Source organism: Silene latifolia, chromosome X, assembly GCF_048544455.1.
Source record: "Silene latifolia isolate original U9 population chromosome X, ASM4854445v1, whole genome shotgun sequence".
NCBI lineage: Eukaryota > Viridiplantae > Streptophyta > Magnoliopsida > Caryophyllales > Caryophyllaceae > Silene > Silene latifolia.
Genome location: NC_133537.1, coordinates 346,275,097 through 346,418,593, shown reverse-complemented (window position 1 = coordinate 346,418,593; position 143,497 = coordinate 346,275,097). Strand labels below are relative to the sequence as shown.

The 143,497-nt window shown below is 39.3% G+C and overlaps 8 protein-coding genes across 14 annotated transcripts; 1 reads left to right on the top strand and 7 right to left on the bottom strand.

Moving 5' to 3' along the window:
- Positions 1–53,790: 53,790 nt before the first annotated feature.
- On the bottom strand, positions 53,791–62,161 carry LOC141619860 (uncharacterized). Of its 2 annotated transcripts, none has more exons than XM_074436883.1 (4): positions 61,823–62,161; positions 60,478–61,629; positions 56,728–57,874; positions 53,791–56,070 (listed from the first exon to the last, which is right to left on the bottom strand). In XM_074436883.1, the coding sequence occupies exons 2-4, from the start codon at positions 61,551–61,553 to the stop codon at positions 54,100–54,102; spliced, it is 4,194 nt and encodes a 1,397-aa protein (XP_074292984.1). In that variant the 5' UTR covers positions 61,554–61,629; positions 61,823–62,161; the 3' UTR covers positions 53,791–54,099. The 2 variants fall into 2 exon arrangements, with proteins under 2 accessions (XP_074292984.1, XP_074292985.1); XM_074436884.1 differs by having other exon boundaries at positions 56,749–57,874; positions 61,823–62,135.
- Positions 62,162–62,569: 408 nt separating this feature from the next.
- Positions 62,570–65,482, bottom strand: LOC141619859 (uncharacterized). Its single transcript, XM_074436882.1, has 6 exons — positions 65,207–65,482; positions 64,795–65,030; positions 64,184–64,493; positions 63,987–64,079; positions 63,428–63,515; positions 62,570–63,010 (listed from the first exon to the last, which is right to left on the bottom strand). Exons 1-6 carry the CDS (start codon positions 65,278–65,280, stop codon positions 62,720–62,722), a joined length of 1,092 nt encoding a protein of 363 aa, XP_074292983.1. The 5' UTR covers positions 65,281–65,482; the 3' UTR covers positions 62,570–62,719.
- Positions 65,483–66,365: 883 nt separating this feature from the next.
- On the bottom strand, positions 66,366–67,898 carry LOC141619858 (uncharacterized). Its single transcript, XM_074436881.1, has 2 exons — positions 67,178–67,898; positions 66,366–67,086 (listed from the first exon to the last, which is right to left on the bottom strand). The coding sequence occupies exons 1-2, from the start codon at positions 67,643–67,645 to the stop codon at positions 66,628–66,630; spliced, it is 927 nt and encodes a 308-aa protein (XP_074292982.1). The 5' UTR covers positions 67,646–67,898; the 3' UTR covers positions 66,366–66,627.
- Positions 67,899–68,133: 235 nt separating this feature from the next.
- Positions 68,134–76,708, bottom strand: LOC141619856 (protein GLUTELIN PRECURSOR ACCUMULATION 3-like). Of its 2 annotated transcripts, XM_074436879.1 has the most exons (16): positions 76,390–76,546; positions 76,154–76,251; positions 75,776–75,914; positions 75,385–75,413; positions 75,080–75,176; positions 74,951–75,006; positions 74,534–74,641; positions 74,128–74,181; positions 73,158–73,249; positions 72,387–72,471; positions 71,031–71,183; positions 70,402–70,496; positions 70,005–70,184; positions 69,803–69,915; positions 69,112–69,208; positions 68,134–68,493 (listed from the first exon to the last, which is right to left on the bottom strand). In XM_074436879.1, exons 1-16 carry the CDS (start codon positions 76,464–76,466, stop codon positions 68,434–68,436), a joined length of 1,533 nt encoding a protein of 510 aa, XP_074292980.1. In that variant the 5' UTR covers positions 76,467–76,546; the 3' UTR covers positions 68,134–68,433. The 2 variants fall into 2 exon arrangements, with proteins under 2 accessions (XP_074292980.1, XP_074292981.1); XM_074436880.1 differs by lacking the exon at positions 75,385–75,413 and having other exon boundaries at positions 75,080–75,196; positions 75,772–75,914; positions 76,390–76,708.
- A 543-nt stretch (positions 76,709–77,251) lies between these two features.
- LOC141619855 (protein RST1-like) lies at positions 77,252–93,774 on the bottom strand. 2 transcript variants are annotated; one of them, XM_074436877.1, is made up of 25 exons: positions 93,262–93,774; positions 92,748–93,032; positions 92,579–92,662; positions 92,072–92,348; positions 91,336–91,586; positions 90,760–90,934; positions 90,495–90,682; positions 90,289–90,389; positions 89,990–90,065; positions 88,839–88,970; positions 88,645–88,726; positions 87,989–88,061; positions 87,604–87,772; positions 87,232–87,362; positions 86,957–87,048; positions 85,873–85,958; positions 85,579–85,791; positions 85,361–85,438; positions 83,716–83,898; positions 82,017–82,904; positions 81,649–81,945; positions 80,022–80,669; positions 79,666–79,816; positions 78,252–78,367; positions 77,252–77,713 (listed from the first exon to the last, which is right to left on the bottom strand). In XM_074436877.1, the coding sequence occupies exons 1-25, from the start codon at positions 93,640–93,642 to the stop codon at positions 77,336–77,338; spliced, it is 5,535 nt and encodes a 1,844-aa protein (XP_074292978.1). In that variant the 5' UTR covers positions 93,643–93,774; the 3' UTR covers positions 77,252–77,335. The 2 variants fall into 2 exon arrangements, with proteins under 2 accessions (XP_074292978.1, XP_074292979.1); XM_074436878.1 differs by having other exon boundaries at positions 80,022–80,663.
- A 3,454-nt stretch (positions 93,775–97,228) lies between these two features.
- LOC141619851 (proteasome activator subunit 4-like) lies at positions 97,229–115,794 on the top strand. Of its 4 annotated transcripts, none has more exons than XM_074436874.1 (35): positions 97,229–97,770; positions 98,535–98,637; positions 98,716–98,828; positions 99,776–99,898; positions 100,029–100,130; positions 100,232–100,397; positions 100,524–100,640; positions 100,730–100,797; positions 100,879–100,980; positions 101,081–101,297; positions 101,417–101,650; positions 101,733–101,860; positions 102,059–102,176; positions 102,258–102,467; positions 102,545–102,700; positions 102,841–102,917; positions 103,015–103,220; positions 104,522–104,738; positions 105,262–105,341; positions 105,431–105,548; positions 105,629–105,799; positions 106,519–106,687; positions 106,779–106,822; positions 106,912–106,954; positions 107,065–107,210; positions 107,378–107,472; positions 109,269–110,161; positions 110,868–111,140; positions 111,649–111,744; positions 111,952–112,130; positions 112,222–112,303; positions 113,398–113,522; positions 114,527–114,613; positions 115,365–115,518; positions 115,623–115,794. In XM_074436874.1, the coding sequence occupies exons 1-35, from the start codon at positions 97,610–97,612 to the stop codon at positions 115,662–115,664; spliced, it is 5,415 nt and encodes a 1,804-aa protein (XP_074292975.1). In that variant the 5' UTR covers positions 97,229–97,609; the 3' UTR covers positions 115,665–115,794. The 4 variants fall into 4 exon arrangements, with proteins under 4 accessions (XP_074292975.1, XP_074292974.1, XP_074292973.1 ...); XM_074436873.1 differs by having other exon boundaries at positions 97,261–97,770; positions 114,518–114,613; XM_074436872.1 differs by having other exon boundaries at positions 97,516–97,770; positions 100,730–100,980.
- On the bottom strand, positions 115,546–117,127 carry LOC141619853 (transcription factor MYB80-like). Its single transcript, XM_074436875.1, has 3 exons — positions 116,850–117,127; positions 116,628–116,757; positions 115,546–116,543 (listed from the first exon to the last, which is right to left on the bottom strand). The coding sequence occupies exons 1-3, from the start codon at positions 116,980–116,982 to the stop codon at positions 115,838–115,840; spliced, it is 969 nt and encodes a 322-aa protein (XP_074292976.1). The 5' UTR covers positions 116,983–117,127; the 3' UTR covers positions 115,546–115,837.
- Positions 117,128–123,605: 6,478 nt separating this feature from the next.
- On the bottom strand, positions 123,606–134,299 carry LOC141619848 (enhancer of mRNA-decapping protein 4-like). Its single transcript, XM_074436867.1, has 13 exons — positions 134,175–134,299; positions 132,934–133,826; positions 131,663–131,712; positions 131,439–131,595; positions 131,104–131,322; positions 130,847–130,975; positions 128,848–130,260; positions 127,609–127,968; positions 126,727–126,846; positions 126,284–126,454; positions 125,050–125,214; positions 124,775–124,900; positions 123,606–124,201 (listed from the first exon to the last, which is right to left on the bottom strand). Exons 2-13 carry the CDS (start codon positions 133,813–133,815, stop codon positions 123,893–123,895), a joined length of 4,101 nt encoding a protein of 1,366 aa, XP_074292968.1. The 5' UTR covers positions 133,816–133,826; positions 134,175–134,299; the 3' UTR covers positions 123,606–123,892.
- Between the last annotated feature and the right edge of the window lie 9,198 nt (positions 134,300–143,497).

Here is a 143,497-nt window from a genome sequence, read left to right as displayed (position 1 = left end):
CTGTTTTTCAATCACGCGTCCGAGCTCATTTCAGGAATCAACCTGTTCGATTTCAGGAATATACCTGTTCGATTTCAGGAATATACCTGTTTGATTTCAGCCTCAAATAACGAGCTTTAACACATTTTTCACGATAATCCGAATTTCGGCGAAAATCTGGTTTGTGGCACACCGACACCCCCAAATGTCTTCCGTTGGTGCTCACACTTTGCGTGGCCGCTTTATCTGACCCGAGGAACTTTCTATGTTATTTCCGGAGAATTTTGTTCCCAGGACCGGAATCCGAAAAACCGTGTATTATACACTTTAATTTCACCGTTCGGAAGGTCGTAAATGACCCTATTTCTTTTTCTCCTGTTTTTCAATCACGCGTCCGAGCTTATTTCGAATCAACACATACGATTTCAGGAATATACCTGTTCGATTTCACCTCAAATAACGAGCTTTAACACATTTTTCACGATAATCCGAGTTTCGGCGAATCTTTGGTTTGTGTCACACCGACACCCCCAAATGTCTTCCGTTGGTGCTCAAACTTTGCGTGGCCGATTTATCTGACCCGAGGAACTTTCTATGTGATTTCCGGAGAATTTTGTTCCGGACCCGAATTCAAAACCGTGTATTATACACTTCAATTTCGGCCGTTCGGAAGGTCGTGGGACCTATTTCTTTTTCTCCCTGTTTTTCAATCACGCGTCCGAGCTCATTTCAGAATCAACCTTGTTCGATTTCGGGAATATACTGTTCGATTTCAGCCTCAAATAACGAGGTTTAACACATTTTTCACGATAATCCGAATTTCGGCGAATGCTGGTTTGTGACACACCGACACCCCAAATGTCTTCCGTTGGTGCTCAAACTTTGCGTGGCCGCTTTATCAGACCCAAAGAACTTTCTATGTGATTTCCGGAGAATTTTGATCCGGGACCCCGGAATCCCGAAAAACCGTGTATTATACACTTCAATTTCAGCCGTTCGGAAGGTCGTACCGGACCCTATTTCTTTTTCTCCCTGTTTTTCAATCACGCGTCCGAGCTCATTTCAGGAATCAACCTGTTCGATTTCAGCCTCAAATAACGAGCTTTAATACATTTTTCACGATAATCCGAGTTTCGGCGAATGCTGGTTTGTGGCACACCGGCACACCAAATGTCTTCCGTTGGTGCTCAAACATAGCGTGGCTGCTTTATCTGACTCGAGGAACTTTCTATGTGATTTCCGGAAAATTTTGTTCCGGGACCTCGGAATCCCGAAAAACCGTGTATTATATACACTTCAATTTCAGCCGTTCGGAAGGTCGTACCGAACCCTGTTTCTTTTTCTCCCTGTTTTTCAATCACGCGTCTGAGCTCATTTCAGGAATAAATCTGTTCGATTAAAGCCTCAAATAACGAGCTTTAACATATTTTTCACGATAATACGAGTTTCGGCGAATGCTCGTTCGTGGCACACCAGCACCCCCAAATGTCTTCCGTTGGTGCTCAAACTTTGCGTGGCCGCTTTATCTAACCCGAGGACCTTTCTATGTGATTTCCGGAGAATTTTGTTCCGGGACCCCGGAATCCCGAAAAACCGTGTATTATACACTTCAATTTCAGCCGTTCGGAAGGTCGTACCGGACCCTGTTTCTTTTTCTCCCTGTTTTTCAATCACGCGTCTGAGCTCATTTCAGTTATCAACCTGTTCGATTAAAGTCTCAAATAACGAGCTTTAACATATTTTTCACGATAATCCGAGTTTCGGCGAATGCTCGTTTGTGGCACACCGGCACCCCCAAATGTTTTCCGTTGGTACTCAAACTTTGCGTGGCCGCTTTATCTGACCCTAGGAACTGTCTATGTGATTTCTGGAGAATTTTGTTCCGGGACCCCGGAATCCCGAAAAACCGTGTATTATATACACTTCAATTTCGGCCGTTCGGAAGGTCGTACCGGGCCCTGTTTCTTTTTCTCCCTGTTTTTCAGTCACGCGTCCGAGCTCATTTCAGGAATCAACCCGTTCGATATCAGCCTCAAATAACGAGCTTTAACACATTTTTCACGATAATCTGAGTTTCGGCGAATGGTGGTTTGTGGCACACCGACACCCCCTAATGTCTTCCGTTGGTTCTCAAACTTTGCGTGGCCGCTTTATCTGACCCGGGGAACTTTCTATGTGATTTCCGGAGAATTTTGTTCCGGGACCCCGGAATCCCGAAAAACCGTGTATTATACACTTCATTTTCAGCCGTTCGGAAGGTCGTACCAGACCCTATTTCTTTTTCTCCCTGTTTTTCAATCACGCGTCCGAGCTCATTTCAAGAATCAACGTGTTCGATTTCAGGAATATACTTGTTCGATTTCAGCCTCAAATAACGAGGTTTAACACATTTTTCACGATAATCCGAATTTCGGCGAATGCTGGTTTGTGGCACACCGACACCCCCAAATGTCTTCCGTTGGTGCTCAAACTTTGCGTGGTCGCTTTATCAGACCCGAGGAACTTTCTATGCGATTTCCGAAGAATTTTGTTCCGGGACCCCGGAATCCCGAAAACCGTGTATTATACACTTCAATTTCAGCCGTTCGGAAGGTCGTACCGGGCCCTATTTCTTATTCTCCCTGTTTTTCAATCACGCGTCCGAGCTTATTTCAGGAATCAACCTGTTCGATTTCAGCCTCAAATAACGAGCTTTAATACATTTTTCACGATAATCCGAGTTTCGGCGAATGCTGGTTTGTGGCACACCGGCACACCAAATGTCTTCCGTTGGTGCTCAAACATAGCGTGGCTGCTTTATCTGACCCGAGGAACTTTCTATGTGATTTCCGGAAAATTTTGTTCCGGGACCCCGGAATCCCGTAAAACCGTGTATTATATACACTTCAATTTCAGCCGTTCGGGAACCCTGTTTCTTTTTCTCCCTGTTTTTCAGTCACGCGTCCGAGCTCAATTAAGGGATCAACCTGTTCAATTTCAGCCTCAAATAACGAGCTTTAACACATTTTTCACGATAATCTGAGTTTCGGCGAATGGTGGTTTGTGGCACACCGACACCCCCAAATGTCTTCCGTTGGTGCTCAAACTTTGCGTGGCCGCTTTATCTAACCTGAGGACCTTTCTATGTGATTTCCGGAGAATTTTGTTCCGGACCCCGAATCTGAAAACCGTGCATTATACACTTCAATTTCAGCCGTTCGGAAGGTCCTACCGGACCCTATTTCTTTTTCTCCCTGTTTTTCAATCACGCGTCCGAGCTCATTTCAGGAATCAACCTGTTCGATTTCAGCCTCAAATAACGAGCTTTAACACATTTTTCACGATAATCCGAGTTTCGCGAATCTTTGGTTTGTGGCACACCGACACCCCAAATGTCTTCCGTTGGTGCTCAAACTTTGCGTGGCCGCTTTATCTGACCCGATGAACTTTCTATGTGATTTCCGGAGAATTTTGTTCCGGGACCCCTGAATTCAAAACCGTGTATTATACACTTCAATTTCAGTTCGGAAGGTCGTCTCGGACCTATTTCTTTTTCTCCTGTTTTTCAATCACACGTCCGAGCTCATTTCAGAATCAACTTTCGATTTCAGAATATACCCGTTTGATTTAAGCCTCAAATAACGAGCTTTAACACATTTTTCACGATAATCCGAATTTCGGCGAATGCTGGTTTGTGGCACACCGACACCCCCAAATGTCTTCCGTTGATGCTCACACTTTGCGTGGCCGCTTTATCTGACCCGAAGAACTTTCTATGTGATTTCCGGAGAATTTTGTTCCCAGACCCCGGAATCCCGAAAAACCGTGTATTATACACTTCAATTTCAAATAGTTCGGAAGGTCGTGACGGACCTATTTCTTTCTCTCCCTGTTTTTCAATCACGCGTCCGAGCTCATTTCAGGAATCAACCTGTTTGATTTCAGGAATATACCTGTTCGATTTCAGCCTCAAATAACGAGGTTTAACACATTTTTCACGATAATCCGAATTTCGGCGAATGCTGGTTTGTGGCACACCGACACCCCAAATGTCTTCCGTTGGTTCTCAAACTTTGCGTGGCCGCTTTATCGGACCCAAGGAACTTCCTATGTGATTTCCGGAGAATTTTGATCCGGGACCCCGGAATCCCGAAAAACCGTGTATTATACACTTCAATTTCAGCCGTTCGGAAGGTCGTACCGGACCCTGTTTCTTTTTCTCCCTGTTTTTCAATCACACGTCTGAGCTCATTTCGGAATCAACTGTTCGATTTCAGCCTCAAATAACGAGCTTTAACACATTTTTCACGATAATCCGAGTTTCGGCGAATGCTGGTTTGTGGCACACCGGCACACCAAATGTCTTCCGTTGGTGCTCAAACATAGCGTGGCTGCTTTATCTGACCCGAGGAACTTTCTATGTGATTTCCGGAAAATTTTGTTCCGGGACCCCGGAATCCCGAAAAACCGTGTATTATACACTTCAATTTCAGCCGTTCGGAAGGTCGTACCGAACCCTGTTTCTTTTTCTCCCTGTTTTTCAGTCACGCATCCGAGCTCATTTCAGGAATCAACCTGTTCAATTTCAGCGTCAAATAACGAGCTTTAACACATTTTTCACGATAATCTGAGTTTCGGCGAATGGTGGTTTGTGGCACACCGACACCCCCTAATGTCTTCCGTTGGTGTTCAAACTTTGCGTGGCCGCTTTATCTGACCCGAGGAACTTTCTATGTGATTTCCGGAGAATTTTGTTCCGGGACCCCGGAATCCCGAAAAACCGTGTATTATACACTTCAATTTCAGCCGTTCGGAAGGTCGTACCGGACCCTATTTCTTTTTCTCCCTGTTTTTCAATCACGCGTCCGAGCTCATTTCAGGAATCAACCTGCTAGATTTCAGCCTCAAATAACGAGCTTTAACACATTTTTCACGATAATCCGAGTTTCGGCGAATGCTGGTTTGTGGCACACCGACACCCCCAAATGTCTTCCGTTGGTGCTAAAACTTTGCGTGGCCGCTTTATCTGACCCGAGGAACTTTCTATGTGATTTTCGGAGAATTTTGTTCCGGGACCCCGGAATCCCGAAAAACCGTGTATTATATACACTTCAATTTCAGCCGTTCGGAAGGTCGTACCGGACCCTATTTCTTTTTCTCCCTGTTTTTCAATCAAGCGTCCGAGCTCATTTCAGGAATCAACCTGTTCGATTTCAGGAATATACTTGTTCGATTTCAGCCTCAAATAACGAGCTTTAACACATTTTTCACGATAATCCGAGTTTCGGCGAATGCTGGTTTGTGGCACACCGACACCCCCAAATGTCTTCCGTTGGTGCTCACACTTTGTGTGGCCGCTTTATCTGACCCGAGGAACTTTCTATGTGATTTCCGGAAAATTTTGTTCCGGGACCCCGGAATCCCGAAAAACCGTGTATTATACACTTCAATTTCAGCCGTTCGGAAGGTCGTACCGGACCCTATTTCTTTTTCTCCCTGTTTTTCAATAACACGTCCGAGCTCATTTCAGGAATCAACCTGTTCGATTTCAGTCTCAAATAACGAGCTTTAACACATTTTTCACGATAATCCGAGTTTCGGCGAATGCTGGTTTGTGGCACACCGGCACACCAAATGTCTTTCGTTGGTGCTCAAACATAGCGTGGCTGCTTTATCTGACCCGAGGAACTTTCTATGTGATTTCCGGAAAATTTTGTTCCGGGACCCCGGAATCCCGAAAAACCGTGTATTATACACTTCAATTTCAGCCGTTCGGAAGGTCGTATCGGAACCTGTTTCTTTTTCTCCCTGTTTTTCAATCACGCGTCCGAGCTCATTTCAGGAATCAACCTGTTCAATTTCAGCCTCAAATAACGGCTTTAACACATTTTTCACGATAATCTGAGTTTCGGCGAATGGTGGTTTGTGGCACACCGGCACCCCCAAATGTCTTCCGTTGGTGTTCAAACATTGCGTGGCCGCTTTACTTGACCCGAGAAAGTTTCTATGTGATTTCCGTAGAATTTTGTTCCAGGACCCCGGAATCCCTAAAAACCGTGTATTATACACTTCAATTTCAGCCGTTCGGAAGGTCGTACCGGACCCTGTTTCTTTTTCCCCTTGTTTTTCAATCACGCGTCCGAGCTCATTTCAGGAATCAACCTGTTCGATTTCAGCCTCAAATAACGAGCTTTAACACATTTTTCACGATAATCCGAGTTTCGGCGAATGCTGGTTTGTGGCACACCGACACCCCCAAATATCTTCCGTTGGTGCTCAAACTTTGCGTGGCCGCTTTATCTGACCCGAGGAACTTTCTATGTGATTTCCGGAGAATTTTGTTCCGGGACCCCGGAATCCCGAAAAACCGTGTATTATACACTTCAATTTCAAAGTTCGGAAGGTCGTCAGGGACCCTATTTCTTTTTCTCCTGTTTTTCAATCACGCGTCCGAGCTCATTTCGAATCAACTTTGTTCGATTACGGGAATATACCTGTTCAATTTCAGCCTCAAATAACGAGCTTTAACACATTTTTCACGATAATCCGAGTTTCGGCGAATGCTGGTTTGTGGCACACCGACACCCCCAAATGTCTTCCGTTGGTGCTCACACTTTGCGTGGCCGCTTTATCTGACCCGAGAAACTTTTTATGTGATTTCCGGAAAATTTTGTTCCGGGACCCCGGAATCCCGGAAAACCGTGTATTATACACTTCAATTTCAGCCGTTCGGAAGGTCGTACCGGACCCTGTTTCTTTTTCTCCCTGTTTTTTAATCACGCGTCCGAGCTCATTTCAGGAATCAACCTGTTCGATTTCAGCCTCAAATAACGAGCTTTAACACATTTTTCACGATAATCCGAGTTTCGAAATCTTTGGTTTGTGGCACACCGGCACACCAAATGTCTTCCGTTGGTGCTCAAACATAGCGTGGCTGCTTTATCTGACCCGAGTAACTTTCTATGTGATTTCCGGAGAATTTTGTTCCGGGACACCGGAATCCCGAAAAACCGTGTATTATACACTTCAATTTCAGCCGTTCGGAAGGTCGTACCGGACCCTGTTTCTTTTTCTCCCTGTTTTTCAATCACGCGTCCGAGCTCATTTCGTGAATCAACTTTGTTCAATTTCACCTCAAATAACGGCTTTAACACATTTTTCACGATAATCTGAGTTTCGGCGAATGGTGGTTTGTGGCACACCGGCACCCCCAAATGTCTTCCGTTGGTACTCAAACATTGCGTGGCCGCTTTACTTGACCCGACAAAGTTTCTATGTGATTTCCGTAGAATTTTGTTCCGGGACCCCGGAATCCCTAAAAATCGTGTATTATACACTTCAATTTTAGCCGTTCGGAAGGTCGTACCGGACCCTGTTTCTTTTTCCCCCGGTTTTTCAATCACGCGTCCGAGCTCATTTCAGGAATCAACCTGTTCGATTTCAGCCTCAAATAACGAGCTTTAACACATTTTTCACGATAATCCGAATTTCGGCGAATGCTGGTTTGTGGCACACCGACACCCCTAAATGTCTTCCGTTGGTGCTCAAACTTTGCGTGGCCGCTTTATCTGACCCGAGGAACTTTCTATGTGATTTCCGGAGAATTTTGTTCCGGGACCCCGGATTCCCGAAAAACCGTGTATTATACACTTCAATTTCAGCCGTTCGGAAGGTCGTACCGCACCCTGTTTCTTTTTCTCCCCGTTTTTCAATCACGCGTCCGAGCTCATTTCAGGAATCAACCTGTTCGATTTCAGCCTCAAATAACGAGCTTTAACACATTTTTCACGATAATCCGAGTTTCGGCGAATGGTGGTTTGTGGCACACCGGCACCCCCAAATATCTTCCGTTGGTGCTCAAACATTGCGTGGCCGCTTTACATGACCCGAGGAACTTTCTATGTGATTTCCGGAGAATTTTGTTCCGGGACCCTGGAATCCCGAAAAACCGTGTATTATACACTTCAATTTCAGCCGTTCGGAAGGTCGTACCGAACCCTGTTTCTTTTTCTCCCTGTTTTTCAATCACGCGTCCGAGCTCATTTCAAGAATCAACCTGTTCAATTTCAGCCTCAAATAACGAGTTTTAACACATTTTTCCCGATAAACTGAGTTTCGGCGAATGGTGGTTTGTGGCACACCGGCACCCCCAAATGTCTTCCGTTGGTGCTCAAACATTGCGTGGCCGCTTTACTTGACCCGAGAAACTTTCTATGTGATTTCCGGAGAATTTTGTTCCGGGATCCCGGAATCCCTAAAAACCGTGTATTATACACTTCAATTTCAGTCGTTCGGAAGGTCGTACCGAACCCTGTTTCTTTTTCTCCCTGTTTTTCAGTCACGCGTCCGAGCTTATTTCAGGAATCAACCTGTTCAATTTCAGCCTCAAATAACGAGCTTTAACACATTTTTCACGATAATCTGAGTTTCGGCGAATGGTGGTTTGTGGCACACCGGCACCCCAAATATCTTCCGTCCGGTGCTCAAACATTGCGTGGCCGCTTTACATGACCCGAGGAACTTTCTATGTGATTTCCGGAGAATTTTGTTCCGGGACCCCGGAATCCCGAAAAACCGTGTATTATACACTTCAATTTCAGCCGTTCGGAAGGTCGTACCGAACCCTGTTTATTTTTCTCCCTGTTTTTCAATCACGCGTCCGAGCTCATTTCAGGAATCAACCTGTTCAATTTCAGCCTCAAATAACGAGCTTTAACACATTTTTCACGATAAACTGAGTTTCGGCGAATGGTGGTTTGTGGCACACCGGCACCCCCAAATGTCTTCCGTTGGTGCTCAAACATTGAGTGGCCGCTTTACTTGACCCGAGAAACTTTCTATGTGATTTCCGGATAATTTTGTTCCGGGACCCCGGAATCCCTAAAAACCGTGTATTATACACTTCAATTTCAGCCGTTCGGAAGGTCGTACCGGACCCTGTTTCTTTTTCTCCCTGTTTTTCAATCACGCGTCCGAGCTCATTTCAGGAATCAACCTGTTCGATTTCAGCCTCAAATAACGAGCTTTAAGACATTTCTCACGATAATCCGAGTTTCGGCGAATGCTGGTTTGTGGCACACCGACACCCCCAAATGTCTTCCGTTGGTGCTCAAACTTTGCGTGGCCGCTTTATCTGACCCGAGGAACTTTCTATGTGATTTCCGGAGAATTTTGTTCCGGGACCCCGGAATCCCGAAAAACCGTGTATTATACACTTCAATTTCAGCCGTTCGGAAGGTCGTACCGGACCCTGTTTCTTTTTCTCCCTGTTTTTCAATCACGCGTCCGAGCTCATTTCAGGAATCAACCTATTCGATTTCAGCCTCAAATAATGAGCTTTAACACATTTTTTACGATAATCCGAGTTTCGGCGAATGCTGGTTTGTGGCACACCGGCACACTAAATGTCTTCCGATGGTGCTCAAACTTAGTGTGGCTGTTTTATCTGACCCGAGGAACTTTCTATGTGATTTCCGGAAAATTTTGTTCCGGGACCCCGGAATCCCGAAAAACCGTGTATTATACACTTCAATTTCAGCCGTTCGGAAAGTCATACTGGACCCTGTTTCTTTTTCTCCCTTTTTTCAATCACGCGCCCGATCTCATTTCAGGAATCAAGCTGTTCGATTTCAGGAATATACCTGTTCTATTTCAGCCTCAAATAACGAGCTTTAACACAGTTTTCACGATAATCCGAATTTCGACGAATGCTGGTTTGTGGCACACCGACACCCCCAAATGTCTTCCGTTGGTGCTCAAACTTTGCATGGCCGCTTTATCTGACCCGAGGAACTTTCTATGTGATTTCCGGAGAATTTTGTTCCGGGACCCCGGAATCCCGAAAAACCGTGTATTATACACTTCAATTTCAGCCGTTCGGAAGGTCGTACCGGACCCTGTTTCTTTTTCTCCCTGTTTTTCAATCACGCGTCCGAGCTCATATCAGGAATCAACCTATTCGATTTCAGCCTCAAATAATGAGCTTTAACACATTTTTTACGATAATCCGAGTTTCGGCGAATGCTGGTTTGTGGCACACCGGCACACTAAATGTCTTCCGATGGTGCTCAAACTTAGCGTGGCTGCTTTATCTGACCCGAGGAACTTTCTATGTGATTTCCGGAAAATTTTGTTTCGGGACCCCGGAATCCCGAAAAACCGTGTATTATACACTTCAATTTCAGCCGTTCGGAAAGTCATACTGGACCCTGTTTCTTTTTCTCCCTTTTTTCAATCACGCGCCCGATCTCATTTCAGGAATCAAGCTGTTCGATTTCAGGAATATACATGTTCTATTTCAGCCTCAAATAACGAGCTTTAACACAGTTTTCACGATAATCCGAATTTCGGCGAATGCTGGTTTGTGGCACACCGACACCCCCAAATGTCTTCCGTTGGTGCTCAAACTTTGCATGGCCGCTTTATCTCGACCCGAGGAACTTTCTATGTGATTTCGAGAATTTTGTTCCGGACCCCGAATCCCGAAAAACCGTGTATTATACACTTCAATTTCAGCCGTTCGGAAGGTCGTACCGGACCCTATTTCTTTTTCTCCCTGTTTTTCAATCACGCGTCCGAGCTCATTTCAGGAATCAACCTGTTCGATTTCAGCCTCAAATAACGAGCTTTAATACATTTTTCACGATAATCCGAGTTTCGGCGAATGCTGGTTTGTGGCACACCGGCACACCAAATGTCTTCCGTTGGTGCTCAAACATAGCGTGGCTGCTTTATCTGACCCGAGGAACTTTCTACGTGATTTTTGGAAAATTTTGTTCCGGGACCTCGGAATCCCGAAAAACCGTGTATTATACACTTCAATTTCAGCCGTTCGGAAGGTCGTACCGAACACTGTTTCTTTTTCTCCCTGTTTTTCAGTCACGCGTCCGAGCTTATTTCAGGAATCAACCTGTTCAATTTCAGCCTCAAATAACGAGCTTTAACACATTTTTCACGATAATCTGAATTTCGGCGAATGGTGGTTTGTAGCACATCGGCACCCCCAAATATCTTCTGTTGGTGCTCTAACATCGCGTGGCCGCTTTACATGACCCGAGGAAATTTCTATGTGATTTCCGGAGAATTTTGTTCCGGGACCCCGGAATCCCGAAAAACCGGGTATTATACACTTCAATTTCAGCCGTTCGGAAGGTCATACTGGACCCTGTTTCTTTTTCTCCCTTTTTTTCAATCACGCGCCCGAGCTCATTTCAGGAATCAAGCTGTTCGATTTCAGGAATATACCTGTTCTATTTCAGCCTCAAATAACGAGCTTTAACACAGTTTTCACGATAATCCGAATTTCGGCGAATGCTGGTTTGTGGCACACCGACACCCCCAAATGTCTTCCGTTGGTGCTCAAACTTTGCGTGGCCGCTTTATCTGACCCGAGGAATTTTCTATGTGATTTCCGTAGATTTTGTTCCGGGACCACGGAATCCCGAAAAACCGTGTATTATACACTTCAATTTCAGCCGTTCGGAAGGTCGTACCGGACCCTGTTTCTTTTTCTCCCTATTTTTCAATCACGCGTCCGAGCTCATTTCAGGAATCAACTTGTTCGATTTCAGGAATCAACCAGTTTGATTTCAGCCTCAAATAACGAGCTTTAACACATTTTTCACGATAATCCGAGGTTCGGCGAATGCTGGTTTGTGGGACACCGGCACCCACAAATGTCTTCCGTTGGTGCTCAAACTTTGCGTGGCCGCTTTATCTGACCCGAGGAACATTCTATGTGATTTCCGGAAAATTTTGTTCCGGGACCCCGGAATCCCGAAAAACCGTGTATTATACACTTCAATTTCAAATTGTTCGGAAGGTCGTCATCGGACCTCGTTTCTTTTTCTCCCTTTTTTTCAATCACGCGCCCGAGCTCATTTCAAGAATCAAGCTGTTCGATTTCAGGAATCAACCAGTTCAATTTCAGCCTCAAATAACGAGCTTTAACACAGTTTTCACGATAATCCGAATTTCGGCGAATGCTGGTTTGTGGCACACCGACACCCCCAAATGTCTTCCGTTGGTGCTCAAACTTTGCGTGGCCGCTTTATCTGACCCGAAGAATTTTCTATGTGATTTCCGTTGAATTTTATTCCGGGACCCCGGAATCCCGAAAAACCGTGTATTATACACTTCAATTTCAGCCGTTCGGAAAGTCGTACCGGACCCTGTTTCTTTTTCTCCCTGTTTTTCAGTCACGCGTCCGAGCTCATTTCAGGAATCAACCTGTTCGATTTCAGGAATCAACCTGTTCGATTTCAGCCTCAAATAACGAGCTTTAACACATTTTTCACGATAATCCGAGTTTCGGCGAATGCTGGTTTGTGGCACACCGGCACCCCCAACTGTCTTCCGTTGGTGCTCAAACTTTGCGTGGCCGCTTTATCTGACACGAGGAACTTTCTATGTGATTTCCGGAGAATTTTGTTCCGGGACCACGGAATCCCGAAAAACCGTGTATTATACACTTCAATTTCAGCCGTTCGGAAGGTCGTACCGGACCCTGTTTCTTTTTCTCTCTGTTTTTCAATCACGCGTCCGAGCTCATTTCAGGAATCAACCTAATCGATTTTAGGTATCAACCTGTTCGATTTCAGCCTCAAATAACGAGCTTTAACACATTTTTCACGATAATCCGAGTTTCGGCGAATGCTGGTTTGTGGCATACCTGTGACACCCTTAAAAATTAGCGTTATCTAATTACTTAAATGCGTAAATTCTACGGAAAAACTGGTAGGATATGTTTGTAAATGGTTCAACTAGATAAAACCTGCAATTTCAAAATATTTTTCTTCCTAAACCATTCACAACCAATCCAACTCAAGAAGAGTGTCAAAAACCCTGCAAAAACTGATAAACTAATTTACATACATAACTTAAGACGCGGAAATATAGTGATACAAACCCAAAATAGAAAAGGGAGACATATGTCCCTTCAAATTATATACAAACCAAAAGTGTAAAGGGTTTACTAATAGAATAGCCAAAACTAGGTCCAAGGTTCCTTGCTCACTAGCTCGTCCCGTGACCCCAACCAAAGATCAACAACCCACAATCGCATTTTATACAAACACGAAAGCCACAATTCAGTGGGGAGTAACTTCGAGTCCTCCCAGCCACGAATCGTCAAAATTAATGTAACATGTAGTAAAACATGTAAACAATATGATAAACAATGTAATTATCATGTAAATCTAACCTATGACCCCTAAACTGACCAAACTAAACTATCATGTGAATCATGTAATTCAAATAGTAATCCAAACTTTATCAACTGTAACCGGCTTACATCTCACCTATTACAGTTCATAAAATCACCATACAAGAAAGGGCAATATATCAAAGACAGGCATAAGTTCTTAGCACCGTCAATAGTCACTTTGTAACTCGAGTCTATACCACGAGGTAAGGAAGGTAATCGAACCGGTATCTTGGCTCAGCGGTTAATATTAATAAAACATGGCCAAGAGACAACACAACCCTAGCCTAAAATCTGCGCAGACCTAGACATGCGGATACACACCACCGCACCCAAGACCCACAATTTTTCTAAAAACAAAGTGAGTACCCTAAGGAGTCCACCAAAGGGTTGGCTAGTACTTAAGCTGACCCCTTACTATCAAAATAAGTAACTGAGGTCATGCCCCAACTTGGATATAAATCCACTAGTCAGGAACACAAAGGCTATCAAGCAGTGAACATATACTCGTCAAAGACTATAAAGACCTATCTATGATGAAGGCCGAAATACTCACCTAGGACCTAGTCCCAGCTAGTCCCAGCTTGAATACTTTAGCCCACACCACACAAGACTCACCACACAAGTCAAGTAAGACACCCACTTAACCTTAAGAGGGCAAAAAGTCCAACTACCAACATAAATTCTAACATTCTATCATGTGAAAGGCTATATAAATGTCTATTCAGCATACAAATCCAACAGTATCCTCAATAAGTATTAAATACCAATTTTCAATTCTAACAATATTAACCATATTAAAGGCTTCGGGGAATCAAGGGCCGTTTCTACAATATAAGATACTACTAAATACAATCAACTATACATGTGAACCTAAGATATAATAAATGGCCTAAAGCAAGAAAAAGGCCGATTATCTAATTCATTCAACCGAATTTTTACCCGCAACCCCAGCCTTGCGACAGGTACGGGTTAAATTGCGGCTGACCAATCACTCAATTAACTGACATCGCATCGATCAAAGGGACTAAGGCTCGATTTTCGGACAATCATCAAAACATGGCAATTATTGCTATAAAATTTACCTTGAGCCTAATCATTACAATTTCAACTTATAAACTATCCTAACATGTGATAATTATCAATATAAGCTTAATTTTACCATTAACATAATTTTTGTTACTAGTATGCTTCAATTCAAAATACTACCCATTTGTTACTTATACTATTCTAACATTAATTAACCCGAAATGACCAATATTGTACGAAAAACCGCGAAACAAGCACGGACCAACCCGGGCCAACCCCAAGGCCGGCCGTGGCTGCCGTGGGCCTGCCGGCTGCTGGCCGTCACCCCTACACCACCAATTTTTCCATTTTTGTATAGAAAATGACCGTCTGAACACTAATTAATCGTTCCCAATTCAACTTTGTTAATTTAAACTAACAAAAGGCATAATTTAAGCATGCATGCAACAAATTTTAACATGTGAAAACTACTACTCAAACAAAAATCACCAAACATACAAAAATCAAAAACATGTGACGATCTTTCGTCGAGTAACTCGAAATATGTTACCTTAAGCTGGAAAAAAGAGCAATTAGCACCTCAAAACCCAAACCCTAACAACAACTAGCCGCTATCCTCTACAATATACGAGTCCCCGAACTCGTCCTCCAATTCTTCACCTAAATAAACAATTAAAACACAAAGATAAGTATATAAACCGAAATTTCCGAAAATTGGTCTTAAAACAACTTCAAGAAAACTGAAATTAAATTATACCAAGTTGTAGATCGCGTCGAGAGGATTCCGGAAAGGTAAATTTCGTGAAAAACCGCTAAGAAATGAAGGAGTTGTGTCGAAAACAAGCTTGATTTTATATAGAAATGGTGTTTTGATCTTTGGAATAAGATAGAATGTTGAAGAAACAAGAAAACCAGAAAAAAAAAAAGAAAGGAAGGGGGTGGTGCGCGTGAAAGGAAGAAAGGAAGGAGGGAGTCGTGTTTTTAGTCGGGATTTTACGAGTCGGGTTTGACCCGTTTCGTTAATAATTAAAACCGTAGGTCAAACGCAAATTCCGTCAAGACCAAAGTTCTTAAACACGAGATTACAAGAAAATTGAGTATTCATACGACCCATTTCCAAATTCGTTTACCCAACGTTCAAAAGAATTGTCATTTTCCCCCCGATACGCCCTTATTTCGAAATAAAAAGTTTTACACGGTTTAAACTATTTTTAAACATTTCGAGACTATCAAAATAAATACTTTTCTTCAAAATATAATAAAATTATATTTCTTTGAATTATTTTTACTTTAAATACTTAACTATCAACTTTTATTTGATTAATAAATTATTTCCGAAATATATTAACGGTCCGAAATTACGGGGTGTTACAATCACCCCTCCTTTTAAAAAGTTTCGCCCTCGAAACTTAGAAGGAGAAATTATAGTTATAAGAAAATATTGGTATCTTTTCAATGAAACGGTGATACTCTCGTTGATCAGACAAGAACATCCACATTCATATCAAGACATAAAAATTATTTCTACACCAATAAATGAGAAAACCCATTATTGGGACGTCTCCCACAACGAGATTAAACATTCACTAATGTTAAAACCATTAAAAATCTTAAAAGCATTTTCAAAATTTTTGGTTTAAAGTTCTATAATAAGAATAATATCTTTACTAATTATGATTTAAACACGGCTTAGTAACTCGGAAAAAGAGTAAGAAAAAGGAATCATTACACAAAACGAGAAATAGTTTAGGTATCCAATTGAACACTAGGGTTGAAAGAGAGTGAGAAATCATTTTCAAATGTTATTGAAAGAGGTCAATTTGTAGATTTAACTCCAAATTAAGGAAAAATGAACCAAAAGTTTACTCAAACTATATAGAATCTATGCAAGATGGAAAACAACTCGAGGACGAGAAGTGCAAGTCGCGATAGGGAACTCACACCCAACAGACAAGAAGGAATTAAACTCTTAAAGGTGGAATTTTTGGATGAAGTCAATAAAGATGTCAACGAACAAGACACTTTACTCAAAAGGTCAAATGAGTTCCATAAAGGCGAACACAACGGAACAAGCCAGAATAGCAAGAATGACAATTGTCAGAGATCGGAATTAGGAAGATCGGTACATCAAGAAAGGTTCACTCAATTCCAACAATATTCCAATTCCAATAGAAAGATTCCTCAAAGGATTAAATATAAGGTCCAAATTTACAATAACATTCCAAAACAACTTTCACAAGCCTAAGGCCAAGGCTTCCAACAAAGTTATATTCGTATTCAACTAGTGTCAACTATGGGTTCCTCAAATATTCTACAAGGTTTTCATTTCAAAACAAGGTAGTAACATACCAATCCCAAAATCCGAAAAATCAATAGGATCTCACGTTCCTCTATCCTTTTATTTATTAAGGATTGCCAAAAGCGGAACTACACTCAACTACACTCAGCTACAACACCATCCCATCATCTCAAGTACTCAGTGCGACCTCAAGGTCTATAAAACTATAGGATTAACAAATTCTTCTCAAAACTAAGTCTCTCTCTCAACTCAAGAACTCTCAAGAGCCAACTAATACCAAATCACATCACCAATCCATCCTGGTCATCAACATCCCCAAGGAGTATTCTTTCGAATTTGATATCCTAAACTTACTTACCATCAAATTCTCAAGGAACAAGGTCATAATTGCAACAACACTTTATCACCTCAAAGTTCCTAAAACCATAAATTGGAATTATGTTCCTTAGCCTATCAATTGGTGTCAACCATACCATTACCCTTTCTAGTTATTAAAACAAGTGCTAAAACTTCCCAATAATGTTGCCTACTCTCACTCTTATACCATAGCTCAAGTAGTAATCAATATCACTCACATTTGACACACAAAATCCACCAATCCAACGTACTCACTTTATCAAGGATCTATATGTATAAGAACCATCAAGCATATCTCATCACACTACCTAAGTCTTTCCAATATCAAATCCTCTCAAAACCAGGAAAGGGTCAAACACAACAATCCCTTCAATGGTCATGATGTCCAGCCAAAGCCAACATTTCTCAAAAGAAATAGTATTATAAAAAGGCGTTAAGGAAGGATAAGCAAGGAACAAATGACATGTTAGGAAATAAGGAGTCGAACTGTAAAGATAACGGTTGACAAAAATAAGAGGTATTCGAGTTAAGAAGATATCTCGGGCAAGAAGAAGGTACGTAAACTTTGGCATAAAAACAAGGTTCAACGAACGTTAAAGAGAAGGAAAGGAGAATAGAAGCGGCACAATGAAAGGGTTACCGCTTACCAAACACTCATCAAAGCTTATGATCGATATGATAAGGTTACATCACTAAGGTATTCAACCAAGCCCCAAAAGTCTACCAAATTATAAGACTAACTAGGACTCCATAATGATAGGTATTCCTCAACTCAATTGGTTCTAAGAGCCAAAATCAATTCACCACACAAATTCATTTGTTACCTCCCATGTCACAAAGTATCTCCTTTACAATTCTCGTCATTGAACTTTACTTACTATGTCATCCCCAAGTACCATGGCTTGTTTACTCCATCATCTCACAACTAACAAGTCTAACCAAAGGATCCCAAGTTATATTCTCCTATACCACTCAAACCTTAACCAATCAATTTCTCAACTCGTTCACGCCCTCCAATGATACATTCTCTCAAAACCGGGTTCTCTTGAACAAGGGAACTATCCTGCAGAATAAAAAGGAAGGTGTCCACATGGACTTTATTATAAGAAGAAAACGAACCTAAGATGAATCGGGAGAAAGAATTGAAAGGTAGTTACCAAGGCGAGAGAAGAAGAATTTGAAAGACGAATAAACAACGAGATTGGAAGACTAAGGTAAGATTGCATTATCTACCTCTATTGGAGAGCCATCTTACAAAAGAGAAAATCAATTAGTACCTAACAATTAGCAATCACAAACAGACTACCACATAAAATCCTAATTCTACCCATCCTACCCTTCTCTCAAGTTTATTATTTAAAGGTCAAGTGATTCTAAGTGGGGTGCACAAACGTGCGTCGGGGAGCAATAGGCTCGATACCAACCGTGACACCCTTAAAAATTAGCGTTATCTAATTACTTAAATGCGTAAATTCTACGGAAAAACTGGTAGGATATGTTTGTAAATGGTTCAACTAGATAAAACCTGCAATTTCAAAATATTTTTCTTCCTAAACCATTCACAACCAATCCAACTCAAGAAGAGTGTCAAAAACCCTGCAAAAACTGATAAACTAATTTACATACATAACTTAAGACGCGGAAATATAGTGATACAAACCCAAAATAGAAAAGGGAGACATATGTCCCTTCAAATTATATACAAACCAAAAGTGTAAAGGGTTTACTAATAGAATAGCCAAAACTAGGTCCAAGGTTCCTTACTCACTAGCTCGTCTGTGACCCCAACAAGCATCAACAACCTGTCAATCGCATTTTATACAAACACGAAAGCCACAATTCAGTGGGGAGTAACTTCGAGTCCTCCCAGCCACGAATCGTCAAAATTAATGTAACATGTAGTAAAACATGTAAACAATATGATAAACAATGTAATTATCATGTAAATCTAACCTATGACCCCTAAACTGACCAAACTAAACTATCATGTGAATCATGTAATTCATATAGTAATCCAAACTTTATCAATCAGAATCGCTTACATCTCACCTATTACAATTCATAAAATCACCATACAAGAAAGGGCAATATATCAAAGACAGGCATAAGTTCTTAGCACCGTCAATAGTCACTTTGTAACTCGAGTCTATACCACGAGGTAGGAAGGTAATCGAACCGGTATCTTGGCTCGCGTTAATATTAATAAAATATGGCCAAGAGACAACACAACCCTAGCCTAAAATCTGCGCAGACCTAGACATGCGGATACACACCACCGCACCCAAGACCCACAATTTTTCTAAAAACAAAGTGAGTACCCTAAGGAGTCCACCAAAGGGTTGGCTAGTACTTAAGCTGACCCCTTATTATCAAAATAAGTAACTGAGGTCATGCCCCAACTTGGATATAAATCCACTAGTCAGGAACACAAAGGCTATCAAGCAGTGAACATATACTCGTCAAAGACTATAAAGACCTATCTATGATGAAGGCCGAAATACTCACCTAGGACCTAGTCCCAGCTAGTCCCAGCTTGAATACTTTAGCCCACACCACACAAGACTCACCACACAAGTCAAGTAAGACACCCACTTAACCTTAAGAGGGCAAAAAGTCCAACTACCAATATAAATTCTAACATTCTATCATGTGAAAGGCTATATAAATGTCTATTCAGCATACAAATCCAACAGTATCCTCAATAAGTATTAAATACCAATTTTCAATTCTAACAATATTAACCATATTAAAGGCTTCGGGGAATCTAGGGCCGTTTCTACAATATAAGATACTACTAAATACAATCAACTATACATGTGAACCTAAGATATAATAAATGGCCTAAAGCAAGAAAAAGGCCGATTATCTAATTCATTCAACCAATTTTTACCCGCAACCCTGACCGGCAGTGCGGGTTAAATTGCGGCTGACCAATCACTCAATTAACTGACATCGCATCAGTCAAAGGGACTAAGGCTCAGTTTTCGGCACAATCATCAAAACATGGCAATTATTGCTATAAAATTTACCTTGAGCCTAATCATTACAATTTCAACTTATAAACTATCCTAACATGTGATAATTATCAATATAAGCTTAATTTTACCATTAACATAATTTTTGTTACTAGTATGCTTCAATTCAAAATACTACCCATTTGTTACTTATACTATTCTAACATTAATTAACCCGAAATGACCAATATTGTACGAAAAACCGCGAAACAAGCACGGACCAACCCGGGCCAACCCCAAGGCTTGTCGTGGGTCGCCGTGGGCTGCCACGCTGGCAGCCGTCACCCCTACACCACCAATTTTTCCATTTTTGTATAGAAAATGACCGTCTGAACACTAATTAATCGTTCCCAATTCAACTTTGTTAATTTAAACTAACAAAAGGCATAATTTAAGCATGCATGCAACAAATTTTAACATGTGAAAACTACTACTCAAACAAAAATCACCAAACATACAAAAATCAAAAACATGTGACGATCTTTCGTCGAGTAACTCGAAATATGTTACCTTAAGCTAGAAAAAGAGCAATTAGCACCTCAAAACCCAAACCCTAACAACAACTAGCCGCTATCCTCTACAATATACGAGTCCCCGAACTCGTCCTCCAATTCTTCACCTAAATAAACAATTAAAACACAAAGATAAGTATATAAACCGAAATTTCCGAAAATTGGTCTTAAAACAACTTCAAGAAAACTGAAATTAAATTATACCAAGTTGTAGATCGCGTCGAGAGGATTCCGGAAAGGTAAATTTCGTGAAAAACCGCTAAGAAATGAAGGAGTTGTGTCGAAAACAAGCTTGATTTTATATGGAAATGGTGTTTTGATCTTTGGAATAAGATAGAATGTTGAAGAAACAAGAAAACCAGAAAAAAAAAGAAAGGAAGGGGGTGGTGCGCGTGAAAGGAAGAAAGGAAGGAGGGAGTCGGGTTTTTAGTCGGGATTTTACGAGTCGGGTTTGACCCGTTTCGTTAATAATTAAAACCGTAGGTCAAACGCAAATTCCGTCAAGACCAAAGTTCTTAAACACGAGATTACAAGAAAATTGAGTATTCATACGACCCATTTCCAAATTCATTTACCCAACGTTCAAAAGAATTGTCATTTTCCCCCCGATACGCCCTTATTTCGAAATAAAAAGTTTTACACGGTTTAAACTATTTTTAAACATTTCGAGACTATCAAAATAAATACTTTTCTTCAAAATATAATAAAATTATATTTCTTTGAATTATTTTTACTTTAAATACTTAAATATCAACTTTTATTTGATTAATAAATTATTTCCGAAATATATTAACGGTCCGAAATTACGGGGTGTTACAATACCGGCACCCACAAATGTCTTCCGTTGGTGCTCAAACATTACGCGGCCGCTTTATCTGACCCGAGGAACTTTCTATGTGATTTCCGGAGAATTTTGTTCCGGGACCCCGGAATCCCGAAAAACCGTGTATTTACACTTCAATTTCAAATTGCTCGGAAGGTCGTGCTGACCTGTTTCTTTTTCTCCCTGTTTTTCAATCACGCGTCCGAGCTCATTTCAGAATCAACCTGTTCGATTTCCGGAATCAACCAGTTCGATTTCAGCCTCAAATAACGAGCTTTAACACATTTTTCACGATAATCCGAGTTTCGGCGAATGCTGGTTCGTGGCACACCGGCACCCGCAAATGTCTTCCGTTGGTTCTCAAACTTTGCGTGGCCGCTTTATCTGACCTGAGGAACATTCTATGTTATTTCCGGAGACTTTTGTTCCGGGACCCCGGAATCCCGAAAAACCGTGTATTATACACTTCAATTTCAGCCGTTCGGAAGTTCGTACCGGACCCTATTTCTTTTTTTCCCTGTTTTTCAATCACGCGTTCGAGCTCATTTCAAAAATCAACCTGTTCGATTTCAGCCTCAAATAACGAGCTTTAATACATTTTTCACGATAATCCGAATTTGAGCGAATGCTGGTTTGTGGCACACCGGCACCCCCAAATGTCTTCCGTTGGTGCTCAAACTTTGCGTGGCCGCTTTATATAACCCGAGGAACTTTCTATGTGATTTCAAGAGAATTTTGTTCCGGGACCACGGAATCCTGAAAAACCTTGTATTATCAACCTGTTCGATTTCAGCCTCAAATAACGAGCTTTAAGACATTTTCACGATAATCCGAGTTTCGGCGAATGCTGGTTTGTGGCACACCGGCACACCAATATTTTTTCGTTGGTGCTCAAACTTTGCGTGGTCGCTATATCTGACCCGAGGAACTTTCTATGTGATTTCCGGAGAATTTTTTCCGGGACCCCGGAATCCCGAAAAACCGTGTATACACTCCAATTTCTGCCGTTCGGAAGGTCATACCGGACCCTGTTTCTTTTTCTCCATGTTTTTCAATCACGCGCCCGAGCTCATTTCAGGAATCAACCTGTTCGATTTCAGCCTCAAATAACGAGCTTTAACACATTTTTCACGATAACCCGAGTTTCGGCGAATGCTGGTTTGTGGCATACCGGCACCCCCAAATGTCTTCCGTTGGTGCTCAAACTTTACGCGGCCGCTTTATCTGACCCGAGGAACTTTCTGTGTGATTTCCGGAGAATTTTGTTCCGGGACCCCGGAATCCCGAAAAATTGTGTATTATACACTTCAATTTCACTAGTTCGGAAGGTCGTCATCGACCTGTTTCTTTTTCTCCCTGTTTTTCAATCACGTGTCCGAGCTCATTTCTGGAATCAACCTATTCGATTTCAGGAATCAACCTGTTCGATTTCAGCCTCAAATAACGAGCTTTAACACAGTTTTAACGATAATCCGAATTTCGGCGAATGCTGGTTTGTGGCACACCGACACCCCCAAATGTCTTCCGTTGGTGCTCAAACTTTGCGTGGCCGCTTTATCTGACCCGAGGAATTTTCTATGTGATTTCCGTAGATTTTGTTCCGGGACCACGGAATCCCGAAAAACCGTGTATATACACTTCAATTTCAGCCGTTCGGAAGGTCGTACCGGACCCTGTTTCTTTTTCTCCCTATTTTTCAATCACGCGTCCGAGCTCATTTCAGGAATCAACTTGTTCGATTTCAGGAATCAACCAGTTCGATTTCAGCCACAAATAACGAGCTTTAACACATTTTTCACGATAATCCGAGGTTCGGCCAATGCTGGTTTGTGGGACACCGGCACCCGCAAATGTCTTCCGTTGGTGCTCAAACTTTGCGTGGCTGCTTTATCTGACCCGAGGAACTTTCTATGTGATTTCCGGAAAATTTTGTTCCGGGACCCCGGAATCCCGAAAAACCGTGTATTATACACTTCAATTTCAGCCGTTCGGAAGGTCGTACTAGACCCTGTTTCTTTTTCTCCCTTTTTTTCAATCACGCGCCCGAGCTCATTTCAGGAATCAACCTGTTCGATTTCAGCCTCAAATAACGAGTTTTAACACATTTTTCACGATAATCCGAGTTTCGGCGAATGCTGGTTTGTGGCACACCGGCACCCCCAACTGTCTTCCGTTGGTGCTCAAACTTTGCGTGGCCGCTTTATCTGACCCGAGGAACTTTCTATGTGATTTCCGGAGAATTTTGTTCCGGGACCACGGAATCCCGAAAAACCGTGTATTATACACTTCAATTTCAGCTGTTCGGAAGGTCGTACCGGACCCTGTTTCTTTTTCTCCCTGTTTTTCAATCACGCGTCCGAGCTCATTTCAGGAATCAACCTGTTCAATTTTAGGAATCAACCTGTTCGATTTCAGCCTCAAATAACGAGCTTTAACACATTTTTCACGATAATACGAGTTTCGGCGAATGCTGGTTTGTGGCATACCGGCACACACAAATGTCTTCCGTTGGTGCTCAAACATTACGCGGCCGCTTTATCTTACCTGAGGAACTTTCTATGTGATTTCCGGAGAATTTTGTTCCGGGACCCCGGAATCCCGAAAAACCGTGTATTTACACTTCAATTTCAAATTGTTCGGAAGGTCGTGCTCGGACCGTTTCTTTTTCTCCTGTTTTCAATCACGCATCCGAGCTCATTTCAGAAATCAACCTGTTCGATTTCAGGAATCAACCAGTTCGATTTCAACCTCAAATAACGAGCTTTAACACATTTTTCATGATAATCCGAGTTTCGGCGAATGCTGGTTTGTGGCACACCGGCACCCGCAAATGTCTTCCGTTGGTTCTCAAACTTTGCGTGGCCGCTTTATCTGACCCGAGGAACTTTCTATGTTATTTCCGGAGACTTTTGTTCCGGACCGAATCCCGAAAACCGTGTATTATACACTTCAATTTCAGCCGTTCGGAAGTTCGTACCGGACCCTATTTCATTTTTTCCCTGTTTTTCAATCACGCGTTCGAGCTCATTTCAGGAATCAACCTGTTCGATTTCAGCCTCAAATAACGAGCTTTAATACATTTTTCACTATAATCCGAATTTGAGCGAATGCTGGTTTGTGGCACACCGGCACCCCCAAATGTCTTCCGTTGGTGCTCAAACTTTGCGTGGCCGCTTTATATAACCCGAGGAACTTTCTATGTGATTTCAAGAGAATTTTGTTCCGGGACCACGGAATCCTGAAAAACCTTGTATTATCAACCTGTTCAATTTCAGCCTCAAATAACGAGCTTTAACACATTTTTCACGATAATCCGAGTTTCGGCGAATGCTGGTTTGTGGCACACTGGCACCCCCAAATGTCTTCCGTTGGTGCTCAAACTTTGTGTGGCTACTTTATCTGACCCGAGGAACTTTCTATGTGATTTCCGGAGAATTTTGTTCCGGGACCCCGGAATCCCGAAAAACCGTGTATTTACACTTCAATTTCAGCTGTTCGGAAGGTCGTACCGGACCCTGTTTATTTTTCTCCCTGTTTTTCAATCACGCGTCCGAGCTTATTTCAGGAATCAACCTATTCGATTTCAGCCTCAAATAACGAGCTTTAACACATTTTTCACGATAATCCGAGTTTCGGCGAATGCTGGTTTGTGGCACACCGGCACCCGCAAATGTCTTCCGTTGGTTCTCAAACTTTGCGTGGCCGCTTTATCTGACCCGAGGAACTTTCTATGTGATTTCCGGAGACTTTTGTTCCGGGACCCCGGAATCCCGAAAAACCGTGTATATACACTTCAATTTCAGCCGTTCGGATGTTCGTACCGGACCCTATTTCTTTTTTTCCCTGTTTTTCAATCACGCGTTCGAGCTCATTTCAGGAATCAACCTGTTCGATTTCAGCCTCAAATAACGAGCATTAATACATTTTTCACGATAATCCGAATTTGAGCGAATGCTGGTTTGTGGCACACCGGCACCCCCAAATGTCTTCCGTTGGTGCTCAAAATATGCGTGGCCGCTTTATATAACCCGAGGAACTTTCTATGTGATTTCAAGAGAATTTTGTTTCGGGACCACGGAATCCTGAAAAACCGTGTATTATACACTTCAATTTCAGCTGTTCGGAAGGTCGTACCGGACCCTGTTTCTTTTTCTCCCTGTTTTACAGTCACGCGTCCGAGCTCATTTCAGGAATCAACCTGTTCGATTTCAGGAATCAACCTGTTCGATTTCAGCCTCAAATAACGAGCTTTAACACATTTTTCACGATAATCCGAGTTTCGGCGAATGATGGTTTGTGGCACACTGGCACCTCCAAATGTCTTCCGTTGGTGCTCAAACTTTCCGTGGCTACTTTATCTGACCCGAGGAACTTTCTCTGTGATTTCCGGAGAATTTTGTTCCGGGACCCCGGAATCCTGAAAAACCGTGTATTATACACTTCAATTTCAGCCGTTCGGAAGGTCGTACCAGACCCTTTTTTTTCTCCCTGTTTTTCAATCACGCGTCCGAGCTCATTTTAGGAATCAACCTGTTCGATTTCAGCCTCAAATAACGAGCTTTAAGACATTTTCACGATAATCCGAGTTTCGGCGAATGCTGTTTTGTGGCACACCGGCACACCAATCTTTTTTCGTTGGTGCTCAAACTTTGCGTGGTCGCTTTATCTGACCCGAGGAACTTTCTATGTGATTTCCGGAGAATTTTTTTCCGGGACCCCGGAATCCCGAAAAACCGTGTATACACTCGAATTTCAGCCGTTCGGAAGGTCATACCGAACCCTGTTTCTTTTTCTCCATGTTTTTCAGTCACGCGCCCGAGCTCATTTCAGGAATCAACCTGTTCGATTTCAGCCTCAAATAACGAGCTTTAACACATTTTTCACGATAATCCGAGTTTCGGCGAATGCTGGTTTGTGGCATACCGGCACCCCCAAATGTCTTCCGTTGGTGCTCAAACTTTACGCGGCCGCTTTATCTGACCCGAGGAACTTTCTATGTGATTTCCGGAGAATTTTGTTCCGGGACCCCGGAATCCCGAAAAATTGTGTATTATACACTTCAATTTCAGCCGTTCGAATGTCGTCTGGGACCGACATTGTTTGTTTTTCTCCCTGTTTTTCAATCACGCGTCCGAGCTCATTTCTGAATCAACCTGTTCGATTTCAGGAATCAACCTGTTCGATTTCACCTCAAATAACGAGCTTTAACACATTTTTCACGATAATCAATTTCGGCGAATCTTTGGTTTGGGCACACCGGCACCCCCAAATGTCTTCCGTTGGTGCTCAAACTTTGCGTGGCCGCTTTATCGACCCGAGGAACTTTCTATGTGATTTCCGGAGAATTTTGTTCCAGACCATGGAATCCCGAAAAACCGTGTATTATACACTTCAATTTCAAATTCGGAAGGTCGTCTGGGACCTGTTTGTTTTTCTCCCTGTTTCTCAATCACGCGTCCGAGCTCATTTCAGGAATCAACCTGTTCGATTTTAGAAATCAACCTGTTCGATTTCAGCCTCAAATAACGAGCTTTAACACATTTTTCACGATAATCCGAGTTTCGGCGAATCTTTGGTTTGGGCATACCGCACCCCAAATGTCTTCCGTTGGTGCTCAAACTTTGCGCGGCCGCTTTATATCTGACCCGAGGAACTTTCTATGTGATTTCCGGAGAATTTTGTTCCGCGACCCCGGAATCCCGAAAAACCGTGTATTATACACTTCAATTTCAGCCGTTCGGAAGGTCGTACCGGACCCTATTTTTTTTTCTCCTGTTTTTTCAATCATGCGTCCGAGCTAATTTCAGAATCAACCTGTTCGATTTCAGAATCAACCAGTTGATTCGATTTCACCTCAAATAACGAGTTTTAACATATTTTTCACGATAATCCGAGTTTCGGCGAATGCTGGTTTGTGGCACACCGGAACCCGCAAATGTCTTCCGTTGGTGCTCAAACTTTGCGTGGCCGCTTTATCTGACCCGAGGAACTTTCTATGTGATTTCCGGAGAATTTTGTTCCAGGACCCCTAATCCCGAAAAACCGTGTTTTATACACTTCAATTTCAAAGTTCGGAAGGTCATACCGACCCTCTTTCTTTTTCTCCTGTTTTTCAATCACGCGTCCGAGCTCATTTCTGAATCAACCTATTCGATTTCGGAATCAACCTGTTCGATTTAACCTCAAATAACGAGCTTTAACACATTTTTCACGATAGTCCGAATTTGCGAATCTTTGGTTTGTGGCACACCGGCACCCCCAAATTTCTTCCGTTGGTGCTCAAACTTTGCGTGGCCGCTTTATCTGACCCGAGGAACTTTCTATGTGATTTCCGGAGAATTTTGTTCCGGGACCATGGAATCCCGAAAAACCGTGTATTATACACTTCAATTTCAAATGTTCGAAGGTCGTATGAGGACATCGTTTGTTTTTCTCCTGTTTTTCAATCACGCGTCCGAGCTCATTTCTGAATCAACCTGTTCGATTTCAGGAATCAACCTGTTCGATTTCACCTCAAATAACGAGCTTTAACACATTTTTCACGATAATCAATTTCGGCGAATCTTTGGTTTGTGGCACACCGCACCCCCAAATGTCTTCCGTTGGTGCTCAAACTTTGCGTGGCCGCTTTATCTGACCCGAGGAACTTTCTATGTGATTTCCGAGAATTTTGTTCCGGACCCCTTAATCCCGAAAAATTGTGTATTATACACTTCAATTTCAAAGATTCGGAAGGTCGTACCGGACCCTTTCTTTTTCTCCCTGTTTTTCAATCACGCGTCCGAGCTCATTTTCGGAATCAACCTATTCGATTTCAACCTCAAATAACGAGCTTTTACACATTTTTCACGATAATCAATTTCGGCGAATCTTTGGTTTGTAGGTGCACACGGCACCCCCAAATGTCTTCCGTTGGTGCTCAAACTTTGCGTGGCCACTTTATCTGACCCGAGGAACTTTCTATGTGATTTCCGAGAATTTTGTTCCGGGACCCCGAATCCCGAAAAATTGTGTATTATACACTTCAATTTCAGCCGTTCGGAAGGTCGTACCGGACCCTGTTTCTTTTTCTCCCTGTTTTTCAATCACGCGTCCGAGCTCATTTCTGGAATCAACCTATTCGATTTCAGGAATCAACCTGTTCGATTTCAGCCTCAAATAACGAGCTTTTACACATTTTTCACGATAATCTGAATTTCGGCGAATGCTGGTTTGTGGCACACCGCTACCCCCAAATGTCTTCCGTTGGTGCTCAAACTTTGCGTGGCCGCTTTATCTGACCCGAGGAACTTTCTATGTGATTTCCGGAGAATTTTGTTCCGGGACCATGGAATCCCGAAAAACCGTGTATTATACACTTCAATTTCAGCCGTTCGGAAGGTCGTACCGGACCCTATTTTTTTTTCTCCCTGTTTTTCAATCATGCGTCCGAGCTAATTTTAGGAATCAACCTGTTCGATTTCAGGAATCAACCTGTTCGATTTCAGCCTCAAATAACGAGCTTTTACACATTTTTCACGATAATCCGAGTTTCGGCGAATGCTGGTTTGTGGCACACCGGAACCCGCAAATGTCTTCCGTTGGTGCTCAAAATATGCGTGGCCGCTTTATCTGACCCGATGAACTTTCTATGTGATTTCCGGAGAATTTTGTTCCGGGACCATGGAATCCCGAAAAACCGTGTTTTATACACTTCAATTTCAGCCGTTCGGAAGGTCATACCGGACCCTGTTTCTTTTTCTCCCTGTTTCTTAATCACGCGTCAGAGCTCATTTCTGGAATCAACCTATTCGATTTCAGGAATCAACCTGTTCGATTTCAGCCTCAAATAACGAGCTTTAACACATTTTTCACGATAATCTGAACTTCGGCGAATGCTGGTTTGTGGCACACCGGAATCAACCTGTTCGATTTCAGCCTCAAATAACGAGCTTTAACACATTTTTCACGATAATCTGAATTTCGGCGAATGCTGGTTTGTGGCACACCGGCACCCCCAAATGTCTTCCGTTGGTGCTCAAACTTTGCGTGGCCGCTTTATCTGACCCGAGGAACTTTCTATGTGATTTCCGGAGAATTTTGTTCCGGGACCATGGAATCCAGAAAAACCGTGTATTATACACTTCAATTTCAGCCGTTCGGAAGGTCGTACCGGACCCTGTTTGTTTTTCTCCCTGTTTTTCAATCACGCGTCCGAGCTCATTTCTGAATCAACTTTCGATTTCAGAATCAACCTGTTCGATTTCTGGCTCAAATAACGAGCTTTAACACATTTTTCACGATAATCAATTTCGAGAATGCTTTGGTTTGTGGCACACCGGCACCCCCAAATGTCTTCCGTTGGTGCTCAAACTTTGCGTGGCCGCTTTATCTGACCCGAGGAACTTTCTATGTGATTTCCGGAGAATTTTGTTCCGGGACCATGGAATCCCGAAAAACCGTGTATTATACACTTCAATTTCAGCCGTTCTCGAAGGTCGCATCGACCCTGTTTGTTTTTCTCCCTGTTTTTCAATCACGCGTCCGAGCTCATTTCAGAATCAACCTGTTCGATTTCAACCTCAAATAACGAGCTTTAACACATTTTTCACGATAATCCGAGTTTCGGCGAATCTTGGTTTGGTATACCGGCACCCCCAAATGTCTTCCGTTGGTGCTCAAACTTTACGCGGCCGCTTTATCTGACCCGAGGAACTTTCTATGTTATTTCCGGAGAATTTTGTTCCGGGACCCCGGAATCCCGAAAAATTGTGTATTATACACTTCAATTTCAAACTGTTCGGAAGGTCGTATCGGACCTGTTTCTTTTCTCCTGTTTTTCAATCACGCGTCCGAGCTCATTTCGAATCAACCTATTCGATTTCAGGAATCGACCTGCTCGATTTCACCTTAAATAACGAGCTTTTACACATTTTTCACGATAATCAATTTCGTGAATCTTTGGTTTGTGGCACACCGGCACCCCCAAATGTCTTCCGTTGGTGCTCAAACTTTGCGTGGCCGCTTTATCTGACCCGAGGAACTTTCTATGTGATTTCCGGAGAATTTTGTTCCGGGACCATGGAATCCCGAAAAACCGTGTATTATACACTTCAATTTCAGCCGTTCGGAAGGTCGTACCGGACCCTGTTTGTTTTTCTCCCTGTTTTTCAATCACGCGTCCGAGCTCATTTCTGGAATCAACCTGTTCGATTTCAGGAATCAACCTGTTCGATTTCAGGCTCAAATAACGAGCTTTAACACATTTTTCACGATAATCTGAATTTCGGAGAATGCTGGTTTGTGGCACACCGGCACCCCCAAATGTCTTCCGTTGGTGCTCAAACTTTGCGTGGCCGCTTTATCTAACCCGAGGAACTTTCTATGTGATTTCCGGAGAATTTTGTTCCGGGACCATGGAATCCCGAAAAACCGTGTATTATATTCAATTTCAGCCGTTCGGAAGGTCGTACCGGACCCTGTTTGTTTTTCTCCCTGTTTTTCAATCACGCGTCCGAGCTCATTTCAGGAATCAACCTTTTCGATTTTAGGAATCAACCTGTTCGATTTCAGCCTCAAATAACGAGCTTTAACACATTTTTCACGATAATCCGAGTTTTTAGAATCTTTGGTTTGGGCATACCGGCACCCCCAAATGTCTTCCGTTGGTGCTCAAACTTTGTGCGGCCGCTTTATATCTGACCCGAGGAACTTTCTATGTGATTTCCGGAGAATTTTGTTCCGGGACCCCGGAATCCCGAAAAACCGTGTATTATACACTTCAATTTCAACCGTTCGGAAGGTCGCATCAACCCCTGTTTTTTTCTCCTGTTTTTCAATCACGCGTCCGAGCTCATTTCTGGAATCAACCTATTCGATTTCAGGAATCAACCTGTTCGATTTCAGCCTCAAATAACGAGCTTTTACACATTTTTCACGATAATCCGAGTTTCGGCGAATGCTGGGTTGTGGCACACCGGAACCCGCAAATGTCTTCCGTTGGTGCTCAAACTTTGCGTGGCCGCTTTATCTGACCCGAGGAACTTTCTATGTGATTTCCGGAGAATTTTGTTCCGGGACCATGGAATCCCGAAAAACCGTGTTTTATACACTTCAATTTCAGCCGTTCGGAAGGTCGTACCGGACCCTGTTTCTTTTTCTCCCTGTTTCTCAATCACGCGTCCGAGCTCATTTCTGGAATCAACCTATTCGATTTCAGGAATCAACCTGTTCGATTTCAGCCTCAAATAACGAGCTTTAACACATTTTTCACGATAATCTGAATTTCGGCGAATGCTGGTTTGTGGCACACCGGAATCAACCTGTTCGATTTCAGTCTCAAATAACGAGCTTTAACACATTTTTCACGATAATTTGAATTTCGGCGAATGCTGGTTTTTGGCACACCGGCACCCCCAAATGTCATCCGTTGGTGCTCAAACTTTGCGTGGCCGCTTTATCTGACCCGAGGAACTTTCTATGTGATTTCCGGAGAATTTTGTTCCGGGACCATGGAATCCCGAAAAACCGTGTATTATACACTTCAATTTCACTCGCGTTCGGAAGGTCGTGCGGACCTGTTTGTTTTTCTCCTGTTTTTCAATCATGCGTCCGAGCTCATTTCGAATCAACCTGTTCGATTTCAGAATCAACTGTTCGATTTCGTGCTCAAATAACGAGCTTTAACACATTTTTCACGATAATCAATTTCGAGAATGTTTGGTTTGTGGCACACCCGCACTCCCAAATGTCTTCCGTTGGTGCTCAAACTTTGCGTGGCCGCTTTATCCGACCCGAGGAACTTTCTATGTGATTTCCGGAGAATTTTGTTCCGGGACCATGGAATCCCGAAAACCGTGTATTATACACTTCAATTTCGGCCCGTTCGGAAGGTCGTCGTCGGACCACTGTTTGTTTTTCTCCCTGTTTTTCAATCACGCGTCCGAGCTCATTTCAGGAATCAACCTGTTCGATTTTAGGAATCAACCTGTTCGATTTCAGCCTCAAATAACGAGCTTTAACACATTTTTCACGATAATCCGAGTTTCGGCGAATGCTGGTTTGTGGCATACCGGCACCCCCAAATGTCTTCCGTTGGTGCTCAAACTTTACGCGGCCGCTTTATCTGACCCGAGGAACTTTCTGTGTGATTTCCGGAGAATTTTGTTCCGAGACCCCGGAATCCCGAAAAATTGTGTATTATACACTTCAATTTCAGCCGTTCGGAAGGTCGTACCGGACCCTGTTTCTTTTTCTCCCTGTTTTTCAATCACGCGTCCGAGCTCATTTCTCGAATCAACCAATTCGATTTCAGGAATCAACCTGTTCGATTTCAGCCTCAAATAACGAGCTTTAACACATTTTTCACGATAATCTGAATTTCGGCGAATGCTGGTTTGTGGCACACCGGCACCCCCAACTGTCTTCCGTTGGTGCTCAAACTTTGCGTGGCCGCTTTATCTGACCCGAGGAACTTTCTATGTGATTTCCGGAGAATTTTGTTCCGGGACCATGGAATCCCGAAAAACCGTGTATTATACACTTCAATTTCAGCTGTTCGGAAGGTCGTACCGGACCCTGTTTGTTTTTCTCCCTGTTTCTCAATCACGCGTCCGAGCTCATTTCAGGAATGAACCTGTTCGATTTTAGGAATCAACCTGTTCGATTTCAGCCTCAAATAACGAGCTTTAACACATTTTTCACGATAATCCGAGTTTCGGCGAATGCTGGTTTGTGGCATACCGGCACCCCCAAATGTCTTCCGTTGGTGCTCAAACTTTGCGCGGCCGCTTTATATCTAACCCGAGGAACTTTCTATGTGATTTCCGGAGAATTTTGTTCCGGACCCCGGAATCCCGAAAAACCGTGTATTATACACTTCAATTTCAGCCGTTCGGAAGGTCGTACCGGACCCTATTTTTTTTTCTCCCTGTTTTTCAATCATGCGTCCGAGCTAATTTCAGGAATCAACCTGTTCGATTTCAGGAATCAAGCAGTTCGATTTCAGCCTCAAATAACGAGTTTTAACATATTTTTCACGATAATCCGAGTTTCGGCGAATGCTGGTTTGTGGCACACCGGAACCCGCAAATGTCTTCCGTTGGTGCTCAAACTTTGCGTGGCCGCTTTATCTGACCCGAGGAACTTTCTATGTGATTTCCGGAGAATTTTGTTCCAGGACCCCGGAATCCCGAAAAACCGTGTTTTATACACTTCAATTTCAGCCGTTCGGAAGGTCTTACCGGACCCTGTTTCTTTTTCTCCCTGTTTTTCAATCACGCGTCCGAGCTCATTTCTGGAATAAACCTATTCGATTTCAGGAATCAACCTGTTCGATTTCAGCCTCAAATAACGAGTTTTAACACATTTTTCACGATAATCAATTTCGGAATCTTTGGTTTGGCACACCGGAACCCGCAAATGTCTTCCGTTGGTGCTCAAACTTTGCGTGGCCGCTTTATATCTGACCCGAGGAACTTTCTATGTGATTTCCGGAGAATTTTGTTCCGGGACCCCGGAATCCCGAAAAACCGTGTATTATACACTTCAATTTCAGCCGTTCGGAAGGTCGTACCGGACCCTATTTTTTTTCTCCCCGTTTTTCAATCATGCGTCCGAGCTCATTTCAGAATCAACCTGTTCGATTTCGAGAATCAACCATTCGATTTCACCTCAAATAACGAGTTTTAACATATTTTTCACGATAATCCGAGTTTCGGCGAATCTTTGGTTTGTGGCACACCGGAACCCGCAAATGTCTTCCGTTGGTGCTCAAACTTTGCGTGGCCGCTTTATCTGACCCGAGGAACTTTCTATGTGATTTCCGAGAATTTTGTTCCGGACCCCGAATCCCGAAAAACCGTGTATTATACACTTCAATTTCAGCCGTTCGGAAGGTCATACCGGACCCTGTTTCTTTTTCTCCCTGTTTTTCAATCACGCGTCCGAGCTCATTTCAGGAATCAACCTATTCGATTTCAGGAATCAACCTGTTCGATTTCAGCCTCAAATAACGAGCTTTAACACATTTTTCACGATAATCAATTTCGAATCTTTGGTTTGTGGCACACCGGCACCCCCAACTGTCTTCCGTTGGTGCTCAAACGTTGCGTGGCCGCTTTATATCCGACCGAGGAACTTTCTATGTGATTTCCGAGAATTTTGTCCGGGACCCCGGAATCCCGAAAACCGTGTATTATACACTTCAATTTCAGCCGTTCGGAAGGTCGTACCGGACCCTGTTTGTTTTTCTCCCTGTTTTTCAATCACGCGTCCGAGCTCATTTCAGGAATCAACCTGTTCGATTTTAGGAATCAACCTGTTCGATTTCAGCCTCAAATAACGAGCTTTAACACATTTTTCACGATAATCCGAGTTTCGGCGAATGCTGGTTTGTGGCATACCGGCACCCCCAAATGTCTTCCTTTGGTGCTCAAACTTTACGCGCCGCTTTATCGACCCGAGGAACTTTCTGTGATTTCCGAGAATTTTGTTCCGGACCCCGAATCCCGATAAATTGTGTATTATACACTTCAATTTCAACCGTTCGGAAGGTCGTGAATGCGGACCTGTTTCTTTTTCTTCCTGTTTTTCAATCACGCGTCCGAGCTCATTTCATGAATCAACCTATTCGATTTCAGGAATCAACCTGTTCGATTTCAACCTCAAATAACTAGCTTTAACACATTTTTCACGATAATCAATTTCGCGAATCTTTGGTTTGTGGCACACCCGCACCCCCAACTGTCTTCCGTTGGTGCTCAAACTTTGCGTGGCCGCTTTATCTGACCCGAGGAACTTTCTATGTGATTTCCGAGAATTTTGTTCCGGGACCATGGAATCCCAAAAAACCGTGTATTATACACTTCAATTTCAAATGCTCGGAAGGTCGTCGGACCTGTTTGTTTTTCTCCCTGTTTCTCAATCCCGCGTCCGAGCTCATTTCGTAAAATCAACCTGTTCAATTTTAGGAATCAACCTGTTCGATTTCAGCCTCAAATAACGAGCTTTAACACATTTTTCACGATAATCCGAGTTTCGGCGAATGCTGGTTTGTGGCATACCGGCACCCCCAAATGTCTTCCGTTGGTGCTCAAACTTTGCGCGGCCGCTTTATATCTAACCCGAGGAACTTTCTATGTGATTTCCGGAGAATTTTGTTCCGGGACTCCGGAATCCCGAAAAACCGTGTATTATACACTTCAATTTCAGCCGTTCGGAAGGTCGTACCGGACCCTATTTTTTCTCCTGTTTTTCAATCATGCGTCCGAGCTAATTTCAGAATCAACCTGTTCGATTTCAGAATCAAGCGATTCGATTTCACCTCAAATAACGAGTTTTAACATATTTTTCACGATAATCCGAGTTTCGGCGAATGCTGGTTTGTGGCACACCGGAACCCGCAAATGTCTTCCGTTGGTGCTCAAACTTTGCGTGGCCGCTTTATCTGACCCGAGGAACTTTCTATGTGATTTCCGGAGAATTTTGTTCCAGGACCCCGGAATCCCGAAAAACCGTGTTTTATACACTTCAATTTCAGCCGTTCGGAAGGTCTTACCGGACCCTGTTTCTTTTTCTCCCTGTTTTTCAATCATGCGTCCGAGCTCATTTCTGGAATAAACCTATACGATTTCAGGAATCAACCTGTTCGATTTCAGCCTCAAATAACGAGTTTTAACACATTTTTCACGATAATCTGAATTTCGGCGAATGCTGGTTTGTGGCACACCGGAACCCGCAAATGTCTTCCGTTGGTGCTCAAACTTTGCGTGGCCGCTTTATATCTGACCCGAGGAACTTTCTATGTGATTTCCGGAGAATTTTGTTCCGGGACCCCGGAATCCCGAAAAACCGTGTATTATACACTTCAATTTCAAATTCGGAAGGTCGTAAATGGGACCCTATTTTTTTTCTCCCTGTTTTTCAATCACGCGTCCGAGCTCATTTCAGAATCAACCTGTTCGATTTCAGAATCAACCTTGTTCGATTTCACCTCAAATAACGAGTTTTAACATATTTTTCACGATAATCCGAGTTTCGGCGAATCTTTGGTTTGTGGCACACCGGAACCCGCAAATGTCTTCCGTTGGTGCTCAAACTTTGCGTGGCCGCTTTATCTGACCCGAGGAACTTTCTATGTGATTTCCGGAGAATTTTGTTCCGGGACCCCGGAATCCCGAAAAACCGTGTTTTATACACTTCAATTTCAGCCGTTCGGAAAGTCATACCGGACCCTGTTTCTTTTTCTCCCTGTTTTTCAATCACGCGTCCGAGCTCATTTCTGGAATCAACCTATTCGATTTCAGGAATCAACCTGTTCGATTTCAGGCTCAAATAACGAGCTTTAACACATTTTTCACGATAATCTGAATTTCGGCGAATGCTGGTTTGTGGCACACCGGCAGCCCCAAATGTCTTCCGTTGGTGCTCAAACTTTGCGTGGCCGCTTTATCTGACCCGAGGAACTTTCTATGTGATTTCCGGAGAATTTTGTTCCGAGACCATGGAATCCCGAAAAACCGTGTATTATACACTTCAATTTCAAATTCGGAAAGGTCGTGCGGGACCCTGTTTGTTTTTCTCCTGTTTTTCAATCACGCGTCCGAGCTAATTTCTGAATCAACCTGTTCGATTTCAGGAATCAACCTGTTCGATTTCACCTCAAATAACGAGCTTTAACAAATTTTTCACGATAATCAATTTCGGCGGATCTTTGGTTTGGCACACCGCACCCCAAATGTCTTCCGTTGGTGCTCAAACTTTGCGTGGCCGCTTTATCGACCCGAGGAACTTTCTATGTGATTTCCGGAGAATTTTGTTCCGGACCATGGAATCTGAAAAACCGTGTATTATACACTTCAATTTCACCGTTCGGAAGGTCGTACCGGACCTGTTTGTTTTTCTCCCTGTTTTTCAATCACGCGTCCGAGCTCATTTCAGAATCAATCTGTTCGATTTTAGGAATCAACTCGTTTCGATTTCACCAAATAACGAGCTTTTACACATTTTTCACGATAATCCGAGTTTCGGCGAATGCTGGTTTGTGGCACACCGCAACCCGCAAATGTCTTCCGTTGGTGCTCAAACTTTGCGTGGCCGCTTTATCTGACCCGAGGAACTTTCTATGTGATTTCCGGAGAATTTTGTTCCGGGACCATGGAATCCCGAAAAACCGTGTATTATACACTTCAATTTCAGCCGTTCGGAAGGTCGTGCGGACCTGTTTCTTTTTCTTCCTGTTTTTCAATCACGCGTCCGAGCTCATTTCATGAATCAACCTATTCGATTTCAGAATCAACCTGTTCGATTTCAACCTCAAATAACGAGCTTTAATACATTTTTCACGATAATCAATTTCGGCGAATATCGGTTTGGCACACCTAACACCCCTAAATGTCTTCCGTTGGTGCTCAAACTTTGCGTGGCCGCTTTATCTGACCCGAGGAACTTCTATGTGATTTCCGGAGAATTTTGTTCCGGGACCATGGAATCCCGAAAACCCGTGTATTATACACTTCAATTTCACTGCCGTTCGGAAGGAAGGTCGTAAAGGACCTCGTTTGTTTTTCTCCCTGTTTTTCAATCACGCGTCCGAGCTCATTTCAGGAATCAACCTGTTCGATTTCAGGAATCAACCTGTTCGATTTCAGCCTCAAATAACGAGCTTTAACACATTTTTCACGATAATCCGAGTTTCGGCGAATCTTTGGTTTGGGCATACCGACCCCCAAATGTCTTCCGTTGGTGCTCAAACTTTGCGTGGCCGCTTTATATCTGACCCGAGGAACTTTCTATGTGATTTCCGGAGAATTTTTTTCCGGAACCCCGGAATCCCGAAAAACCGTGTATATACACTTCAATTTCAGCCGTTCGGAAGGTCGTACCGGACACTATTTTTTTTTCTCCCTGTTTTTCAATCATGCGTCCGAGCTAATTTCAGGAATCAACCTGTTCGATTTCAGGATTCAACCTGTTCGATTTCAGCCTCAAATAACGAGCTTTTACACATTTTTCACGATAATCCGAGTTTCGGCGAATGCTGGTTTGTGGCACACCGCAACCCGCAAATGTCTTCCGTTGGTGCTCAAACTTTGCGTGGCCGCTTTATCTGACCCGAGGAACTTTCTATGTGATTTCCGGAGAATTTTGTTCCGGGACCATGGAATCCCGAAAAACCGTGTTTTATACACTTCAATTTCAGCCGTTCGGAAGGTCATACCGGACCCTGTTTCTTTTTCTCCCTGTTTCTCAATCACGCGTCCGAGCTCATTTCTGGATTCAACCTATTCGATTTCAGGAATCAACCTGTTCGATTTCAGCCTCAAATAACGAGCTTTAATACATTTTTCACGATAATCTGAATTTCGGCGAATACTGGTTTGTGGCACACCGGCACCCCTAAATGTCTTCCGTTGGTGCTCAAACTTTGCGTGGCCGCTTTATCTGACCCAAGGAACTTCTATGTGATTTCCGGAGAATTTTGTTCCGGGACCATGGAATCCCGAAAAACCGTGTATTATACACTTCAATTTCAGCCGTTCGGAAGGTCGTACCGGACCCTGTTTGTTTTTCTCCCTGTTTTTCAATCACGCGTCCGAGCTCATTTCAGGAATCAACCTGTTCGATTTTAGGAATCAACCTGTTCGATTTCAGCCTCAAATAACGAGCTTTAACACATTTTTCACGATAATCCGAGTTTCGGCGAATGCTGGTTTGTGGCATACCGGCACCCCCAAATGTCTTCCGTTGGTGCTCAAACTTTACGCGGCCGCTTTATCTGACCCGAGGAACTTTCTTTGTGATTTCCGGAGAATTTTGTTCCGGGACCCCGGAATCCCGAAAAATTGTGTATTACACACTTCAATTTCACCGTTCAAGGACGTCGACCTGTTTCTTTTTCTTCCTGTTTTTCAATCACGCGTCCGAGCTCATTTCACGAATCAACCTATTCGATTTCAGGAATCAACCTGTTCGATTTCACCTCAAATAACGAGCTTTAACACATTTTTCACGATAATCAATTTCGCGAATCTTTGGTTTGGGCACACCAAAGACACCCCAAATGTCTTCCGTTGGTGCTCAAACTTTGCGTGGCCGCTTTATCTGACCCGATGAACTTTCTATGTGATTTCCGGAGAATTTTGTTCCGGGACCATGGAATCCCGAAAACCGTGTATTATACACTTCAATTTCACCGTGCGGAAGGTCGTCTGGACCACGTTTGTTTTTCTCCCTGTTTTTCAATCACGCGTCCGAGCTCATTTCAGAATCAACCTGTTCGATTTCAGGAATCAACCTGTTCGATTTCACCTCAAATAACGAGCTTTAACACATTTTTCACGATAATCCGAGTTTCGCGAATCTTTGGTTTGTGGCATACCGGCACCCCCAAATGTCTTCCGTTGGTGCTCAAACTTTGCGCAGCCGCTTTATATCTGACCCGAGGAACTTTCTATGTGATTTCCGGAGAATTTTGTTCCGGGACCCCGGAATCCCGAAAAACCGTGTATTATACACTTCAATTTCAGCCGTTCGGAAGGTCGTACCGGACCCTATTTTTTTTCTCCCTGTTTTTCAATCATGCGTCCGAGCTCATTTCAGGAATCAAACTGTTCGATTTCAGGAATCAACCAGTTCGATTTCAGCCTCAAATAACGAGTTTTAACATATTTTTCACGATAATCCGAGTTTCGGCGAATGCTGGTTTGTGGCACACCGGAACCCGCAAATGTCTTCCGTTGGTGCTCAAACTTTGCGTGGCCGCTTTATCTGACCCGAGGAACTTTCTATGTGATTTCCGGAGAATTTTGTTCCGGGACCCCGAATCCCAAAATTGTGTATTATACACTTCAATTTCAAAGTTCGGAAGGTCGTCATCGACCCTGTTTTTTTCTCCTGTTTTTCAATCACGCGTCCGAGCTCATTTCATGAATCAACCTATTCGATTTCAGGAATCAACCTGTTCGATTTCGACCTCAAATAACGAGCTTTAACACATTTTTCACGATAATCAATTTGCGAATCTTTGGTTTGTGGCACACCGGCACCCCCAAATGTCTTCCGTTGGTGCTCAAACTTTGCGTGGCCGCTTTATCTGACCCGAGGAACTTTCTATGTGATTTCCGGAGAATTTTGTTCCGGGACCATGAAATCCCGAAAAATCGTGTATTATACAATTCAATTTCAGCCGTTCGGAAGGTCGTACCGGACCCTGTTTCTTTTTCTCCCTGTTTTTCAATCACGCGTCCGAGCTTATTTCAGGAATCAACCTGTTCGATTTTAGGAATCAACCTGTTCGATTTCAGCCTCAAATAACGAGTTTTAACACATTTTTCACGATAATCCAAGTTTCGGCGAATGCTGGTTTGTGGCATACCGGCACCCCCAAATGTCTTCCGTTGGTGCTCAAAATTTGCGCAGCCGCTTTATATCTGACCCGAGGAACTTTCTATGTGATTTCCGGAAAAATTTTGTTCCGGGACCCCGAAATACCGAAAAACCGTGTATTATACACTTCAATTTCAGCCGTTCGGAAGGTCGTACCGGACCCTATTTTTTTTCTCCCTGTTTTTCAATCATGCGTCCGAGCTCATTTCAGGAATCAACCTGTTCGATTTCAGGAATCAACCAGTTCGATTTCAGCCTCAAATAACGAGTTTTAACATATTTTTCACGATAATCCGAGTTTCGGCGAATGCTGGTTTGTGGCACACCGGAACCCGCAAATGTCTTCCGTTGGTGCTCAAACTTTGCGTGGCCGCTTTATCTGACCCGAGGAACTTTCTATTTGATTTCCGGAGAATTTTGTTCCGAGACCCCGGAATCCCGAAAAACCATGTATTATATACACTTCAATTTCAGCCGTTCGGAAGGTCGTACCGGACCCTGTTTCTTTTTCTCCCTGTTTTTCAATCACGCGTCCGAGCTCATTTCAGGAATCAACCTGTTCGATTTTAGGAATCAACCTGTTCGATTTCACCTCAAATAACGAGCTTTAACACATTTTTCACGATAATCCGAGTTTTGCGAATCTTTGGTTTGGGCATACCGGCACCCCCAAATGTCTTCCGTTGGTGCTCAAAATTTGCGCAGCCGCTTTATATCTGACCAAAACTTTCTATGTGATTTCCGGAAAAATTTGTTCCGGACCCCGAATCCCGAAAACCGTGTATTATACACTTCAATTTCACCGTTCGACGGTCGTCATCGGACCCAATTTTTTTTTCTCCCTGTTTTTCAATCATGCGTCCGAGCTCATTTCAGGAATCAACCTGTTCGATTTCAGGAATCAACCAGTTCGATTTCAGCCTCAAATAACGAGTTTTAACATATTTTTCACGATAATCCGAGTTTCGGCGAATGCTGGTTTGTGGCACACCGGAATCCGCAAATGTCTTCCGTTGGTGCTCAAACTTTGCGTGGCCGCTTTATCTGACCCGATGAACTTTCTATGTGATTTCCGGAGAATTTTGTTCCGGGACCCCGGAATCCCGAAAAACCGTGTTTTATACACTTCAATTTCAGCCGTTCGGAAGGTCATACCGGACCCTGTTTCTTTTTCTCCCTGTTTTTCAATCACGCGTCCGAGCTCATTTCTGGAATCAACCTATTCGATTTCAGGAATCAACCTGTTCGATTTCAGGCTCAAATAACGAGCTTTAACACATTTTTCACGATAATCTGAATTTCGGCGAATGCTGGTTTGTGGCACACCGGCACCCCCAAATGTCTTCCGTTGATGCTCAAACTTTGCGTGGCCGCTTTATCTGACCCGAGTAACTTTCTATGTCATTTCCGGAGAATTTTGTTCCGGGACCATGGAATCCCGAAAAACCATGTATTATATACACTTCAATTTCAGCCGTTCGGAAGGTCGTACCGGACCCTGTTTCTTTTTTTTCCCTGTTTTTCAATCACGCGTCCGAGCTCATTTCAGGATTCAACCTGTTCGATTTTAGGAATCAACCTGTTTGATTTCAGCCTCAAATAACGAGCTTTAACACATTTTTCACGATAATCCGAGTTTCGGCGAATGCTGGTTTGTGGCATACCGGCACCCCCAAATGTCTTCCGTTGGTGCTCAAACTTTGCGTGGCCGATTTATCTGACCCGAGAAACTTTCTATGTGATTTCCGGAGAATTTTGTTCCGGGACCCCGGAATCCCGAAAAACCGTGTATTATACACTTCAATTTCAGCCGTTCGAAAGGTCGTACCGGACCCTTTTTTTTTTGCTCCCTGTTTTTTAATCATGCGTCCGAGCTCATTTCAGGAATCAACCAGTTCGATTTCAGCCTCAAATAACGAGTTTTAACACATTTTTCACGATAATCCGAGTTTCGGCGAATGCTGGTTTGTGGCACACCGGAACCCGCAAATGTCTTCCGTTGGTGCTCAAACTTTGCGTGGCCGCTTTATCTGACCCGATGAACTTTCTATGTGATTTCCGGAGAATTTTGTTCCGGGACCCCGGAATCTCGAAAAACCGTGTATTATACACTTCAATTTCAGCCGTTCGGAAAGTCGTAGCGGACCCTTTTTCTTTTTCTCCCTGTTTTTCAATCACGCGTCCGAGCTAATTTCAGAAATCAACCTGTTCAATTTTACCCTCAAATAACGAGTTTTAACACATTTTTCACGATAATCCGAATTTCGGCGAATGCTGGTTTGTGGCACACCGGCATCCCCGAATGTCTTCCGTTGGTGCTCAAACTTTGCGTGGCCGCTTTATCTAACCCGAGGAACTTTCTATGTGATTTCCGGAGAATTGTTTTTCCGGGACCCCGGAATCCCGAAAAACCGTGTATTATACACTTCAATTTCAGCCGTTCGGAAGGTCGTACCGGGCCCTGTTTCTTTTTCTCCCTGATTTTCGAACACGCGTCCGAGCTCATTTCTGGAATCAACCAGTTCGATTTCAGCCTCAAATAACGAGCTTTAACACATATTTTACGATAATCCGAATTTCGGTGAATGCTGGTTTGTGGCACACCGGCACCCCCAAATGTCTTCTGTTGGTGCTCAAACTTTGTGTGGCCGCTTTATCTGACCCGACTAACTTTCTATGGGATTTCTGGAGAATTTTGTTTCGGGACCACGGAATCCTGAAAAACCGTGTATTATATACACTTCAATTTCAGCCGTTCGGAAGGTCGTACCGGACCCTGTTTCTTTTTCTCCCTGTTTTTCAATCACGCGTCCGAGCTCATTTCAGGAATCAACCTGTTCGATTTCAGCCTCAAATAACGAGCTTTAACACATTTCTCACGACAATCCGAGTTTCGGCGAATGCTGGTTTGTGGCACACCGGCACCACCAAATGTCTTCCGTTGGTGCTCAAACTTTGCGTGGCTACTTTATCTGACCCGAGGAACTTTCTATGTGATTTCCGGAGAATTTTGTTTCGGGACCCCGGAATCCTGAAAAATCGTGTATTATACACTTCAATTTCAAATAGTTCGGAAGGTCGCACGGACACTGTTTCTTTTTCTCCCTGTTTTTCAATCACGCGTCCGAGCTCATTTCAGGAATCAACCTGTTCGATTTCAGCCTCAAATAACGAGCTTTAACACATTTTTCACAATAATCCGAGTTTCGGCGAATGCTGGTTTGTGGCACACCGGCACACCAATCTTCTTCCGTTGGTGCTCAAACTTTGCGTGGTCGCTCTATCTGACCCGAGGAACTTTCTATGTGATTTCCGGAGAATTTTTTTCCGGGACCCCGGAATCCCGAAAAACCGTGTATACACTCCAATTTCAGCCGTTCGTAAGGTCATACCGGACCCTGTTTCTTTTTCTCCATATTTTTCAATCACGCGCCCGAGCTCATTTCAGGAATCAACCTGTTCGATTTCAGCCTCAAATAACGAGCTTTAACATCTTTTTCACGATAATCCGAGTTTCGGCGAATACTGGTTTGTGGCATACCGGCACCTCCAAATGTCTTCCGTTGGTGCTCAAAATTTACGCGGCCGCTTTATCTGACCCGAGGAACTTTCTATGTGATTTCCGGAGAATTGTTTTTCCGGGACCCTGGAATCCCGAAAACCGTGTATTATACTTTTCAATTTCACCGTTCGGAAGGTCGTATCGACCACTGTTTCTTTTTCTCCCTGATTTTCAAACACGCGTCCAAGCTCATTTCTGGAATCAACCAGTTCGATTTCAGGAATCAACCTGTTCGATTTCAGCCTCAAATAACGAGCTTTAACACATATTTCACGATAATCCGAATTTCGGTGAATGCTGGTTTGTGGCACACCGGCACCCCCAAATGTCTTCTGTTGGTGCTCAAACTTTGTGTGGCCGCTTTATCTGACCCGAGTAACTTTCAATGTGATTTCTGGAGAATTTTGTTCCGGGACCACTTGAATCTGGCCGTGTATTATACACTTCAATTTCAGCTGTTCGGAAGGTCGTACCGGACCCTGTTTCTTTTTCTCCCTGTTTTTCAATCACGCGTCCGAGCTCATTTCAGGAATCAACCTGTTCGATTTCAAGAATCAACCTGTTCGATTTCAGCCTCAAATAACGAGCTTTAACACATTTTTCACGATAATCCGAGTTTCGGCGAATGCTGGTTTGTGGCATACCGGCACCCCCAAATGTCTTCCGTTGGTGCTCAAAATTTGCGCAGCCGCTTTATATCTGACCCGAGGAACTTTCTATGTGATTTCCGGAAAAATTTTGTTCCGGGACCCCGGAATCCCGAAAAACCGTGTATTATACACTTCAATTTCAGTCGTTCGGAAGGTCGTACCGGACCCTATTTTTTTTTCACCCTGTTTTTCAATCACGCGTCCGAGCTCATTTCAGGAATCAACCTGTTCGATTTCAGGAATCAACCAGTTCGATTTCAGCCTCAAATAACGAGTTTTAACATATTTTTCACGATAATCCGAGTTTCGGCGAATGCTGGTTTGTGGCACACCGGAACCCGAAGTGTCTTCCGTTGGTGCTCAAACTTTGCGTGGCCGCTTTATCTGACACGAGGAACTTTCTATGTGATTTCCAGAGAATTTTGTTCCGGGACCCCGGAATCCCGAAAAACCGTGTTTTATACACTTCAATTTCAGCCGTTCGGAAGGTTATACCGGACCCTGTTTCTTTTTCTCCCTGTTTTTCAATCACGCGTCCGAGCTCATTTTTGGAATCAACCTATTCGATTTCAGGAATCAACCTGTTCGATTTCAGGCTCAAATAACGAGCTTTAACACATTTTTCACGATAATCAATTTCGCGAATCTTTGGTTTGTAGGCACACCGCACCCCCAAATGTCTTCCGTTGATGCTCAAACTTTGCGTGGCCACTTTATCTGACCCGAGTAACTTTCTATGTCATTTCCGGAGAATTTTGTTCCGGGACCATGGAATCCCGAAAAACCATGTATTATATACACTTCAATTTCAGCCGATCGGAAGGTCGTACCGGACCCTGTTTGTTTTTCTCCCTGTTTTTCAATCACGCGTCCGAGCTCATTTCAGGATTCAACTTGTTCGATTTTAGGAATCAACCTGTTCGATTTCAGCCTCAAATAACGAGCTTTAACACATTTTTCACGATAATCCGAGTTTCGGCGAATGCTGGTTTGTGGCATACCGGCACCCCCAAATGTCTTCCGTTGATGCTCAAACTTTGCGCGGCCGCTTTATATCTGACCCGAGAAACTTTCTATGTGATTTCCGGAGAATTTTGTTCCGGGACCCCGGAATCCCGAAAAACCGTGTATTATACACTTCAATTTCAGCCGTTCGAAAGGTCGTACCGGACCCTTTTTTTTTGCTCCCTGTTTTTCAATCATGCGTCCGAGCTCATTTCAGGAATCAACCAGTTCGATTTCAGCCTCAAATAACGAGTTTTAACACATTTTTCACGATAATCCGAGTTTCGCGAATCTTTGGTTTGTGGCACACCGGCACCCCCAAATGTCTTCCGTTGGTGCTCAAACTTTGCGTGGCGCTTTATCTGACCCGAGGAACTTTCTATGTGATTTCCGGAGAATTTTGTTCCGAACCCCGAATCCCGAAAAACGTGTATTATACACTTCAATTTCACCGTTTCGAATGTCGTACCGGACACTGTTTCTTTTTCTCCCTGTTTTTCAATCACGCGTCCGAGCTCATTTCAGAATCAACTGTTCAATTTCAGAATCAACCGATTCGATTTCACCTCAAATAACGAGCTTTAACACATTTTTCACGATAATCCGAGTTTCGGCGAATGCTGGTTTGTGGCACACCGGCACCCCCAAATATCTTCCGTTGGTGCTCAAACTTTGTGTGGCCGCTTTATCTGACCTGAGTAATTTTCTATGTGATTTCCGGAGAATTTTGTTCCGGGACCGCGGAATCTCGAAATACCATGTATTATACACTTCAATTTCAGCCGTTCGGAAGGTCGTAGCGGACCCTTTTTCTTTTTCTCCCTGTTTTTCAATCACGCGTCCGAGCTAATTTCAGAAATCAACCTGTTCAATTTTACCCTCAAATAACGAGTTTTAACACATTTTTCACGATAATCCGAATTTCGGCGAATGCTGGTTTGTGGCACACCGGCATCCCCGAATGTCTTCCGTTGGTGCTCAAACTTTGCGTGGCCGCGTTATCTAACCCGAGGAACTTTCTATGTGATTTCCGGAGAATTGTTTTTCCGGGACCCCGGAATCCCGAAAAACCGTGTATTATACACTTCAATTTCAGCCGTTCGGAAGGTCGTACCGGACCCTGTTTCTTTTTCTCCCTGATTTTCAAACACGCGTCCGAGCTCATTTCTGGAATCAACCAGTTCGATTTCAGGAATCAACCTGTTCGATTTCAGCCTCAAATAACGAGCTTTAACACATATTTCACGATAATCCGAATTTCGGTGAATGCTGGTTTGTGGCACACCGGCACCCCCAAATGTCTTCTGTTGGTGCTCAAACTTTGTGTGGCCGCTTTATCTGACCCGACTAACTTTCTATGTGATTTCTGGAGAATTTTGTTCCGGGACCACGGAATCCTGAAAAACCGTGTATTATACACTTCAATTTCAGCCGTTCGGAAGGTCGTACCGGACCCTGTTTCTTTTTCTCCCTGTTTTTCAGTCACGCGTCCGAGCTCATTTCAGGAATCAACCTGTTCGATTTCAGCCTCAAATAACGAGCTTTAACACATTTTTCACAATAATCCGAGTTTCGGCGAATGCTGGTTTGTTGCACACCGGCACCCCCAAATGTCTTCCGTTGGTGCTCAAACTTTGCGTGGCTACTTTATCTGACCCGAGGAACTTTCTATGTGATTTCCGGAGAATTTTTTTCCGGGACCCCGGAATCCCGAAAAACCGTGTATACACTCCAATTTCAGCCGTTCGGAAGGTCATACCGGACCCTGTTTCTTTTTCTCCATGTTTTTCAATCACGCGCCCGAGCTCATTTCAGGAATCAACCTGTTCGATTTCAGCCTCAAATAACGAGCTTTAACATATTTTTCACGATAATCCGAGTTTCGGTGAATGCTGGTTTGTGGCATACCGGCACCTCCAAATGTCTTCCGTTGGTGCTCAAAATTTACGCGGCCGCTTTATCTGACTCGAGGAACTTTCTATGTGATTTCCGGAGAATTGTTTTTCCGGGACCCCGGAATCCCGAAAAACCGTGTATTATACTTTTCAATTTCAGCCGTTCGGAAGGTCGTACAGGACCCTGTTTCTTTTTCTCCCTGATTTTCAAACACGCGTCCAAGCTCATTTCTGGAATCAACCAGTTCGATTTCAGGAATCAACCTGTTCGATTTCAGCCTCAAATAACGAGCTTTAACACATATTTCACGATAATCCGAATTTCGGTGAATGCTGGTTTGTGGCACACCGGCACCCCCAAATGTCTTCTGTTGGTGCACAAACTTTGTGTGGCCGCTTTATCTGACCCGAGTAACTTTCAATGTGATTTCTGGAGAATTTTGTTCCGGGACCACGGAATCCTGAAAAACCGTGTATTATACACTTCAATTTCAAATTTTGCTCGAAAGGTCGTACTGACCTGTTTTTTTTCTCCCCGTTTTTCAATCACGCGTCCGAGCTCATTTCAGGAATCAACCTGTTCGATTTCAAGAATCAACCTGTTCGATTTCAGCCTCAAATAACGAGCTTTAACACATTTTTCACGATAATCCGAGTTTCGGCGAATGCTGGTTTGTGGCACACCGGCACCCCCAAATGTCCTCCGTTGGTACTCAAACTTTGCGTGGCTACTTTATCTAACCTGAGGAACTTTTTATGTGATTTCCGGAGAATTTTGTTCCGGGACTCCGGAATCCTGAAAAACCGTTTATTATACACTTCAATTTCAGCCGTTCGGAAGGTCGTACCGGACCCTTTTTTTTTTCTCCCTGTTTTTCAATCACACGTCCGAGCTCATTTCAGGAATCAACCTGTTCGATTTCAGCCTTAAATAACGAGCTTTAACACATTTTTCACGATAATCCGAGTTTCGGTGAATGCTGGTTTGTGGCACACCGGCACCCACAAATGTCTTCCGTTGGTGCTCAAACTTTACGCGGCCGCTTTATCTGACCCGAGCAACTTTCTATGTGATTTCCGAAGAATTTTGTTCCGGGACCCCGGAATCCCGAAAAACCGTGTATTATACACTTCAATTTCAACCGTTCGGAAGGTCGTACCGAACCCTGTTTCTTTTTCTCCCTGTTTTTCAATCACGCGTCCGAGCTCATTTCTGGAATCAACCTATTCGATTTCAGGAATCAACCTGTTCGATTTCAGCCTCAAATAACGAGCTTTAACACAATTTTCACGATAATCCGAATTTCGGCGAATGCTGGTTTGTGGCACACCGGCACCCCCAAATATCTTCCGTTGGTGCTCAAACTTTGCGTGGCCGCTTTATCTGACCCGAGGAACTTTCTATGTAATTTCCGGAGAATTTTTTCCGGGACCACGGAATCCCGAAAAACCGTGTATTATACACATCAATTTCAGCCGTTCGGAAGGTCGTACCGGACCCTGTTTCTTTTTCTCCCTGTTTTTCAATCACGCGTCCGAGCTCATTTCTGGAATCAACCTATTCGATTTCAGGAATCAACCTGTTCAATTTCAGCCTCAAATAACGAGCTTTAACACATTTTTCACGATAATCCGAATTTCGGCGAATGCTGGTTTGTGGCAAACCGGCACCTCCAAATGTCTTCCGTTGGTGCTCAAACTTTGCGTGGCCGCTTTATCGGACCCGATGAACTTTCTATGTGATTTCCGGAGAATTTTGTTCCGGGACCACGGAATCCCGAAAAACCGTGTATTATATACACTTCAATTTCAGCCGTTCGGAATGTCGTACCGGACCCTGTTCCTTTTTCTCCCTATTTTTCAATCACGCGTCCGAGCTCATTTCAGGAATCAACCTGTTCAATTTCAGCTTCAAATATTGAGCTTTAACACATTTTTCACGATAATCCAAGTTTCGGCGAATGCTGGTTTGTGGCACAAAGGCCCCCCCAAATGTCTTCCGTTGGTGCTCAAACATTGTGTGGCCGCTTTATCTGAACCGAGGAACTTTCTATGTGATTTCCGGTGAATTTTGTTCCGGGACCCCGGCATCCCGAGAAACCGTGTTTTATACATTTCAATTTCAGCCGTTCGGAAGGTCGTACTGGACCCTGTTTCTTTTTCTCCCTGTTTTTCAAACACGCATCCGAGCTCATTTCTGGAATCAACCTGTTCGATTTCAGCCTTAAATAACGAGCTTTAACACATTTTTCACGATAATCCAAATTTGAGCGAATGCTGGTTTGTGGCACACCGGCACCCCCAAATGTTTTCCATTGGTGCTCAAACTTTGCGTGGCCGCTTTATCTGACCCGAGGAACTTTCTATGTGATTTCCGGAGAATTTTGTTCCGGGACCCCGGAATCCCGAAAAACCGAATGCTGGTTTATGGCATACCGACACCCCCAAATGTCTTCCGTTGCTATTGGAATTTTGCGTGGCCGCTTTATCTTACTCGACTAACTTTCTGCGCTATTTCCGGAGAATCTTGTTCCGGTACCATGGAATCCCAAAAAACCGTGTATTATACACTTCAATTTGAGCCGTTCGGGAGGTCGTATTGGACCGTGTTTCTTTTTCTCCCGGTATTTTTTATCAAGCGTCCGAGGTCATTTAAGGATTTAACTGATTCGATTTCAGCCTCGGATAACGAGTATTAATACATTTTTCACGATTATCCGAGGTTCGACGAATGCTGGTTTATGGCATACCGGCACCCCCAAATGTCTTCCGTTGCTACTCGAATTTTGCGTGACCGCTTTATCTGATCCGAGGAACTTTTTCCGCGATTTCCCGAGAATTTTATTCCGGTACCCTGGAATCCCGAAAAACCGTGTATTATACAGTTCAATTTGAGCCGTTCAGGAGGTCGTACCGGACCCTGTTTCTTTTTCTCCCTTTTTTTATCACGCGTCTGAGGTCATTTCAGGAGTTAACCTATTCGATTTCAGCATCGGATAAGGAGTATTAATACATTTTTCACGATTATCCGAGGTTCAACGAATGCTGGTTTATGACATACCGGCACCCCCAAATATCTTCCGTTACTACTCAAATTTTGCGTGGCCGCTTTATCTGAACCGAGAAACTTTCTGCGCGATTTCCGGAAAATTTTGTTCCGGTACCCTGGAATTCCGAAAAACCGTGTATTTTACACTTCAATTTGAGCCGTTCGGGAGGTCGTACCGGACCTTGTTTCTTTTTCTCCCGGTTTTTTTATCACGCGTCCGAGGTTAGGGGAAGTTAGGTGTCTAGATGAGGCTTGGGATCAGTCTGTTAGGCTCCCCTCTGTAAGTGTGAGTCCAAGCAAACTCTTGACTTCGATCCCTGACGGATCACATTACTTTTCCTCCCGGTTTTTCTACCACGTGTCTGAGGTCTTTCCAGGAGTTAACCTACTCAATTTCAGCCCCAAATAACGAGTATTAATCCATTTCTCACGATTACCCAAGGTTCAATGAATGCTGATTTATCGTATACCGGCATCCACAAAGTCCTTCGTTGGTGCTAAAATTTTGAATGGATGTTTGACCTGATCCGAGGAACCTTTTGTGTTATTTTCGGAGAATTTGTTTCCGGTACCCTATAATCTCGAAAATTATGTATTATACATTTCAATTTGAGCCGTTCGGAAGGTCGTGTCGGATCACATTTGTTTTCCTCCCGAGTTTTCAACCACGTATTCGGGGTAATTCCAGGAGTTAAATTCGATTTCAGCCCCAAATAAAGAGTATTAATGCATTTTTCACGATTGTCCGAGGTTCGACGAATGCTGGTTTACCGCATACCGGCACCCCCAAATGTCCTCTTACTCCTCAAATTTTGTGTTGCCACTATTAAATAAAGAGTAACCTTCTTTTTTATTTTCGGAGAATTTTGTTACGGGACCCAGTAATCTCGAAAACCGTGTATTATACACTTCAATTTGAGCCGTTCAGGATGTCGTATCGGGTCACATTTCTTTCCCTCCCGGTTTTCTACCACATGTTTATGGTCATTCCAGGACTTAACCTACTCGATTTCAGTCCCAAATAACGAGTATTAATCCATTTTTCACGATTACCCTAGGTTCAATGAATGCTGGTTTGTCGCATACCGGCATCCATAAATGTCCTTCGTTGGTGCTGAAATTTTGCATGGCCGTTTGACCTGATCTGAGGAACCTTTTGCGTGATTTTCAGAGAATTTGTTTCCGGCAACCTTTAATCTCGAAAACCGTGTATTGTACATTTCAATTTAAGCCTTTCGAGAGGTCGTACCGGATCACATTTCTTTTCCTCCCGGTTTTACTACCACGAGTCCGATGTAAATTCAGGAGTTAGCCTACTCGGTTTCAGCTCCAAATCACGTGTATTAATCCAATTATCCGAGGTTCGACGAATGTTGTTTTATCGCATACCGACATATAGAAATGTCGTTCGTTGCTCCTCAAATTTTGTGTGGCCTCTTTACCTGATTTGAGGAACCTTTTTTGTGATTTCCGGAGATTTTGTTCCGGGATCCTGTAATCTCGAAAACCGTGTATTATACTTCAAATTGAGCCGTTCGGGAGGTCGTACCAGACACATTTCTTTTCCTTCCGGTTTTTCAATCACGTGTCCGAGGTAATTCCAGGAGTCATATTTTTGCTCCGGGACCCTGTCATCCCGAAAACCGTGTATTTTACACTTCAATTTGAGCTGTTCGGGAGGTCATATCATACACTGTTTCTTTTTCTCATGGTTTGTTCTACGTGTCCGTGATTACTCTAGGAGTTACCCAATTAAGTTCTATCCTCAAATACCAAGTATTAATCCATTTTTTTCATGATTATCCGATTTTTACTTAAGCCTTGTTTATCGTATACCGGCATCCTCAAATGTTCTTTGTTGCACCTCAAAAATTTTGTGGCTGCTTTATCTGGCATGAGTTACCCTGTGTTCGATTTCTGGACATTTTTGCTTCGGGACCCTGTAAACCCAGAAACCGTGTATTTTACACTTCAATTTGAGCTATTTTGAAGGTTGTATCGGAACAGGTTTCTTTTTCTCTCGGTTTTTCTTCCACGTGTCCGAGATTATTTCAAGAGTTACCCTATTAAGTTTAGCTCCAAATAACAAGTATTAATCCATTTTTTCATGATTATTCGAATTTCACTCAAGCCTCGTTTATCGCATACCGACACTCTCAAATGTTCTCTATTGCTTCTCAAAAATTTTGTAGCCGCTTTATCTGGAATGAGTAATCCTCGGTGCGATTTTTGGATATTTTTGCTCTGGGACCCAATCATCCCGAAAATCGTGTATTTTACACTTCAATTTGAGCTATTCGGGAGGTCATATCATACCATGTTTTTTTTCTCCCTGTTTTTCTTCCACGTGTCCGAGATTACTCTAGGAGTTACTCTATTAAGTTTTATCCCTAAATACCAAGTATTAATCCATTTTTTCCATGATTATCCGAATTTTATTCAAGGTTGGTTTATCGCATATCGGCACCCTCAAATGTTCTTTGTTCCTCCTCAAAATTTTTGTGGCCGCTTTATCTGGCATGAGTAACCTTCTATGCGATTCCTGGACATTTTTGCTTCGGGGATCCGTAAACCCGCAAACCGTGTATTTTTTACAATTCAATTTGAGCTGTTCTGGAGGTCGTATAGGAACAGGTTTACTTCCACGTGACCAGATTTACTTCAGGAGTTACCCTATTAAGCTTGAGCCCCAAATGAGCAAGGATCCTCTCCATTTTCTCAACATAAATGGAGATCCATTACTTTTCAATAGCCCGAATCCAATTCCTGATAGATCGGGTGGTTGTAAATGTACTTGAGTAGAAAAGGGTAAATGAATGAAAATGAGATATCTATAATATGATGTATGTGTATTGGAGTGGAAATGGAGAGGATCCAGATTCTAATTCGAAAGACCAATTCAGGATGGATGGCAGTTGGCAGCCTTCTCGTTGTTTGTAGACTGATCCTGTTGTGGGCTACACATTCAAACAAGTCCAGGCCTCCAATAAGCAAAAGCTTCAATACTTGCATTATATCATAGCAACTGCCTAATATGCTTGTAACACAATAACTTGGTATACCAGGGTCACTGCTACAAACAACATAGCCATATGATTTTGCATATAAACCGTCACAAGACTCAAGAAGCAGTAGTGCAGTTTAACTACAATCACTGTTCAGCAAATCAAACCTTACTCTTTCTCCTTGTGGATTTAAGTTTGCTTCTTTTACCCTTAATTACTATTACAGGGATAATAAGTACCTCATCCTTTTCAGCCAGTGGTAAGAACAGCACGATTAATACCAATTGCACAAAACTGACCATGGTAAGATGATCAGAAGAGGACAATGTGTTACTACGTTGTATGATCTTCAATATAAATCTATTATCGTCTTCCTCACCTTTTCAGAGGAGCTGTTCCATGGATACCCAACCTAGGATGCACGGGGTTGTTGATGTACGTGTCACCAGATGTACTGTTTGGGCTCCCAGAGCTGTTTATCATATTTGATGGCCCAACATCAAAGCATTTTACAGAGAAAGTACATGGATCTTGCACATACGGTAGAGGCCCAATAAGAGCCGGACTTTGAGAGGAGTGATGCTCCCAAGTTACGTCATGCTTGGAAGAGGTTTCAGAGTTCGGGTTCACATTTTGAGCTGCAGGGACCAGTGAAGGATCATCTTCCTCGTTGTTGACTACCATTAAGTCCTTACCCATCAACCTAAGAATTGGAGCAGGAGTTGAAGAATCAGAGTCCCCAATTCTTAGGGATTGAACAGACGTGATATTCTGATGCGAGGTATGACCAGAATCGACTACTTTCTCTGACTCTATACTCCGACAAATTGTGTCATCTTGACCATATGGCCATTTAGTCAAACTTGAATAGGTGTACTTTTCTCCAGGGAAGGCCACCAAAGATGACATTTTCTGCACCAGAAGTTCAGATTCTTGGATATTCATAGCAGCACTCCAAGGAATCGCTTCCTTCCGTGAACAGCAGCATTGCTGGCTTCTGCCCTGGCCTTCTTTTAAATCATTAACAATAGAAGCAACTCTTTCAGTTTTGACAGCTGTGGATTTTGAAAATACCGTCAAAGTATCCAATGGTGAACTAGCACCGAACCATCCTTGATAAACATGATCATTTGTGACACCCAGGTTGAAAATAGAGGATGCTGCCGAAAAAAGAGAATCTGATGAATCCCCATTAACCACATTGTCTCCATCTCCAAAAGAATGTTCCAAGGCTGATGAGCTCGTTTGCAGATCTTCAGAGCCCATATCGCTGAAACTAGGTAAATCAGATCCTGGTGGTCCGGGTATGAGTATTGGGTCAATTTCCATTAAATTGAAATTGCCATTTCCCATCTTCAGCTCTGATCTTTCAGTGGCAGATACATCTCTATACAACATCTGCTCCTCCACCAGATCATGTTGAGGAAGATAACCCTTTGACCCATCCTGGGATAACGGACTCTGAAATTTGTTTGTACACTGCATTGTGCTAGAGAGAAGCGTAGACAACTCAGGATCAAAAGACGGGTTTAAACTGATATCAGTTTCTTCAAAAGCCAAACTAGTAGATAAATCAGGATCATCAATATCCTTTTCCCCATGCCCTGTTTCAGCAGATCCAGCAAAACCATAATTACATTGGGCGCCACCACCACACTCACTAAACCTATTTGTGTCTCTTAAACCACTCTGACTACAACCTTGCACGGCACCAGATTGATCTCCAGTGTCATTTGACCGTGCATCAGTCTCTGAATTGCAGGATCTCATCTCATCAAATGAGTTGGTCCGGCAACTATGTAATATTTTACAGCTTCCAGCAGTAAGTACGGCATCGGACTGAATCTCAATTTCTCTTTCAAGTGAACGCACTGGAGTTGATCCAGACTCCAAAGACTTCCATACACAATCTTTGGTGCTTTCCCCATTGAAGCCAGGATCCCGAAACTTCAAGGGTACCAGGATCGTCTGTTTGTTGTCTTGGATTTTGTTTTTTAGTGGACTACGCATTGTCTTTCCACAAGAAGAACCCGAACTCCTGTGCTCTGCTCTCATGCTTTGCTGGATGGAACACAGAGGTTTCTTTGGGAAATGTGGAAGCTTTTTAGCAAATTTTCTCCCGGTGACTTTGTGATCGCTCCTCATCCGCAAGTCATACCTGCAGACTGTGGTAGTAGCTTCAGGGTCATTTTTCTTTGCAAAGGAGGATGTACATCCACCTGAAGAGTCGGGAACTATTTGATTCCTCTGCTCTTGAGCTTCGAGTCCATTACCAAGTGAGCCAGTTGGTTGCTGCTTCATGTGGCTTTCATGACCTGCACATGTAGCCTTTTCAGCCGCACAAGCCTGTGGATGATGAACATGTATTAGGTTATACACTTCAATTAAACCACACGTATTCATCTGGAACACGTAGTTGCAGCAGCTGATTAAAAAAAAAAAAAAAAAAGGTAAAACTTCTAAATGTAACGAAAATAACACTTAGAGCATGTTCTCTGAAACTTCTTTCGCTCAAAAAAGTTCAGAGAATTCCATTATTGTTTAGAACGTTAGAAAAAATATGTTTATGTGAAATGAGTTCAGCTTAATAAAATTGAAAAAAAAGGCCCTTAGAAAATGCTGGAAGAACATTGGACAAAATTCTAGCATGCCTCAGTAAGACAAACCAAGTCATACGAGGGACTTTTAAAGTAAAAAAAACAACCTGACAAGCACAATTTTGAAGAGCAACAGAGTCCCACATCACATTGGACGAACATTAAATAATTTAAGAACATTTCTGTTGCTCCCTTTACTATATTACCATTTTAAAGAGCAACAGAGTTCCACTCACGTTGGACAAACATGAATAATTTAAGAGCATATAGCTCTCTTCACAATATCACCATATTTAACCTAAGCTGCCAAGGCAGACATGACGATTTCAATATAAATATAAGCAAACACACGAAAAAAAAGTAAAAAGAAGAAAGATGCAGATCATAAGAACAATCTTGAGCGTACTTTAGCAGAGTATTCCTTGACCTTAAGAGACAAGAGGTGTTTTTTCTGGCGTGTGACTCTAAGATACTTCAAATGTTTCACAAGACGCCTCTTCCTACTTGCAGAAAACAAATTAGATCTCTTGCCCCTTCTACATTGCTTCCTCACTTTTGGATCCTTTCTAGGCTTAGGAAATGATGATGGCACTGTTTCATTGAACTTTGAAAGGATACGGATTTTTCTGCCACTGGAGTCAATATAAACGGAATCATCATCAAAATTATTAACAGTATATCTTGAAGATACTCTATGATTACTCCCTTCAATGCGCAATCCAGTATCTTCAGAAGTAGTGTCTAGATTTATAGCCCAGTTAGAGCCATTTCTCCTGTCCAAATCTTCTAAGGTGCACTGTGGGGCTGTTGCGCAGATGTCAACCATTGATCTCATTTTTCTTGGCTTTATTCTAGGGTTAACTAGCTTGGAATTATTCATCCAGTTTGGACTAGATTGAGAAGAAAGGCACTGATCAATATGGGCATTTAAAGTAGTATTTGAAGATGATGAAAAATTTTCACAAACAGGGCAGATTTTAGTAGCCGTTGCTTCTGAAGGAGCCGTGCAAGCAGAAGTAATATCTTCAGGTGTAGCCCGCCTACTGTTCACTGGTAATTTCAATGCCGTTCTACGCTTCTTGTCAAATACTTGTGAGACTGAACTCTTAGTCTTGTTGGCAGCAGAACCTGCAGCTTCATTTTCATCAGAGACAACCTCAGACAATGGAAGGTTGCTTGTGGAGACCGACCCCACCTCAGATTGACAAAGGACAGGAGTTGTCTGGAATGCCAAGTCTTTTTCTCGCACAGATGGAAAAGAATCCAGATCCCTGAAACCTTCGGCAAATTCCTGATTCCAGCAACGATTAATGGCAGTGTCTCGTACCAGATGAATTTTCATCACTGAAGGCCTCTCATTAAGATTGCTTTCTTCACTGGAAATGCTCTTCTCAACCAAACATCTTTTCACTGAGTTATCTCTAAAAGAATCCACAGGCTGGAAAGGAGGCAATACATTCTTTACGCCATGTTTCAGACAAAGCTGCAAATTCTTCTCAGAAAAGGGCCAATTAGTGCTGATATCCTTGTTCCGGGCAGAAAAGACATAATCTCTGCAGACAGAAACAATGACATTCCTCAACTAATCAAGATCAGTTTACTAGCAATCATAATCACAGAACACTGAATCATCACCAAGTGGTTAAGTTGTACATTTATCGAGTCTTTTTCTAAAATAATGCTTAAAAATAAAAATAAAAATAAAAATTATTATTTTGGTTTGGAATCAAAACTAATTGTCAAGTTGGTGTCCATGTAGGTATGGGAAAACCAAACCTAAGACCCATACCCCAATACACTTACCAGTCACCAATAAACACCTTTAGTCCTTCCTTGACCACCACACTATCACCCTATCGTCAGCCACCTCACCATGTAATCCATGAACTACCATCGCCTCTGCTCACTCCCACGACCACCACCCACAGCATCCAATCTGCTTACATGGACACCCCCACTACCCACCGTCTGCAGCATGACTGCATGACCCACCGCAGATCCACCAGACTAAGCCCCGACACCACGTCGACTGAAATGACCACCACCAACAGCCAACTCAAAAACATTCGAAAAATCAGTCCATACCACCACCACCCATCCACCCACAATGCAACCCACTCCATCACCAACAAGCCACCACCAAGCTTGATAAATGTCATGATTTTGATGATTATGGGATGATTAAACAACTCAGCCATCCAATGAAGTGCACAACAACAAGGATAACGATCACCATGACAATTGACAACCATATTTGTCAATTCCAGAAAAGGCAAGGTCGATCAAACGCCGAGGGGTCACTAAAATATACACAATTTACCATTGAATTGAAAAAGCAAGACCAAAAGATGAACATGAACCCAGCTAAACATAAACGTAATTTTCTTATACCATGTCGAGAACGATGGTGGTGGAGAGGGAGGCCGTAGGGCATGTCGCCGGAATAAGGCAGCTCCTGTGATGGGTCTGGGTGAGGTATGACGGTGGTTCATGGTTGGTGTGGTGTACTGTGCTGGTGGAGTAGTTGCAAATCTTGCAATGTAATAGTTGAATGGTGGGGTATAGGGTGAGGTGAGAGAAAAGAGGAGATTGATCATCAAAGTGTTGGGTAGGTCTAGGTTTGGGATATACCGAGCTTAGGTGGATACCAACTTTCAAATAAGTTTTACTCCGAACCGAAACGATAATTTTTTTATTTTTAAACATCATTTCGAAAAAAAAGATTCACATTTGTCCAAGTAGTGGTATGGAGATGTATAAACAGAATAAACCATCATCCATATTTGAAAGCCATGCGTTTGATATGGATGCTGGTCAATAGACTATGGATAAAAAGTGACCATTTTATTATAAAAGTGACCAAAAAACTAATAGTAAACTGGTGGTCACTTTAATCAAAAAAATGGTCACATTGTATCATAAAATGGTCACTTTTCCTCCATTGTAACTTAAGACCATCGCAAGGGAGACTTGTGAATGCTATTTGGTTGTTTCTCACACCAGAACTAAAAAAAACATTGGTGACACGTTTCCAGACCCACAATATGGTCCAGGACGTGATAGTTCAATGCAGGAGACTCAAGATGAAGTTCAACAAAAGACAGTTATATACATTCACACCTAGCAGAATGATTGAACAGTTTTAAGACAAACAAATATCCACCCTGACAAAAAGTCAAATCCGGTTATATATTAGGAATCGTGGCTGGCAGCATCTAATGGCGCAAGACAGATGTAACACGAGTGCGTTTGGAAGGTACCTTGGTAATTCCAGGCAGCATAACTAGTAACTACAATCTGCGTATCTGCCTGTCAGTGTGTTGTCAGGTCAAGTCTGTACATAGCCCCCACAATGCTAATTCTAAAACATAGCAATGACGGTAGCAATACCTAAACGGTCCTTCATACAAGCTCAATGTTTCCTGACTGGTGCTCTGCCAGCAGCTGATGAAGACAGTGGAATATGTTCCTCTGGATTGTGTTATACCTATCTTGTTATTGGCAGCATGACTTCCGTGCTTGCTGTATATATTTTTCAACTGAATGATATTCTTTTAGGGAGGTCTCTTATCTCTTATAGCATACCAATGGTATTAAGCATGACACCCTCAAAAACCGCTGACAGAAGATGTCTACCTTAAAAACATTTTCTGAAAAAACCTTCCCCCTTTTGTTGGAGTTTTTAGTAAAGCCAAAAGCCGCTCCTTGCAATTGGCTCCAGATCACGTTGATTTCTACTTCGTCCTATCTCTCACTGAATCATAATGAGAAAAACCTTCTCTAATCCAATGGGTGATCCCCAATAGAAAGGTCATCCTTCTATTCTATTATCAGAAAACTATGTTACAATGGGAATTAATTAATTTGAGACTTGATGGCTTCAAATGGAAGGAGTAACCATGTTCACTTGACCGTTAGCTAACAACATACCTTGAAAATCACAATGACCAGTAATATAACCTTTTGACATGAGTTGGTAGTCTTGGTACATACTAAGTGCCTTGCATTGTACGTAACTTAGCTGACTAATACAAGGAAAATAAGATAGAAAGGATAACGAAAGGAAACACAGAAAAAGGAACTAGATTAAAAAATGGTCTTAATCTCAAAGTTAAAAAGGGTGTAGGGGAAGACAAGGAAACCAGAAAGTCCTCACCTGATGGAAAATTTAGGAAGGCGGTCACAATTATGCGCCTCAATTCTTGGTTGTATCACCATCAATTCTGCAGTTGGTAGGTTATTCGAGTCCTCTGGTTGCTGAGTTGATGACTCAAGCTCATCTTCAGAATTCATGATCCTGGCACTAGACTCCGATGTTGAGACACAGGTGGTATAGATTCTGTGAGGCACGCTGTTAGTTGCATCCAAGGCAGTCATCGTCCGCCCATTAGCTTCAGTAATATGAGGAGTGAGTGTTGGCCTCTTGTCAAGTTGAGAATAAGTGTTGAAGCTGCAGTGTTCCCTTTTACGACGTTTACTGTTAATAATGTTGAGGGAATCAGTTTCATTTTTGTTCTGGTGTGCTTCTTCATATGCATGTCTAGATTTATCTTCTTCTGCCAGGTGAGCTTCATTATTAGGGTTGCAGCGAGAAGGTTTTAAGTTGCAATTGTTAAGAGCAGATTGGAGTAGTAGATCATTATCTTTAAAGTCGGCATGTTCTCTCTTCAAATGCTCAAGCTCGGTCTTAAGAGACTCGACTGTTTTGTGTAGAGAAGTACTAGTTTCCAGCATTCCCTTAGGTAAAGAGTCGTTAGCATCGCCAATATCTGAAGAAACAGACATGAGAGCTTGTTGAGGTTGGGAAGCATCCAGCCTGAGCATTTCTTGTCCAATAACCACCCCAAGTGTGTCAACCATTTCAGGTAATTGGGGTGTGTTAGTTGTAGATAAAGTTGGGTTGAAATGCAATTGGTTTTTGGAGGCATTGAAGAGGGGCTTGGGAAACTGCATTTCAAAAACAGTGGTGGGGTGGTGGTGGTGTTGGGGTGTGGGTGGTTGGTCAGCTTCGGGTAGTTGGTGGTAGGTAGAGTGAGGTGGGAGTGATGGTGCACAAATATTGGTAAGGGGTTGCTGGTTAGTCGGTATTCGGGCAGAAAGGGCGGTGATATAATGACCTCTAGCAGTGTCGAGATATTGTTGAGTAGCAGCATTATGAAGAGTTAGAAATCCGTTGGTAATAGGGTGTTGAAAAGGGTTGGATGGATTTTGTTGAGGTTGTATTAGTTTCATTGCGACGACATAAGTGGAGAGTTTTGAGGTGGTAATGCCAGATATGTCAAAGTAGTAGAGTCACATCTTCAAGTTTCTGTAGCAACAAATTAAAATAGAAATAAGTGAATTAATTTGACATGTTGATGATGATGAGTAGAAGCAGAAGCAGAAGCAGAAGCAGGAGATAAAAAAGAAAAGAATAAAAAAGAAAAAGGGGAAAAAAAGAGAGAGTTGTGGTGAAAAAAGAGGAGTGGGGGGTAATGGAAGGGATAAGAAAAAGGAGAAACCTGAAAGGAAGGAAGACGATGATCGGAAAGGCAAGTAGAAGCCCAGGCGAGGTAGCATAATTAATGGTAATGGAGAAAGGTGATTTTGAAGATGAAACCAAGAATATAAATATAAACTAGTCTAGTCCGGAGACGGAGATGAATGATTGGAGAGATAAGAATGGTGTTTCAAGCAGTAAACATGGAGATTGATTTGATTTGAATTGAATTGATTTGGGGAAACACGGTTTGATTTAATTTAATGGGAAAAATATTTAAGGAAGACGGAGATGAAGAGAGAGAGAGAAGAGTGGTTAATAATTACTTAAATCTTAATGGTGGATTGGTGTGTGTGTGTGTTTTTTTCTTCAGTCAACTTTAAATGTTAGACTGGAGAGGAAGACCTCCTCCTCCTCCGCTCGGTATTTCACTACTTGTATTATTCACTACTCTCATCTAAAACACACTCTCTACTTACTTACTTGTGTAGTTGTGTGTGTCGACTTGCTCATGTCGGTAAATTATACAGTAAATCATACTATCATATTTACTCTAATTTATTATTATTATTATTATTATTATTATTATTTATTATTATTTATTATTTATGCAAAATCCTTAATATTACCAATCAAATGCTGCTCTTCCCCCTCCCACCTTACTTACCTCCCTAACTACCAGCTCTTACCTGTCTGTAAAAACATTTCATTTCAAAAACACTTTCAAAGACCAAACCCCTCTCAAGTTTCAACTACCAATATCCGAATATTAAACATTTCACACATTATTATAACAATTAACCAACCAATACACTACTATCATATTCATAAACATCTTACATTACAACAACAATCATTCTTCTTCTCTTCAACCTAATTACATTTCAAATATACCATTATCAGATTCTAGTTTTTGTGCTTACCGCCCCATCCCTCGGGGATTATCAGATTCTAGTTTTTTAATTATGCTACCTATAACACCCCAATCAAATCCCCGATACTGAAGCCACCTAATCACCCTCGCTTTACGCTTCTCATCACCTACATCATGGCTTCGTTCCCACTGCTTTGATGCTTGCACATACAGTTGCTGCAGCGAACAACTCGACAGCCTAACACTTGACCTTTCTTCACCTTCTTCACAATCCTCAAAAACTAACTTTACTGCTTTTTTCACATCCTCTTCGCTCACACCCTTCGTTGAAAGTGCCTGAATCCAACAACAAACATTCCTATCTTAGAGTGGATAAAACAATGATTTAGATGACAAATTATTGGACAATACGTGGTTTACTATTCAATATTGTGGCACTACTTGCCCGCCCATTCACTTCAAATACTTCATCCCTCACAACGCTACACTTCTACTTGTGGATCGTAGAGTGGATAAAAAAACATAGTCCAGTCATTTCAAAACGTTTTTGGATAGGAGTTTGGTTAAAAACCCAACTGCTAAAAGCAACCAAGAGCTCCAGCCTCACGTGAACAAGAACTTGGAGCAAACAAGTAATAGAGACAAAATAACAATCAACAAAGCAATTGTCTCTATTTGTAAACGAAAGCGGATGGAAAAGAAAGGGAAAGAAGATGATGTTGAGCAAACAAATCATCAAGAAAGAAAGGTTACTTGTTTGATTCGCCTTGGACCCCAACTTGAGGACTTCCATCTAGAATGAGAGAATGTTTCTGCATAAAGGCCGTCATTGATCAGCCCCCTGCCAAAGCCAATAGCAAGACACACACACAGTGAGATCTCGATACAAAGCAAGACCCAGTACTCATATCCACAATCACGTGAATTTGCTTCCGAATGCATTTTAAATTCCACAATATATAGTGCAGCCAAAGTTGATGACCAAGAACTTTCTCATAAAATGAAGGAAGTATATTACTTGCCTCAACTCGTCTATATTCACCTCATTTTACTTTAGTGGTCAAACGATGTCGACTTTGAATGAGATTTTATCACTGATTACCATGTCTACAACTTTCAAAACATAATAATATAAATCGATAAATCAAAGATTACAAATTTTAAATTCGAATATTTGACCTGTACATATATCTAGAGAAATTAATGAGCAAAGTTTGACAAAGGCTGACCAACAAAGACAAATGGGGAAAATTAAATTGGAACAAGGGTAATAGAACTTAGGAGAACCTACGCGGGTAAAATCATGACCAACCTGTCCTGGAAATCACGCACAACTGCCTCAACAACATTAAGAGGAAAAAGCTTGGCACCAAGTTTTTTTCGGAGCTCAACTGCAGTAAATGCCCTGCAAATAAAGGAAAGATAATTCATCAAATGGAGTAGTTAAAGTATGATGAATATTTTGGATATAAGAGATTGCCAATTTGAATTGTGTGTCTGTTAGCCAACCTTCTTGCAAGCAATTGAACAGCCAACTTCTCAGCAGCTTGTTTAGTCTTGTCAGGTTTAGCTTTGAAATACGTGTTGTTTGACTGTACATCCTCGAATACTTCCTCAGGCGCTTCCATGCATTCTTCATCTACAAGCCCATCGCTACCCAACTCTTCATTCAACTTGATACCCTCTGTTGGACCACCGGTCTTGTGTGCAACTACTTGACCCGTTTTGATGCAGTCAACAACCTGGTTGTGGACTTTTATATGTTGTTCATCGATTAAGTCTTGTTTTTCATGGCCGTTCCAGTGGTTCAAAATGGGACCTTAGTGACATTAAAAAAGACAAGTTCAGTATCCCAACAAGTAAAACAATAACAACATTAACCTAGTCCCGCAAAGGTGACCCGTAATTAAAAATGCATGATTGCATCGAGGATTGTGTAAAATGAGTGCTACTGAGCAATAGAAAGAAAAGAGGGTAGTTTGATGAGCCATTTTGTGATATTCCGTCATAATCGAAAACCTAATAATAGTAAGCATTTGGCACCACAGGAAAAAAATAAAACATTCCAACAACTTAGAAGATGGACAAAACCTAATAATAGTATGCATTTGTCAGCTTACCCTCGATTTTCAGCATCTTTCCGTCAGTAGTATCTACAGGAAGACCTTGAAAAGTGTTGGGTGTCAATACAGTGGAATGAGAGGTGGAGGGAATCCCGTGTTGAAGAGAAATGTGTGCGGCTGAAGAAGTGGATTGTTTAATATCAACAACTTGACGTCTCTTAGAAATATATCTAACAGGTAATCCAGAAGCATCCGCGGTGTGTGAAAAACATCTAACACCATTCCTCCTCAACCTATAATATATAGTATATATGATTCAACAATATCCTAAATTAAGAGGGTCTTAATAAACAAGGAAAGGTGAAACATTGTAAGCAGTTTCCGTAGTATACACTCAAAATCAGAAATTCAATCAATCAACCAATCATGAATAAATAAATAAAGGGAGAATAGTAGTAGTTGTACGTACCATTGAGGGTGGAAAATGCGATGGTTGGCGAAATAATTAAAGGAAAGGAGTCTCAATAAATTGGCAGTCGACATTCTTGTTCAACTCAACTCTGTCTCTAGGGTTTCCTCTTTTCAATTTTCCCCTCTTTTTAATCTCGCGCTCTCTTTGCTTGGTTTATACAGTACAATAAAGTTAGTTATTGAATGTTTGTTTTGACGACATCCCAATACTTGTTGCCAACAACGTGATTGATTACATTACAACAAGATAAATATTTGTCCCACTAGGGGCCATAATGAGACGATAGTACGAGACAATAAGTATTTGCTAAGATATACAGTATATACTCAAGTTGAGTCGTGAATAAATTTTAAAATTGTTGCGTCAATATATACCGCTTTCACAACTTGTAAATGATAGTTTTTACAAGTAGAAAATCCCAATAAAAAAAACAATGATGATATGATTTACTAATACGAAGTATCACAATCCTACGGTACATAACAAATTAACAATCCCTAATGAGTAATGATTCACCTAGGATAGGAAGGAGAGTATGATAAGACTTGAGAGTCTCATGTCTCATCAGGGGCGAGCCCACACTTTGCTAAGGTGTAGCATATGCTACACCAAAACAAAAAAATTCCTTGAGAAAATCCATCTTTGCTACACCATTAAATGTCCATGGGGGACTAGTTTTGTGTTAGTTTAATGCCTTTTCTATTTTTCAATACCCTATCCCAATGTTTATATACGGTGTATTATCTACCATTAAATAAATGTTTAATGAAGCATTAGTACTTCCTAGTTGATTAGTATGAATTATTTGTTTTAATTGTCTATCTACTTTCTCTTATTGCTTTATACAAAGAAAAATAATGGAGGTCATATATTAAGTGGTAATAATAATAAATACATCAAACGTAGAAGATATTTAATACTCGGTCATATTTATTTTTTTATCTTTTATATTATTTGTGAAAAATATTTTAATCAAAGGTAATTAAATGATTGAAACGGAGGAAATAGATATGTCTCTAAGTTAAATATTATGAAGTATTTTTGTATTGACGCTATTTTATGAATTACTCCGAACTAAATAAGATTCATATTTTGATTTGTTATGCTTTACCTTAAACTAGTTAAGATGAATCTTGAATATCATAAGATGGCGGAATTGGGAAAATTATCATGATAATGTCAAAGTTATTAGCTACAAATCACAATTCACTTCATTTATTTTAAAGCAACACAAATGTGCTACTCTAATTTTTGGGCTAATTTTAATGAAATTTGTTGTTTACTTTTTTATTAAAAAATGTAAATTTATAACAGACGACTAGCTATATATGTGCGGTAGCTAACCAAATACTCCGTAATTTTTAATGCGTTATAATATTGCTACACCATACGAAAAATTCTGGGTCCGCCCCTGTGTCTCATGTCTCATCCACCTTGACAGCAAATACAAAATGGCAGCAACCACCCACCACCGCACTCTCATCATCCTCATCCTCACCCTCACCTTCCCCCTCACCCTCCTTCATACTATTCTTGTCTTCGTCTAGTAAGCTGTGTAATGACCCTGGTTTGAAAATGAACAGTCCATGGGCTGACCCGTTATTGTTAAACAACCAATCATGCACATCCCAGAATATTTGGATAGGTACATTGTTAACCAGTACTGTCTCGTTTCCTCTGAACATCCAGTTTAGGTTCATTACGCGTACCACCACCCGCCCATCTATGCTTACTCTTAACTCTTCCTCACCATGCTTCAACTGTCGGTTCTCTATTGTAACATCGTGCTCTTTTGGCCCCTCACCCAGTAACACCTTCGTCTCAAACCTATTTTTCCCATATAAGATCTCCTCTTTATGTAACAATGTGGGACATACCTGTATACACACATGTCAACACATAAACCATCATGTAAAAATATACTCCGTACTACATTTGTAATGATAAACATTCTGTAAAAACTCCTACCTGAGTTGGTCTGGACAAGGTTCTCTTAAATGCATCAGCTTTTAAGTCGCCCAATAACAGCACCATTTGTTTGTCACACACAATCGCAACGTAATAATCTGAACACGGCTCTGGGTTGCCACAGAATTTTGCACCTCGAAAATCCCAATAAATGTCTACTCTCACATCATCATCAACATTGAGAGATTTGAGGCCTTTCCTGCTCCAGAACTGAGACGCATGAAAATCAATTTCGCAGGTTTGGTGGTCTTCGTTGTACATATTTTCAATGGTAATGGCGAGGGAATGACTTGTGGAAACTTTGTACCACGTTATTACTAGGTTTCGCGTTGAGGCTTCAAGGACTGCTTGATATGTGCAGGTGACTGAGCTTTCCGTCTGTAAACTTGGGTCGTTCTCATTTAATTTCATTGTAGTAGCCTCTTCTTCAAGGCTCGAATGTGCTAGAGAAGATTGCATAGAAGACATTTGTGTATGACCGACCACATCCAATCTATACACCAACAACTCTAAACAAATCTATTATAATATCGTTAGTACAATATGGAATGAATAGCAACAGTAAGCTCGACATTATCGTTCTTTAATCTGGTGTAATCGAAGGGATGACAACGACGGTGTAAAATTTCTAGGTCCATTACACAGGTGAAAGATGAGATCGGAGAGTCGAGATGAAATGAATCATTAGGTTGGAATTGTGAGCATCCAAAAACAATTGAGATGCTCAGGAGAGGAATTGAGAGATCCTTTGAAATGTAATCTGACAAGTTTCAATTGCAAACCCAAAATTAGATAATAACTTGTTTAAACAATGGATATGGATGGATGGTTTTAATTGGACATAGAGATAGAGGGCACCTGAGGTTGTGATGTACAACCTTTCCTTCATCACACATTTTCCTAATTAATTTCCTTCTTTAATCCCATTAATTAAATACGGAGTACCATTTTACAAGTTACCGCAAATTAATTATCATATTTTGCAAAATTAAATCAAATACAAGCATCTTATTTCACAAATTGCCACCTTGTCAACACTCCCAACATGAGAAATCAAATCAAAATATTTCAGTCATCTGGTTTTTACCATTTTGCTCCTAACAACGTTGCATCCAATTTCATTAACAGGTAAAAGACCCCGACTAAGACGAGACCAAAATGACTTGTATGTCGGGTCAAAAAGGCAACAGCTTTCAGATCCAAAGCTTATTAGTTAATACTACATCATAAATGTACATAGTCGCATTAAAGCAGCATCAATCATCGAGAAGCTTCCGATATTCTGACACCAGTTTCGGGATGTCCTCCATACGCAGCTGGACATAGTATATGCAAGTACAAATCAGCACAATAATTTTGTACCCGTAGTTAAAAAGAACATACATGAGACATCAGCAATGTCAACAGATTTAAGTTGATAAAAGAACTGGACCATGGCTTTCTTCAGCACAAGAACTCTTCAGTAGTACGGAAATTGAAAACCTTTTTCCACTTACCCTGATATTTGACAAAAACTATTGCACATATGTAAAGATTCTTACCCCTGTGAATTTTGGTGCCTGTTAATGCTATTTTACAACAATGAAAAAACATAGGTCTGACAAGTGACATGACTCGTTATCTGAATTTTAGAATCATGAAACCATTGGCTAATTGACATTAAACAATACTCCGTATAACACACACAAAAAATATGAGTCAGTTAATTGCAAGTAACCACAAATATGCAAATAAAGCTGTTGTATGGGGTGTACAGCAGCCTCATCCTATGTTGTTATGAGCTCATTTAGATTGTAAGTCACTATACTCTTACCATACAACAGTCTTATACAGGACCAACTGACATGTAACACTATTGAAATAGAAATATACAGATCCGAATTGTCAAAAAAAAAAAAAATAGATCTTAATTGAAATCAAGTAGATCATCATACCTGAGACACATCTTTGACATGGTAGAAGCCATAAATACTATTTTCAAATGTAGCAGATTCCATAGGGGGCGAAGCCAATCCAAGAATAATTTTCTCCCTGACAAGAATAGCATTACCATCACCCATAAGTTAGAATCAAATCATTAGCACGAATGAAATAGCGTCAACAAAATCAAATTGAGAAAATTGATGAAAAAGATTTCACGCCCCCTTGAAACCCAATGTTCAACATCTTTTTTAACTACGAACTCAAAACATCAGTGGTCGTTTAAGATAAGTCCCAGACTATCTTACTCTTGTTCAATTGGTTAATATCAACTTCCACTAAATGTTTTTGCAGAGGCTATTAACGTTTTCTCCTCCCTCTAATCTATATAGGATTCAACAATGTGCTTTTGTGATTCCTCCAATAGTACATGCGAATTTGACATTTCATACAGTGATTACTGAAGGATTCAATCTTGCTTTAATTATTTTTTTGAGGGAATCTCACATAACTATAGGGCATCAAGTGAGAGTGAGTATATCCATGGAAAAGGAACAGGTTGGAACTACACAGCGTGATCGAGACATCCGGTGAAAAATTACTCGCCAACTCGGTTACCACTCCCTCAATTAATTAGGTCCAATATGGATCCCTTAATGCTATTATTGCTAAATGCTTAAGAGTTTCAGACAGCTGGAAACTTACAAATGACGCTGCTTGACAAGGCGCTGATAGTCACGCAGCAAAGGTCCCAGCTCTTTCAACTTGATCAAGCTAGGTTCAGCTTCCCTCCAGTAACTGCGAAGCACCTCGACCATCTTTTCATGCAAATAAAATAAAATAAAATTGTCAGATCCATAAACAGAAGATAACAGGTGAATCTGCTACAGCATATTTACATATATACCTGATTTTCTGGGTCTGATTGATCACTCAATCCTCTTTCTGTCATGAATTTCACAGCTAACTTTTGTAGCTCTTCGTCTTCTAATTCATCCAAAATATGAAGCTCAGATCTACAAGGAGTAGCAAAAGCTTCAAATCTTCTTTGTAGTTCGGAGATTGCAGACTCTTGACGTTGGCTTTCCTGCAAAACAGTAAAAAGTGATCAGAAGTCATAGGAATATCAAGTCTGAAACTAATAAACACTTGAGGCCCTTACGGAGAGAATGCACGAACAGTATGGTGAGGAGATCAATATGTATACCACTATACCCAGGTCTCGCAGAGATGGATCCCAAAGAGATAGGAGCACCTCAAATTTGTGGTTAACTAGTCTATTAATAAGAAATTCTGAGACATACCTTCAGGGCAGACTGGAATGTCACATCTGATTCCTTCTTGTCCTCAGGATGATGCTTTTGAAAGGATGAAACAGATCTCTTTGAAATTGGATCCTCTAGAAATGTGGCAAACATAACATGTAATTTCAAAATTAAAGCTGAGGACATACAATGCTAAAGTATATATACTGTGCCTTAAAACTATTTAGTTTTTAGCAATATCAAATTAGCAATGGGGTCCTCCAGATCATTTCAGTTTTTCTTTGAACAAAGACTTCGTAGAAGAGTCAACGGCAAGTCTGCAACATTACTGTTTACTCACTTCAATGCAAACACGCAGCTATTAACCACTTACTGAATGGAAACAAGCATAACCTTTCTAGGATAATCGCTTGGAAGTCGCAACAGATAAATAGGATATGGACTATGGAGACAATCCAACACATATTACAAGGAAAATTTGGGCAAGAGAAGACAAAAACGCAGATAATCTGTCTATAAAATATCTATGGCAATTTATGAAACATCAGCAAGAAAAATAGATTGACTCTTGGTACAACAATCATCAAATGTAGAAGGCACAGGCAAGCGGTTCATTCAGATAAAAAACAACTAAAAGTAAAAGAATGCTACTGGGATAAACGGGGTACCTTCTGGGACCAACCACCAAATGTCACCGAAGGTGGATTTACCATCAAAGCCACCGAATAGTAGATAGCGTGAACCTATCAAAGTCAAAGAATGGTATGCTCGTACAGGTGGACCATCATTGGTAGTGGGTAACTGTTTCCACTGCACTGAAGCTATTACCATGAACAAAGAGGAGAAAATGAAGAGATGTGAGAATAAGCATAGAATATAAATGAAGCCTTATGCAGAGAGGTCATTGCACATTTGAGACTACTAAATTTGCTAAAGGCTAAAGCTTTCAATGGACTTTGTGCTATAACTTTTATGTAGTAAATGTATATGCAGCTGTAAAAATCAGGTATGCTGAATTGTTGCCTTTATGAAAGGAAACCGTCTTGACATTTCTGGGCAAAATTTAGCTACACAATTCAATAATGTTGTCCATAAGATCAAATTACTTCTAGCAGTACAAAGTTCGATTCTCGGAAATTTAATTAAGAATGGTACTCCCTCCATCCCATTTATATTGTTTTCTATTGACCTTCGTGGGCAAAGTGGGAAACCGCATCAACTTTGATCCATATTATCACAAAGTACACAATAGTACACCTTGCTAAAAATGATAATATGAGAATGACCCGATAAAATAAACATTGTAGCTTTACATATATTTGGAGAAACTAATAGCCAAAGTTAGCGTTTGTTGATCATTTAAGTAAAATGAGGATGATAAATAGGGTATGACCGTATGACAATATCACTGGGATGGGCCAAGAGCAAGGTTGGCCCAGCTAAGGTGAGACCCATGAAGAGATGATAAGTATGCCCACGCCAGGCGAGTAAGATGTGCCATTCCCATCCATCCAACTAAGCCTTCAATTGGGCCTCGTTGTGGTTGTCAGCCGTTGAAGTCGCCATTACCAAAATGTCAAAAGGTCAAAGAAGGAATTTATAAATACCCAATGAACCGCCTATGAAGTAACTTATAACAAATCTCTTGGTCTTTCTCTCTCTGCGATTTATACCTAAGAACCATTAGAGTGGCCTTAGACTTTCTTAACAAGCCTCTTAGTCATCGGAGAGGGTTCATCGACTACCCTCAGGGTGAGTTTTTTATTCTTGATATTTGCGCAGGCTTATCAGCTGGCCCAATCTCAGCAAGCTCAAGAAAAATTTGCATAGAATCCCTTTTGTACCTAAAGTTCGTTGTGTTGTTTCATACCCAAAACAAAAAAAATTATAGGCAAGCAACTAGTGTGTTTAGTTCAATATTACTAGACATTACTAGTTTACTACTTGAACTAGAGGTGGCTTATGAGTGATGTCAGTTTGAATTATTTTGGTAGACTGAAAGTCTAGACAAATATAGAACTCACCTCTATCTAGGACGACACAGTCATTGTAGAAGATGTCATAACGACTAAGCCAACCACCTGTTCCATGCCCTCCAAATAATAATAACTGAAACATAAGACATAGAAGCATTTTCAATTATCCCTAAAGAGGACACGCAGAAGCGGAGAACTCTACTTATTAGTTTATTACCATAGCTCTTACGTCCAAAATCGATAAAATGTATTGATGTTGTTAGCTTGGGAATGAACAGGTAAGCATAACTAACTTAAGAAAAAGTAAATCACGAAAATAATTTACTGTCTTCTCAGCACCCAGCACAGAAAGTTAATACACGATTCTATGATGATTTATTATCAAAACAAAGATCGACGACTATGCAAGTAGAGACAAGCATTGTTACGAGCGTATATGACAGTGACCAGAAAAATGGTTAAACGCAACAAAAGGTTGCTACAGATGATGATATTTTGCATCAGAGGCTCAGAGGAACAGAATTCTAAAAGACTTAGACGCCAAACATCTAGACGTTCAAAGGGCTCATTTAATTATTATTGATGCCTTAATGGTTTAAGCAATAAAATACTTAGACGGCAAACAGATGATGATATTTTGCATCAGAGATTAAGAGGAACAGAATTCCAAAATACTTAGACACCAAACATCTAGGCTTTCAAAGGGCTCATTTGATTGTTATTGATGCCTTCATGGTTTAAACAATAAAGTGCAAAGCCACATCAAAATCTATGGTAGAATTAAATCAGAGAGATATTTGTTTCTGGGACAGGACTTACATAGTGACCCCTAGACGTAATAGTATGACCACATCTGGAGGTAGGAGCCTGACCAGGAAGCTTCAGTTGGGTCCAACCAGGTGGTTCATTCTCTTCCTTGCACAACGAACATAGAAAACAGAATAATTTAGCGCACATATAGAACCAAATAATTCTAAAATTTAAAACCATAAGAGTGCAATTCATTGAATTTCGGATAACAAAAAGTAAATATGGCAAAGAAGCCATACATTAATCCCCACCTTTATATACAAGGAACGGTCATTCAGGCATGAAGCAAGCAACATCATCAGTCTCAAGACTCTCAACAAATTTTGTATAGGCAAAGAGTCATTCTGACTATAATAAACAAGCACATCTACTTAGCATACATAAGCTCATAGCCTCATATCCATGGAGAGTTCCGTATGGTAAACCATCGAGGAAACGGAAAGCACAAATAACATGCTCCTGGCCGTTAAATTAGTTAGCTAGGCCTTGAGATAGACAATTGCGCGACTGAAAAGCTTAGAGGATTTCCCCCTATCTTGTAGAAATATGTCCAGTTGAATTCCACACAAGGAGTCGCTAAAGCAAATACACCGTCACATAAAGGTACGCAAAATCTTTACTTGCATAAAGCAATCTCAGAACTGATCACATCCACACTATAAACAGTAATCTGAGCATTGTAGAAAATTTTAGACTCTTGGCCTAGTCCCTCTATCACCTGACAACCATGGACTCATGGAGGGAAATGCCACACCCCATTTGATTACAGTCCTGGATCTAATTGCTTTACCAGTAACAAGTAAGGGCGCGCGAACGAATAAGTGATGCTACAAGATCGGCCAAAAGTTCTAGAAGATATATGTTTATCCACCACCCAAAGTCAAATGATACAGAGCATCATATATAATTTTGACAGGTATTCTGGACAAGACAACTCCTATAGCAACAAAAGCAGAAGATAGATCAAAAAGTCAGTTACCTTCGGCAATAATCCCCTTTAAGGCCCATAAATCACCCATAATTCCACTACTTCCTACAAAACACAATAAAATGTATGTGACAAAAGGAGCAAGAAAGACACTAACAGCATCAGTCACGTTAGGAAAAATTATAGCCATAGCCATAGTACTAGTGGTAATAAGAAAATTGATGGAATGTAAATACAAACTATTCAAATATATATTCGGATTTTATTTATTTGCTATGAACATCCTCTAAAATCTAAACCTCCATTGAATTGCATTCCACCACAAATTCAGGCAAGTTACAAGGCTTCTCCCTAGTCAACCTGAGGTATGTCAATTATTAATTTAGTTTAGAGTTTAGACACCCTATCTTAAAATGGTTACGGTATATATCTTAGTTAGGTGCAAAATTTATTTTACCTCTTCCACCATAAACTAACAGTCGTCTCTCAACCATGGTAGCTGTATGACCACATCTAGCCGGAGGCACATTTCCTGAAATTGACAGCTCCCTCCATTCCAAGGATACTGTATATACAAAACAAAACAAAAAAAAGGAGCGGCAAATCACTTCCAACTTAACTGGTAGAGGGACGTAGAGAAGCAGGAAATATGCCAAGGAATCTTTTACAAAATGAGAAGCATAAATTTTTTCTCCATTTACAGTTAAGCTAACACAAAATCTTCGGAGAGATAATTGCGCTTCTATTAGATAATCCGGAAACACCCTCGCTAGTGTTACATTAACAGAGGGGTAAGTTCACACACAACGGGCAATTACAGAAACAATAAGAAAAGTTGATTGGAAATTTGTAATGTCAAAGTTATGAAACTTACTTGTGTCCAAAACGTACACATCTGACAACCACTTCTTACCATCCCAGCCACCACACCTACAATTATTGAAAGGCTAAATTTCATGCAAATAAAGCACAAAATGCATCACATTGATACAGAAATACACACATGACAATCTTTTGATTTCCAATAGGGGCAGCAGCAGCAAAGTCTCGTGCAGGAGGCAAGTCTCCAAAACCTGTCAACTCCGACCACTGCCATATATCTAATAGCAACAAGTAATCTCTCTCAGTGATTATACTGGTAGCACAAAATTAATAAAATAAAAGGACAAGTAGTAAATAGTAATGCTATTTATAAACCCTCAGCACAAGGAGAATAAAAGCTTCTTTTGGATAATTGGGAGGTAAGGGTAGGTTTAGTGAAGCACATAACAGAAATCTGTAATACAAATCAGAAGATAAAGTTCTTACCAGTGTCTAATACCCAAAAGTCGCCAAGCCTGAAAGCAATAATAACCAGAAGCTGATCATTAAATCATCATCATCATAATTATCATAATAAGTACCCCAAATACGCTCAATCATCAAGTGGCTAAAAGGGGTCGTGCATATGCATAATCCCCTGCCAAGGAGGGGTTGATTAAATTTGCCGCTTAATCAAAAGAAGAAAGTGGAACCACCTTCTGCTACTTCGTCGAAAATGAATGTAGACGATTAAAAAAAGAAATATTTTCTCCATTATGATAAAAGGGATAAAAAAAACGTAAATTATGAATCTTTGGGTGCACCAACAATGAAAAAGAGTAATGAACAACACAAATGGATGAAAAACTGATTGTAAAGACAAGGTGTCGATACAAACCTTTTGCCACCTGAACGGCCACCAAAGATAAACATATGGCAATCAATAGCAATGGCAACGTGAAAGGCTCTGGGACTAGGACCCACTTGATCTCCAGAACCACTCCCGGTGCACTCGGGCTGAAACCACAGCTTATTCTCTGCCTCGTTGTAAAGCAAATGTTAGTGGGAGACAGAATCAGGAAAAACATTACTAGTGTCTCTCTGATGATTATAAAATTAAATTCGTAAATGTCAAGGCCTGAAATCCACCCCCACTGTCAGTCTGTCAGTAGGATACACAGAGTTGTAGGTGATGAGCGAAACCCGGAAAAGCTGAAATCTTTATTATAAATCAATTCATAGAGAGACGATCAAATCAGTGAGTATATAACAATACCAGCATCATAGACGATCAAATCAGTGAGGAAGCGTTTATCAACAAGACCTCCAAAGATGACAATTTTGGAACCACCTATATTAACACCGCTGTGCCCACTTCGAAAAACAAACAAACAATATAAATCATAAATCAAAAATGGGATTAATACAACAACAAGAACAACAAAAGTAGTTAATTGCGGGAATGATGGATTTAAATTGGAATAGTAAGTGAGTATATAAATAAATACCTACCTACGAGGAAGAGGCAGTGTGCCTGAGAAATCAGTAGACGAAGCTTTAACCCATTCATGACTCTGCATCATCATCATCCTTTACTCTTTGTTTTCCCTTTTCAGTTTATATGCGATTACTTGTCAAAATACTCCATCTTATTAGTATAGAGGTGTGTATATATATAGGTATGTAATATGTTGACTGTTGAGTAGTTAACATGCGACACCTGATTTTACGATAATTGCTGATATATTACTGTTTGTAAAGATGTGTTTAGGGATCGTTTGGTTGTATTTAAAAAAAATACAGGATGCATCTTACATCTAAACACGCTGTCAAAAGTCCGTCTTGTAGTACAGGGAGGAGTACTTGTCCGTCTTGAAACAAAATAAACTAGGTTACTTATTATTTCAATAGCTTAAACTTTTTAAGTGGATTTGAGTCGCAAAGTACATTTCAGAGCGACGTTATGATTACTCTTTATTAATTTCTCTTCGAGTTAACAGTGTTGATGTATCTGTTACAAAAGGTTTCCCTCTTTCGGGTAAAGGCTTTCCCAATTGATTGAAAATCTTTTGTAGTGCCAAAGAAAAAAGCTATCTAACCAGAGTAAAAAAATGTTTGTATCAAGTTCGTACTATCCAAAAAAAATTGAAATGCATTTTATACGATGTCTAATTAGATTTGGATTTAAAGAGATTTAATATTCTCGATAGTATAGAGTAAGTCTCTTGTAAAACAGATTTACAATACAACATTGTAAATTGTAAAATCATTAATAAAATACTCTGATGTCTTTATTAGTCAATCATGGTAGTTAGTGGAGGTTATTAGAGTGGGGTAATTAAGTAAAGTAATTGATAGTTATTGTAAGACTGAATAATTGCACTGGCTTTGCTAATTTATAACATAAATAAGTTAAGTTAAACTTGTACTAACTAGTAGTATTATTTTTCAAGTACTATTAAGAGTTTACATGCCTCGGCTGAACCATGTTTACCAGCCGCAAATGGTTTTTCATCGGCAAAAATTCTCTCAGTTTATAACAGGCATCTACCATGACATTCATAAGCAAATCACAGCTATCCTTTTCACTCGGCTCAATGGGGTGCAACCCGAATTGGTCACCATTACATGAAAGAGAAGTGGCCCATGCATAGATTCTCTCGGTCGAGGTCCAGAGATAAGAAACGGCTGTTCCGGCAACTGAACGCCACTTGGGAGTCAAAAGAAGGGAGGAAAGAGTGACTGGGAGATCAAGTAGCACAGCTTGGGGATCCGTAATCAGGAAAGGCATATACTTGCAGGAGCTACCAGAGAGCAGACCAATGAAATGAAGTGCCTGGGAAATAATGACATCTTAGATTAGTCATACGACTCGCAACCAACAAAATCCAACGTTCATCAAACATTAGCTGATTTGCTGTGCCAAATCAGACAATATATCTGAAACACATTGGATAAATTGCCGCTACAAAAACTAGACCAGACAAACTTGTCACTTTGGTTTAGGTAAAAACGGGTTCTGATCATTTCTAGAGCGTTGGTATGAAGTCATTTTAGATTCAGAACATTTTCGGGTCATTACGGACATGGCTATCAAGGTTTTTGTTTAAGTGAAGATATTTTGGGTAAGGTTGGGTTAATCTAGTTTCAGATCTACTTCAGGTTTTTCCTTTTAGGTTTAAGCCATTTCCGTGATAGGTAAGAGGTTTGTAGCCATCATGAGAGAATTAAAATCGTCATTCAATCATATTTAAGAATTATTTCAACGCATGGCTCAGTACAACACATTGGTACGCAAACCAAATCATAAAACGTGCACACAGTATTGAGAGACTCGTCAGCTGAATAGATTTTCACAGTAAAGGTTGGCTTACCGTTGACGGGTACTTCGTTATGCAGCTTATTTCAAGAATATCAATAAGCCATTGTCTCCTCGCGCCTTCTGTATTTTGAAGCGCTGCTACAACTTCAACCAGCACATCCCACATATCTGTGAATATATCAAAGTATGAATGTGTGTTATCTTCATTGTTTGTCAAAATAAATAAGGAATTCCTTTTTTTTGAAATATGAATGTATGTTGTCTTCTTTAATGATTGCTAACTAAAGTTTCTCCAGTGCAAACTACATTACTCCTAAAAAGTCCTAATGCCTTAAAAAAATTAAAAAAAAAAACTATGGCAGGTGGGGCCCTAAGGGATCAAATGTACACAACCAGCTTTAGGCCTTTACCCCTATGTTTGAGAAAACATAATGGTTGTCCTCTTTACTAATAAATCCATTTCAACAAATTGTCCCAATATCTACTAATCTAATTAAATTTGCTTTGAAAAATGACGTACTATAGCAAGCATAACTCACTAAATTGTGTATTTTTCTAACTTATAGCACAGCTGTCAATTTGTTGCAATTCCCAAGCAACATTCATTATGGATGATCCAGAAATGGTGTTAATGAAACACGGAAGGGTAAGGATGCAAAATCCGACCACCCCATACCCTGTCATAGCGACAACCTTTGTGGTAATAATGTAATTGTTGTGTCAAAATTTCACAACGCTTGATCTCTCTATCTCGCTATCCCTCCTCTCCCTCCCCTCCTCCAACTCTCCACAACATCACACAATCACCAGACAAGGTTACTGCTCCTTCTGCCATGTCTCTGGACAACCAAACTAAACCAGCAGAAGACCCCAAAACATCCTCAACGGCTCAATAATCCCAAAACTTCATCAATGTTGGTTCGGCTAGTAAGGTTCTTAATTGATATTAACTGAGCAAATGGTCAGTTTTCGGCTTTTCGCCATCCAAGGAAAGAGTAAGTAGCAATCTTCAAACATTCACCTTCCTGCTCTCTTAACTACCCCCTTTGATGGAAATCCCACACATTTCCACACAAAACAGGTTTCATTTGACCATTGTTAAAACACACTTTTGAAGCAGAAAATGTCTGAGAAATGAATACTAACTGAGCATTTACGCAGTTCAAAACAACGTTCCTAACCACAATTTTTCACAAAAGTGCGAATTAAATGATGAGTAAAAGAAGCCGGGGACAAAAAGTAAAAGCATAATAATTATGGATTTGTAACTGTAATACTTCGGGAACTAATTATTTATGAATGGAGCCAAAGCCTCAAAGTTAAGCCTATTAAGTGATAAAATAAGCAAATTTCAGATTACATGCAGATGAGAATGGTCCTGATTATTTTCGAAAACTAATTCAATTAGTCATGAAACCAACAGATCATTTTACAGATAAAGTTAAACATTACTATACCGAACGGACCTTCTGATTTTGTGCACATCATGTATGATTTTAGCTTTCCAAGCTCAGTCGATGGCATAGAACCGATTTTCACGAGCTTAGCCAATGACAACATCTTCTTCAGATCTGCTCCAAACAGCTTATTTCTTTGCACTTCATCAACTGGTGAAAGCTGAGGTAGTGCATCAGTTAGTTCCAAACCAACCCAATTGAATAATTCAAATGAATGTTAATCGCATTTTCACGCGCAAAACCATAACTCTGAGTTGACCATTAAAATAATGATAAGAAAAAACATTACTTTTGGAACAATTAAACAATATGCACCATCTCACTATCTCAGTTAGGGATAAAAATCATAGGAGGAAAAGTCATACCTGCAAAAGGGACATCAAACAAGCTTGTCTAGTGTTGCTCAAGCATGCCATTGATTCATGCCATAAAAGGCAAGGCATCTGCTCCTTTTTAAGAGAGGTGGCACAAGGTGACGCTGGCAACAACTTGAAAAGAACTTCCACACATTTCTCCATGCCATACAGGTATTCAAAAGTGTCCTCAGAAGGTTTATTGACACATTTGGCAAGAGCTTTCCAGAAAGCAAGCTGAAGAAACCTTTTCTGTCTAGTGTTTTGTTGGTCCGAATAAATTGGGGAGGACAGGAATTCATGCATGTCTTCTAGTAACATCTGATTTCTAGAACTCGAAAATATCCTCAGTAGATCAGGGAGATGAAACACCAGGCAAGACTGCATAACTATGTCAAGTGTGCGGAACCTTGAGAGACAGGTCAAGTCATCAAGCAAATTTAAGAGGGAGTCAAATTTTCTAGCATGAGCTACTGAGAATTGTAGACATTCTTCAAGCAAGCTTTTGTTGTCACAGGACGAACCATGAGGTAAGCCAGCTACATGAGACTCATATTTGATGCAGCGTCGAATAACAGCTCCCCAGTCAAACTCTGGCAACCTAGGGGCATCTGCAAGACAGCTCAAGACAGCAGCTACTGTGTTGACATGTACCTGACACTTGAATAAAAATACCAAAAAAAAAGTCAATTCACGGGTAATTTCAACACCTCTCCCTCGCAATTAACTCCCATGAATGTATTCTTCTAATTATTTTATACTTCCTCCTATTCTCTAACATCTTCACATTTCCTAAAATGACAAATTCACGAAGATCTTCCACTTTCCTTATTATAGTCTATAATTTGTGGTTCTTAGGACTTGTGACCCCACTTTTTCTCTCTTACTTTCATTTTCCTCCACAAATCTCACTCCTCTTAAAAACTCCTCAAAAAGCAATGTGGAACATCATAGTGAATAGGAGGGAGTAAGAAATACCAAATTTAATACTACCTCCAATCCACACCAAACTAACCATTTGACTTTTCACTGTCTAGGAGACGGCACTTTGACTATGTTTTTCTTCATTTATATATTATTTTTTCGAGTCGAAATTATAACTCTCCGAAACCTCTTTTTTTAACAAAAGTAATACGAGTATATAACTCCGAAACCTCTTTTTTTAACAAAGGTAAATATGTCAATTTTATATATAAATTTCTAAAATTTGACTAAATATAATCAAGGTCAATATTTAGCAAGTTTGACTTTAAAAAGTGGATGGGTAGTTTGGTGTGGATTGGAGGTAGTATGATTTTTGTTTAAAGTTTCACACTTGATGTTCAATATAAATATTCTCTGAGATAAATATAGAACAAAAAATGCATATGGTCACCAAGTTGACTACTCGTATTTTTCTTTCACTCCTGATTAATTATAGCTAATTTGACCTAACAGTTCTTTTAAAAGTCGTTCTTACTCATAGTTGCCCTAGCACAGAAGATTTGTATGTGATGAAAGTTGACTACTCGTATTTTTCTTTCACTCCTGATTAATTATAGCTTCATGGTAATTGCAGCTAAAAAGTAACAGTTTAAGTTCTAAACCTAGAGTAATCCCCAATCGTCAATTACATGGAGCAATGAGTCAGTCAACTTACCTTCGTATAATCCAACTGCATCAGCCATGAGGACAGCTTCACAACAGTTGCATCCTTGGAGAAACTTTGATCAAAAGGCTTAGAGTTAGCCGAATTATCATCAACCCTACCATAGATTCCATGGACCTCTTTGGACCATAGATGCTCCCTAAGAAATGAAATTGCCCATGCTGCATATGCTTGAAGTTGCTTGGCATCAGGTTGTTGCGCAACAAGAAACATATCTTGCATTAAAGCCGACAGATTTTCCACAAAAGATAACCTTGAGAGTAGAGGAGCATCAATATGAGATGATTCCTGGCATATTGATGAAGTATGTAAGCGAATGAAGAATGAAGTAAATAATCAGAATATTCTGTCATAAATACCTTTTGGTTATAGTGTGTCTGAGGAACAATTGAAGAACATTGATAAAACAAGCACCCAGCATCAGCACCCATTGTGTTTACCACCCCAAGAAAAGCACCTAAATGAACAAGGTCGGGATAGGAGGCCGAGTAGATAGTTTTGAACAATCCAAGCAAGTTTTGAACCCGTTCAGGATCTAATGGGAATAAACCTTCTCCCAAAATGGAAGCAAGTAGAGCACCGCCTCCAACACATGATGCCATCAAAAGGTTTTGATACAAGGTGTTAGATGTTTTGACAGTAATTAGTTTTGAGATGAGATTCTCGTAGGATGACAATGCATCATTTAACTCATCATCATGCATCATGTCCACTCTTCGACAAAATGAAGCAATAGTTGGAAGCACCAGGCAAGCTCCAATGGATAACAACATACTTGGACCACCAAAATTGAAATCTGAAACTAAAGAGCTGACATTAGTAACCAAAGATGTGCACAGTAATTTTATACTGCGGATAGCATCATAAGACCCAACTCTGAAGAGTGCACTAGTAGACAAGCCTAAGCCTAGGACAAGTCCAGCAACACCCCATATGTCACCATCCACGTCATCACAGTTATTGAGCACTAATCTGCAACTGCTATCCACATAATCATAGTCCATATCCGAAGCCTTGTACTCATGAAGACTCTCCAAAAGATCAGGTGATATTTGAGAAAATTGACTTATAGCTGATGATAAATCCCTGACAATCTTTCCTAGAAGAGATTTCTCCTGTAGAGTGTAGTTATCCTTATTAGGAGCGCTCTCATCACTAACAGTTCTTGTAAGGAGATCTTGGCACGCGAATCCAAGACCAACACTGCAAGCCCCTTTAACAAAGCTACTTCTGCTCTGACATGACACCTGAGAAATGTTGAATCAGTGAGACAGCAGAAGGGAAACAAGACTGTTACATCATTCATTTTGATTACTGCTTTTCAACCACCAAGGAATTATTTGGCAAAAGCAACAAATGAATAACTCATTTGTGACGCGTCACAAGCTTGTGAAGGAAAATGTGACCATTTTATGATAAAATGTAATCATTATTTGATAAATAAGAATTTGTAAATGGTTACTTTTTATCATAAAATGGTCACATTTCAAGTCACAATTTGTGACCCGTCACAAGAGAGACCAGCTGCAAATGATTAGACAAACGGTCTAATAACAATAGCATATACCACCATAACTGTAGTGATAATTGTGGAATTATGGTCCATAAGGAAGAATGTATCCGAAAGAGGTGTAGAGTGATGAACTGGACAAGAAAAACATTTTTCGCTTATTCACTGTTTAATTCAGTTCGACAGTCTAAGGGTGTGTTTGTTTTTTGAGAGGTTAGGGCACTCACACAAAGTCACAGATGCAGTTGTCATTAGAGGTAACATATAGATATTCAGAACCACAAGTCTATATATCAGCAAGAATGCCTCTTGGGCTTAGGTTTAAAAGGCGTATGACGCTACAAGGATCTGTGGAGACAAGGTGCACGGTTTTTGTAATTTGTAAACAAATCTGAATTGTGTTAACCAGAAAGCTGACGCAATCTCTATAATTATCAGGAAAAACAAAAAGTCAGGAAGGAAAGTATTAAGCAGTGAAATGTTAACCAGAAAGTCACACTTATGAATGAAGCACCTAATATGAATTTCCATAAAATACAATTATCTACCTCAAAAAGCCCACTGACACATTGGAGTTTCTGTTGACGATCAGTTGCGTGCAAGCAACTTGAAATTGCACCAATAGCAATCGCCGCTGACCATTGGCGGTGCTCATGCTCGTGCTGGGAAAGCCAACCTAGTAAGAATTTTGAAGCAGTCACTTTGACAGCATGGGCAGAGGCAGGCAAGATCTGAAAAAGAATTAAAAAAGGTGTTAGTCTAAACAAGTCACAGGCAAATAAAGAATATATATTGGTTTTTTATCCCATTCGCATGCTCAATAATGCCTCTTGCGACAGGTCCAGCTTTAAAGGCTATTTTATTAAAATGTAATCAGTGTATACTTTCATTCTCTAATCTAGAAGTTGGAGATTAGCCAAAAACTTTCCGCTGGCATGCTTATATATTTGTATTTTCTTTACAGCCCGTCGTTGGGGTTATTTTATAGGTTATGTTACTCTAACGCTATATAAGTATTAGAAGCAAGTGTCAATATAAGATGTCGTAGGATAGTGTTGAGTAGAGCGTACGCATCGTGTCGACGCATAACACACGACAAAAAGTGTGATCAAAACATTCTTTTCAAGGATCGCAATGTACAATATACTACACAAGACAGTTGACACTAGACTCGCAATCTACCACGTAAAGTAGTACAAACAAATAACCTGTCTTTAGAGGCATGATCATAACTTTATGGTTAGACCGCGCGCTTACAAGATTTGCCATTATAAAAGTAAGAGTGGAAATCAAGATGCCCTTCCGCATAACAAACGAGAGAAGTAGAATATAATTCAACATTTCAACTACTGAATTTGACTAGTAAAAACTCACGAGTGCTGAGAGGCCCTAGTCAAGACTACTTACAAATGCTCCGCTCTTGCAAATTAAGAGAAAAGATAAGGAAAGGGAACAAAAGCTAAATAGGGCAAGAGGAGTTGAATGGAAAAGGAACAAAGGTTGTATGGGGTGAGGGCGTCTGATGTACGCAGCCTTACTCCCTCTGCTAACAACCTAACACATAGGGGCCTATTGAAGTTGTGGTATCCTGATGAGCAAAAACTACTTCACAAAAAAAAAAAAAAAAAAAAAAAAAAAATGTAACCATTTTAGGGAGCATTTTGCTTTATTTCATCATAATCTAAAACCAAAGAAAAATATGTCTTTAACTCCATTAGAAGTGGAATGTAACTATGTAAGATAACAGGATAGATTAGCATGCTAAAATGGCATGGTTCTAATGACGCTTATTCACATACACGTGCCTTGAAAATCTTGTCTCTAGCATCAATACTTGCATCAATTTTATGAATTGCATGGTTTTTAAATTTTCAACTCAATGTGGCTATTCTCTCATAACCCAGACAAGAGGGAGACTAAAAGATAAGGATGTGCACATGTATTCTTCCCCAAGCATCAGCAATGCGACCTATACTGGATAGCAGCATAATGTCACTTCAACATTATCAGTGGAACCAAATGGAACACCAAACCATGCAACATATTCAAGAAAATACTCCTACGTTAAAATAGTCCAAATACTCCTATGTCACTTATCCTGATTTGCCTCATTTGTTTACAATAGTCCTCATAAATCTTAAAAAGCGGGGGGCGATAAGAATCGGAGGGAGTAAGACTTAAGAAACAACTCACCAAACAATATGCACCTATTGCAAGAGAAATATTTTCTGCCATTCTTGGGATTGAATCTTCAGCAAGGTTTATCATATCCTGCAACGGCAAACAGGCAACATCCAACATTCAACAAGGTGATAGATTTTGTTTTGCTTCTTTTACTACTTCTTTTTAGCTTTTGTCTAACAGTACAAGTACAACTAGAAAAAATATTAAATATATTTCACAAATACAACCTTAAGGATATCATTAGCAGCCTTTGATGTTCTATCAAAGACAGCGGATGATGCTTTTACAAGAACACAATTATAATCTTTTAGCCAACGCTTCATTAAGGATTTCCACGACTGCAACGAAAGAAGTGCAAGGAGAGTGTTTCTTGACAGATGAAGCGACCCCGATACCTCCTTCACAATGTTGCGATATTCATCAAAAACATCATCTGCATTCTGTACACACCAAATAGATTCATTGAGCCAAACACAGTAACATCATAGTACTACAACACGTGCATGAGTTAATTATCTTACTTTGAAATTTCCTTGTGTAGAATCTTTGTTAGTAACGGGCAGACAAAACAAAGCAGCACCAGGCATGTCTTGTGGGTTACATCTACCTGGGTTATGTAACAGACACAGAGTAAGTAGCGACTACTGCAAGTGTTTCTTTTCTCCCTTTTTCTTCCTCTTAATCTGTTTGTATTTTAAAATAGCAACTTGAGTTCATCTTCATAGTATAGAGTTATCGACTACAGTCAAAAACCCACATCAAAAAGGGAAATCAAATTCTGTCTCAGCACTCTCCCACACCGTGTTTTATCAAGTCTATTTTTGCCAATAAGGCCAGTTAAAAAATGTCAAATCTTTTGAAACTTCTACTTTTCTAGGTTACAGTAGAAGTTAAATCTCTGTGAAAATGGACAAAGTACGATTGTCAAAACGGATGAAGGCGGCATCATGGCCGTCATCTCGATGATATCTTTTGCGCATGGGTGTCACCCCCTTGGTGTCCCTTAATTAATATCCTTATCCGAATGTATATGTATTTGGAATGACACCAAGGTAACTGAAAGGTGATTAAGATCCACGCCATTAAAGAGAAGCTCGCATATGAAAAACTTGATGTCAAAGTACAAAGTAAAACTCCAACGTGGTGAGATAGAGGTCACATTCACAGTAAACTTCCCCTTAATTCAAGCTGATGAAGATGTCGTGTTTCCAAACAAATATATCAGCAACTGTACTGCACTTTAGCTAACCAGTAGCTTGGCTTTTGAGGGCCTAAATATCCAAATTATGTACCAAGTGCTGTGTAATAAGATTGGTCCATTGATTTCCCTCTTAACTTAAATATTACATTTTGAACTGTATCAGAGTTTTTATATGACTGGTTACTACCTAATGGCTCTGCTGCAATTTGTGTCATTTGAAGGACCCTCATCTCAATATATGATATGTCTATATATATAGGTCAGCCACCGAACAAGCGACTGAAAAAGAATAGGGCCTCGAAAGAAGGGACTATATTTACAAAGAAAAAAACAGAAGATACTAAATACGAGTACAATTTTATGATATGTTTGGGGACTTTCACATGCAAGCACCCTTCAATTACCTGAAGAGAAAACCACGCGAGGAAATACATCTAATAATTTCTCAATTTTGCTTCTTGGGGCTTTTTTCTCACTGATCATTCTTCGTCTCGTACTGCAAAAAGTCGCAAACGAGTAAGTCCACACAGAAGCTGCAGTAATTAGTGAAGCAACTAAACCCAGATCTATAATTAAGGGACACCAAATAGATGACGCCCATGTACAAAAAGGAATCATAGAAGTGACGTCCATATGCGAAAAGACACCATGGGGGTAATGCCCATATACAAGAAAATACCTATGCTCATATGCTATAATCTTGGTTTTAAGTTCTCCAATCACCTTGAGAATGTCAACATCAGTCTCACTAACCAGCAACTCCATACACACGACCATAAGATCCGGCAAGCTATTTTGAATTTGAGACACCTGCCAAAACAGAGTTTAAGCAGGACACAAAAGCAATGAGAAAAGGGAATACAAACTGGAAAACAAGGCAATTTAGAATCAAAATTGAGAAGGGTACGTCATAATTCTAGACGCCTGCTAAAACAGAGTTTCATCAAGGCACAAAAGCGATGAGAAAAACAAGTAAAAACTGGAATACAAAGCAACTTAGAATCAAAACCGAGAATTGTGTGCATCATTTATACAAAAGGTCCAGATTAACCTCAAAATGGTTTATTGCCACAAAGGCAGTGATCCGAGCTTTCTTCCAAAGTGGGTTCATGGAAGGGAATATATGACTTCCAATATTCCACAATAATTGCAACACAGACCCAGAAGCTTCTGTGTAAGCTTCAGCATCAGTAGATCCCCATCTCAAAAGTGCACATAAGCTGTAAAGGTATGCACAAACACAATTTAGCGGAACGCTCCTCGCCTCCTCCTAAGAAGGGATCCCTAAAAAGAGCCACGAATAAGGAGTATATGGGCGTAATACGTGACTGGAAATGAACAAAAGGATAAACTGACAAAGGCATGGAGCCCCCCAGTTTAAACATATGCAAGGAACCCAACAGAAAAAGGATAGTTGTGCAAAGACCGTTCGTTACCTATACGCAACAACTGGTTCCGCCAAGTACTCCTTCACATGATTTGCAACGACATCCCACGCAGTATAAAAATCTGGGTAGAGAGAAGCAATTTGAGAGCGTAACCAAAAGGCTGTGAAACAATTATACGGAATACTACAATAAGCCTTTGTTTGGGAACATATTGAGGGAGAGGGAACACGGGGCAGATGGACTTACGGGCCAATGTCATTTTACTTTCAAATTTTTCCTAGTTCGGAAGGATTTTAATATGTATTGTAGGAGGGAAAATGGATCGCTCCATCTCCCTCCCCTCCCTATCCTGCCAAACTAACTTGCTAACCAAACAATGGAACTTGTACAAGACCTTTTCCACAGTCCAAATCCCTCCCAAACAAAGAGTAAAGAAAGGCACTGAAGACCTGATAAATCTAGTTCAAGACATCTTGCCACATACAAAAGGGCTAAATTTAGTGTTTCAATAAGTATCCTCACATATTCTTTTCATAGCATTACTATATTTGCTTCATTTTTAATCAATCATCTTTGAGGTTGGCTTACAGCAGTAGTGTGACTTTTCCTATTCCCTGGTCAGACTTCATAGGTCTGTCAAGTCTAGGATGCTACATGCTTAAATCCCTATCCCTAGTGAATAATCATGTGGATTAAGTGCTTACCAACTGCATCAGCTTCACATAGAAAACCAAGGCTCTGCAATCCCAGAGCTTGAACTACAGCATCACGGCACTCAATGCACCCCTATTGATTTCAATGTAAGAAGAAATCATTAAGGTAAAGAGCTGTAAAGAAATAGAACACAAAGTATAAATAAAAATGTCAAACGCCTATGGAAGTAGCAAAAAATCCATACAGCAATAGACAGTATCAGCTCAATACCCTTATCAGGGTTTTGCCTACATATATCACGAAGGCAAGCAGCCATGCTTATAACAACTGTTCGATCAGATCCGAATTCCCTGAAACATTCAGGCAGCAGAAAAACCTACAAAAGAAAATATACATGCTATCAAAGATCAGTCAGGCTTCCATGTCAAATTAATGCAGCGGAATTGCTGAAATATTTTTGTTAGACATGTGATGCAAATAGAGAAAGATACTCCAGCATAGCTCGTTAAATCTTTCCACCGCAGATACAGAGTAAAAGAGGGTAAATCATCATAGTAACATAGCTCTCCATGTCTGCAAATAGGAACATATACTAAGACAGGGAAGTTGCAGTTACAAGACTAGTTAGCATTATGGAACTGAGCGTTGATTAGAAGTATCCAGCTTCTCGGACTCGTTTATTCATGAAATATCCTCATGTTATAACCTAAATAATGTGTCTGAGTGTCACGCCCATGGTAAAGTGACAAGTGTCGAAAACAGGTGCGCAATGTTATAGTGCCACAGTAACATAGATCCACACAGGTGTCTACAGATCAGTGTCTCACTAAAATAGTTGACCAGCAAGCAAAGAAATATTGTTAGCAATATTTAGGTCAAGAAAGATGCCAAATTATAGAATCCAGTCAAGGCCAAAGTTCCAAATAGTCTGTCAATGAACTAATTTCTTCGCCTATCAGTTTGGAGATTAATCTATGCTATGTTGGAAAATTATTATAACCACACAGGCACACATATTAAAGTGATAACTTTCAGAATGTGAAATGCACTCTGAATTTTTTTCACTCCGATCCACCCGCTCCAATGCCAAATTTTCTAAAATACCAAGAAGACCCATAAAGTTTGTCAAAAAAAAAAAAAAAAAAAAAAAAAGTAGACCCATAAAGTTTTCAAGTACCCTCATTTGTCTTTACTTGTGACTTCACATACCCTATATCATGAGTTTATATTTTTTTCATAGTTTCCAAGCCTTGTATCTGACTAGCTGGTACATCTCTTGGTCTCTCAAAACCTCATGGAACTTCCATGGCTCAGTAGTAAGTTAGATGCTTCAGCAACTAGAGGGAACACAGCGCATCTTAAATGAGTGCACAGATAAGGAGACAAGATACTTACTTGCAAAGTCCCAAAGACCTTATAGTTCATCTCCCAAGCTTTACACAACAAACGAAGTGCTGTAGCATACAAGATCCTGCAGATAAGTTTTCATCATAAAGACAAAAAAAGACTTTCAAATGTATATCTTTGTTCAATGACATAAAGGATTTTATCAAAGTAGACAGAAACTATTGCATCTTCAAATGACACTCTTTCCATAAGCCCGCAGAAATTTAATGGGATAAGGTTCATTTGGTAGCACAATAGTACATGCCTGTTTGTCAAATTCCAATTAATTACAGTTCATATTTGCTTACCGATTCGAATCCTTCTGAAGCATAGGTAATACAGTCTGAACTATCAGCGGTTGCATCGCAGAGTGTGAAGCAAGCGAAGGAAGCACTCTCAGTAGTTTTAGCTGCAAGAATATAGAATTTCAGGAACACAGAGTAACTCCAATGAACTGATATTTCAAAGTTATGAGCATTGCTTGTACGATAGTTATATAAATCAAAAGGTGTACCAGCGTATCAGTACTACATTTGAGTGTCTCCCTTAGAAAATTGCTATAGTATAAAACTCCTAGCAACAAGGTAACGCCAAGTTTCGGTTCCATCTCTCCAAGGGACGCTAACAAGTCTAAAGCAGAGAATTCCAAAGAATGATGCATAACCAGACTCGCAACAACTGCACCCAGTAGCAAAGGCATCTCTACATGCAGCAGAGAACATGATCAATGGAACTACTTTGATTGCATATCAGAAGGAAAAAATATTTAAGAACTTTACCAGGTGATATAAGTTCTGCTGTTGATGATACAGACACAGAAGATTTTTGTCTCCCAGAGTTCCATGAAGCATATTCTTTGAGTTGATATAACCAAGATGAGGATCCATTCTCTAGAACAATGTTATTTCTGCTTGAAGAAAATACGTTCAGATAGAAGGAACCGCAAGGTAAATCCTGCAAGAAGGACTCTAACCATCAAACAAAACAGAGGGGAGTAAGTCTAGATGACTGAAGTTGAGGAAAGAACTGCAATCAATAGTCCATCGAAACTTCATTTAGTTAGTATGTTTATCTATCAACAATAATCATTTGGTTCGATAATTGAGTTTTTGTTAAATTGGTAGAAACTAGAAAGCCAACATCAAGGCCGAATAATGCCTAGGGTTAAAAAAAATATCAAATACTTCTACTACTACAATATTAATCCTTTAACATGACAAGTTCGTCAAAGGGAGAACTTTTGATATACAAAAAAAAATGTGTCCAACACTTCGACCATCCACCCTCCTCCACGAGCAAGGGTTTGTTTACTAAATCCAGCCACAATAGAATAGAGCGATAAATCATGTATTTACCTGAAGCCACAGATGCTGCAGAAGCCTGAAGATGATTGTTTCAGGTTTGCTAACATGCACAGCTTCTCTTTGAACAAATATGTTGTACCCTAGTGGAGCCAGATCATTTCCAAGGAGCTTTTCCAACAACAAAATAAATCGAGATGCTGCTTGTTTAACAGATTTTGACGGAGATGACATCAAACTGATGACAGGAAAGAAGAACAAACGCACTTCACATAGGTTAAATGCAGCTTTGCTCACAGCATTGTCTGCAATGTGACAATTAGTAACTGATTAAAGATACTAGTTAGAATCAGACATCTGTGGAACACGGGAATTTAAGTAAATTATACACAGGCATAAAAGATTTGATGTTAACATTTGCGAAAAAATTATTATGAGATGTATTGTTTTCAGGCTCCTCAATGATTTGCAGGAACCTTCAGTTTTGAGGATTTTGGGGTTACTTTCTTCTGCCCCTGCATTGTTAAGGATGAGATGGTTGGTCCTATTTTAGGAGATCAACCTAGTTTTCTTTCCTTATAAAAAAAAAAGTGATACTTAATGACTTAAATGATCATTTGCGAAGGCAGAAGGGAAGAGCATAGAAGCTCAAAAGATTGTAACATTCACGTATTTTGGAGGGGAAAAAAAGTACGTCAATAAACAAAAAGAAGCTTCTAATCAAAATGATTTCAACTAGACTATCTGTATGTTAACTAGTGAAACAAGCCAAAAGAGGGACTGATCTTACCATCTTGAACATCCCATTTGAGAATAAATGCAAGGAATTCCAAAATGAATAATTTTTCATCCTCAAGTTCAAGGTGAGCGAGAATAATAAAGAGAGATCTCACTGGTCGGAATAACTCCGGGATAAAACGTAGTCCAAGCTTCTTGTGATCACTCAATAATCTCCTTGATAGACTAAGAATGGGTTTGCTCCCAATAGAACGATGTTCAAACTCCATGCATAAGGTTAGAAGATCATCCAGCAAGTGTATTCCCGCCAATTGGGCTTCATGTCCCATCTGACAGAAGAAAAACAACAGCATTGCTGCAGGTGACTCAGAACACTCTTATTTTGAGACTCAATCCTTTATACAATATTGACGTATTACAAAAGAACTACAGCCAAATAGGGTAATAAGTTAATGCCCTACAAACAAGGTCCTACAGCTCAAAAAAGCTAGCTGGTCTATGAAGCTACTACGCAATGAACAACAGCGGAAATGTGTACAACAAGAGGAAAGAAAAATACCAGTCCAGAGTTCAGCATGCGCTGTAGCTTCACTATATGAGCATCCACCAAGAGCTCGGCGAAAATCACAAGATTCATTTGATCCTGTCAAAAAACAGAATTACATGAATGAATATAAAACTCTTCAAATTAGCAATCCAGTTGAGCAGTCTAAACTAAAGCAAGTTACCTCTGCAGAAGAAGAAGGAAAACATCTAAGACAGGCAACCAACATATCGAAAAGGGAATCGGTATCGTGGAGCAAAGAGCAGTACACAGATACCAATGATGATACCACATGGGTGAGGAATGACAGTAAGGATGAACCAGAAGAACATAGTGTCGATACAGAATACGTTAACAACGGCCTTATGTAGTCACAAGCTTGACTAAACCTACACTTATGGGCGTGCACTACAAACAATACAAGCTGCTGCACAAGTTCGTCTCGCACCTCTGGACGACACGAAACAACCTGAAATGCAAAATGATCAATTAAGTCGTACTCCCTCTATTCCACTTTTACTGCCCAATTTCTATTAACGGTAAAATAACAACCGGAGTGAGTAGTAGTTAACAAATTAGGGGCACTACTAACATACTAAATTTGGATAAAGGGACAACTATTTTAAAATAGATTTTGGAGGGAGAGGGGATAATATAAAGTACGGAAATGAGATTGCCTCAACTGTCGGTATTGATACCTGAATAAAGGGATGAGTGTCGAGAGAATGAAGGGAGACAGAAGGGAGAGTGTTATTCCGAAAGGCGAGACGGAGAAGGAACCCGATGGCTTTAACGAAGAGAGGGACGAAGCGAGAAGAGGTGACGTGGAGGGAGGAGATGAGGTGGAGGAGTGCGGCGGAGTGAGTGAGCTTAGAGTTGTTAACTAGGCGGCAGAGGTGGCGGACTGATTGGTCAACCACGGCGGCAGAGTTGGAGTTGAGGCACTGAGTGATGGCTTCGGAGCTAGGCTCGGAGTTAGGGTTGGCAGCGAGTTTGTCGAATAATTGGATGACGGCGTAGCGTTGGAGTGAGGGTTGGGGTAGTCGGGTTCGCTCCAGAAGTGACCCGTATGCATCCATGTCTGTCGCTACTACTAGTAGTACTCACAACTAGTCATGTCACTGCCTGCTTTGTTGGGAGGTTGGGAGAAGCGCGGGAAGGTGGTCGTGTTGGTGGAGGACTAGAGGTGGTCTGATGCTGGGTTTAGCTATATAGTCCCCTCCGCTATTCTACTCTTTTAATAACCCCCAAAATTAAAAGAGTAGGTCTCCAGAGAGACGGTCTCTTAATAAGCTTTATTGAAAGATTATTGTACAGTTTTAAGAAAAAGTGGTACTAAAGTTAATAAAATAGGTACAAATCATGATTAATGATAAAATGAGTACATTTATTATGTAAATAGGTACGAAATTACTATGTCACGATCAAGAATAAAAAGGTTACGAAGTACAAATAAAATAAAAGGGTACGAAAGATTGGTCTCTCAATAACTTAGTGAGAGACCGTCTCTCCCAAGTTTTAGTGAAATTAAAATATGCATATCGATATCACACATCAAGAACATTCCTATAAGATCGTACTAAAACATCGGATGCACCTACAAGTTTATCCGAGTTGTGCCGGGCTGAGCTTACCTAACAAGGCTATGATCGATCTTCGCTCGTATTATAAAAGTAGAGTAAGTATTAGCCTGAGGCCGAACTCTTGAAATTAAGACACCGGGTCGGCACATGTGATATTTTACAAGTCTGAACCTGAGCTCAATCTTTGCTTGAATACCATTTTTCCGACCATTATTATTTTCATTATCACGTAATTTTTAAGTTAAAAAATTCAATTTGAACTAGTATTTTTTTGTTTATTAGCTTAAAATAACATTTCTTGTGTTATTTTCTTTTCTAAACTAATATTGTAATTAATTTACCGTAAAATTGATATAATTTAAGTAAATATTATTGATAAAAAATTAAGAAATTTTAAAAATAACGAGCTCAAACAAGTTTTCGAGCCGAGTCTTAGTGTGTTCGGGCTCAACTTGGTTGAGGCTCAGTTTGACTCGAATTCGGGCTCGATTTGATCATGAGCTTTCGCTTGAGATTTGAAGTTTCCAAGTTAAATACTCAATTGAACCCTTTCGTTATCAAGCTAAAACTATAGGCATAAACGATCATCCACAAATCTCCAACTTAATAAACAACAAGGTTTGTATTCAACCCAAAGGCAGTATTTTTGGAACTAGATCCTTATCTTTCATTTAAATATCCAAAATTTCAACTCTTATCTTAATGGCCGTTTTCATACATTTTTTCTTATTCTCGACCAAATGTTCACTCAATGGTTGAACTCATTGCTACTGGGCATCCCAAAAATCGGAACACTAAAGTAATTTACGTAATTCCCCGTGGATACCCAGTCCGCTATAACCATCATCGCGCTAAGCAGGATAGAAAATGGTTTAAAGGTTGCACATGCCCCTTACTAGCATATATATTCTTCATAATTGGGGTACATGTTAAGGGGTTTGATCGGCATAAACCCGATCAATGCGTCAGTTAATATCATCAAATCTCCTAACGTTTTGCTCCCTTAAAGTCTATACGTTAAAGGAGACGGTTCTTATTCCCAATTCCATGCTTCCACCTAATAGACTTTAAGAAACTATATCGGGGTGAGGAGCTTTGTGTTGTTGGGGTTGAGGAAGAGCGAAGCTAGAAGGCTTTGTGGCATAGGTGTAGGAGGACGGTGTAGGACCTCTAGGCTACCAGTCATATCCATCTGATAGTTTTGCTTCAAAGTGCGTATGAAAGAGATTCCAACCGGTTGGTCGTCGGTTAAGAACCCTAATAGTCTTCCTCTCCCTCTCTTTCACATCACTAGCTTCCGTGTTGTGATCGCCTATGTCATTCTCTCTCAACTAGCGGAAAATTGCAACATAAGATCACGAGAGGTGAAATGACATTCAAAATGACTCTAAAACGTGCAATTTAGACTCAAAATGGGTGAGAGGAAGGGGGATAATCGACACCAAAACAGGACACATTAGTAAAGGACATCGAACTTGCATATAAATATTCATCTCAATTGGGGGCATATTAACGATAGATAAACCTCCTGATATATCGAAATGACTTTTGAGACTGAAGGCTTGCTTAAGCCATGGCGACGGTAAACACCGAAAGACCCCCACTTCGAATAACCCATACTTGGACAATTGTATGTCAGTCAAAGGGTCTGTAATGATATCACCCATTATTTTATCTCTTATATACCCCACGTAAAGTAAAAGTAGCGAAGACGACGCTTCATATGTGATGGGGCATATTCTGCACCGCTGACCAAGTCAACACACTGAGCAAGGTCAAAGATATCCACAGCAAGTCAACGACTTAGACCGCCTAGCCGATGTAGCCCATCGGCCCGCTATCCAGGTCTCGGCATGGCAACCCGCCAGCCGGGGCACATGTCCGCGTACTCACATCCAAGACCCTCTGCCGGCCTGCCGTAGGTCCATCGGCCGAGGGTAGAACGGTCTTTCCACCTAATAAGCCACTTGGCCACTTGGCCACTACGTGCCAAAAGGTGAAAGCCTATAAATACTCCTCAACCTTCATTGAGGAAAGGATCCCACAACTTAACCTAAAATACACTATTCATCTGGTAATATCTCCCTTATCTCTCTACAATACATTCCTAGTCAATTAGTATACAACTTATACCTCTAAGTTCACTGACTTGGGCGTCGGAGTGGGTACGCTTGGCGCAAAGCCAAGCCCTCAGTTCGTTCGTTGTTGCAGGAAAGCCCGAGAGAGACGATAGGAGCGAGAAGGGTTCAACCAAAGACATTATTCTACAAGCCACGGGTGGTAACGATACTTGCTCTGGAATTACACCCGGAACAATATGTAATCATGAATAATGATATCACCTCTTTTATTTATCTCTCTTATTTATATACGTAGTCAGTTATTGAGTATCAAAGCCTTGGAAGGTTCGCCCTGAAAAACAGTTATTGGTCGGAGTTTGTCTTACATGGGTCACCACTAGCATACGTTTACGAGTGATATGAGTAAAAATGAAAATTAGCCAAATTCCTAGCAACTAACTTTAATTGGAGGAAAACGGAAAAGAAGATTAAAGAAGATTGACACTAGACTGATTTTACGACTAAGCTGGAAGGCCAAACTCGGCTCTGCCCAATTTTTTATCGGGTTTGGACGTTTGAGGAGGCCTTAAAAAGTCTGTGGCCTTGCTGAAAGAATGGGCAAAACATAATTTAAAGGAATTTAAATCGAAAAAAAGAGGCAAATTCCTAGTAGCAACAAATAAAAAGAAGGGAAAAGCGAAAAGAAGATTAAATGGAAAACATTGGGATTGACGGTCAATGGTAAACGGTAAATGCCGATTGCTGAGTGTGCAATACGTCAATCCCAATGTTTCATAAGAAAGGCAACAGGCAACAGGCAACAGGCAACAAGGCATCACGTCACGTGTATGTATATTCCTAAAGCCCAATATGTCCATTTCCCGATCAAATTGAAAAAAGTAGGGTAAAAAAGTAAAAGTGTAAAACCAGGCAGCCGTACAAGTCTACTCAAAAGCACAAAAAGAAGACAAGAAAACATCAGAAATCTACACGTTACTTTCTGCTTTCTTGTGTTACCTGCATTTCCTCCCCTCCTTGCTCATAATTTTAACCTGACAAGTAAAAAAGTGAAAAAATAAAAAAAGAGGTGAAAAGTGGAAAACGACAAAGCAGGAAATGATAGAGTGATGAGTTAAAGAGTGAAGAACAACAAAGTCTCCCTCCGATTTCTGATTTTCCCATTTAATTAATTAAATAAAACAAAAAAGGAGGAGGAAGACGAAGACGTAATTGGTTGGGTCTTCCACTAAGCAAACCTCCTCTTCCTTTTCCCAAGTCCTCATATTATTTCTTGCCCAGAAAGACACCACCTCCCCCATCTCACTATCTATTTATTTATATCTACCATCCTCCTAGTTTATTTATTTAATTGAATTGAATTGAATTGAAGCAGCAACTCAAAAATGCATTTGTACAACGCATGGTTACCGCCTCCATTGGTAGAGGAGACCAAAAAAGAGAAGGATTCATTTGCGAAACTGCTCACTTCTCTCAAGGATTCTTATCTGCCTGAAGATCCTGATTCTGTCTACTCCTCCCTTAAATGGGTTTCCCTCTTCGACCTGTCAGTTCCCCCTTTTCCCCTCTTTTTTTTTTTTTACTTAATAATTCTGGTTTCTGGATATAATTGTGCTTCCTAGTGTGTAGTATATTCTGTATGTGTATTCTGTTGCTCCAATTCAATTCAATTCATGTATCTTTTTTGAATCTAATTCATTCGGAATATGAATATGAATATGAATATGAATATGAATATGAATATCTCATTTGATATTCATGGTCCATTTATTATGGAATTCTGGAATCCTATTCTATTCAACATTCTTAACACTTAGGAGTATAATCTTTTTCTGATTTAAGGAATATATATTACCTCTACTTTATGCATATTATTGTTACTCACCCCTTTTTCGCTTCCTATATTACCATCTTTAGCTTACTCCCTTTCCCAATTCACCTTTTCATTTTCGCTTATGTTTCGGATGTTTGCTCTTACTTAGTAGTTACTCCCTCCGTCCCAATTATTTAGGTTAACAAATGAATGACACAAAGAGAGTATTCCATATATGTTATTCTCTTAAATCTCTGCCACCTTTATCTGTTACCAACTGGGAATTAAGGAAACATGGACTCATTTAAATCTTACTCGAGACGATATATGCCAACATTGTTTATCTTGTTTGCACTAAGTAACCACCTAACTATGATTTCTTTTCACGTACCATGAGCTTGAGAGAAATAAATTGTTTTTCTTTCTTAAACTATTAAGGTTTTCTGAATCTATTTGGGTTGATTCTACTTCTTACCTTAGTAAAATATACCTTGCAGTTTCATTAAGGCCAAAAGCGAGTTATGTCTCGAGGATGTCAAGGCTGTTGTAGAACTAGGATTGACCATTTTTTATGCGTCGTCCGACAAACTCTATGCACAGGTAAAGTCCTCATTCTGCATGGCTACCATCCCAACTTTGTTTTAAACCGCCTAATAAGCCTCCTTTTCATGTCATTAGGTTAAATGGGGCAATATACTTGTTAAAATCTTGAACAAGTACAGAAAGAAGTTAACCTTGACAGTTCAATGGCGGCCTCTCTACGACACCTTGTTCAGTGCGCATTTTTCAAGGTAACAACTGTCTCCTATTTGTAGACTTATTGTGTTTGTTTCGGACTGGAGCTTATTAGGCGGTGGCTATTTCTCAATGATAGTTATCTCCTTCGGATTTGATCCTTAGTCCTTTAACTAGTTATTTCCTGTGTATAGACAAAATTGCGAATTTCGCACATTCCTAACCTCTGATGTAGGCTTGTACAATTTGAGGCCAGTTTCATGTATATGTGATGAAGAACATATGAGGGATTGCACGATGAGAATATTACATGATATTATCTTTATTTTTATCTGTTTATTACTTTATTTGGATATGAAAAAAAGGTGCTATGTTTTGCTGATAGTTTTAGCTCATGCTTGTATATACATGCTGAGTGAATGATAAAACAAATGCTCGTGCTCTTTGGCTAGACTTGTTGGCATCAGTGAAGAACAGCAAGCGTGTCATCATTCATTGATGGAGTTCCTAAATGTTGGATTTGTGGGCCTGTACGGAAACAAAGGTTGACACTTGCCATTGTAGTGCAGGAATCTGATTTTTTTTCCTTTCGTGTGCGCTTGTGTGGTAGATAAAGACTAGAGTGTAGTTCTTGATCATTTCAAGAAATTTTGTTCTTATTGATAATTGCGGACTCTAAAGACCCTATTTTCAGTTTATATTATAGTGTTAGGTGAGCCTGTAAATTGATTGCGCTTCTGCTTTTTGGCAATCATTCAAAGCTATTCTCAACACAATTTTCATCTGGGTTTTCATTAAATTGCCTCTGTCTGCTGTAACATAGCCACATAGGGGTAAGCCGCATCTCTGCCCCGCCATTTGAGGGATCCCTTAAGGGATTGGGGTAGTGCTATTGTTTCTTTTGGCTAAGAGGCCTTCTTTTACGATTCTTATTATTACCTGTTACTATACCTTCATTATATAAAAGATTTTATTAAGGCATAGAGATATATATTGTTTGCAGGAGTACAGGCCCAGAAGGGTGGAGAGTAAAACAGAGACACTTTGAGACTGTTACTTCGCTTGTCAGAGCATGTCGAAGGTTTTTCCCACAGGGTTCTGCTTCAGAAATATGGTCTGAGTTCAGGTAATTTGTTCTGACTTGGATCTGTTGGTCTGTGCCTTGTGAACTTGCGCTATGCCTGGCTTATTATTTGAAGCCTGATTTCTCCTTTATTCAGCTCCATTGTAACTTTTTTATTGGTTGAAACTTGTAGCTCTCTTTTGGAAAATCCCTGGCATAATTCCTCCTTTGAAGGCGCTGGATTTGTCAAACTTTTTCTTCCAACAAATTCAGTCAACAAGGAATTTTTTTCTCAGTAAGGATGTGGATGATTACTAATCTTGTAGTCCTGTTTGTGCATCTTTAATTGGAGTCGTGCACTCTGAAAAACATCTCTCATTATTGTTTGCTTTGCAGTGGGTGGATTGAAAGATGTATAGAACTATGGAGTTCAATTCCAAATTGTCCATTTTGGAACAGCCAGTGGGCGTCTGTTCTTGCTCGCGTTATCAAGAACTATGACAGCATTGCCTGGGAGCCTTTGCTGCCAATTCTTTTTGCTAAATTCCTGAACATGTTTGAGGTGATTTTGCACCCATTTCTGTTTTTGGATATCTCTGGGAAGCTGTTTTGTCCTCATTTGCAAAAGGTTGTTTGGGACCGAGTTTCATTATTCTGCATGAAAATAATTACATTTTGATGATTCCAGGTTCCTGTAGCAAATAGTGGTAGTTCATACCCATACTCTGTTCTTGTTCCAAGAAACACAAGGTTCTTGTTTGCAAACAAGACATCTACTCCTTCCAAGGCCATTGCGAAATCAATTGTAAGAGAAATTGCACAATTTTCTGGCCCTCGTAGTCTAAAGCAAACATCTATGTTGATGGTATGGTAATATGCTTTTACATGACTCAGGTGTATTTGCTCAGACCTGGCAGTTCAGCTCAAGAGCACTTTGACAATCTGACCAATCTCTTGGAACAGTATGTTACTCTATTTCCTTTGTCTTTTCCTTACTTCACAGTTACCGATTTGTCTGATGTTTACATGTATTGTTATTTTAGATATTATCATCCCTCTAACGGTGGTCGTTGGACTTATTCCCTGGACCGTTTTTTGCTGTTCCTGGTAATCATGTTTCAGAAACGCGTACAGCACGAGCAGATGTAAGAGTTCCTGTACAATTGAGGCAGCTGTATTATTAAGGAACTGTGATTTTTATTTATAATTATTTTTTTAAACCTACTTGTGATTTTCTTCATGCAGGATATCAAATGGCAGTGAATGCTTGGAGCATTCATTGGGAAAATCAGAAAGATCGTCATTCGTCAGTACTGTGTTAAAGCTGATTGATCGTGGACAATATAGTAAAAATGATCATTTGTCAGAAACAGTTGCTACAGCAACTTCAATTCTTTCATACGTGGAGCCCTCGCTGGTTCTTCCATTTATCACTACTAGATTTCATATGGCCTTGGAGACGGTTAGGGTTTCAACTTTTTTTTGTTTTGTTTTAATCTTAGAATGGAATCTGGTTATTGTTGCTTTTGGCAAAAATTCATATGGTAATCATCTAACTTCATTCTCTTGTCATCTTTTCAGTTGACGGCCACCCACCAGCTGAAGACAGCTGTCACATCAGTGGCCTATACTGGTCGGCCTTTATTCTTTACTTATCTATCATCTTTGGTAGATAATACTGATAGTTCTGATGGTCCGAACTCATTAATTGACCTGTTGGTCATCTCGCTTTCGAATGCATTGTTGGGGCTGGATGCCAATGATCCTCCAAAAACATTAGCGACCATGCAATTAATCGGTTCCATATTTTCCAATGTAAGCAGCAGTGTTGTATTATACTTCATTAAAGCTTCTTTAATTTCTGCTGCTTATTCTGCTTCTGTGTTTTCTCTGGTAGATGGCCACATTGGAAGATAATTCTGACAACCTGTTACCTAATTCTGCAATCTGCTTCTCAGAGTGGCTTGATGAGTTCCTATGTCGCCTTTTCTCACTACTCTTGCACCTGGAGCCTAATAGTGTCACGTAAGATATGCAGGATTATTAATCCACTAAATTACTGTAAGAATAAGATTCATGACAAGTTGGTGTTGCAGGAGGCATGATTTTGTGAATGATATTTGATCCGTAGATCTTGGAGCATTAAAATCTCTATTTTCGTTGTTTCTATTAGCATAGTTCCTGATGCAGAATATATATTTCTTTCTTCAATTCTTCCTACAGGAATGAAGGTGCTAACTCTGTGGTTACTTCTGGAACTTTTCTTGTTGAGGAAGGTCCGTATTACTTTTGCATGTTGGAAATCTTGCTGGGAAGACTGTCAAAATCACTCTTCACTCAGGTTTTCGCTGTTCAATCCTGATCAATTCGGTTCTAATAGTTGATGGAGACTTCATTTCTACTACTCTGTTGTTCTTTGCAGGCACTGAAGAAAATCTCCAAGTTTGTTCAAAGTAATATACTTCCAGGGGCTGTTGCAGAAGTTGGGCTTCTGTGCTGTGCATGTATGCACGCAAACCCTGAAGAAGCTGTTGTTCATCTTGTTCAGCCAATGTTGTCGTCTGTTATAACATCCATGAATGGAACACCTAAGACAGGATTTGTCGGGGGTAATTACAATCTCTCTGTCAAGGTACCCACCACCACACTAGTTAATCTACTCCGTAAGTTTGGTCTTGTAACTCCGCAATAATTAACTTAATCTTGCAGGCAAAAGCTTCAATATCTCCAGCCCTTGAATCCGCGATCGACTATCAGTTAAAAATCCTATCTGTTTGCATAAGTTATGGGGGTCCTCATTTATTAAGGTGCAAAGATAAATTTAAAGAAGCCATTAACTTAGCTTTTGAATCTCCATCCTGGAAGGTGAGTGTATTATCCTGGAAATGAGGATATCTTCTGAGCGTGCTTTACCATGCCTCTAACTGTGTTATTGACCTATTTCAAGGTCCTTTCCAATGTGGTGGTATAGGGAGTTCTTTGATTATACATGTCATGTGTGACAGGTCAATGGAGCAGGCGACCATGTTCTCAGATCTCTCCTTGGAAGCTTGGTGCTATACTACCCAATTGACCAGTACAGGTACTTCTACGTTTTATAGTTGCGCGTTCATGACTACTAATTGTTTCATTTCTATCATTTGTGATTGGATTACTTTTCTGTCAACTTGGGGTTTTAGATGTGTTTTGCATCACCCTAATGCCCATCCCATGGAGAAATGGATCAGCACAAAAGATTCCTTGGATAACAAATCACTTAGTCCAAAGTGGCATGTTCCAGTTGAGGAAGAAGTCTCATTTGCTAACGAGCTTATGGCGCTTCATTTTCAGTCAGCACTAGATGAACTACTGAAAATATGCCAAGAAAAACTTCATACTGATACAGGTAATGGTTTCTTCTTTTTAAAGTACGGAGTAGTACATTTAAATTACAGAAGCTTGTGTGATGGAAGATATTTTATTTGCTAATCTATATGCACATAGATGACTGCTCAGTGTAGAATTAGTGTAATGCTATCTTTTAGGTAATAAGGGAGTGTGATGAATAAAACATTTGTTAGGAGGTGGATTGTCACCCTTGTTGACAGAACATACCATTAAACTAGAGATTGTGTTGGAAAGGTGTTGTTGCGTACATCCTTATGGCTTGGGGTTGTGTGCAGCATATATGGTCTTCACAGACTTTCCAGCTCTTGCTTTTTTCCAGAAGTTGAGTTTGCTCAGTGTTTCCTATACTAATAGGAGGTCCTCATTTTACGTTTTTTTTCTCATTTTCCATGGAGCCAGAGGCTCTTTACTCTTTTGGTTCTATTTTATGATGGAATAAAGCAAAATGATCACTAAAGTGGCCGCTCTTCTTTCTATTGTGAAGTACCCGTCCTTTCATACCATCCTCTAGGCAATTTTTATGTTGGCTCATTCGGAAACAACCTCTTTGTGTTGCTAACGCACGGGTAAGGTTGCGTGCATCCCCCCTACGCGCAATTTGTGGGAGCCATTGAGGCACTGGGTAATGATGTTAAACTTTTCAAATGATGATTCATGTTAGTTGTCCCCAAATTGTTTTGGGACCAAGGCTTTGTTGTTGATGTGGTGGTTGTTGGTTGTTAGAGCAATTTTGTATATGGGTGTCACCTTTAGGGTGTCTTTTTCTATGTTGACGTCGCTTTTAGGGTGTCTTTTTGTGTATGGATGTCAACCTGATGGTGTCTTTTTGAAGATGGGCGTCACCTCCATGGTATCTTTTTGTACACGGGCGTCACTCCTTTTCCCTTAATTAATATTATCATCTTACTTATAAAAAGAAGGAACAATTTTGCCGATGCGTATTTCAGTAAACACTGAGTCCTAACAGCACCCTTGGGGAGAATGCTTAGACTCTCTAGGCTGTTCCTGGGAAATGCAGCTGGTGTTTGTAAAGGAGCTTTGATTGAATTAGTTCAAAGGAGTGGCAGCTTTTATAAATCTATGCCAGGACTCTTTGTCTTGGAATGGCTCCAATTTTGTCGTTACGGTTTATAGGTTTCGATTGTATTTATCTAGGGATTCAGATTTACTAAAGAGGCTGTTTACTATTTTGCGAAGATCTCTTTTTATGTGATACATCATACTAGTAATTTTTCCAAGGAAATACATAATTATCTAAGTGATTTCAAAAACACAAACATGACGTTTTTTTTTTGGTAGGAAATGAGAAAGAACACCTGAAGGTGACTCTTTTACGAATTGACTCGTCATTGCAAGGCATTTTGTCTTGCATGCCAGATTTCATCCCATCCTTCACAAATAAAAAAGCAGAAGATTCCGTGGAAAGTTTGTTTTTGGTGGCTGGTGCAGCCGGTGCTGTAGTTGGCAGCTCTGAAATGCGTGTGAGAGCTGCTGAGATAATACATGAAGCCTCCAGGTAATCTTAAAATGTTTAAGCATTGTTTGAACCGATTCAGTTGCAAAGCTTTTCTCTTCTTGGTGCCGTACTAGAAGGAAAGGATGTGAGGAAGTGGAAAATATCTTACGTGCCATAGTTTGATGGTTTGTCAACTTTGCTATTGGTCTGGTGGGTAGTGAACGAGTGGGTCTCTCTTAAGGGAGTGTGGAGTCTTCAAGACTGCTATACATATTGATTGAAGCGTATATTGATTTCTCCATGTACCGTCTTTGGAGGAACCTTTCTTTTTTGCCGTTATAAGCTGAGGCTGGAAAGTCGTCTGGAGATTCTGTAACAATTTACAACATCAAAACTGGTGCCCCTCGTAATTAGTTTCTTTCACAGAACCCAATAGCATTTGCGACCATACCCCATTCTTTTCATAAATGCATATTATCTCGTCTTTTAAAATAATATGATTGATTTGTGAAAAACAACAGGCAGAACCTTAAGCACTTTTTGTCGAATTTGAGTGCTAAGCTTTATTTGTGCCATTGTCCAGGTATTTGCTGGAGGAAAAATCGGATGATAGCATCTTACTAATTCTTATAATCCGTATCATGGATGCTCTTTTAAATCATGGTAAGGTTGAAGTGAAGGATATATGTCTTTCTTCCCTCCCGAGGACAAGTTTACATAGTTTTAATGATCTTTGGTTGTTCTGTTTGTAGGAAGTCTTGAATATGATGAATGGTCAAATCACAGGCAGGCTTGGAGATTGGAATCTGCTGCAATTGTGGAGCCGCCAATTAACTTTATTACTTCTTCACACTCTAATGGCAAAAGAAGGTAACAAGCTTTCCTAATGCCTCTTTCAAAAGATTTTTGTCTTCTGTTTGTGTTCTCACATTTTTATATAATCATTTCAGACCTCTGTGGGCTCTTGTTGATAAGGCATACATGCATAACACATGGAGATCATCTCAATCATCCTTTCATTTATATCGTACCAGTAGAGATGTTTGCCCCTCAAGTTCTGCAGTTCTGCTGTTGCACGATCTTCTAAGCCTGGCTCTGCACAGATATGAAACTGTTCGCTCGTGAGTTCTTTTGCGCTGGCCTTTTATGCAATTTGTATATTGATCTCAGTTGTGCTTTAGTGAGATTGTCTCGCTGTATTATATATTGACCAAAAGTAACCCTTCACCTCTTGTTTGAATGGAGGGAGTAAGGAGGGGTCTAGGGGGTAGAGGGAGGGAGACAATATCCCTTGTTGGGTTAGCAAAATGGGTTGGAGGGAAATAGAGGGATCAATCTTTACTCCTACAATCCAAATTAATATCCCTCCAACATGTGAAAAATTTGGACATTCGTCCATTCACCCTCTCTATTCCCCGTCCTTCCTGCAAGTTTATCCAAACAAGCCCTCAAGCTTCAGAGGTGTCCCTAGAGTCCCTACTGTGCTCCAGTAGTCACACCTCAATACCTTCCGTTGACTGAAGGGCAAGTAGGAGAGTTATCAAAGTTATCAATTGTTTGCCTGTTTTCTTATAATATCTGTTTGCAATTAAGTAACGTTCTTCGGAGTAATAAAAATGTATCTACGATAAAAACAAGCTAAAAGTAATGCCTGGGAAGATCCCTTATTGTAGAGGCTGTTTTGAGACCTTTCTACAAATATGGTGGATAATATTCGGTCATTTGAAGCTTAAAAGTTCAAATTAAAGGCCAGTTATTTATAGTTATGGCCGCGTATTCCTCTTGCATTTAAGAAAAAAATTATTTTGTTTGTGGCTTAAAACATTGAACTCGTGATCAGGCTTGCTGGCAAGAGTCTCCTTAAGATGTTAAAGAGATGGCCATCGATGATTTCAAGTTGTATGGTTCCCCTGACGGTGAATTTAGCAAATCCCACTGCGCCTGAGTATGCTGTACTTGGGTCATGCACAATTCTTTCTACACAGACAGTTCTCAAACACTTGACAAAGGTAACAAAAGTAGTTTCATGGAGTATTGCCATATTTGCGGAAAATAATATTTTTTTTTAACCTTATACTCTCCTTTGTGATATCTTTTCAGGATGCCAAGGCATTCAGTTCCTTCACCATTAGTGTTCTAAAAAGGTAGTGTATTCTTGTATTTGTCTGAGCATGGGTTTTTATGCTGCTTTTATTTCTGCTTATGACTTACTCCTCTGCCTTTCTGGTTTTAGCTCACATCACGAATCCCTAAAAGCTCAAAAAGCAATTACTGAGGTACTTTGTGGTGACTAAATTACTATTTTGTGTCCACCATGATGACATTGTTCTGTATCTGTACATTTCTTCACTGTTGCTTTGTTTTTTTTTTCCTTTATTGATCACAGCTTTTTGTTAAATTCAACATTCAATTTACTGGGGTACCGAGAAACATCTTCAAGGCATCAAGCATCAACTCGGAGACGCCGATTTTTTCAGATTTAATTTCCCAGATAGGCTCTATGGGTTTTGATACAAATGGATTACACTGGAGGTGAATATATCTTCCATGATTTTGATACAATTTCAGTTATGGACTCCCCCATCTATATTGACCTGTCATTGGTGACGTATGCATTTCTCTAGAAGTGTGTGCCCCAGAGCCCTGTACTATTATCAACACTGCCCAGTTTGATCAAACTCTGTTACCATCTATTTCAGGTATAATCTGATGGCTAACAGAGTCTTGCTATTGGTAGTGATGGCTTCTAGAAATGATCCTCATTCCTCTCCAACAGTTTTAAGCGAAACAGTTGGTGAGCAGTTTATTTCAATATCTTTTAACATCCCTTCTTGAGAAAAGTACTTCGTAGCTTTTCTTTTTCTGTAAGATTCGATCTATTATGATACAACAACAACAACCGAGCCTTAGTCCCAACAAGATTTGTGGTCAGCCAAGTCTATTTATTACTGTATGCTGTACAATGAATAACGATCAGAGAGGTTTTTGACTAACGACTATGTATAAATTTAATGCTGTATGAGTTTTAGTTAAGTTAAGTTAAAGCTTGAAACAATAAATCAAGTTTAGTAGATTTCAGTTGAAGGGCCATATACTTATTTATGTTTAGGGCATGGTTGGAGTCTTGGAGATAGCTGTTACTGTGCAAATTTTTACCTAGTTTATGAAAAAGGGTTTATTGATAAACAGTACCAATTTTGTGCATAAGCTTCATAATTAGTACCAAGATAAAAACTCTCTTATAATCAATGACAAGTTATAAACTCCGAACTAACATCAGTACCAGCTCCCCTGAAAATGGCACTTTGCAGGTCATTTTGAATTTTTCAGCCCAATTTTTTGTATCCTATACCCATACTGCCCCTCCCTATCTTACTAATCAAACACCACCCCACCTCACCCCAAGCCCACTATGGAATCCACCAAACCCACCGCCTTACACTACTATATCAACTGTCGGATTCCCCACACCACATCTCCGACTCAATTTAGACCAGTGCATCTTCTCCCTTGCCCGCGTCACCTCCAAAATCCACACGCCACTGTGTTTGTTGTCGTCCTACAGCCTATAACCCACCTCGCGACCAACACAACCCTCAGCTCAGCCATTAATCGACCACGCCGACGATCTCTGGACCAGCCCACATCTTTGTCACATCATTCGTCCTCCACAAAACTGACTTCCAAAAGCTATTGCCTTGGCCTCCTACCTATACACATCCTTTCTTCCAACCCAAATCTACTTATTTCAAGAAGTTGGATGGTAGTATCAGATATTTGATATTGAATTTTACTATGTCTTGGTCGTACTTTTACTAGGCCTTAGGTAGGAGCCCTTGAGGCACTAGGATTATGTTGTTACTGAATTTTCGACAGCTGATATTTGATAGAATCCATTGATCTGGGTTGTGGATCAATATTGAATTAGTTTGGGGTCACACACAAACTTTCTCAATCGGTACCTTTTTCTGTATGGTCTCACAGTCATATCCAACGGTAGCATAAATAGCGTTACCACATTTATCTAATATGTACAACACTGTATCATGACCCATTATGTGCCATAATAAGGTGAGTCTGCGCAGCAGAATTTCTATCAAGATTTACATTATGTGCCATAGCATGGTCTCTTCGAAATTTACGAGTTTGAAAGATTTGTGATCTCTCCCTCCCTCCCTCTTCATTCGACAAGGCATACTATGATCCAGCAGTGTCACAATGCTATACTTTAATTATCTGTTGTTTACTAGCCACATCTCCATCCATTTTTTTAAGAATAGGTCTTGGCTTTGAAAACAGCTTTCAGACAAAAAGAATGGAAGGAAAAACCTTTAGAATCCTCAAATTAGCTTTACTTGTCCATATTTATAGAAACCTCTGAGTAAATTCAGAATTTATATACTATCTATAGTTATTTTCATAATCTATTTTGTGTGTACTAAATCTCTGGAATTCTGATTCTAGTTCAAGCAGTACAAGTATTCCATTTGTTGATCATGTTGTGCATCTGTTGGTGTGACTAGTTGGATTTATCTGGTCTGTTGATATAACACTTAACTGTCTAATTACACAATTTTACTTCCTCTTCAGGTCATTTTTTGAAGAGCTTACGAAGCCAACTTCCCCAAACAAGAATTCTGGCTATCTCAGCTCTTAACACACTATTGAAAGAATCTCCTTATAAAATATCAGCTGATTCATCATCAGAAACTGGTTCTGTGGTCACCCAATCCTCTGTTGAAGGAGCTTTAGTGGAAATTTTCCAGGAAGAGGGGTTCTTTAACGAAACTTTCAACAGCCTGTCAAATGTTCATATAATTAGCGACACTGAAAGCTCATCTTCTAGGGGAAATTATGGGAATTCTTCAATTCAAAGTGTAGCAGACAAGTCAATTACCTATTTCTACTTCGACTTTACAGCCTCATGGCCACGAACGCCTAGTTGGATTTCTTTGTTAGGAAGTGATACTTTCTATCCAAACTTTGCACGTATTTTTAAGCGGCTTATTCAAGAATGTGGAGCGCCTGTTCTACAAGCTCTAAAGAGTGCCATAGATGAATTTGCAAAATCTGAGGAGAGATCCAAGCAATGTGTTGCTGCTGAAGCACTTGCTGGATTGTTACATTCTGATGTCAATGACCTACTTAATGCATGGGATGATTGGCTGATGGCAAAGCTTCAGGAGATCATATTGGCACCATCTGTGGAATCTATGCCTGAGTGGGCATCTTGCATTAGGTATGCTGTGACTGGGAAAGGAAAATATGGAACACGGGTGCCTCTTCTAAGGCTGAAAATAATGGAGTGTCTGCTTAGACCTTTACCTCATACTGTGACTACTACTGTTGTTGCCAAACGCTATGGTTTTCTAGCAGCTGCTTTAATAGAAGTGTCACCACCAAAAATGCTTGAAGCTGAATTATTTGTGCACAATACTCTCCTGAAGGAGTTGCTGGCAAACATGATCCATTCATCTGCACAAGTATGTCTTCTGTCAATTTTCATTTTAATTTTCTAGTTGCTTTGTCTGGTATGCATGATCACATGATGAATAGTTCTTTCGAATTGTACCTGCTTAACATGGTGATGGTACAAAACATCATCCGTGTACCTATTAACCCACTTAAAACCAAACCAACCTGTAACTACCCCACAATAGGGGGCAGCTGTCATGAGATTGTCTCATTAGAGAATTTCTGATAACTATTAGGTTACAATAAGGCGTGCTTTCAATTATAAACTGAAAAACGTGTGTCCTGTTGGTCCACATAATTTCTGAATTCGCTCTCCTATTTCTATCAAGTCATGCTAGCGTCCAGCAGTTGCATGCGATGATTAGATGTCCCTTGCTTTACCCCAGATGCTGCAAGTCTGCAACTGTAGTGGTGACTGTTGCATGAATTTTCTCTGAATTGAAAAATTAAAGATTCTAGCTTGTCATCATTAAATGGTTCAGTCAGCAGTCTCTTTGCAGGCAAGCGACTTAAAAATTTATGTTTTGTTTCTGTCTTCTATTTTTTTTAATGTAACTGTGAAAGTCCCGCTGTCACTTGTCCCTTTTAAACTATTTTATGGGGAAACAGAAGCAGATTTTTGTCTTGATGAACAAAAGAATCACATTGTCTGTAAGTCTGTTTTTTCTTTGTTATATTTCATGTTTAACACTGGAGGATATTCACATTGGACAGGTGAGAGAAGCTGTTGGAGTTACCCTTTGTGTGTTGTGCTCAAATGTTGAACTCCATAGGTCGTTTCAATATTCTCATACAGACGAAATGGTAAGCAGTGGCACAAGTGATGAGCTGGAAATACACTGGAGTCAGCTTCTATCAGAGCAAGCTGCTGAACGCATCACTCGAATTCAGAAAACAGCTCACCTTGACTCTGTTGAGGCGCAAACAGAAGGAGCTCTTGAAAATGGAACTACAAGTGATTCAGATGATGTGAAATGGCTAGAAACGGTACAGGATTTCTTCCTTACAAAGCTTACAAATTTCTAAATTTGTGTTTTTTTTTTAAATATAACTTGGGAAGGAGTGATTTAGGGTGTGTTTGGATTGAGAGATTTGGAGGGAAAGTGAGGGGAGGGAATTGGAAGGATGGGAAATCCATTGTTTGGTTAGCAAAATGAAGGTAGAGGGATTTGGAGGGGAGGGAAAATGGATCCCTCCATTTCCCTCCTACAAGGCAAATTATTTCCCCACCAACATAGGCAAGATTTGGAGGGAAAATCATCTCCTCCATTCTCCCTCCCCTCCCCTTCCCTTCCTTTCTCTTCCCTCCTCCTCCTCCCCCCCCCTTCTTTTCCCTCCTTTTTTTCTATCCAAACAAGGCCTTAAAATTGAAGTCTCTATATTGGGAAAGACTTTTTTCTCTGGCAGATGCTCAATAGGATGTTTGTGTGAAGGTTCTCTAATCTACTTGACTAGTTTCTGGTAGATTCATTATTACTTTCTTTTTACCTTGCAGTTATTGCACTTTGTTGTTGCGGCACTCAAGTCCGGTAGATCATTGTATTTGATGGATATACTTGTCGGCATTCTTTACCCTGTGATATCACTACAGGTCTGTTTTTGTACTTCTGTATATTTCTCTCTGTTGGAATTATCCTTCTTTCCCTAGCAAGTATGTAACTAGTTAAAAGAATTTTGGGACACAACTGCTGATAGTTTTAAGAATATTAAAAATGATTCAAATTGCCATCTAGAATGATTTTATGACTGAAATTTTCTGATAAGTATATGGTTAATGTTTTTCCCTGGCTTTCTGAAGGATACACCAAATAAAGATTTGTCCACGCTAGCAAAGGCTGCTTTTGAGTTACTAAAGTGGAATACTTTCAGAGAACCATATTTGGGAAAGGTTGTTGGCATTGTTCTCACATCAGCTGATGATCCCAATTGGAGGGTTAGATCTGCTACATTGACTTATCTTCGAACTTTTATGTATAGGTACTGCTAATTCATGTGGACTTTATTCACCTAAATTTTCTATCTTTCCAAGTGTTGTCATCTCATATCTGTTTTCTTGGTGTTGTACCAGACATAGTTTTGCCCTTTCACAAGATCAAAAACTACAAATTTGGACGACTGTTGATAAATTACTGACAGACAGTCAAGTAGAGGCAAGTTTCTATTTTTTTAAATTGCGTTATGGTCTTTAACTGTTGTTATGAAGTAGCAAGATGTATTTTGTGTGCTGAGAGAAGTGGATAAGTAACACTTAACAAAGCAAAGGGTGTATAGTTATTTCTCTTCATCATGATTAACGAAGGAAAATTTTCATAATGTAATTTTATTGGTGGTCTCTTTTGTCCCAATAGCAACATTAGATATACTCTAAAAGCCAATCTAGAATCCTCGAGAATGATTCTGACCTCATCAGTATAGTGACTCATGAGGCCTAGTTGACTGAACCCTCCATTAAAATGAAGTATGGCATGGAAGGATTATAAGCATACAAGGGAAAGAAGTGAAGAACTAATCTTCCAGTCCCACTAATATAAGTTTCTCTTCTCCAGGCAGTTATGCTTTTGGAGCCTTTTTCTTAAACACGGTTTGACAGCTTTTGACGTCTTAGACAACACAAGCACATTATTTACAACGAGGCTGTTATTTGCGGCATTGGCTTTTCATGTACACCTCTTGATTTAAAAAAGTGCCCATCGAGTGTGTCTATGTGCAAGACTTAGTGAACCTCTAGCTAAAATGTCACGTGGTGCCCTATGTGCGTAGTTTACGTAAGACTTTTAGGTGCCTTCCTTTTACCCTTTTGGTCCTACCTCTTACTTCCTTACATTATATCCCTCTTTAAAATCCAGAAGGGTATTGTTACACAATTTCTTTCGAAATACAAATTCATTCGCAAAAACTGTCCACCTTGTGTTGTGTGCAAGAGGCACACCGCACACGCGTTGTCTCACACCCTGCCTTGTCGTATTGGTGCACTTGTGTCCCAAGTTTATTCCTTTTTTTTTTTTAACTAAGTACACTATTTAAACTGACTTTTATAATTATTTTTGAATCCAGTTTAATTTCATAGAACGGGCATCTGTTTGAACATGTTTAGGGTAGAGTCACCTTATTAGCTTCTTTATGGACTAAAGAAGTGGTTGCTTTTACTATAATTCAGTTTTTAGGGTTACAATGAACATTTTTATCATCTACGTATTGTTTAATATTTGATGTTGATTTTATGGTGTGCTTTTGTCTCTTATAGGTACGAGAGCATGCAGCAGCAGTCCTCGCTGGGTTGATGAAGGGTGTAGAAGACTCTATTGCTGAAGGCTTCCGCAATAGGGCATATGAAAAAGCAAATGTTATTCTAAAGAAGAGAAAACAAAGGTTGGATCTTGTATTACCTTTGTTGTGAATTATTCATTGTAATACCAATGGATAATATCTCCTCTGTGTCCAGTGCATATTTTTGGTGTATGGGATGATACAGTGGAATCGTAGATGTTCTTTGATGGGGTTGTTATTCATATTTAGTGTCTTTTAAATGAAGTAGCAGATGGTTGTTCATATTCAGTGAAGGATCAATTTTGAAACCACCATTCGTAATTGGCAGGGGAAAACTTCGCCCAGATTTAATGCATACTTTGTTATGAAAGGGGGATGTTGATTCGGGATTACGGGGTACTTTAGTTCTGCATTTAAGGTGGACCTCAATTCATTTGTAAACTTGGGATATGCTTGCTGTGTGGATAATATTTTGGAAGGATAGCTTTTCTTTATGCTAATTTGCCTGTTTCATTAAACGGGATATATATCTCTTTTATCTTTAGATAACTAGCAACTCACTCCGGTGACTCAAAGGCTCACGTCTATGACGGATTAGAGACTCCAATGTCCGCAACCTTTTCCTACCAAATGAAAATTGTATCGACCAACTGTAATTTCATAATACAAGCATATACTGTACATTTTATTGAAGAGTCATTTTGTTGTATTAATGTTCCAAGGCAAATCATGGTGAATTTTTGGCTCTAATGGAAATGGAATTTTTTTAGTATCTTGCATAAAAAGGTAGAAGCCAAGAAGTAGAGCAACTCGCGAAACAACAACAATTTGAAGGACAAACTTTACACTTTACGCTGTAATAGACTAAGATTACATTCCATTAAAATGATACAGTACATCACAAGATTCACAACCACTGATTACATATCTTGTATGGGTTGACACACCTTTTAGCGCTTATTTTCTCCATAACTTTTGTTAATGTTTGAGGACCCAGTGTATATAGGTGTTTCTTCATTTTTTTTTTCCATATTTGCTATTGAACGTATTACTGTGTTATTATTGTATGAATGTATTACTGACTTCTTTCTCTTAAGCAATGGCAGAAGAGCAAGTTATTCTGTAGCTTCGATTCATGGTGCTGTGCTTGCGCTGACGGCTTGTGTCTTATCTGTTCCATATGATATGCCAAGGTAAGCTCTAAATTTCCCAAGTTATGCATTGTCAGTGCTGCTACAATTTTTAGTTGCTGACCTTACCGATTGAGATGTTTCATTCAATAGTGACTTAGTGAAGCAATAATATTGGGTGCATGCTTGCTAGGAGTTCTCATCCGTAGGAAATATGCTTCGTTCAGATGGGATTTTGAGCTTTGCTTCTTGGTACACATTATTCAAGAACCATCGTTGTGCATTTTGTCAACACCCCTTGATCTTAGTTTTTTCGCCTGTGTAATTTGTATATGATGGATTGATGGACCGACCTATCAAATATCTTGAAAGATGTAAACGATACACTTCATGTATATGAACTAGAATTTAGACTCATCTAGTGCACAATCAAGGTTGCCTTTGCACTCACTAGCATTTACGGAGATGTTCAAATGTTAATTGTTGCTTAAGCGATTTATCCATTTTTTATTGTTAATTATGTATATACAACAACATTATATCTTTAAATACACTAACTCAACGGCTTCTGCTCAAGGTAAAGAAAAGTTGAGATCAGATGTGTACTTGCTTGCATTTTCAACTACTAGAATATACCTGGATGACTCATAATGAAATTGTGTGAAGAAACAAATTGAATGACTGTTGCTTCACAATTTTTGAAAATGAGACAGTGTAATGAGCCATTTAGCTTTGTTCCATCATATTGAAAAATAAGTTCTGTTGCAAATGGGGAATATTATAAACAATGTTTATAAATAATATTTTGGTGTAGTTGGTTGCCGGAGCATGTCACCTTATTAGCTCGTTTTGTTGGTGAACCATCCCCTGTGAGATCAACTGTCACTAAGGCTGTTGCAGAGTTTCGAAGAACCCATGCAGATACATGGAATGTCCAGAAAGATAAATTCACTGAGGAGCAGCTAGAGGTAATCAAATGAATTATGCAATTTTGATTGAGTGTAAATTCGCATGCATGTTATGCGTTATCGGGGAGCTCTTTATTAATGAACCCATATTGGCTGTTTTGCAGGTTCTTGCGGATACATCATCTTCATCATCATATTTTGCTTAAAATATTTCATAGAAAAACTTAGAGGCTTTGGTAAAGCAATCATAGACCCATTTTATTTACATTTGTAAAGCACGGATCAAGGTTGAAATTCATTATTTATCAATAAACTAGCTACCTATTTGTGGGATTCTGTATGTTTTTTTTTTTTTTTTTTAAATTTTCCCGTGGGATGTTTACACCATTGGGTTCATCAGCTCATCTGATGGTAAATCCCACAGGACACAATCAGTATTAAATATGCCATGTCCATTTCTAATCTCCTTGACAGCTTGAGATTCTTCACCGTTATCATCTTCCAGTTTCAAGTGTCCGAGTGGGTCCCCCGCCGTAGACGTGCTTCCAGTACACATGCTTTGGCTCCATGGTGACCCATTGTCTTCACGGCCAAAAGGCGGACCATACTGAAATGTGCTAAACGTGTTATTACAGGCTCCACTGGGGTGGGTCGAAGTTGCTCCGTTGGATTCCCAAGGTTGGTTCATTATCATTTCTGGCTGTTGTTGTATAGCTCTTGATAATCCAAGTTTGATTTTCTCTACTGTGTCGTCCTTTGCCTCTGACTTGTTCATAACATAGTGGCCATTGTTATTGCCATTAGTATTGCCCTGTGAGACCATAGGACCCACTTGGAAGTCAATGCGCTTCTTTGTAAGTAGATGGAGCATTTCATCCTTGAAGCAGCCTAAAGCTGCTTCTGATAGGTTTGCGACCTGTGGGGGTCCCAATGTCGTTGCAATCTCTGCCATTAGATGTGAAAAAGACTTGTGTGTTACTGGGTCAATTCCCATTCCTGTCAGCTTCTTCTTAAGCTTTGTATTCCAGTGGTTCTTGACATCATTGTCTGTGCGCCCAGGTAGCTGAGCAGCGATTAGAGACCACCTGTGATAATTTGATTATGACTCTTGTTTAGAGTTTTAAGTAGTGGAACCTTAGCTAGTAAAGACAATTAAGATTTAAGGGTACCTGTTGCCGACAACGGCATGAAGCTTCATGATGGTTTCTTCTTCCGTTGGCGAGAACTGCCCGTGCTTTAGATCAGGTCTAAGGTAGTTGGTCCATCTCAACCTGCAACTCTTTCCACATCTTTGGAGACCTACACAATATTTTATTTTTAAAAGTGAGTATATCTATCCTCTGTTGTTTGTGTCAATGTTTTTTGCTTTTGAAATAAGGAAACAAACTGACCCGCATTTTTTGGAATAAGGCGCCAATTGCGAGTACCATGTTGAGCAATGTAGGAAGATAGCTTGTTATCCTCTTCTGGAGTCCATTGTCCCCTCTTTACATTCTCCTTCTCACAGCATGGAATTCTGCCCATATTCACACCCTTTAAAAGCCTAAATTTGAATAAAAATGGGGTTTTGTTTCTGACTTGTTATACTAATAATCAGTATAGTATCAAGTGTGAAATAAGAGAAGAGGGTATAAATTAGTAGAATAAAGAAGGATGGCGGTAGTAGAATAAGGGTTGGAGGATAAAAGAGTGATTTTTATAGTATAGTAATAGTAAAAATAAATAAAGGCAGAAGTAAAGCGCACAAGAAATGAAGGAAAAAGAGGGAGGGAAAGTGCATGAGTTGAATAAAGAATTCAACGCCATAGAGAGTGTGTGGGAGGAGAGGAGAGGAGAGGCTGGTAGCTCACCCATATGACACCTGGTCAACATTGCGATTGTGCGCACGCACGTACTCTTTTCCCTTTTCATTCATCATTTGATTTGATTTGATTTGATTCTATAGGGAGATTATTGCACATTTGCACGAGTGTGTGTGTGTTTGTGTGTATGTGTGTTGGTAAATGTTGAGATCTCTCATTTCTGCATACAAATCTGCATCTTCTGTCTTGGTTGCTAATGTCATACGTGAGGGGACGGATACACTGCCAAATTGCGTCTTTGTTCCGCTTTGTTTTAGTTCAACTTTCTGTACATGTTTATCCCATAGGCTATTATAAGAAGCAGAAGAAATAGACTCCAGTCTGTGTTCTTCAAAGGACGGATTATAATTTGTGCCATCGTCTTAGGTTGTACCTCTCTGAGAAGTTAGAAATAACTGATATATCTGCTCTTAGATTTTAAGTTTATGAACATGTTTTCCGTAAGGTTTTCAGTGTGCATTGTAGAATATTGCCAAAATGTCATTGGCATTGTAGAATACATCCAGTATATTCAGCATGAGAAGTGGAAAAGATTGATTTTATTCTCAGCAAATAAACATTGATGTGCACATAGAGCATTTTCATCACGGTATTACGTGCAAAATGTTGGTCACCCCTGCTTAGCCACGGCACCCAACACACATTTTCCTCCGCAACCACGTATGTTTCCTCAGGCATTTTAAATGTTCGTTTTTGCAAGGCTTTTTTGTAATGTTGAGCTAGCTTGAGACAAAATTTGAGTAACATTTGACAGGTAAGTGTCATCAGGAATGGTAGTTTTCTCATGGGTTTGGTGTCTATGCAGTTGAGATGTTCACTTATGTGTTGGATTAGTATACAGAGCTGTACTGATCACCCAAGCTGGTAAAGTAAGCCTTCGATGTGATTTAATCCAAAGCCTGACGATGGTGGGATTTCAAATCATAAGCTGATAGGAGTAGAATTATTATCTAAATTAAGGATGGAATAAAACTTGAAACTAATAGAGAGTGGAACGTAGGTAAAAGATGGTTGATGTCATCGGGAATCCCCTTTGTACGGTGGTGATCTTGTATGATGGGAGCATAACTTGTAAAAAATTGCATTTATTTACAAATCTCGCTTCTTAACAGTCATTGACGACAATAAAAAGTAACTTCCCTTGAAACCCCATACAATTTTCTTCATGTTGGTGTTATTAATCTATTATACTTGCTGTTATATTGGTATAGTCGGCAATTTTTTAACTATGAAGATGTGATGACCATATTTTAGAGAAAATTATTTTTTTTAAGGACAACAAAAAAAGTGAAAGAAATGCATTTGAATAACAGTAAGTCTTGCTATAAACGAATATATCCGTCTATAGCAAGAGACGGGTCAAATACCCTTAAAGTGGTGACATTTTTTAGCCCCATGACGTTAGTTGTTTGTCTTATGCGTAATGTGATATGTTACTTGACCCGTCTTTAGTTATAGACGAATAGCTGCCGTCTATAATAATGAGATTTTGTGTTTGAATAATTGGTAATCCAACATCAGTTCTAGAAGGCATGTGACCCACAAGAAGTGAAATAAGAGTAGCGACTACAAAAAGTAAAGTAAAAGGCCCATCACGCATTATTGAAAGCTACATCACCTCACTTGTTTCATTTTCTATGCCATGTGCTTTGCCCCAACTAGTCATACAACATTTATTAGATTAACACAAAGGGTGAACATTAATCCAACATTAGATTGCATCTCATGTCATCTGATTGGATTACATCAAACAGAATTAATGGTTTACCATTATATTCAAAACGAATTAAGATTCAGTATGCGATGAGCGAATTCGGTTTTGAGTTTAAGATGGTTTGACCATATGTTAAGATTACTATTTTTTGAGTTACCAAACCTCTGTATTTATTACTACTACTATTATTACTCGTATAAGACATCCCTCGCATATTTATTGATCCCGAGTATTTAGTGTGACACTCGATTATACCACTCGGAAATATCCGTAATATATAATATTACTCGCTTTGTACATTAAATAGTATAGTTATTACTTCATATTTAATTAATATTGTAACGATACAAATAGGAAAATAGAGTATATTTATAGTGACGTTATGATAAAACTAGTGTAAAATGAAAGTAGTAGTCCTAGTATTTGGAATTTGGATAGTATTATGGGGGGTGGGGTCTACACTTCTAGAAGCAAAAGGATATGTGGGTGCTGTGACGGTGAGGCAATGACTAGTTGTTGGATCTTATTGCTTCTAGAATATTTAATATTACATTCATTTTCCCGCCATTTTGTATTTGCCTTTAATTCTTTAATTAATTAATAAATAAAGAGTAAGTCTCCTGAGATACCGAACACAATAAGTTTATTGAAAGATTATTTTAAAGTTTTAAGTAAAAGTGGTACTAAAAGTAATAAAATAAGTACAAATCAAAATTAAAAATAAAATGAGTACATTTATTATGTAAATAGGTACGAAATTATTATGACACAATCAACAATAAAAGGGTCACAAAAAATAAATAAAAGGATATAAAATATTGATCTCTTAATAACTTAATTAGTGAGAGATCATCTATCTAAAGTTTTAGTGATAAATAAAACAGGTGAATTTTGTTGTAGGCAACAAATTACTACTTGCTTTTCGTAACTAGTGGTTGTAACTTCATTCGTTTAGGTAGCAATCCATTTCAATATTTTCATTATTTCCCAATATTGTAGGCAATCAAATTACTACTTGCTGTCTTTTTTCAATAATATTTTTAGTTTTGTCCTTCCACTTTATCTCTCTCTCTCTCACTATTACTTCTCATTTGAATTTTCATTTTATCAACTAAAGGAGAAAAGTAATAGTGAAACTTTAAATTAGACGTAAATCCAAGTGACTAATTGCGACATATGATCAAACTAAAGTCACTGACATACTGAATATTTTTTAGTAACTAGAGGAATCAAATAGGAAAAATGAGAAGACGTGGTAGGTAAAAACGTGAGTTTTGCACGTTCATACGTACTTATGAAACGTGGCTTTAGAGTTAAAATTACCAAATAAATTAAAACTTAAAATTGAGCATGTAAAATTAAATTAAAATTATTTTAAAAGAATATTAGTCAGATTTATTAAAGGTCTAGTTGGATGGATTTTAGATTTCATTAATCAGTCTACGTAAAAGTCTAAGAATTGGAATCAAATATCTAGGGGGGGTTGGACCACATTGTTTGAAGAAGCGAGCCCACTGCACATAGAAATAAAGAAAATAGTGTGTGATTGTGGATCGATCAATGATTCAATGGGCACACACATAAATACAATACTCCGTTGAAAGCTACGCATAAAAAGTTGGGGAATATCTGTGGGAACAACTAAACGATTTGAGCCTTCTAGAAGTCTTGTAGTATTATGTCTTCATTCAAATCTAGCCACTCATTCACTTTTACGTATACTCTATACACCCCCTCTACTCTCTTCACTAAACTAATTTAATAAACCCAAATTTTTCATTTAAGACCAACAAAATCACTGCTTACATACAACGAACACATTATATATTCAATTAAACTAATTAATACTAACATACTTCGTATCTTAATTATAATTATACGGCATAAAAAGTGTTTTTATACAAAAAAGAGTAGTAAAATATTCGTATAATCCTAATACGTCATCATGTGCTACAGAATGGGCAGATACGAGAATTAACGTTGCCACATAATTAGACTTGACAAATGGGTTAGGTCAATTCAGGCCAGGTTATTTTAAATTTGCAAGAATCCAGATTAATTAAGGTTACGTGTGCGATCAATTTCGAGTATTTTATTATTATGTTATTTAGGGATAATGAGGAGTAGTTTTCAACAATAAACACTCAAGTTAAGTCATTAATTCTAACCAATTAGAATTACGGATCAATTAGAATTTTAAGGGATGGGAGTTATGGAGGTCGGTCATGGAAGTCGAACAATATTAGGAGTTGTACACATAAGACACGAGTCAGATTGATAAACATGGAAATGTAAAGACAAGACTAAAGACAAGACACGGTTTGTGTTGAAACACTGTCGATGTCAACACTCTTTTTTTTTCACTATTTATTTATTTATAAATACATACTCCGTACTACCTTTCCTCTATAAATAAAATACTCAAAACCAATCCCTCCTCATTTATCTCTCTCTCACTACTTTTGATTCTTCCAAATTTCCCCCAATTTTCACAAAAAGTCAAAATGCTGAAATCCCTAAATTTCCCAACCAATCCTACCACTTCCTTCTCCGTCACCGCCACCTCTCTCCGATGCCGCGCCGCCGTCGCACCACCTCCTCCAAGACACGCGCCACCGTCCTCGCGTAAACTCAGCTCAGGAAGCAGCTTATACGAGGTTCTACACGTCAAACCCAACGCCTCAATCGTCGAGATCAAATCCGCTTATCGCTCCTTAGCCAAGCTCTACCACCCCGACGCATCTCAATCTCAATCGTCATCGTCATCGGACGGGTGTGATTTCATGGAGATCCACAACGCGTATGAGACGCTGTGTGATCCGGCGGCACGTGCCGTGTATGATATGTCATTGGGATTCGGATCTAATCATCGATTTACGGTCTCAGGTCGCCGTCGGCCGACACGAAGGTGGGAGACAGATCAGTGTTGGTGATTATTTCATTAATAATTAATTTAAGTAGTAATTAGGGTTTGGTGTTAAGTGTTTTAAACCATGGCTATTTAATTGGTGCACAAATTGTTTGGTTGTAATTGGGTGTAATGTGAGTACTCAGTAGATTTGTAGTTAGCTCTCGCACATTTTTATGAATTGCTGAGCTGTTTGACATTGTACATATTCAATCTTATTAAGCTCGCCCTTCTTCTTCTTGCTCAGTTCCATTCTTTCGATTCTTTACGTCTTTACGCTTTTACGTTTCTGTGACGAATATTTTAATCAAACGTAAATAATCAGTCGAATGATACTATCACTAGCATTTTTGAAATGTTATGTGTCGTTCTCGGTTTTTCCGACTAGTTCCACTTGTATGGCTATATCAACGCAGTACTAGCACGCACACTAGTACCTAATGACGACTATGCCCAATATAAGAAAAATTAATACTCCCTGTAATGTTATTCATACATCCTAATTCCTAAGTTAATAAAAAAAAAAAAAAAAAACGAGAAATTCAAGTATTTTTTCAATTAATAACAAACAATGATTAATAGTAAGCTGGGTATATTGCGAATTTGTGATGCAGTACAAAAAGGCGAAGCTTTTTGTTCCAAAATTATGTTTCGAAGAAAATATTGGGTCAGTTTTGAAGCTATTTTTCTAAGTGGAAAAAAATCCCAAAACTAAAACACGATACAAACACACTATTACTGTGTTTATAGAATGCCAAAAGCAAATAACAAATTCATCCAAATGCAAACTCGTTATTGCCAATGGCACCGTGTTTAGTGTTTTAAACATTGCAACAAAAAAACTAATAAAATTCGAAAATCCATTCTTACAAACGTGTCTATGGTATTTTTTATATTTTTTTTTTACGTTATGGTTTTGTTAAAGAAACGCCATAAGGAAACATGACATTCCTACTAACGTGTTTGTCTTGTGCTTTTGTAACGGTTGTCCAATCTTACATGGACATGAACATCACCTTCTCAAATAATTTTTCTGATTCTTTGGAATTGCCTCACTTTTTAAGATCCGTGAGAATTGTATTTTTAATAAAAGAGGTATTCCGTATTCTGAAGAATCGGATGGAGTAGTTCCAAAACCAACTAAACTGATAATTATTTTAATACTAAGCATTATTGAAAAAAAAAATGGGAAGAAGGTTTACCTACATTGGAGATTCAAAGTGCACATACATATATGAAAATCATGTCAACGCCCTTGTTTAAGGTTCAAGGTATTCTTGTCCCTTGGCGGTTTTGAGTGTTACCTCAATAATGGGATTAAACTAAAATATTTTGAACCTTTCATGAAATAGATAGATAACTTGACATATTTTATTGCTTAGTTTTTAGTACAAAAAAGTAGGATTAAGTATCACCTACCAAGAGTCAACCATGACATGTTAATCACACCTTAGTACATGTTTTATGTACATTCACCAAAACTAAGCAATTGAATATCACATGACCCGTATCAATTGTAAACAACAATAATGCAACGAAAGGGAAACCCGTAACAAAAAAAATAGAATTTTATTCTCGACTCGCATTGTGGCAAGCTAACAGAAGATAAGCCAGGCCATAACAAAGAAGTTTCGGACTAGAAAAGATAATGGACAAATTCGAGTGCAGAAGCTACTACAATCGATTACCTTCCATATTCCTCGAAGGATGTGTTGTTGGGCATAACCAATTGCATCAAGCAACTTTGTTTCTAGTTCAAATAGCCAAAAGGCGCTTAAGGACTTGCGCTTGTGTCAAGATAAATCATCCATTATGTCCCTGTTTCCATATATATCAATCTACACCGTGTTTCATACTCCAAATTTAACAACTGAGTTCGAGGAAAGACGTGAGACAAAGAAATTTCTATACATTGTCAAATCAACAAAACAAAGAGACGCTCTACTTGCATCACTTATATGCCATGAGCATCGAGTTGATGACGTGCATGATGACACGGAGACTGGAGATTTCGGCAGGTGTGGTGTTTGGAAGACTTCGTTGATGATTCAAGATCTGGTAAACCTGCTCCAATATTGGGCGGGCATGGACGGCTATCATTGGATCATGCGGTATTATGCATGAAGCCACGTCCAACATCCACCCTAGCTTTCTTGTTGTATCCTTTGTTATATCACAAGCAAGTTGTTGTAGTAGGGAGAGCAAAACGCCTTGCGTCAAAGGAAGTGGCATAACAGTCAACATTCGCTGCAAGTCAACCTGCATAGCGCATACAGAGCGGTAACTTGGTAAGCATGCTTACACACCAACACTAATCAACTTATGAAAAAAGGGAAGAAAAAAATCCAGTAAAGATAATCAATATTACTACTGCTAACTACGGAGAATCCACCTATTCCTACCATCCCATGAAGAAACTTTTTGGGTTGTTTTTGCTTAAAAATAAGGAATATAGTACATGTTGATAGAAATTGCAAGTTAATGAAAAATGTGGGTCACAAAACCATAAGGACAACAAATACTTTTTGGAATACAAAAAGGAAATATTCCAGCTGCGGATGTATTCATGAACAGGACACCAAGATAGGGAAACAAAGGGTTAAACAGTTTCACCAATCTAACACATATTCATCTAGATCAGGCTTATACATCTACAGTAGTTTCTAACCAGTATCGCTTGACTTAAAATCATTTGCCTGATGCCAGCAACAATTTCATACAAAGAACCAACGAGGTAATAAAATTACTAAATAGATTGGCTCTTATGCGATGATAACATACAAAAGCAGAAACAATAATTAATAAGACTCATAGCTTAGTTACAGCGCATACCTGTGAGCATAACCAGGATACAATAGCCACGTCACTCCTTTGTAAAGCTGATGTAAACGCTTCCTCATACTTATGTTCAGATATTAATCTTGACAACTCTTTAGTTGGATCAAATGGCTGATCAACCTGTCAAGTAAGTAAAATTGCTCAAAGAAGCAATATAATCAAGTAATCCAACAAGCACGATTTATACCCACTTTTAGACTACTACAAATGACTGACAAAACTAACAAAACTATTAAAATAAGAACTGGGTCCCAAGCAATAAGACCAACCTTCTCATGTAGGCCAGCCAATGGCCCATTGCTTAATTGTGTTACCAACTGATTTCCTGACTGTGAGTTTGCTCCAGCAGCTGCAAGAGCTATCAACTTTCTTTGACCATCTGCCAGTTCCCCGCTCAAGCTTTGGGTGAGAGATGATGCTGAATTAAGAGAATCCTGTATGTTCACCATACAAAATATGTTATAGATCTACAAATAGCTGGTAGCTGATAACTTTCTTGCAACAGTATTTCAAACCCTTCCCCCTACCAACGCCCAACAGCTGATTAAGTTCTGACAAGTATCTTAATAATGTCAAAACGATAAAAGCATCACACTTGGCTATATTTATCAACACTTCTATGCTCATCAGTGTTGCACATTATGTTCATCCACAAAAACATCGATAACCATTGGTTTTGTAATCCAGGGAAGTGTTCATTGCCTTTTCATCCTGTCAAATTATTTTCAGCTATAATCATTCTTTCCTTCACAATCTGTGCAAAATTATTGGACATCCAGCATAGTCATCTAATCTTTTTTCCACCCCCTCATTTATCTAGTGCCACAAAATTCAAAAGACCAAATTGAAAGACCAACTAGACAGCCACTACTCGTAATATTTATCGCCACTACCACCAGCTGACTGCTGAGCTACTGAGAAAGCTAGATTAAACATATGAGACCCGTTTTTCAAGCCATGTCAGCCACCACCAACAAGTATAGTGTGGATATGGAGAGGAAGAGATTGGGTTATTGGCATGAAACTAAAACAATATGTACATATGGAACATAAAGAAGAACAAATTTTAAGACAATGGCTCTTTCAATCAAAAATTGCTAACAAGCATGCAGACATGGAAAATTTCAGATACTCTAGGTTTATGATCTTGATAACGATTTCATTCCCAATCTGACCCAAAAAAACAGAGAAAATGTGATGGTTGAATGCCAAACTTGAATCCCAAACTGGAAATCCCAAATATGGACTTCAAAAAGGAACAAATAAGCCCAAAACAAATAAAACCACGAGTTCTCTTAGCCACACTGTTTGGATACAAATCATTTCAGACTTCAAGCAGGAAATGCCTTCTCAACAGCGATGTTAGTATATTCTCAATCAAGATATGTCAAGCACACCTCAAGTAAGTCAATAACACAAATACAAAATGGGTAAAATCAACTAGCGATAATAGATGAATCAAACCAAGCTCAGATATCCATGATGTTTAGAAAAAATTCATACCCTAAGAGCGAGGGCTAATGGAGAATGTGTAGTCTCAATGTGATGTTGAGCTGCTTGCGTATGTTCAACAATCCCTTTTTGAAAAGCAACATCTATTTGCTCAAACATTGCTTTGCAAGTGACCTCAAAAGCAGGAATAATCGAAGCTTCAAAGCAAGACTTCAATCCATCCTGCAAACAAACATGGGTCTTGTCACGACATTACAACTTGAAAGCAGCTTACATCAACAACTCTGAGATCAAAATACAAAGAAAAAAACAACTAAATCTGGTTTCCTTTCTTTTATTTCTCATCATAACCATATACCTTGAAAGGTGTCGATCTTGAACAACAACAAAATCTTAATCCCAAAATGTTGGGTAGACAGTAGGCTAACACGAATCATCAATTGTAAATTTAGTCATATAGGTAAGAAATAAGTTTGAACAAGAATTATGTGCACCTGAAGTGCTTGTTTCCCAGAAGTCTGGAACTGGAGTTGAATTTGTCTTGCAACTGCAGGTTCTAGTTTTGAAGTCACTGACTTCTCTAGCTGACTAGCTGCCTTGTCACCAACACCCCTCTGTGAAACAGTAGAAGGTTAAGAAAGAATAGGTGTAGTAAGTTGAACAATAAAGGAAGTGCATGCATGGGTTCCAGTACTCTGTTGCTCTCCATTTTTCTGGAATTGAGTTAAAATTAAAAAATACTCCCTCCGTCCCGGTCAATTGTTGTCCTTTGGTTTTAGCACAAAGAGGAGTGAGTCGATTACTAAAATGACAAATGGATCAAATTTTGTGTGAAGGATCAAATTGTTCGTCAAGTGCATTCCTAAAATAGAAAGGACAACAATTGACTGAGATACCCTAAAATGGAATAGGACAACAAATGACCGGGACAGAATGAGTATTATATTATTCGGTAAAATGTCATCAGCTGCTAAAGATCTTTAAAATATTCTTCTACTTTTCTTGCGCTATTTAATAATTACAAATATACTAGCACAAGGACTTGAAATTTACTTTCTTCAGCTTCTAAGGACCCACACTATTTGGTCCTTCACCCTAGGGCTGAAACCATAGGGCATAGTGCTTTGTGTATATAAGTTTGCAATGAACAGGTACATGACATCCTTCTTATGGACTATATTAAGGTATTGGCCAATCGAACTTACAGTTCCAAAAGCTCGTTTACTTTTTTAACAGATAATATCTGTTAACAGTTATATTAAGTTATTCACTGGTATCTTTCAAAAAAAAAAAAAAAAAGTTATTCACTGGTAAAGCTGGAAATCTTCAAATCATTTGTTCTTAAAATAATATGGGTAGCTAACTGAGGGTCAAACCTGGAAGGATTCAGTAATAGCTGAACCAACAGTTTTCTCAATAGCTGGGATTATTGCACGAGTTATATTTGTACCAACAGCGGCAAGTTCTTTCTTCAATAATCTCTCAAGCATGGGGACAACATCCTTACTCATCAGATTGCCAGATAATTGCTGAGTACGATCTCGTATCAATTTCTCATGTTTAGCCATTTCTTCCTGCATACGGGCCCATAAAGCATCGGCATTAGCTTTAGTAGCCTTTTCCACGCACCGTGCCACGGCTCCCTCTAGTCTTCTACCTTCTTTAATAACTGGTGCAGCGGCATTCGCGCTCATCTGTTTCTGCATTTCTTGAAATTCTTTCATAGAGGCCATTATCTGCAAGCAAGTTACATAGACAATATAAGAAGTGACTATACTAAACTGGACTTCGAGTACACAGTATGATAATGACAGCATGAATCTCTCTGGGGTAGGCTAACATGAAAAGATTACCCAACATAAGAATACACATGATAGTTTGAGAGCATAATATAAATCTCTCATTTTGTATATGGACGTCTTTCTGTAAATGGGTGTCACCTATACTGTATCTTTTTGCACATGGGTGTCACCCTCTTTGTATCCCTTAATTGGTATTATAATCTTACTTCCAGGGGAAAAAAAGTGATAAACCAACAAAAAGGAAGAAAGGTGGGAAAAATAGGGTAACCGAGGCAAGGTGTGAAAGAGAGGGTAGTTGAGCAAAAGTAAGCCCAAGAAATAAGAAAACAAGGTGACAGAGTAGAAAACTAAGTGCAAATAATAGAATAGCTGAGAAAGCATTTAGTAATGTTGAGGCAGAGAACTAAGACACAAAACAAAAGGCCAAAGAAAATTGGAGACAAAAAATAGAAGTCAGGCCACATCTGCATAACTATGAAACATAATACACTGCAAGAGAAATGAATTTTTTCCCGAAAGAATGAAGCTTTGCAGTAGACTAAGACAACACCCACAAGGCCACAAGTCCACTACAGTAACTACCAAATGCATATAAATCTATTGACTCCCAATGAAGACATCAACATATCAAAATCTGTTCCATACTCATAGTGAGCCTATAATTAGCATCTATCTAATAAACAGATAGGAAGAGCAAAACAGATAACTTCAGTAGAAGTCAGCATATTTAAGAGATAATAAAAGACTATAGACTACGCTTAGGATTTTAATAATCAGGACCATAAGCAAGTTCGAACATTCAAATACAAATACCTCTTTAACTGTTTCTGCTGTAGCAATAATTTGCTGGAATGCAGTATCAAAGGATTGAATGCTTGAACCATTAACGGATCCTTGTGATATTTCTGCTGATTCTTGCACGTTCCTCTCTTTCAGTTTTTCCCCTTCGAAAACCGGAGTTGGAGACACATCATTACTGACCTCATCTTCCTCGTCACCGGAATGTGAAGGTTGTGACAGAGCCTCCATTATGCTGCTTCTAGCTTCTTCCATGATAGTTGATTGAGAAGGTGACGCATAACACTCCCGAGTCATGTCAGCGCCAAGATCCGACGCCTGTGAATAGAAGGATTTTTCATTTCTCTCGGTCAAAATTGGATGATCGATCGGACGAGTCGGCTCACCACTTCTAGAAATCCCAGATTCACCCACAACTTTTATCTCCACCTCAACATTAGCCGAGTCATTATTCATTTCTTCATCTTGAGTCTTAGATTCTTTTTTACCCGTTTCCATGGCACGTGTTGTATCAGCCGTTGATATAGGCATAAGCTCAGAAGGAGTTACCAAATGAGTTGGACGTTTGAACATGGCAGGCTGATTAACATCAGATGAATTTCCTTGCGTAGCTCTATTATCGTCGTTCAAAGAGAGCATACTCGATGAACTTGTATGTGGACTATCCATCTGCCTATCAACCGGATAATCAGCAAAAGCGTGATCACCGCGAATATCACTAGTTTTTCTAGATAACCTCGGGCTGAGAGGAAGAGGTGGAAGTGCAACCGGGGAAATGCCAGTAAGGCTTGATGCTGATAGGAGTGAAGTAGGTGTAGAGTCCACGTATGTGGTATTAAGCTCGCGACAGTTAGTCTCAGAAGAGCTTGCGGGAACACTGACTTCATTACTTGACGCAGGCGTAGAGTAAGTTGCCTCCATAGATTTGCTTTCAGATGGGTCTAGCGGTGGAAGATTAACTTTATCAAGAGATACACCAGACTCTGACTTCTCTATACCAGACTTTTCAATTGGTGGCGGTAAGCACTGAGAGATGTCCAGTGCATACTGCTGTATGGCTTGCGTTTGGACACAATAAACTTGAACTTGGTGCTCTCCATGAGGCAAAACATCACTTGTCCCAGTAAAGCTCAAGATAGGCATTGTAACTGTAAACTCTGCTAAATAATCCATGTGAGTTGCTGCCGGGTTAGCCCCATATTCCAAATGAATTGCATAAATAGCATTCTTTTTTGCATTCGCAAGTAATAGCAGCCCTGCTTGAGACAAGGAAACTACTTGATTAAAGAATACATCTTCATTTCGAGGATCACCAGAACTATTCAACTCCAATGTCTGTGTGCATCGCCAGGATTCAGCATCACTAGGCAGCAACCATCCTTCATCACCAGATGAGGCCCAAAGCTTAACCTCTCGATTAAGTGGTCCCTAATTACGGAAAAAAAAAATCAAACAAGGATCACGAGATGGCCCCAAAGGAAACAAAATATCAATAAAAAGATAAAAGGAAAAAAGTGTGGTGATTGTGAGGAAGACAAGATAGCCTAAAAGGCTATACATTAAAAAAATAAAAAAAATAAAAAGACCATATTTTGGTACAGATCTTTGGCACAAACCATAACTTATTGAATTGGCCACAAAATAAACTAAGGTATCGTTGGGTTGATCCCGGAATTGAATTGTCACCGGAAAATTCAATTCGGGTGAATTATATTCCTATGTACAAATTCACGTGAATTCAGAAAATTCGTTTGTTTATGCATGTGGGAGTTGAATTCCACCGGAGTTGTCAACTACCTAGGTACCTAGGGGGAGTAGGTAATCCAATTTCCTCATTATGTAGGCATTCAAAACTCCTAGGAAAATTAAATGCCTACATTTTGCCAAATAATTGGCAGCCAAACCCCCTCCCCTTTTTGTAATTCATGGGATTTTTCAATTCCCATGATTTCGAAGGGCAACCAAACGAGGCCTAAGTATCACACAACAAATAAATATAAAATAATGAGCATACCGCTGTGATGAGGATTATGTGTCCCAGCTGATGAGGTGAAGACAAAAATTTAGCCGCATCGACAGGCTGACCACCATGGGGCCTAAGTTCCAGGAGTGGCAAGGCCTTGCGGTCTTCCCAAATTTTAATCTGTATACAAAATAGATTAGCTTTCATGAATTTCTTTCAAAAAGACTAACTAGGCATAGTTGACTTGAGATGGTTAAAAATACAGATGCTCGAAGAGCAAAAAACAATGAACGGCCAAGGTGACGCACCGTGCCATCTTTTGAAGCAGACACCAGACGCGTGGTCATCCATTGACACATTGATAAATCGGTAACTTCCCCTTCATGTTTACCAACAAGCTGGACCCCATCAACCAACTTGTCTACAGGACACAAAAGTGGTTCATCTGCAGAGAAGTCAGCACCTTTGCAAAGTTTTAGGGTGTCTATTCGGAATATGTTTTTGCCAATGGCGACCACCAGTATCTCCTGCATCAAGGATAGAAAAAAAAAAAGCAATTAGAAAAATAAAACATTGGAAATTTTCTGCTTCCTAAGGATGCAAAAGGAGAGACGTTGGGTGCATAAGAAAAAGAATCACTTACTTGTTTATGGCAATGCCAACAAACCCGTGGATGAACGGATTCATTATCACTAGTAATATGAATAGCCAACACAACATGACCATAAATTTGAGGCTTTCCTTCATCATCTGGACCCTCAGAGATCTTCCACACACAAACTCTTCCCTCAATGCTTGCACTGCATATGATCATGTTAGTTAACCCAAAGATAACACTAAAGTAAGGTAAAGTTTATGATCTTATACCTGGCCAGTAGATGAACATCTTCTGCAAAGAAGGCCATGTCCGTGATCCTCTGAAGCAGACAACAACAAAAAAAAGTGAACATAAAGAAACAAATATAACAGCCACTAGTATGAAAAGTTGCACCACATGAGCAGCACAATCCTTAATAACAATGAAAACTCTAAAATCCAAAGAGGAAAGAAGAAAATAAAATAGAAATACAGCGAGTTACATAAATTTATTGAAAACTATAGATAAAAATCCAACAACGGAAGGGATATTAGTTGACATGCGTACGAAATAGAAGTTAGCTAACCCCAAAACTGGGACACCCTAAAAAGGAAGGAAGAAGGTAAACTAGGGTCGGAGGGAATATATATTTATTTATTTATGAAAATAAAGGAGAAAGAAAATTCAACATTAAGTTTCCGGAGATACAGGCTCACAATAAATTTATTGTTAACCGTTTTACAATTTAAAATAATTTTTTTACCAAAAGTAATACAATGAGCACGTTTGAAATAGAATAAATTACAAATATAAATAGTCACCATTAGCGACAAAATAGTTGCGTTGATTATGAGAACAAGTATAAAATGAAAGAGCGGTCAACAACAAAAGGGTATGAAAAAAACATAAATTTTGTTGTATAAGAAGTGGGATTAATAATCAAGACTTCTCAAAGTGTCTATTAAAATTAATAAGTGATCAAATTTACTCTGATACCAGACTGTATAATGCTAGTGCGCTCCACAAAGTAAACCTAATCTTTCTATTGAGTCTACAATAACTGGATGTGGTAAGTAATTATGATTTAAATGAAATCTTACTCCTAATTTGACCACATCAAAACATTAAGTATCCTCAAACATCTTTCATACAATCAAACAGGAATTGTACTCTTTAAGGAATTATACTCTGTGATGGTATAATGTTACATAAGAATCTCAAGAAATGGAGCAATGACCAAGTGTATGAAAGCAAATAACGTCACAACGGAGAGCGAGCTAATGAATTTACAAACGGTATAAGACTTGAACAGGGTAAAAGTACTCATCACATGCACAACATTCCTCTCCACACAGGAAACCAAAAAACCATGATGAAAGAACAGAAACAATGATGAAAGAACTGGTGTCCCGAGCAGAAGACTCAAAAGCACGAACGTACAACGAAATAATCAAAAGTGTCTACAGCGTACAGCAGATGCAATCCACAAAATCATCTAGAATGGAAAAAAACAAAAAATCATTAAACATGTATCATAGTATAACAAGAGAAAAGAGTAAACCTGAGTATGGCCACGGAGCAACGACCTCAAAGCAGTGTTGATGTTAAGAGCACGAATGTTCCCCATCTTTAGCCCATAACATATATACGTCTTGTTAACCGCAATTTGATGTCCAAGAATAAGTCCAGGGTCGGACACATACTTAGTAATAGGAGTAACCTCCAACTGCGGCTGCTCCTCACCCGGTAACCTAGCATCCACATCATAAACCATACGCTCACCAACCAAGTGTCTTCCCCTCGGAAGCTTGCTACTCGGCATGCGTACAGGTCCTGGCACAGGAAGCATCTGTGGTACCCCGACTGTCTGAGGCATCAAAAACTCAGCCGACGGAGACTGTTGCAACCCGGTGGAAGCAGACAAGGAGGTAGGCATAGGTGTTGGGGGATGATTCGAGTACTCAAAATTTGGTGGTGGGGTCAACATAGCCATTAGCCTAGCCCCATGATTAGAGTTTTGGTTCGGGTTAGGGTTTTGGTTCAGATTCTGATTTGGGGTAGGGTTCTGAACAGGCTGCAGCGGGGGGACAGGAAACGAGACAGATCTTTGGGGGAGTAAATTAAGATGGTGGTCTGGAGGAGGGAAATTAGGCATGTGTTGGTGACCTAACTGAGGGTGATAATACGGCGGGGTTTGTGGAGGAAAAGAGTATGGTCCACTAGGAGGTGGGAAAGAAGCCGAGGGAGCAAAACTTGCCCCTGCTGATGCCGCTGCAGCATAACTAGTAGGGTTAGCAGCGGCAGGAGGCGGGGGTAATGTGGCGGGTTTGAAGAACTTATTCATATCAAAATTAACACCGCTACTAACACCACTAACACCACCAACAACACCGCCTTGTTGATTAGGAATAACATTAGGGTTTGTGTTACCGCTTGACGCCATCGTTCCACAACCTTTCACACCATCAAATTAACAATAAAATAATCAACAACTACGATTATGGCAAAACACGGTAAATCAACATCAATTCTTGTCTAAGACCGTCTTAACTTAAAACCGCTCTCACACCTGATTAAAATAGAGGCGGAAATAAAACGAGGTTGTGAGAGGTCTTTAAGTTAAGATGGTCCAACTGATAAATTAACTATAAACTAAAATAATTATTAATTAATTAACAGAAATAATAATAGATCGGTAAAAAGATTGAGATATGATTGATTGATTGATGAAGATTTAGGGTAAATTAAATAAAATTGATTAAAAAATCATAAAGAGTGAGGAAGAGGTGAAAGAGGAAATACCGAGGTAGAGATGAGATCGGATGCGGTAAATAAAAATCGCCGGGGAGAAAGGGTTTATAACGGAGACCACCGGTTATCGTATACGAGTACAAGTATTTTTATATTTTGAAATAAGAGTGATGATAGGGGAAGAGAAGTGAGTTAAGTGAGAGCTGCTTTACACTTTGCGAAGATGTGTTTCATTAATTTAAGACCCTAATGGTACTATGGGAGGGATAGATGGATAGTCCATCTTAGGCTTATTGGATCTTGGATTTCAATCCAAATCGAATAACATGGGTGCAAATTCAATAACTTAATCTTTAGACTTAGAATTCCATTTGACCTAAACTGTCTTAAATCGGCTAGATGTGAAAATATTCCATTTGACCTAAAGTGTCTTAAATCGGCTAGATGTGAAAATTGTTTTCGGGGTAAATAATTGAATATTATCGATTTACTTTAAAAAAAAAATTGTTTAAAGATGTGGTGACCACTTTAAAAAACCAAAGCGTCTTGTTTGTAACGGACAATATCCGTCACAAGCTGAAGACCTCTCACAATAAAGCAAGTGGGAGGGAAAATGGAGCACCCATGCATATTGCCACTTGCATCTTGTGAGAGGGACACTATCCGTCTTCAGCTTGTGACGGATAATGCCCGTTTTCAATGAGATTTTGTGTTAAAAAACTGATTAACTTGAAAATGTAGGGTTAAGACTATCTCAATTTGTGACACCCTTGGTAGATGAGATCAATTTTACGTATCCTATCTATTTTGAAAGATACAAATATAACTAGTTTTAAACTCGTGAAACTCACGGGCTGTTTTATACTCTGTACTTAATAAGTTTAAAGCCATACGAAAGTTGATATTACATAAATGTAGAATACAACAAACTAGGTTTGGTGCCCGGCTTCGCCCGGGCTACCTCTTTTTACCTTTAAATTTTATTTTCAGTGAAATAAACTATGTTGGAGACTTGGAGTTGTCTAACTCACACGTTTACTATTAGTAATATATTTTTCTATAACATATCTTTGTTAATATCATTACGTTCACTATTACCGTGGTTACAATTGTTTCTTTTACTAATTCCTCTATTTTTTTCTGTTAAATTCATTATTCTCGTTAATTTTATCCGGCCTATATTTAAATAAATAAAATATTTCCTTGAGTCGATTGTTTATTTAATTGTTCATACTTTTTTTTCATTGTTTCCACTGTTACTTTCAGTACATTCGTTGTTACATTCACTACTCTCGCTGTCATTATTATAACTGTCACTACTCTCACATTAATACCGTTAATTTTATTAATCTCGTTGTTGCTACTATTACTTTTACTACATTTAATTTAATTTAATTTAATTTATAATTCCATGATGATACTAATTAATTCCATAAGCGGGGCATGTTAATTTTAAGAAAAATCACTATATTATTGTGTTTTCTAAAATTAATTACTTTAATTTAATGTAGTTTCCATAAGTATTCTTCATCAAGGCATCTTTATATTATACTTTTAACCAAAACTATATAATATTTACATTGAGGTCCCTTTATCAGGTCCATCACACGGTGTTATCGATTTAAAACTATATAGTATAATTAATTTGTATAAATTTCTTTAATTACATTGAAATCCCTTGGTTTCTGGAATTAATATATAGTATTGATTTAATTTAATTTATAATTCCATGATGATACTAATTAATTCCATAAGCGGGGCATGTTAATTTTAAGAAAAATCACTATATTATTGTGTTTTCTAAAATTAATTACTTTAATTTAATGTAGTTTCCATAAGTATTCTTCATCAAGGCATCTTTATATTATACTTTTAACCAAAACTATATAATATTTACATTGAGGTCCCTTTATCGTGTCCATCACACTATCTTTATCGATTTAAAACTATATAGTATAATTAATTTGTATAAATTTCTTTAATTACATTGAAATCCCTTGGTTTCTGGAATTAATATATAGTATTGATTAGAGTTGGTTATTTGTACAATTCGTATCCATATTATTATGTTAACTAAATGATAAGCTATGAGTTTAAGACATGACCAAGATATAAGCGTGTCAAATTTCGACCCAACGCGACCTCATCCATTTTTTTCAGGGTTAAAACCCGGAAATCTCGAGTAGTAACCCGTTCGATATGAAACCCGAAATGACCCGTTAATTTAAGTTAAATCTGACACGTACACGTCAACCCGTTGAGTCAACGAGAAACTAAAATATTTTTTATAAAAATATTAATATTTACTGTATTATATAAAATATTTGAAAAAATTATTAAAAAACTCAACATTGAATATGATTAAAATATTAATATTAAATATATCCTTTAGTTTTTAAAAAATATTTTTCCGATCTATAAAAGGCGTTAGATACTAATTGTTGACTCGTACTTTGCCCCTAATAACCCGATCCATAACCCGTAAGAACCCATCGTACCCGACCAGTATGTTCCGACCCGTCCAACCCGTTTGAGATATATAGACAACATAAAGGATATATAACCCCACTTAAATGGTGTTAAAAATTATCGGAAAAATAATATCAAATGAAGTCCGCCCTTCTACCCTCGTATACACATTACAAAGTCATCGGAAAAAAAAAATAATGCTTATAAAATGTATTCATAAATTATAGGTTAAGACAACCTCAACTATGAAACTGTCCATTTTTTTTTTGATAAAAAACTTTCAGTTTTATTATTAAATTAATAAAAAAATTATTTTTTTATTTAATGAGTTAAAAATTATAAAATAAGAGGGTCTTACACCATGAGACGGTCTATTTTAAAAAAAAAAATATCATTTAATACTAACAAATAAATTGTCTTTCACATTATATAACAGTCTCATAGTATAAGACCGTCTTACTTTAATAGTTAATGATAACCACAATTTGAGAGGGAGCATGTTAACGGTCTCCTAAAGTCAGGTAAACTCACTTTAGCCAAACACCCTATACCCTAAGGAAGCTCAGGTTAGGAGGATAGCCCTTCCAAATCCCGTAGGGTGTCTTATAAATTTTCTTATGAGGTACACGATTAAGAATATGACAAGCCGACAAAATTGCTTCCCCCCACATATCGTCAGATAGGCCAGAACTTAAAAGCATAGAATTCATTATCGTCAAATAGGCCAGAACATGGCGTTAACCCGGGGTCCAGCCTGCTCCTCCTAATGGGTTCATGCCACTAAACTCCAGTCGCCTGCCCGAGCCAGACAAATTAAATAGCGAAAAAAAATGAGTCGAAGTGTTATCTGACTCGAGCCAGACTTGAGGGAGCACGCCACAACTAAACCCGCCTCTTCACATAGGACGTGACTAGTCCAGTAGTCCTGTCTAGACCACACCGGACAGATGTCTAGTCCTAGACATAACTAAAGTCTACAATAGGAGTTTTAATTACTTGCAAATTCGGTTTCAATCACAAATTCTCTGTCTCCTTCAAAATTCCCGCTATTACTTCCTTAATTCCTTTCCCCTCTCACTCACTCCACAACACAATAAATTCCCACTATTACTTCCTTTCCACTCTCACTCACTCCACAACACAATCGCACACAGTCTTGTTCACCTCATAATCACACTAAAATCCGTCAAAAATATAATTTCGCACTCAATTAACTTTCTCGAGGAACGATTTTCACAATGTCGAACGTTTGCGTAAGATTCCGGCCACATCACAGCTCAATCATTCATCGCATCGACGATGATTCTTTCAATTTCAAGGTTTTCTCTGTTTTTTTTGTGTTGTTTGTGTTGAATTTTATCGAATGATGATAATGTAATAATTTTGATTGTGAAATTTGATAGGATGATAACGGTGATATCAGGAGGTTCGATTTTGATAAAGTTTTTTACGAGGAATCTTCACAAGCTAGTGTTTATGAATTCTTAGCATTGTCGGTTGTTCAAGGTAAAAACTCGAGAAATAATGCGATTTGAGTCGTTATATTTTGAGTGATATGATGATGAAAAGTTGTTGCTGATAGTGAAGTGTTAGTTACGGTTTTCGCTCGAGATTATTATTATTATTATCTGTTTATATGATTTTTATTATAAAGTACTTGTTGATTTTCATGTATGAACTCTAGTTTATTGTGTAAAAAATCGAGAAATAATGTGATTTGAGTCGTTATATTTCGAGCGATATGATGATGAAAAGTTGCTGCTGATAGTGAAATGTTAGTTACGGTTTTCGCTCGAGATTATTATTATTATTATTATTATTATTATTATTATTATTATTATTATTATTATTATTATTATTATTATTATTATTATTATTATTATTATTATTATTATTATTATTATTATTATTATTATTATTATTATCTGTTTAGATGATTGTTCTTATAAAGTATTTGTTGATTTTCATGTATGAATTCTAGTTTATTGTGTAAAAAATCGAGAAATAATGTGATTTGAGTCGTTATATTTCGAGCGATATGATGATGAAAAGTTGCTGCTGATAGTGAAATGTTAGTTACGGTTTTCGCTCGAGATTATTATTATTATTATTATTATTATTATTATTATTATTATTATTATTATTATTATTATTATTATCTGTTTAGATGATTGTTCTTATAAAGTACTTGTTGATTTTCATGTATGAATTCTAGTTTATTGTGTAAAAAATCGAGAAATAATGTGATTTGAGTCGTTATATTTCGAGCGATATGATGATGAAAAGTTGCTGCTGATAGTGAAATGTTAGTTACGGTTTTTGCTCGAGATTATTATTATTATCTGTTTAGATGATTGTTATATAACGTACTTGTTGATTTTCATGTATGAATTCTTGTTTATTGTGTAAAAAATGGAGAAATAATGCGATTTTAGTCGTTATATTTCGGCAATGCGAGCGTCGTTGCTGCTGATAGTGAAATGTTAGTTACGGTTTTTGTGAAATTATTATTATCAATATATATTCGTAAATATTATTTCCTAGTTTAATAATATAACCAATTGTGATGATCTTCCAGATGCATTTAATGCAGTCAATGGAACGATCATCAGTTACGGTCAGGTAGTTTCTCGCTTTAGTGTTCTGTTATGGAAGATTGAAACTATGTTATTTTACCGTCTATGACATTAATATGCTCCGTCTCAAATTGTTGCAGACTGGAACAGGGAAGACCTACAGCATGGAGGGACCTGGCATTGAAACGAGTGATGACATGAAGAAAGGTCTTGTCCCACGAGTTATTGAAGGAATTTTTGAGATGATCAATTCTTCACATGAAGCAACAACATACTCAGTTAGATTGTCAATGGTACTTCCACTATACTGGTTTATTCCTAACTGAAGACAGTTTTTTTATATTTCTGGTCGACTTACTATTTTCACTTGTGCAGGTTGAGATTTACATGGAAAAAATGAGGTTTGTACCAGTTGTCAGTCATAGCGTCCTGCTCTCTTCATGTGAAGATTTTGCGTGGTTCAGATTGCTATTTTGTATTAAGAAATTACGACTGATATGAACTAATGTGCTTATGTGCTTATTAGGGACCTACTCGATCTATCAAAGGATAACATACAGATTAAGGAGAACAAATCTCAAGGGATTTTGTTGTCGGGAGTCACTGAGAACTGTGTTGAATTTCAAGTTTAGGAAGTATCCTTTCAAAAACGTGTTTCTTCTTGTTCAATTACTACACTGGAAATATGTCGATTGTATAATTTACCTTTCAATAGCTCGTTTAATCATTTTCATTAACTGTGTTAAACATTCAAACTAGGTTTGTGACCCGTGAAATTCACGGGTTTATTTGTTGTAGTTTTGATATTTTTATTGTATTGTTAATATTTGTTCGAGCAATTTGTTGTTGATCCATTTAAAAATATACAGTCTTGAAATATATAGAAATTAGTTAGTTAATACCTTATTTCTTTGACAACTTTGATTTATTTTTGTAAATCAAATCCGGCAAGTGACAATGCGGTAGCTACTAATTTTGAGAAACTTGATAACGGAGCAATGACAAAGACGACTCATTATATATACGTGTGTTTTACTCCACAATATAATAAAGTGAGTTTTTTAAATATTAATAGTTGAAACCATCCGTATATAATAAATTCCGTATGAAAAAATCTTCAATAATGCCTTTTAAGATTGTAAACTCAATACCTCAGTATAGTCATCTCCAAATTATTTTCAGACCTCTTCATCAACCCTCCCATAGAACTATCTTTGAAATCTTGTCACCACGTGCATGCTTCAAATATTATTTACATCCGAAAAACATTTATTATATCGATAGAAAAATATTAGATACGATTCAATGGTATGGTCGGTATCTACTCCATGTATTACGAATTAAATTTTCATTTCAATAGCTCAATAATCTAAAGAACTATATTCCCTAAATCCGAATTCCAAAAGGTTCATAAAATTTTTTAAGTTCCTTATTACTGTTTCAAGAATTTGATCGATCTCTTGTTATACTTATGTCCACGATCCTATATAAAAATAAAAATAGAATTAAAGACTATACAATAATCTATTCCGATTTAAAAAAAAAAACACATAAACTTAAAATATACGGATTAGAATTTAGAAACCATACTATTTAATATTTATCTGAAGGTTCACTTTCTCTTTCCTTTTAGTACGCTTTAGTACATGCCTTGATAATAGTTCATATGAAATGAAAAAGAAAAATATATGTTAGAGATGATTATACTCATGAATACAAAAATACAAATTCAAATAGGTTGATCGGGAAAACATAATAGTAAAATTACAATATTATAAGATCTCCATTTTGAGATCAACGATCATTTTATAATGGTTAAAAAAGCATAAACCACTTAAAAAAGTAAAGTAAATTTTATAGAAAAACAATCAAAAGGTCGGAGTTGGAGAAAACTTAAATTGGAAGAGAAAATGACATAATTAAAATGATTAATTAGTCATCTATACAATACTATTAAAAGGGGAACTTAAAATGCCACGTAGTAAATGCCACCTTACACTACCAAAAAGCCACGTCACTTACTACACATGACATGGCAAATTTTAATATGACATGGCGAGTTAATGTGATATAAATCATCAACTTATTATTATATGACATTAATTTAAATATATTTTTTTTCCAAAATTTATATATCCCTTTCAAATTTATCAAAATTTATTAAAAAAATAAATAGTTTGTAAATATTAAGAGTAAATAATAACATATTTAACATTAAACAAGGTGGCTTTTGTCAACAAAAAAATAAAAAATAAAATAAAAATTAAAGCAAACTTTTAACATTTCATTTCTCCTTGCTCCATATTTATGTTTATATTAAATTTGCTAATAATGAAAAAGAATGCTCAAAAGTCCTAAAACCTTACTACATAATTATTATATATATTAAATTTGATGATAATAATAAAAAGACACCCAAAAGTCATAACATGCATCCTCAATTGGATATAAATGTTCGATGTAAGACAACATTTGTGAGCCAAATTTCACGCTAATATTTTTTTGCCCTCATCGCCAACAAAATCGTAGTTGTATATGTAAATAGTCTTTTTTAAATCTTATCATTATATCAACATCAAGGTAAGTGTATTAAGGTAAGGTAAATGTATTAAGGTTTTAAATTAATAATTTAATAATTTATTTTTAAGTTCCATTGGTTATGAAATGCTCATCACTTTTTAAAACTTTCTTATGTAGGAACTATCAAGATTTGTGGTAGGTAAATCTATTAAGGTTTGGTAAATGTATTAAGGTTTTAAATTAATAATTCATTTATTTGTTTTTAAGTTCAATTGGTTGCTCATCACTTTTTAAAACTTTCTTATGTAGGAACTATCAAGATTTGTGGTATTGTGCTATTCGAAGGTAAATAAATATACTTACATCTTTATGACTCAATGCCCTTTTTGTATTATTATTTAAAGAAAAATTTAAATTAATAACGATAAGATTAATATCACGTAAATCAAATTTCACCATTTTATTTCTTATTAATTACTCGGTGGATCTTGTCCTTTTTTTCCCTAGAGATGGTTCATTGGAGAAAAAATACTATATGGAGAAAGAAAATATTAGAATTGCTTAAACAACTACTCCCTTCATTCCACTCAATACTATATTATAAACTAACTACAAGATTGACTATAAGTTTTTGACGGAAGACAACATTTGTGAGACAACATTTAAGTAAATATTTTTGTACCGCTATCGCGAAAAGAATTGTATATGTCACTAACTTTTTTTTTTATCATTGTATCAGCACCAAGGTAAATGTATTAAGGTTTTAAATTAAGAATTCATTTATTTATTTTATTTTCCATTGGTTATGAAGTACATCACATTTTTAAACCTCGCATATTTGTTGTTTATTTCTTATTTAGGGATATTGAGATTTGTGGTGTTGTGCTATTAAAAGGTAAATATACTTACATCTTTAGACTCAATGTCATCTTTCTTCCATTATTTAAGAGAAACTTAAATTAATAACAAAAATTAATGACTAAGTGATTTTTTTTTATGTAGGGATGGTTTATTGAAGAAAGAAGACTAAGAAGAGAAATATTAGAATTAATTAAACAAATACTCTATTCATTCGACTCAATAATATATTATAAACTAACTATAAGATTGACAACATGAATGTAAATGACTAATTGTTTTTAGGTTCATAAAAAAAATTAGTATTTCAAAAACTTTCAAATGTATGCTTTATTTTGATATGTGTTGTTTTTTTAATCATCATTTTTCCTTAGAAAAATAACACTCATAGAATGAAATTGAAGTTGCGAGGATCTCAATCTTATTGACATGGATAATAGGTAGCATAAATAATGGAGTGAAAAGCCCAAAAATTATCATTTAAGAAAGGAGTTAGATGTTAAATTAGTGGGGTGAATTAATTATCAATTATTAATAACTATAAAGATGAGAGGAATCTAAAAAGTTTATTTACATCTACATTATTCTTTTGTACACGTTAAATTTAATTTTCATTTTCTTTAATTATACACATGAGACACATGCCTATTCAAAATGGCTTTTGATAGAAAACATGATTGAGTGGAATGCTTAGTTTACCTATTTTGAAGTATACGGTTGAATCCCGAAGGTGGAAAATTTGGAGAAATGTCAAAGCACATTTTTGCTTAATATTGTTTAATGGATGAAGTATAGGGACTTAATGATCCAATTATTACGAGTTGCTCCTTTCAAATTCTTAGTTCCGCAATTTATTATAGTACTAGCTACAATATTATGGGTGCTGTGAAATGTTAGTTTTTGTCACAACAATTCTAATCGTGTGTTTTATATTAATTTCGGATTTGTTGA

Excerpts from the sequence above, each read along its gene's own strand:
- LOC141619859 (XM_074436882.1), bottom strand. The coding sequence starts at position 65,280 with ATGTCGACTGCCAATTTATTGAGACTCCTTTCCTTTAATTATTTCGCC. Across the intron at positions 64,080-64,183 it reads GTTCAATTGCTTGCAAGAAG|GGCATTTACTGCAGTTGAGC; the intron begins GTTGGCTAACAG and ends CTTTATTTGCAG. Across the intron at positions 63,516-63,986 it reads GTGCGTGATTTCCAGGACAG|GGGGCTGATCAATGACGGCC; the intron begins GTTGGTCATGAT and ends TGGCTTTGGCAG.
- LOC141619848 (XM_074436867.1), bottom strand. The coding sequence starts at position 133,815 with ATGGCGTCAAGCGGTAACACAAACCCTAATGTTATTCCTAATCAACAA. Across the intron at positions 130,261-130,846 it reads ACATAATCCTCATCACAGCG|GGACCACTTAATCGAGAGGT; the intron begins GTATGCTCATTA and ends TTCCGTAATTAG. Across the intron at positions 124,202-124,774 it reads TATCCTGGTTATGCTCACAG|GTTGACTTGCAGCGAATGTT; the intron begins GTATGCGCTGTA and ends TGCGCTATGCAG.
- LOC141619853 (XM_074436875.1), bottom strand. The coding sequence starts at position 116,982 with ATGGGCAGAATTCCATGCTGTGAGAAGGAGAATGTAAAGAGGGGACAA. Across the intron at positions 116,758-116,849 it reads CCTTATTCCAAAAAATGCGG|GTCTCCAAAGATGTGGAAAG; the intron begins GTCAGTTTGTTT and ends AATATTGTGTAG. Across the intron at positions 116,544-116,627 it reads CATGCCGTTGTCGGCAACAG|GTGGTCTCTAATCGCTGCTC; the intron begins GTACCCTTAAAT and ends AAATTATCACAG.
- LOC141619856 (XM_074436879.1), bottom strand. The coding sequence starts at position 76,466 with ATGATGATGATGCAGAGTCATGAATGGGTTAAAGCTTCGTCTACTGAT. Across the intron at positions 75,007-75,079 it reads GGAAATCAAAAGATTGTCAT|GTGTGGTGGCTGGGATGGTA; the intron begins GTGTGTATTTCT and ends CAATAATTGTAG. Across the intron at positions 68,494-69,111 it reads ATGTCAAAGATGTGTCTCAG|CTGCGTATGGAGGACATCCC; the intron begins GTATGATGATCT and ends TACTATGTCCAG.
- LOC141619860 (XM_074436883.1), bottom strand. The coding sequence starts at position 61,553 with ATGAAACTAATACAACCTCAACAAAATCCATCCAACCCTTTTCAACAC. Across the intron at positions 57,875-60,477 it reads CTTCCTAAATTTTCCATCAG|AGATTATGTCTTTTCTGCCC; the intron begins GTGAGGACTTTC and ends TTCTGTCTGCAG. Across the intron at positions 56,071-56,727 it reads TCAAGGAATACTCTGCTAAA|GCTTGTGCGGCTGAAAAGGC; the intron begins GTACGCTCAAGA and ends CATCATCCACAG.
- LOC141619855 (XM_074436877.1), bottom strand. The coding sequence starts at position 93,642 with ATGGATGCATACGGGTCACTTCTGGAGCGAACCCGACTACCCCAACCC. Across the intron at positions 90,390-90,494 it reads AATGTAGTACTGATACGCTG|CTAAAACTACTGAGAGTGCT; the intron begins GTACACCTTTTG and ends ATATTCTTGCAG. Across the intron at positions 83,899-85,360 it reads CAATAGGTGCATATTGTTTG|ATCTTGCCTGCCTCTGCCCA; the intron begins GTGAGTTGTTTC and ends ATTCTTTTTCAG.
- LOC141619851 (XM_074436871.1), top strand. The coding sequence starts at position 97,610 with ATGCATTTGTACAACGCATGGTTACCGCCTCCATTGGTAGAGGAGACC. Across the intron at positions 104,739-105,261 it reads ATAATACATGAAGCCTCCAG|GTATTTGCTGGAGGAAAAAT; the intron begins GTAATCTTAAAA and ends GCCATTGTCCAG. Across the intron at positions 105,800-106,518 it reads AGATATGAAACTGTTCGCTC|GCTTGCTGGCAAGAGTCTCC; the intron begins GTGAGTTCTTTT and ends ACTCGTGATCAG.
- LOC141619858 (XM_074436881.1), bottom strand. The coding sequence starts at position 67,645 with ATGTCTTCTATGCAATCTTCTCTAGCACATTCGAGCCTTGAAGAAGAG. Across the intron at positions 67,087-67,177 it reads CCTTGTCCAGACCAACTCAG|GTATGTCCCACATTGTTACA; the intron begins GTAGGAGTTTTT and ends GTGTGTATACAG.